Consider the following 139,955-nt stretch of genomic DNA (forward strand, 5'->3'; position numbering starts at 1 on the left):
TTTCACTAAAACCAAGAGGGGTCGTGGGGTGTATGGGTGTTGGGGGTAGTTAGGTGGTACTGTGGGCAGAACCCAGGGGTACTCTGTCACTGAGTTCCACCACCAGCAACCCCCCACCCCCAAGAGGTTCTGGCCTGGAACTTGAAATCCTCTTGTCTCAGCCTCCCTAGTTGCTGGGATAACTGGTATGTGCCATGAGGACCAGCAAAAGCAAAGATTTTTTTCATCTTGAATTTGTTTCATGACTATATATCCAAAAATGGGGGAAACAAAATTGTCCTTCTGTATTCCCTCAAGGATTTATTTCGTGAGTTCCAACATTTCATCTTCAACCCTATGTGAGAGTAATGTAGGACTGCTGTTTTCTTCTTTTTAACAGCTAGGAAAACCAAGACTGAAGCTGTGGTTCCTGTTGTAATTCATGTGCAGATTGCTGAAAGGCCAGGGCTGAACCTCCATTTTCTTAACATCCTATTACTCTTTCCAGTAGACCATTTACATTCAGAATGGGAATTACAGCAAGCAGATTATCTCCATAAATATTGCTGTCCTGGAAATCTTATTGTCTGATCGCAAATCCATTATTCCAGCTCACCGAGCCCTTCAGGTGTGATTCTGTTATCTAAGTGTCCCTCCAGCCATCCTTCTGCAGCCTTGTCACTTGTCCACTGAGTCTACATCTAACTCACTGATTTTGCAAACCTTCGTATAAGTACATGTTCTTACTCAGTGGGGTGGCGGTGCTGGTACTGGGGTTGGAACCCAGAAATACTCTACTCTGAGCTACACCCAGTCCCGTCCCCGTCGTCCGTCTCCCCCTTCCCCTGCCTTGTTTTTTTTTTTTTTTTAAATTCTGAGGCAGGGCCTTGGTAATTGCTATGGTTGGCCTTGAGCTTGTGATTTACCCTGCTCTGTGGGTTAATTTTGAAGACATTGTTGATTGTAGGGTGGTGGTGGTGGTTTTTGTGGCGCTAAAGATCGAACTCAGGGCCTCCTTACGTAGGCCAAGCAAGCGCTCTGTAACCGAGCCACATTCCAGCCCGATCTTAGATTCTTGTAAAGCTGTTCATCCCAAGTCAAGAAATGCTAAATTCTTTTACTCTTTCCCTCCCTTGGACAGGTGTCATTTAAACTGTTTAGAGCTCTGAAGTAAGACATTAATTTCTCTAGGCCTGTAGTCCAGCAGGCTTCTTGTGGCCTGTTTATTTTTGACTTTTAAGAATGGATCTAAGTGAAACTTGGACAGTATCAGCCTCCTGTTTATGGCTGGCCTGACCGTTGTCCAGGTGGTCTTGTTGGTGTTCATGAATGGCGTACAGGCCCTGTGCTCTGGAGGCCAGGCTTGTGCTGTTTGCATGGAGGCAAGAGGTGGCACCTCATCGCCAGTCACCAGAGAATCGCCAGTTAGAGCACACCGAGACGCTGCTGCACGCCCACTCACAAGGCTCCGATTGAAAAGACTGACAGTACCCAGTGCTGTTGAGGAAGCGCAGCCTTCAGAATGCTCAGGCTTCGCTGGAGGGACGAGAATGGCATAATCACTCTGAAAGAGCTTGGCAGTTTCTTAGAAGTTGAATATAGACTTGCCGTAGATCTTTTAGCCAAGAGAAATGAAAACATATGTCCACACAAAGATTTATACTTGAATCCTCATCTCAGCTTTCTTCATGATTGCTTAAAATCGGAAAAAGCCTAACCAGTCTATCAGTAGGAGACTGGATAAACAACACAGGCAACATGAATGAATCTCAGGAACATAGTGCTCTGAGAATGTAGCCATCACAAGGAGCGCATATAGTATACGATTCACATGTGAAGTTGGAGGAAACAAATCTAATTCATAGTGACAGAGAGTGGATCACTGTCCTCCTGGAGCTGGAGTGGGATTGTCTGGGATCGGGCACAAAGGAGGACTGGGGTGGCGGTTCAGCTGCTGTATACATTTGTTGTAACAACTTCTTAACGTGTATACATACAGTGTACATGCATGGTCCATAGTTTCAGCTGTCAGAAAGTATACATACAGTGTATATGCATGGTCCATAGTTTCAGCTGCTCAGAAGTCAGAGTCGGGAGGATTGCTTGAGCCTAGGAGTTCAAGGGCAACATGGCAAGTCCCTGTATCCTTTCTGCCACAAACAAAACAACACACCAAAAATCCCCTGCACATGTAAATTGGACCCTGTTATAATTTGTCCTAGGCACAAGTGGTGCGTCTCTGCGCCATGTACAACTAGAGAATTGGAATGTTGCACTCCGTTTGTATATGAAGAATTGAAATGCATTCTGCTGTCATGTACAGCTAAGTAAAACAAATAAAAAATAAAAAAAAATTATCCTAGATAAAAATGGGCCAAGTCAAGCAGGTTAGAAAACTGCAGCACCTGCTGGTCTTGCCCTCAGCTTCTGTTTGAATGGCCATGTTTGGAGGCACCTCTGAGGGGGGAGAGAAGGGTATTTGGAGCCCCCTTGACCCTCAGTTCTGTTAGGGATGCCCAGGGGCTGCGCATGAATGAAGAGCACGCCCTTTCTCTCTCCTCTGCTTCCCACACAGCAGGCTGCTGGCTCTCTCCAGACCACGTTCAGTTTCTTGAAGTTTGAGATCTTCTCTTTTTCCTCCCGAGTTTCTCAACTGTATTTTATGTCTTAGAGAACACTTCATGTAATTGGAATCTGTCCTTGATTCTCTCAGCACTCTACTTCTGGCCACGTATTGTTTGATGATCAAGTGTCTTTCGAACACAGTAGTTTTTCATTAGTAGAGGCATTACATTAGTGGTGTAACTTAGATTAAAACTCAGAAGATGGGCTGGGGTTATGGTTCAGCGGTAGAGCACTTGCCTTGCACCTGCAAGGCCCTGGGTTCAATCCTCAGCACCACATAAAAATAAATAAAATAAAGTTATTGTGTCCAATTACAACTACAAAAAAATAAATATTAAAAAAAAACTCAGAAGATGTGGCTGTGATATCCCAGGACTGAGTGAGGTACGTAGACACCTGCCTGCTTTTGATAACAGTGCTGTTGTCAGGACTGGGCTGCATGGAGTGATGATTTACCACCTTGCCGAATTGACGAGCTTAAAAAATGTTTTATTTCTGTCTATATGGTCTGCATTAGTTTTCAAATACACTGCTCATGAATGGATCACAGCGCAAGGATCATTTGATCCAAAAAATCTTAATGGCCTTCTAAGCCCTCAATGATGGGGGTTTTCTCTAAAGGAAGACCACAGGGGTCAGCCTGAGAAAGGAGAGCCAAAGCCTCAGAGCCAAAGCCGAACAGTTTGAGGGGGAAAACACATAATGATAGTTTTGGGTTTTGACCCATAGAATAAAATAAGTACATGGGAAAGAAGAAATGGATCTTAAGAAAAATTGCAGTCAGTGAATGTGAAAGGAAAGAGGGAACTGGAAGATCACTAGTAAACCACGGAAGGAAATAAGGAAGGAAACCCACTGACTTAAAAATAGTAGTCACTGTGTGGAGCCCACATTTGGATGCTAGAATTGGTGGCTGAGAGTTTAAGGAGAAAGTGCTTTGTACAGTTAAACGCATCTCCACCAAGATGTTTATTTGAAAGAAACTTCAAGGTGGAGAAGTAAGACTTAGCAGCACCGAACCCTAGAAATGTGGCCCTATCCCATCCCAAGAGAACACCAGGCCCCCGGGGAGGGGCTTGTACACAGACAGACTGAACAGCAGGCTTCAGAGGCACCAGCCCAGGGAGGACTGAGAGGCTGTCAGATAGGAGGACACTGAAAGAACGAAAGCAGTAGCCTGTGGTGTGACAGCCTAGGCCAGACCCTGCAACAGACAGGACTTCAGAGAGAAAACTGGGGACATCCTAAAAGGGCCTGCAGTTTAGGTGACAGTATGGGACAGGTATTCTGGTGTGGGTTGTGGTGCTGTGTTTCTGTAACCCCTAACACTATGGGAACTGGGGTGAGGTTGTGGGAACTCTGCTGTTTATGAAACATTTAAAATTTCAACTCCCAGGGCTGGGGCTGGGGCTCAGTGGTGGAGCGCCTGCTGGGCGTGTGTGAGGCACTGGGTTCGCTCGTCAGCACCGCATATAAATAAATATTTTAAAGGTCCATTGACAACTAAAAAATAATAACGATAATTCTTTAAAAAATGCATTTGGAAAAGATCTATTTTGTCCTCAAATTTGTAAATTAAAATTTTGGCAAATCTTTGCAGAAAGTGTACTTGTAGAAATTTAAGAAGGGGAAGAGTCCTTCTCAGGCCTTGAGTCATTAAGGAATACAGACTCCTGGAATGGCCAGGAGCTTCGCAAGGAATGGAAGTGGAATTGCTCTGATGCCAAAGGCAGATGCTTAATTTGAAGTGGAGGCCAGGTTGACAAAGTCTTGTTTGTCTGTTCTTGGGGAACTGGGAATAGAACCCAGGTGTGCTCTACAGCAGAGCTACACCCCAGCTCTTTTTAGTTTTCATTTTGAGACAGGGTCTTGCTGTATTACCCAGGCTGGCCTTGAACTTGCAATCATCCTCCCTCACCTCCCAAGTTTCCAAATTACAGGGAGTGCCACCCTGCCTGGCTGGAAGGTCTCTCGCGTCGGGGTGAGTCTGCCCATCAGGTGCTGTGGTGAACGCAGTCTGGGATCAGCCCAGTTGATCCCTATGTTGCTTTTTATAAGCCAGGGATTTGGAGAAGTCTATAATGGGAACCCCAGCTGATGCCAGAGTTGTTGCACTGGTGACAGTGTGAGCAGGTTTATTCATGTGCTAGGCTCTGTGTTTACTATCCCCATAGATCTTTCTTACTTGCATGAGAAATAGAAAGGAGTGAAGAGAATTCCCAGAAGATCACATTCTAAGAGTCTTCTCCTGGCTCCTTGGCCCTATGTGTTCACAGTTGCAGACATACAAAGCAGATTAGGGACGTCACTTTCTTCACATTTTACTGTGGTATAAGTGGAGGACGTTAGGTTGGGGTGTGGAGATAGGACTAAAGGGGCATGTTCCTCATCTAGTGCAGCGGTCAGGAAAGCCAGGGTTTAGAAGTCCCCGCCTTGAGGTCAGACCCGAGGCCTGCTGTCCTCCGTGTTTCACTCTGAGCACTCCCATTCTTCCCTCCTTTCTGAAGTGGTGCTCCATTCTCCTTCGCTTCCTTTCATGGGCTTCTGTTTATTTCCCTTCTCAAGGTACAGTTTTCTGGGTGGGCAGAGTGGTTTAATGGAAGGAGTAGAAACTTGGTTCAACTCAAGGTAACTTTGACCAGTCTGGTGCTGGATTTCCTATTGGAGCTCCAGCCTTTGTTTCCTCTAATAACTCCAGGAAGAGGCTGTGTGTAGACACTCGGCATGGTGCCTCCTCCCTTGACCTTTCTCATCTGTGGAGTTGAGAACCTACTGTGTCCCAGGCTTTTTGCTAGGGAATGGCAGTATAGAAGATGAAGCAGCTGTATAAAATCCCTGAAGGGCTCTGTTCTGAGGCTCAGCCAAACAGTTAAGTACAGCATTATATTGCGATGTTATGCCACATGCTGACATGGCATCTGCTAGACAGCAGCCACATTATACAGAGGATATACATACTTGCAGCCAGCATTAACTGAGCTACTATTGTCAGGAAACTATCATTTTGAAGCAGGTTTATGGAATATAGCATAACATTGGAAGGGTCAGTGCCGCCTTGGAGATGTTCAGAGTCTAGAGGGGAGACATAGACACATAAGTGGTGAATGATAATGAGAAGTGTTAAGTGGTAGACAGATGTCAGGATGTTTGGAAACTCTGAAAACTTGGCCATAGTCTGCTCCTTGCCCAGGAGAGTTTGGGAAGGATGTGGCATTCATCAAGGCGTTGCCGGTGAAGTATGGAGAAGGGTGTTGAAGAAGCTAAGGGTAGCAGTGCCTTGGGAGGCAGGGGCAGGAGGACCGCAGTGTGAGGCCAGCCTGGGCAATGCAGGGAGACACTTAACAAAAAAAAAAACAAACAAAAAGGAAGGAGTAGCAGACAAGCAACACGGCGAGTGGCGAGAAGTGTCTTGTGAGAGAGGTATGGAGAAGTCCAGTGTGACTTTTAGCCAGTGTAGACTGGTGGTGGAGCAAAACCCAGGAGCCCAAGCATGTCACGCTGGGGATGGAGATGGCCTTCTGTATGCAGCCTCAGTGGCCACAGAGGTGTTTCTCAGTGGTCTCGGCAATCAGATCACCTTTTCTTTTTAGGATCCGTGATCTGGTAGCATGAAAGACAGATGGAAGATCAAAAGGGACCTTGTGGAAGAAGCCGCTAGGTCCTTTCTAGGATGGAGGAGAACCACGAGGGTGTGGTGCATTGGAAAGAGTCTTTTTTGTTTAAGGTAATTATTTTTTTATATGTATTTATTTTTTAGTTATAGGTGGACACAGTATCTTCATTTTCATGTGGTGCTGAGGATCGAACCCAGTGCCTCACACATGCTAGGTGAGCGCTCTACCACTGAATTAGAGCCTCTGCCCTTGGAGAGCCTTTTCTGTGGTCCCCTTTGTGTGCTCAGAATGAGGAGGAGGGCAAGAGTTGGTGCGCCAGAATAGGCGCACAGGAGCGCAGGTGCCCGGTGTGAAAACTCGGGCCGGCACCCTAGAAAGGGGCATTTGGCATCAGCTTCCTACACTTACTGCAGGCAAGTTGCTTTGAGAACTTTGCTTAGGCAAGAAAAGTACTTGAAGGCAGGGGGGTACAGAGAATTCACGTTTTGTATAGATTTATTATTATTATTATTATTTTTAAACCACTGGGAATTGAACTCAGGGCCTGACGTGCCAGGCAAGTGCTCTACCATGGAGTTACATCCTAGCCCTTTTATTTTGAGAGAGAGTCCCATGCAGTTGCCCAGACAGGCCTTGCTTGGCATCTTCCTGCCCTAGCCCCCTATAGAAATACTTGTTAATGTTAAATGTTGCTTCCTGTTGTCCCTCAGGGTCAGTGCAGCCTAGAAGGAGCTGGTTACAAGATTCTCTGAAGTGCCTTCTTTAGCTGCAGCGGACTTCATACTTGTGGCTTTCTTAAGGCGCTGAGGCCTAGTGTGTGCTTGGGCATGTTGGAATATATGCACGGTGAGCGTATTGATGTTTCCATCTTGACTTGGGTTTCTGTACTTTAGGCAAGTAATTATTTTCATCATTCTGAGGAGTAACTTGCCCATGTGTAATAAATGTGATTGACCTTGTTAACAAAGATCACACTGTTTGAATTGAAGTGTGAGTTCCCATTGTCTACCTGGCCACATGCCCCCACCCCCAACTTGGTGCTAGTGTCTGTCTGAAGGGTTTTGCAGTGTTGGCCTCCATTCACCTCTGGTTCTTGAACCATTTGAAGTAAAGATGCCCTCAGAGTCTCCTCCTTCACTAGAAGTGAAGATTGTGGCTGACCAGGAGTGTCTGAAGTGCAGCTGGTGGTGATTGGGGAGACGTGACGTAGCCTGCCCTCCAGGGCCTGGGCTGAGCAGAGTGTGGCCCAGTTTGATCCGCGTCAGCCCCTGTGGTGTCTTCCTGTGAAACCCAGGGAGTCTGGTCGGGGGACAGAGTCCTGTCCCTTATGCCACTTCTGTGGTAGGGGTAGATTCTCACCTGGGTAAGATGAGAAAGGTGATTCTCACCTGGGTGTGGTTTTGTGTCTGCAATTACCACCCCCTCCATTTGTCTCTAACCTGGGGTGGTGCTGCTGCTGGCATCTGCAGAGCTGCTGAACATGTGATAAGGCCACAGAGCACACAGGCCCCGGAGTGTCACCTGTTGCCATTGAGTCGCTGTGCGGGTGAGCTGCTGGTCCTTCCTGGGTGGCAGTGGGAAAACCATCCCAACCTGAGCATTTATTTGGACAGGAATTAACTTGTTTCTTACAACTGTTATTTTCTAGTACCGAAGCTTTTGCTTTCTTTTAAAGTCTAGATTTGAAGGAGACCTGATGTTACCTTAGGCGTACAACCCTTGACTTAATAGGTGGGTGGGGAAGCATACTTGAGGAGGTCAGCTAATTAAGTATTCCTTAGAGCTTGAATTTCTTTATCATAGTTTTTTTTTTTTTTTTAAGAATTACTGATTGATTCTTCTGTGGTTTACAAATGCATTTGTAGCATGAGCTGTACTTTGAAAATGGTCGAATACATTTTACATGGGAACACTGACAACTGTGAGGTAATTTGCAGACCATATTGAATTGCTTTGAATGGAGTATTTCATGGAGAAAGAATTGATTTTACTCTCCTACATCTGAAACTATAGTTAGCTTAGAGATTTGTAGTTTCTAGGATTCATTTTGGTCACTGACCTGGTTCATAAGGTAATTTTGTGTATCATTTGGAGGAAGGAGGAGAGGTCATGTCCAAATAATTGTAACAGCACGTAGTTTGAAGCATGTTTGTAACATCCGATATTTTTGTTTGACTTGAAAATAGGCAAACCAAGTTACTAGCTTGAACAGCAAACTCTCAAGAATAAATACTTCATAGCTGGGTATATTGGCCAAGCATGTAATCCTAGAAGCTTGGGAGGTTGAGGCAGAAGAACCTCAAGTTCAAAGGCAGTCTCAGCAGCTAGCAAGTCCCCAAGCAACTTAAGGAGACACTATCTCAAAAAGTACAGCTGGGGGCATGCCTGTAATTCTCCATCTTTGAAGAGGAGTGGGGGGCCGAGACAGGAGGATCTCAAGTTCAGAGCCAGCCTCTTCATAAGCAAGGTACTAAGCAACTCAGTGAGGCCCTGTCTCTAATAATAGTTTAATAGGGCTGGGGTTGTGACCCAGCCAAGTTCAATCCCTGGTACCCTCCACCCCGCCAAAGATACAAAGGTCTGGGAATGTGCCCCTGGGTTCAATTTCAAGTACAAAACAAAAATAAACATAACTTTATGAATATTAAGTTGTCTTTCTTGAATATTGAATGCAAGTGTCTGACTTAAAAGAATCCTAGAGCTCACTTCCATTGGTCAGTGAGGAGTCAGGTTTGAAGAGTCTGTGAGTTATTCAAAGTGAGTGAGGGCACCAGAGTGAGTACAGACAGCAGAGGGGAGAGCTGGGGCCTCTCACCTCAGGTATGGGCACCGAGATCCCGCTGAGCTCTGTCCAGGGTGTTGTCCCATGTCGCCGAGTCTTCGGGAAGCTTCTTGTAAACTTGTGAGATAATGAAAGGGAGAAGACATGATTTTAGAATTATTGTGAAAGTAGTTTGTACCTTGTAGATCCTTCTGAAAAGTCTTGGGGACCTCAGGAGATACCAGGCTGATTTTTTTTTTTTTTCCTTTTTGGAGAGCTACCACACTTAAGATATTTGTGAGTGGCTACCAGACTGCTTTATGAACTAGGTGTTTTGTTTCCAATAATCCAATCCACTCGTCATGCTTGCTGTGTGACTGTGTGTTTCTGAGTTGCAGGAAAGTTACAGCGCCTTCCCTTCCTGGCACTCAAATAGTGAGTGTGTTCTCAGGGCACAGGAGAGGTGTCAGTATTCACAGGGACAGTTTTGAATCCAGAGTTGAACACTGATCTGCTGCTAGGATGCCTGTTGGTTCTGACCAGCTACCTCCAATGAGGCTGTAATAGACATGAGTTGTTGAGGTGGCCTTCCCTGAAGGCACTCTCGTTTAAGGGAGAACCACAAACCAGGATTCTCTGTGAACACGCAGGGAGGTTGGCAGCTGGGCTGAGGCGGCTTCCTCAGCGCTGCCCTTGCAGTGGCATAATTAATTAACTTCAGGACCCTGCCATGCGCAAAGGATTTGTGTCTCCATTTGCCTCCCAGGATCTGAGCAAGGGCGGTAGACATCTACAGCTGGAAACGTAGTGCTTTCAAGTGCTTGTACTAGTCTCACCAGGAGTCCTCTTGTCAGATGTCTCCATGTGCTCTGACAGGAGTGCGGTGTGGTGTGGGGCCCTGCCGGTCACCTGTTTCATCTCAACTCCAGCCCTGGGAGATGAGGTGCAGCCCCATTCCCATGCCAGGGGACTTGTGTGCACTCAGTCCAGGGCCTGGTGGTCCAGAGGGCAGTCTCCTCCAGTCTCCACTCTCCCTTTCTGCTGCCTTTTCCCTGCAACAGAAGGAAGGATATGGGATAAAAAAGGGTGTGGCCTGGGCTTTTAAATTTGATAAGTAGGAGTCAGGTTTGTGGGAGACATTTGGTCGATCCCCCCTTCCCTCCCCTCTCCTCTCCCTCCCCTCTCCTCTCCCTCCCCTCCCCCTCCTCCTCCCCTTTCCATTCCCCCTCCCATCCCCTCTCCTCCCCACATCTTCCCCTTCCCTCCCTCCCTCCCTTCCTCCTTCCTTCTTTTGGTGCTGGGGGTTGAACCCAGGGCCTTGTGCATTTTGCACTCTACCAAGTGAGCAGTACCCGGTCCACGTTTAATTTCTAATACAGAGCACACTCGGCCATGTGTACTTGTGGGAAAGAGTAGCCTAACGTGGACTGAGTTCTCTCAGGGTCACCCAGTGGAGGCTTCTTAAAGATGAGCCCAGGGAGTAGAGGCATGGAAGACAGTATTTCCTTGCAAGAGGAAAGGCGTAGGAAAGAAAGAGCCCTGTAAAAGAGGCACCGTTTGGGAGCCCAAGACATTAATGCTATCCCACAGAGTGTGGTCTTAGTCAAGTTCAGTGGCCGTTGAGGTTTCAGATTGTCCATGTGGTAATGATGACTGGGCTGACATGAAATCACCAGGCTACAGACCTCCTTGATACTTAAAAGTGCAGTGGCACAGGAGCCTGGTGGGCTCAACTGACAGGACGAGTTGTGGTCACGGGAGCTGGGGGCCATTGGTGTTTAGTGGATGCTGCTGTTGTGAACGGGCACATTTAGGTTAACACCTGATTGCCTTAGAGGTCCATGTAAGAATTGCCCATTTTAAAGAATGGTTTGTAGTCCAGAATGTATTTGTAATTTGGTCACTTAGAACTTGGGAAACATTATATAGGCCAGTCCAACAGTGATCGGATTTATTTAGCTCCAGAGTGGCTTTAACAAGACACTTTTGCAGTTTATAATAGCATGTTCTCCTGCTTGGCCTACCAGTTCCCTGAAGTCACGATTTACTGTCCCCCCACCCAAGATACTTTCATTAGCAGGTGCCACCAAATAATAGCTGTACACGGAATGCTTTGGGATGTTTCTTGCTGGGACATAACAGATTTGGGGGTGTCAGTAATACAAAGACCCAGTTAGTGTTGATGGTCAGATGCATCTTAGTCAAACCCTGTGTGTGGGTTTGACCTGAGCACTTGAACACAGGGAAGAGAGTCCCCAGAGGGGGCTCCTTTGCAGTGCAGTGCCCCTCCCCCGGGGGGGATACCACCTATTCTTGCTAAGAGAGTGCCTGTTCTGGAAGGGCCCTCTCCTAGCTGACCATTCTTCACTACAAATGTCCAGTGCCAGGGAGGACACAGAACTCAAGGTTGATGGTGAAGATGTGAGTTTTCAGGATGGTAAAGCACCCCCTGCACACACACCCCCCACCCGCCCGCCCCGCAGTTGAGCTGATAGTATGGGTCCAGAGCCTTTAAGGTAGTTTCATTGAAAGGTGGCATTCATTCATTGAAAGGTGCATTCAGTAAAGGATGCACAGAAGACAGTTCATTGAAAAAATTCTGGCTTTGTGTTGCTGACACCAGAAGGTGGCCTTGTGCTTGTCACTTCCTGTGGCTGAACTGTGAGAGGCACTTGAGTGCACCCAGGAGTAAACACAGATCCAGGCCTTTCAGAAAGGCTTCCTGTGCTCACGGGCACTCTCTGGGATGCTGCTGCTTCAGAAATCATGGGTGTCCCCAAGTAAGGATTTGCTTTAGTTTTTATGGAATGGACTCTTGTGAAATAAAATTTGTTGTTTAAATGCAAACAAATAGACGTGTTTTCCTCATGATGCCTGTTATTGAAATTTCATAGCACATTTTAATTTCAAGAAGGTGGTATTTTTTCATAAGAAGTTGTCATCTTGAAGAAGATTCCGGAAACTTGCCTGTACCACACTTAATGCGGGAAACGCGTGGTTTTGGTTTTGGCCGGTGGTGGTTGTGGTTGCTGTGTTTGGTTTCAGTTTGAGGCAGAGATGCTGGGAGCTGCAGCCATGCCGACGGCTGCACACGGCTGGCTTGGCTGTGTGCTGGGAGCCCTGGGCTCTGAAGCAGTCGGCTGCAGATGTGAGGAAGCTCTGCCTGTCAACACAGCGGCTTAGCTTGTCGCTTGTGGGGACTCCATGAAGCAACCTGGGTTGGTCAGAAGTTATTTCTCACTGATCAGCAGGGTTCACTGTCGGGATGGGATTCATTTCTTAAGGGAATGTTCCAAGTGCAGTAGGAAGCAAGGAATGCACCCTGGCCAGCTTACCACGCCCTTTCTCTTCTTCAGGGACAACCGAGCAGCCCCCTCTTGCCCGAGTATGGTGAGGGGAAACTAATGAGGGCCCGGGGTTTCAGGGAGGTGTCCGCCTAAATTGTGCCTTTCACCAGAGCCTTTCATCCCTAGTACCTTGTGTCCAAGTCACCTCCTCACCCAAGACACACACACACACAGTCTGCTGGGATGTCTCAGGTGCCAGGCCAGTTTGTGGACACCTTTTTGAGAGCAGTTGCTGGAGAGTCCAGGCAGAACTGGGTTTGAACGCCTCATTACTGAACCATGGCCAAGTTTAACATTGTCCTCCTGCATTCTGAATTCATAAAAGGAAGTGGACAGTCCTTCTCTGGAGCATGCTGTGCTCAGTCTTGTTCATTGTGTGCCTGCCCTGTGATGGCCTCTCCTGCTCGGGCACAGTTGGCATGCCTTGTCTGGAGGATGGCCCCCAGGACTGAAGGACCAGGTAAGGACTGAGGCTCCCTCCGTCAGGGCTGCTCATCCTGCTCTCCTGGCAGCCGGGAGAGTCTTGGCCTGGAAAGAAGGGAGGGGCGGGTGGCAGTGCTTGCAGGAGCACCTTTCCTCGGAGAGTGCATACCCACTGATGGCTTTCCTCCCCCTTCCCAAAGGTGGGTTTCCTCTTAGGAAAGTGCCCCTGATCCTAGAAGTACTGTCGCTCTTGCTGAGATACCTGGATTGAAGACAGTTAATTGGTCAGAAGTAATGAGTGCCTATGTGCTTTGCTGTCAGGGCATCAGAGGGCCCACAGGATGCCACGTTTATACAACATCCGAGCAAGATGGTCTCCAGACAACACGAGGGTCGCAGAGGATCCCACACAGCCTTGGGTCCTTTTCTTTTTGGGAAACTTTGGTGTGTGTGCAGAGGAAGGAACACACAGTTTGTCACTGCTCTGGTCGGAAGTCTCAGGGGCAGGCAGGGCGAGGCTGGCAGCCCTGTGCTCCTCCGCGACCAGGGCTGTGGCCACTGTTTACCTGGGCGCGGCTGGAGCTGACTCTGGGAGTCTCCTGGCTGCAGTGCGCAGCACCTCCAGAGGCAGAGCGCTCACCAGGGCGCTGCTGCTGCTGCTGCTGCTGCTGCGCAAGCCCTGAGCCCTGGGGAGCTGAGAGTGCCCTGTGGCCTTGTGGGCTAGGTAGCTGCCTCCTGCTGCTCCATGTCCAGCTCCTCCCACGTACAACCTGGCAAAGCCTGGTGCCGCTTCCCATCTCCATGGTTTCCAGGTCTCTTCTCCAACTTTCCCAAATGCTGCCCGCCACCCCACCCAGTTCCTCCTGTCACCACTTCATGGGTGGGAACAGCTAGCCGAGAGGCTCTTCGGACCATCCTCTTGACGGCAGAAGTGTCCACTGGCTTTCCCTCAGAGCCCTCTTGACTCATAGGAAGGGACCAAGCCTTTCCCCAAGATGGACTGTCCTTTGCCTTACACACCCCTCTCACCTGGCCTTGTCCCTCTCTGGAACTCATGACCCAGGAGCTGGCCTGTGCAGTGCCTGCCGCTCAGCAGCAGACCACCTCAGCCCCGGCCCCACTCTTCTCAGGAAGAGCTCAGTGACAGCTCTGTGCTCTTTCTGCTGTCCTGTCCCTGGCTTCTGGTGACCCCACGTGCCTGGGTCTCCTCCCAGTCCAGAGCTGTACCCCACATTGCCTTTCTGTCCCGTGCTCACTTACCTCCTCTGTTGGCCTAGCACTGTGCTGAACACGTGCACTCCTTGCCATCAGGGTGCATGGTGGCTTGGCAGTTAAGGCGTAGCTTGTGATGGCCCGATGGCCCGACTCAAGCAGCCCCTCAGACTCGGGCTGGGGAGGCTGGTGACTGCTGGGGGACTCTCTGTGGCCAGGCCCTGGGCCTCTGATTCTCTTTTGTGGGAGCCCGTGCATCAGGGTCGGCCACCCTCTGATCTTTGAGTGGCCTTTCTCTGGAGGAAACTATCCATGGTGGCTTTAATTGAAAATCTCCCTCGAGGGGTTCTTTCGCATAAAGTTCAAGCCGCTTTTTCACTGAATGGACTGAGGCACTTTGTTTGAGCACCTGAGGGTTGGTTTAAGCATGGCGGTTGTGACCCTGCTGGGACTCGGGGTGCTCCCTGAGGCTTGTGATAGGTCGCATTCCCGTGCAGGCTGTGAAGAGTCATACAGTGTCACTGTCATCTGTGAGCCTTAACAGGCCATCCTCCTCTAAAGATGGTGGCATGGGTCAGAGTAGCTGCCACTTCAGTTGTTAGACTGTACGAAGAGACGGGAGAGGCCTAGAGGACGTGCTAGTGTCTGCAGGGCCTTGGCTCCCCTCCTCTGGGGGCCTCTAGGTCCATGAGTGCGCGCGTCTGGCCGTAGTGCCCCGCAGCCTGGGTGCCCTGTGGCCTGCTCTCCAGCCAGCACACCTGGAGGCTGGGTGGCGCCAGCAGAGAGGTTGCAGCTGTGTGCTCACCACTGAGCCCCGTCACAAGCAGCACCCAGGCTCCCCTGCTGCTGCCTGGGTGGCTGTCCTCCCCGCTGCACCCCAGGGAGAACAGCAGAGTCGCCTGGGTTTTCCCAGCCTCTTCTTTTCCTCGCAGACCAACTCTGACGCTGGTCCAGGCACCCCCTTTCTTGGGCCAGCCATGCTTGTCTGTGCTGGGGAATGGAGGGGAGCTCGAGATGGAGGGTGGTCCTTGTCTGAGGCCCCCAGCCCCTCAGCTTGTGGATGGCCCAGTTGGCTTGCACCTGGGGAGCGTGTTCTCTGCAGGGCATGTCTGTGTCGATGAGGGGGTCTTTGGAAATTAGTATTACATAGTCCTCTTACCCCAGGTTTCACTTTCCAGTTTCAGTTACCCGTGGTCAACCACAGTTTAAAAAAAAAAAAACTCAAGTGGAAAATTCCAGAAATAAACTTTTTATGGATTTTTAGTTGCACACTTTCCCAAGTCTTGCAAAGAACTTGCACCATAGCATGTTGTCCTGACCTGGACACGAGTTGTCCCTTTGTCCAGCATCTCCACACTGTGTGAGCTGTTTGGCCTGAGATCAGTTGGCAGTTGTGGGGGTATCGGGTCTGTCTCCACACAGCGAGTGGCTCTGGCACCCGTGGGGAGCCTTGGGATGTCTTGTGGCAGGTGAGGAGGGCCGCCCAAGGAGGAACTGCACAGGTGTCCGCTCCTCTCTCCCTCGGGTCCCAGTGGTCACTCGTTGGAAAGCGCTCCGCACCACGCGCATTCTATGAGCATAGTCCTGCGCACCAGTGTCAGCTGGAGATTGGCACAGACGTGACGGCTGATGGCACGATGAATATGCCACTGTCTGACTTTCCCATAGTGACTTCCAGTCTGCACCCCTGGGAGCTGGTGTGAGCTGCAGTTGCGGCATCCCCTCGCTCCTGTGGGTCATCCCTGTCACTCATAGCTGCAGGGAGCGCCGGAGCAGTTAGACGGAGGAGTGGATGTCACACTTCTAATTTCATTCTTTTCAAGGGATTACTGATGTCCATTTAATAAAACGAGATTAACCTTGTGCTGCAGGAGTGTTTGAAAGATGTCAGTCAGTATAATCTTGACAGCTCAAAAGAAGTAGTGTTCTCGGCACTCTGAGAATACTGTCCTCTTTCATTGGCCACACAGCAGTGAGTGTGTCACCTCCTTTGAACAAGGAGAAATTCTGTGCCTCGTCTATCTGTATGGAAATGAACGTTCAAGCAGCACCACAGAATCTGGCTTTGAGTCGCCAGATGTCTGTAATGAAATACGTAACAAGGCAGCAAAGCAAAAGTGAACGTTTAAAATACTTAAAACCACTGAACGCCACCTTTCCTTGAATGTTTCAGGAAACCTCGTATCAACTCTCAGCTGGTGGCACAACAGGTGGCTCAGCAGTATGCCACTCCACCACCCCCGAAGAAGGAGAAGAAGGAGAAGGTGGAGAAGCAGGACAAGGAGAAGCCTGAGAAGGAGGAGGAGATCAGTCCTAGTGTCACCAAGAAGAACACCAACAAGAATCCTGGTGGGGTGACGCTCTGCTGGAAGCTGCTGTTAAACCACACCTTTCTTAACCGCTCTTCCCCCTGGCATTTCAGGCCCCGGCTGAAAAACGTGGACAGGAGCACCGCACAGCAGTTGGCAGAAGTGTGATACCAGTAATGTCACTCAGAGCCACACAAGGCCAATCTCGTCTGCCCAAACCCCCTGCCACTGAAAGCAAGCGCACACTACAGTGGCAATGCAAGCTGCTGCCCTGTCCCCACACCTGGTGGACAGGCCGGACCCCCTGGATCCCCACCTATGCATGCCCAGCTCCAGGCTCTGGCCAAACCTCCGAGGGCTTCAGAGTCCTGACCCGATGGAGCAGAGGAGCAGAGGTGCACCCCAGGGAGAAGGGTCACCAGGTACCTGACCCTTGCACGAAGCTGAAGGTCAGTGGGTCAGTTTGCAGCCCAAGTCCTGAGCACCCCAGGGACCCGCCTTCCTCCCTCCCTCCCCGTGGGAGCTGCTGTGGTATGAAGGCGCCCCTCCAAAACCCAGGCCCTGTCCTCGGGCAGTACCCACAGGTGGGGTCTCCAGGAGGTAGCTGGGCAGCGAGGGCTCCTCCCCCGTGGACACCATTAGGTGCCCTGTACCAGGGCTGGACGAGGGCGTGGGGTCCCCTTTCTGCCCGTCTGTCCCAGGAGGAAGAAGCTAGGAGGACCCGGTGCCTGAACTTAGGCTTGGCCTGTAGATTAGGGTTCGTTATAAATTACCCGGCCTCAGGGGCTCCGAGGGGTATGTCTACGATCCCAGCCGCTCTGAGGCAGAGACAAGAGCGTCTCAAGTTCAAGGCCAGCCCGGGCAACTTAATGAGACCCTATCTCAGAATAAAAAATAAAAAGGGCTGGGGGCGGCTCAGTGGTGGGACACCCTGGGTTCCATCCCCAGCACCCTGCTCCTCTCTCCTCCCCACCTTTGGTATCTTTTCTTTTAGTATTTTTTAGTTGTAGATGGACACAGTACCTTTATTTTATTTATTTATTTTCACGTGGTGCTGAGGATGGAACCCAGGGCCTCGCAGGTGCTAGGTGGGCGCCCTACCCAGAGCCACGACCCCAGTCCCCTTCTCACCTGTTCAAAGGACTCGCTCCAGTGGTATTTCTGGGGTTTGAGACAGAGCCCAGAGGAGTCTGTCTCTGGGGACAGACAATGGATAACGGCTCCCAGCATGTCCCGCAGGCCTTGAGCCCCCTGCTCTGCCCCTCCTGGAGAAATGGGTGGGCGAGGGAGGCTCAAACAGAACACGTTAGACAGGCTTGACCCAGAAAATCCCAGCAGGACACAAGAGGTGGCCAAGAGCCCCCACCTGTGGGTCACATAACAATCATGCCAACACGTGGCAGAGTGTTCCTGTTCCCTTCCTATTAAGGCTGCCTTTCCAGCTCTGCCACCAGTCACGTGACGTCACTTCCCCCCACAGAGCTCTGTTTCTTCACCTGTTGGACAGGTTTCAGGGTGACCCTCCTAAGTGCCCAGTGTGGGGTAGATCTTGCTAGTCCCATCTGTGCAGGGACAGGTGGAACGTCTATTTTCTGTGGCTGTATCAAATATCCAAGGCTGAGAGCTTTATGAAGAAAAAAGGTTTATTTGGCTCAGCTCTGGAAGTTCAAGAACATGCGCTGGCTTCTGCTAGGTTCTGGTGGCTTTTGTGGTGGGTGACATCATACTGGGGTAGCATGTTGGAGGTAGAGCTCACGGGGTGACACAGGAAGCCAGAGACGGCGAGGGACTGGTCTTGCTCTCGCTGTACCAACAAGAACTCATTTTTAGAGACCAGCACAAACAAGCATAAAAGACAATATTAAAAAGTAAAACAGGTAAGTCAGATTCTGGGAGATATTATTTGCAAACACATAACCGACCGAGGATTAGGACCTAGAGCATAGAAAGAATTCCTTCAGCTTTTAAGGAAAGGAGAATAACCTAATAGAATAAGACAAAAGAATGAATGGCAATGCATTTCCTACCAGACGCATCGTCAGAGACCAGCAAACATGAAAATATGCTCAATGTCACTAGTAATCAGGGAGGTGGACGTTGAAATCACAAGCATACTGGAGCAAAGTCAAAGCTGGCAGTGTTTTGTGTGGGTGGGGGTGTGGGGAGTTGGGAACCCTCTGACCTGGATGGCAGGGAGTGAATTATACCTCGGAAAGGCAATCTGGCCATGTCTGGTTTCAGTCTTGTCTTCCCCAGGACCTGGCAGCTCCGTGCAAGACAGTGCTCTAGAGAAACTGGTAGAAATGTCAAGGGCCAAGCACTGGAATGTTCTTAGCCAGGCAGGACCTAGTAACAGAAACACAATTTCAGTGTATGTCTGTGTAGAATGGGTCCATACCGGGTGAAGTCCATATCATAGGGGCTATTTCCTATTCAGCATAATGAATGGAGTAGAGATGTGGATGATTAATATTGATGTTGAGATTCGATAACCCTCAAAAGGCCTAAAGTGGACTAAAATAGTATAAAGAAAGATATTCACAGTATGGTAGCATGAATCGGTTGATAAGGCAATACTGTATGTTGTTTTGGATATGTAATGAAATGCAATGGAAATATGGAAATGCCTGTGGGATTTATGAACTCCCTCATTAGGATGGTGGTTATTCTGGGGAGTGCGGAGTGGAGTAGGATTGAAGAGGAGTACACAGGGGTCTTCAACTCCAATGTAAAACTTTATTTCTGATGTAATAAAAGATCTGCCTGAAGCAAATATAAAATCTTGAGATATTACAAAGTTAGATTATCTGTGAGTTTTGTTATTCTTTCCCCTTCCTTTTATTGTTAATTATAGGCATGGTGTATTTTTTTTTGGTGTGTGTGTGGGGTACCTGGGATGAACTGAGGGTCACTCAACCAATGAGCCACATCCCCAGCCCTATTTTGTGTTTGATTTAGAGACAGGGTCTCACTGAGTTGCTTAGTGCCTCGCCATTGCTGAGGCTGGCCTGGAACTCACCATCCTCCGGTCTCAGTCTCCCAAGTAGCTGGGATTATAGGCATGTGCCAACACACCCCGTACTAGGTGTGGTGTTTTGTCTTTGGCTATTGTGAAGGAGTTCCTTGTGGATTTTGGATATTAGCCCTTTATCAGACACATGCTTTGTAAATATTCTTCCCCCATATTGCCCCTTCACCCTGTGGATTGTTCCCTTTGCTGTGCCAAGTGTCCTGTAGTAGTCTCTGCTTTAGTCAGCTTTTCATCATTTTGACCAAAAGACCCAACAAGAACCATCTTAGAGGAGGACATGCTTATTAGGGCTCATGATGCCAGAGGTCTTAGTATGCATATGGTTGACTCATTTGCTGTGGACATGAGGTGGGGCAGAGCATGATGGCGGGAGAGCATGGCGGAAGAAAGCAGCTCAGGACGTGGCTCCAGGAAACAGAGAAAGAACTCTGCTCACAGGGATAAAATACATACCCCAAGGCGTGCCTCCAGTGAGTTACTTCCTCTAGTCCACCCTACCTGCCTACAGTCACCAGCCAGCTAATCCATTCAAGTGGATTAATGCACGGCTCAGGTTAAGGCTTTAGAAGTCCAATAACATCACCTCTAACATTCTCGCATTTTCACACACTTGAGCTTTTGGGGAACACCTCATGGCTCCCCCATAGTGGTGCTCCTTGTTTATTTTTGTGTGTGTGCATTTCGTATCGTGTCCAAGTAATCATTCCAAGATCCATGTCCTCAAGTTTTTTCCTTACATTTTCTTCAAGGATTATTATAGTTTCAGGTATCATGCTTAAATCTGTGTAATGAATTTTTAGTTGATTTTTATATGATGTAAGATAAAGGTCCAATTTCATTCATTTGCATATATATTAGCATATATATATTCATTTGCATGTATATCCAGTTTTCCCCACACCATTTGTTAAAGGGACCATTCCTTTCTCATTGAGCATTCTTGGTACCCTTACCAAAAATCAATTGACTGTATTTGTGTGAACTTATTTGTGGGTTCCCTATTCTGTTCCACTGGTCTGTATATCTGTTTTGAATGTGAATATCTTACTATTTTAATACTACAGCTTTGTTATATGTTTTGGCATCGGAAGTATGAGGCTGTGGTTTTGTTCTTTTTCAAGATTGCTTTGGTCTTTCATGGTCTTTGTTTCCCATAGGAATTATTATTATTATTATTATTATTATTATTATTATTATTATTATTTTACTTTTGTAAGAAAAAGTCATTGAGATTTTGATAGAGATGGACTCTATAGATGACTTTGGGGGATATCATGGACATTTTGACAATATTAAATCTTCTTATCCATGAACACAGGATATCTTTTCATTTATTTGTATCTTCTTTAATTTTTTCCACAGTGTTTTATAGTTTTCAGTGTGCAAGTCTTTCCCTTCCTGATTAAATTTATTCCTGAGTATTTTATTCTTTTTGATGATATTGTAAGTGGGATTTTTTTTCAGCCAGTTTCCTTTTTAGATAGTTCATTGTTAGTGCAGAGAAATGCAACTGATTTGTGTATATTGATTTTGTATCCTCTGCATTTATGGAATTCATTTATTAGTTCTAACCACTGTGTGTATGTGACTCTGTGTGTGTTGGGGGGGGTAGTCTTTACGGTTTTCTACATAAGAGATCATGTCATCTGAAAAAAGAGATAATTTTCTTTCTTTCCCTAATTTGCATTCCACTTATTTTTTTTTTCTTGCCTAATGGCTGTGGCTGGGACTCTAACTACTAGGTTGAAGAGAAGTGGTGAAAGTGGGCATCCTCATCTTACTTCTGATCTTGGAGGAGAAGCTTCCAATTTTTCACCCTTGAGTATGATGCTAGTTGTGGGTTTTACATGTGTGTCCTTTATTATGTTACGGTGAAGTCCTTCTAGAATTAGTTCGCTGAGAGAATTGATCACAAAGAGTGCTGAACATTTTCAGATAGATTTTGTACATCTGATGAGATGATCATATGGTGTTTACTTTGTTCTGTTAGTGTGGTGTATTGCATTTACTGATCTGCCCATGTTGATTCATCATTGAACTCCAGGGATAAATTCTAATTGATCATGAAGAATGATCCTTCTAATGTGATGTTTAATTCAGTTTACTGGATTTATTTTTAAGTTAACATTTAATCAATAAATAAATGGTACATATTTATGTAGGTATATGATATTTTACATAGGTCCAATTGTGTAATGTTCAAAATAAGATGGGATCTGCTAGTATTCTATTATGGATTTTTGCATCTACCTCACCAGGGATAAACCTAAAATTACAGTGCTTTTCTTTTCTTGCAGTGTCTTATTCTGACTTAGATATTGGGGGGTAGTGCTGGCCTCAAAATGAGTTTGGAAGTATATTTGAATATTTGGGGATGAGTACTTATTCTTACTCATCTTAAAGATGAGTGCTTATTCTTCTTTAAATATTTGATAGAATTTACCAATGAAGTCATCTGGGCCAGTTCTGGGCTTTTCTTTTTGAGAGGTTTTTGATTACTGATTTAGTTTCCTTATTTGGTTTCCTTATAGTTCTCTTTATTAATTACTCATTCTTGGGGGTTATGTTTCTAGGAATTAATCTATTTATTCTGTTATTCACTTTGTTGACATATTCATAATAATCTCTTAAGATGCGTTTTATTTCTGTGACATCAGTTGTAATGTAGCATTTTTTTCTGACTATATTTATTTGAATTTTCTCTCTTCTTAGGATAGCTAAAGGTCTGTTAATTTTGTTTACTTTTTTAATAAACAACTCAGTTTCATTGACTTTTTTCTATCATTTTTTCTATTTTTAGTTTTATTTATTTCTACTTTAATTTTTGTTATGTCCTTCTTTCTGCTTGGTTTGGATGGGCTTAGTTCTTCTTCTTTATCTAGTCCCCTGGGAACTAAAGTTAAGTTGTTGATTTAAGATCTTCCTTCCTCTTTAACTTAGGCATTTATTGCTATGAGCTTCCCTTTTGGAACCATTTTTTGCTACATCCCAGAAGATTTCTTACGCTGTATTTTCATTTTCATTTGTCTTGCAATACTTTCTAATTTTGCCTTTAGATTTTTCCTCTTTGGCCCAATAGTTATTGAAGAATGTGTTGTTTAATTAACACCTACTTGTGAATTTCTCTGTTTTCCTTCTCTACTGGCTTTTGTGTTTCTGTTTATTATGATCTGAAAAGATACTTGAAAAGATACTTGGTATAAGTTTTCTTAAATCTTGGGGGGCTGGTTTTGGTCACTTAACACATGATCTGTCTTGGAAAATGTTCCTTTTACACTTAAGAAGAATGTGTACTCTGCTGTTGCTGGGTGGAAAGTCCTGAACATGCCTATTTGGTCCATTTGGCTGAAGTCTGTTGTCTCCTTATTGACTTTCTGCATGGATATTCTATCTGTTTTTGAAAGAGGGGTATTGAAGACTCCTACTAATATTGCGTTGCTGCCTGTTTCTTTAGATTGATTAATGTTTGCTTCAAGTATTTAAAGTGCTCTGATGGTGTGTATGTATGTATTTATTATATTTTCCTGTTGGATTGACCCTTTTATGGTCTAATGATTTTATTTGCCTCTTTGACAGTTTTTGACGTAAAGTCTATCTTGTCTGACATAAGTACAGCCATTCTATTCTCTTTTGGTTTTATTTGCATGGAATAGCTTTCTCCATCCCTTCATGTTCAGTCTGCATGGGTCCTCAAGTCTGAAGTTAGTTTCTTTTAGACAGCGCATAGTTGGATCTTATGTTTTGTTTTTAATACACTCATCTTTTCTATGTCATTTGACTTGGCAGTTAAATTAATTTTACATAAATTATTGATAGACAAGGATTTATTGCTACCATTTTGTTGTTTTCTCTCTCTCCTCTTCCCTTGCTGTCTTTATTTGTGATAATTTTTTTATGGTGATGTGTTTTGACTCTTTTCTCTTTTGAGTATCTACCATAGGTGTCTTCTTTGTGGTTACCATGAAGCTCATCTTATCAGTATAGGAGTCTATGTTAAGCTATTAACAACTTAACTTCAACCACATACCAAAAGCAACGTATTCTTTTCTACCTTCCAATTATACTATTGTCATTAAAACTCATGCCTTTCATATTGTTTATCCACTAAGTTTTGTAGCTATAGCTAGTCTTACTACTTTTGTCTTTTAATTTTTATACTAGAGTTAAAAGTGATTTACACATCCTCTTACAGTCTTACATAATGCTGCACTTGTTACCTACTTACTTTCACCAGTGACTTTACTCTTTTCTTCTGTTGCTATTTAGCATCCGTTAGTTTCAACTTGAAGAATTCCCTTTAGTGTCAGAGCTTCAGTTTAATAGTTCTAATAGATTGTTTTGTGGATCACTTAGGGGCTTCTATACACAAGATCGTGTCATTTGTATCTTCTTTTCCTTTTATTCTTTGTCTTGCCCAATTATATCAAAAGAACTTCTTTGTGTTTTTAAAAGAAGCATCTTCAAAGGTAGCCTGATGTCTCATTGACTCTGCAGGGAAAGGAGTCTCAGGAACCCTTCAGTCACTCATTCCTTTGTCTGTCAAATATTTACTCAGGGCTCACCTTGGGCTAGGTGCTGGAGGTACACCTGGGAGAAAGTCCTGCCTTGGTGGAGTTGATCACAGGCACAGGCAGTAGAGTAAGTCAGTATTTACATAAATAAGATGACCATGGATTTTGATAGGTTTTATGAGGAGATCATCTTGGGGAAAGAGGATTATATCCTGGTAGGTACCATTCAAAGAAATTTGTTCAGCTGAATCCTTTATCTAATCTAAGAACTTCCTTCCCATATCCCCCTACGAGTGTGTGCTCATCTGGCTTTGACCTTAATACTTGCTGGAAGATGTAGCCCACAACTCTGGTGAGAATTCATTCCACTTCAGTCTACTCTAGTTTGTAGATGGTTCCTTCTGAGCTCTGAACCCCAATACCTGTCCTGATCTTGTCCCAATCCTGCATTAGTTCTGCTGGGTGAACTTACTTCTGTGCATCATCAAGCACAGCCAGACTCTCTCTAACCAACAAGTCACTGTCCCATGGTCACCGCGGTGAGAGCTTGACTGAGAAACTGGATGAGTGCCCTTGACATCCTGAAGTAGTTGTAGTTATTACTGTCCCCAATGTAAAAGTGGTGCCTAGTTTGGATCTAGAGTGCCCCGTCATGTTAACAACCTGTTCCCTAGGGTCGTGCCAGTGGGGAGTGATAAAACTTTTAAGAGCTATGGTCTAGTTGGAGGTTTTTAGGTCATTGGGGAAATACCTTCCAGTTGAATTTTGTGCCCCTTCCTCTTTATCTCTATGCTTTCTGGACATAAAAAGTGAGTGGTTTTGCTCTGCCACATACTTTGGCTGTGATGGGCCCAAAGCCACAGGTCCAATTGATCATGGACTGGAACTTCCAAAATTGTGAGTCAGAATAAATCTTTACTCTCTATAAGCAAATTATCTCAGGTATTTTGTTACAGTAATGAACACACATCAGAAATCTGAGGCTTGAAGAGGTTGAATAAATGGCTTACACATGAGTCCAGGAAGGGGTGTCAGGGTAATGACTTAGATGTTCATGAACCTGGAGCCCTGATACCTAGGAAAGAGTAAGAAGCCACGAGCAGCTATCCATTACTAACATGAAGCTTAAGAACTCAGAAGAAATCTTTGATATTTGCACTTGCACCGGAAACTCCTTTGGATAACCTTTTACCCAGTAAAGACCAGGAGTATGATGGGGGCGACTCACACTTGCCTCTTCTATTGACGTGGGAAAAAAAGACACACAACAAAACCCAACTTGTGCTGCAAGGCAGACCTCAGGCCCTGAGAGAAATCTGCCATCATCCTCTGCTTTTCTGATGACTCAAGTGTAGAAACGCACAAGATTTTGGAATCTGTGGGTTTGATTTGTGATGACTTGCTGATGTTCTTTGGCAACGTGTCTACTCATTCCACACAGTTAGACAGTTAGAAGTGACTGATCACGCATGGGGGATTTTTGTGAAGTTTTTAGATAGCCTGCACTAGAATTTAAATATGGCACTGGGCTTAAAAAAAAAGAAAGAAAGAAAAAGAAAAAGAAAACCTGAAAATCATTTCCTTCCTTTGATGAATTAGATTTGAACTTTAAAATAAAGGAAACCAATTTGGTTTCTTTCTTCTTAAACCTCTCTTATCCGTATGAGATCTTCATGGTGTAGAAAGTGAAAACCCAGTCTGAAGGGGGAGCCCGTGGTACAGTGGTTTGAAGCCAAACTCTGGGCCATGCAGTGTGGGCTTCAAGGTCTACCACCCACTTGCTGAGTGACCCTGGGCACTGTGCTGTCCGTTTTCCATTACTGTGAAAAATACCCAAGAGAAGTCAATTTAAAAGGAGAAAGTTCTATTTTGGCTCACCGTTTTGGGGGTTTCACCCCATGACAGACAGTACTATTGCTTTGAGCTTGTGGCACCACATCGTGGAGGAGGCGTATGGTGCAGGAGGCCCATTTATCTCATTACTAAGTGCAAGAGAGGAAGAAGAGGAGACCAGGGTCCCACAGTCCCCTTCAAGGGCAGGCCCTGCCCCCAAGACCCAAAACCTCCCACTAGGCTCTGCCCCTTAGAGGTTCCACCATCTCCCAGTAGTGCCATTCTGGGGACCAAGTCTCTAACACATGGGTCTTTGGGGACCCAGACAATAGCAGCCATGTTACTTAACTTGTGTCTCAGGGGTCTCATCTGTCCTAGAAGATAAAAACCCTCTTAGGGTAATTGTAATAAGAAGATGAGAAAAACATGTAAAGTGTTCAGAACAGTTTAAAAATATAATATCATTATACATATAGCCATTATAATTTTATTCCCAGCTAGAGGACCCTGGTTGATTTAAACTCCAACTTTATTATTGTTCACACTGTGGGTAGGTCAGATACTTAATAATATTCTATAACCTGTGATAATACCTGGATGAGTACTTAATAAGGATGCACCAAAAAGAGTTCCTTGAGAATGGAGACGCTTGGGGGCGATCGGAAACAGCAATCTTGGGATTTCTCCAATTTCTCACAGTTATTTATTTATTTTAAATTGAACATCTACTTCCAGAATGTTCTAGGCACTGTGCTAAAGTGCTAGAAACTCATTTGCAGGCTCCTCATATTGCATCATCTATTTGTGATTAATTTTATAATGCAAGATCCTGACGGCCAGAAAGCTGGTTCCAAAGGCACTTGTGAGAAGGAGAATGTGCTTTGGCGTCCGTCCAAACCAGAAGCAGACGTGCCCCTTCCTTTTGCCCATCTTTACGTCCCTCCTCTTACCTATGACCTGCCCCTGGCCAGCCTCGAGTTGTACCAGGGATGGATGCTGACTCAAGCAGGGACCCTCAGATCCTCTCCACAGGAATTTGCAATAGAAGTAAGAGCAGGGACAGTCAGTTGGTGCTGGTGGGTGTTTGAATGGAGGGGCCTCCACAGGGTGTTGGATAGTGAATGGGAGTTTAGGCAAGTTAGGGAGCAGAGAAGCTGTGAGTCTGAAGAGGAAGCTGTTTGCAGAGAAACAAACCCATAGAAAATGTCAGGAGTCCCTCAGGGCTCGGCTGGGACTATCCCCAGCCCCAGCCACCCCTTGGAAGCCCTTGGAACTGAGAGTCTTTGTAGCAATGGCTCTCTAGAGCCCAGCCACCCGGATGCCATTTCTAAAGCATGACACTCCCCCAGGGGATGAGCCTTGTTTTCAGGAAGAAGAAAATACATGCTAATCTTGTCATCTTGATCTTCTATTTGCTCTTCTTTTACTTTTTGAGGGAAACAAAATTTCAGTGTAAAATCTCCACTTAAATTTAACAAAAATCACAAGCAGAAGCTCCTTGCAGATTGGTTGAAGGTGGAAATAAGCAAAATATGTAAATCCCTCCTAATCCGCCTGCCAGTCCTCCCTCCACCGAGATGGCGCCATGATAGTCCACAGTGTATATGCCCATTTGGCAGCTGTTTCCTGAGGGTCGCAGGTCTGGGCTCATTTTGACTTCTCACCCTGTCCCCAGTTCTCCATGCACTGCCAGCTGGTCAGGCTTGTCCAGGAGTCTGGTCATGTGGTGTGTGCTGGCCGTGGTGCCTGCCCATGGCTATGGTGACGGCCCATGCCCGTGACCAGAGCTGGCTGAGCAGCTGGGCTGAGGATTCCAGATGTTTCCTGGGGTGCCATGAGTGGGGTAGGTTCTCACCACTTCAGCACCCCAACCCCACCAGTACCCTCCCTGGCAGGGGGAATGTCTCACCCAGGGCTTCAGTTCTGCACATGCAGACTTTCAGATGCAGATTTCTCATGAATCCCCTGGGGGTCTTTCTACAGTGCTGCTGCTGGTCCAGTAGGTCTGGGCTGACCCTGGGACTCTCCACTTCACGCAGCTCCCTGGGGAGTGACTCTGGGCCCAGGACACCTCTGGGAGCAGGAGGCCTAGGACTGCCTGAGGCATGGACCATGCTGTGGGCATCTCCTCCTTGATACAGGCTACCTGAGGTGGCATGGGCTCTTGGACAACTGTCTTCTCTTTCCAGAAAGGCTGAACCAACTCAAGAATGTTCTATCACTTATACAACACTTACAGTAGCTCACTGACCCGAATAACGCAGAAAGGCATGTGGGAAAATGAGAGAACACGGGATTCCAAGAGAGAAGAGTTCAAATCCTACCTCCTGTTCCTGTGAATGAAGGGATATTGTTGAATTTGAGGGAGGAAGGGAAGGAGAGAGGGGAAGGGAAAAAGAGAGACAGAGAGACAGGGGGACATGGAAAAAGAGAGACTCAGAGAGACAGAGATAAGGGGGAAGACAGAAAACAGAAACAAACAGATAAAGAAGAGAGAAAGAGGAGAGAAAAGAGATGGGGAGAGACAGAATAGAGACAGAGAGAAAAAGAGAGAAACAGATATAGAGAGAATAGAAGGGAAAAAAGGGGAGAGAAAGAGAGACTGTGCAGAACACTAACAACTCTGGGATCCTTTGAAGGGAACTCAGGGGCTCATGGTGCTATTTCAACTTTGATGAGTGACATTTTTCAAAGTAAAAAGTAGAAACAGAACAATGTGCCAATAAGCTAGTAGGGACATACATATGAAGACCCAGCTACAGGGGCTGCTGGGGGAGGAGCTGGAGAAGGGGAGGCCGTCTGGGTCCTGGGGTACAGCAGGCTGGAGAGTTGTGTCTTGTGGTCTGCAGGTCACCAGCTTCTTGCATCTTCTGTAAGTCTCTGGAAATCACCCCTGCACTTCCCCCAGGCAGGCAGGCGTGCGGCTGTGTGATCCCTTTCTCCAGTTCCCCAGTCGGAAGGCAGCCTCCAGGAGGGCGATGGACGTTGTGACCACACACCACCCCTTTCCCACTCGGGGCCCCCTTGACAGGCAGGCACACTTGGCTTCCAGATTTTTCCTCTTTTATTGTTGCCAGCATGGTGGGACCCTGGGGGAGAAGGACTTAAAACAGAACATTTTTGCAGAAACACGGAAGAAGAGCATGTCCCAGCCGTCTGCACGGCTCCTGGTCCGAGCCCTCTTCCTTTCACCCCACCAACCAGTGTGTCTGTGGCCTCCTGAGGAATCCCTTGGCTTTCATCCTGGGGATCCCACAGCCTGAGCTGCAGCCTCAGGGCTGGTTTGCTCTGCACCGGGACAGGCCTCATTTGTACTCACTGCCAGAGGTTTTGCATTTGAAGAAAGGGGGAAGTAGGAGAGAATCAAAAGAGGGAAGTAGGAGAGAGACCCAACTGCAAAGTCCCCCAATGTGATGAGAGGAAGGGACTGTCAACTCCTCCAGTGTCTGTAGCTCAACAGGTGGAGCCCCTTGAATACAGACTGACTCCATGTGCAGTCCCAGGATTTGGGTGAGAGCAAGAAACTACTAGGAGCCAGGGGAATGGGGGCCAGGAATCTCAGTCGTTGACATCCATAGTGTTTGAATACAATATTATTAAAAAATCAAAATTAACATAAAATAATCCATGATGGTCAATAAAAGCAGAATCAGCAGCAGGGCCATGCCTGGAGCAAAAGGCAAAAAAATCAGTCAAATAGATCCTGTCTGCCCCACAGTCTAATGCAGTTAGGAAAAATATTAGATGAATGCAAACCAGGGGATAAGCTCCAAGATACCTGCCCAGTTCTCTTCCAGAGTCAAGGGCATGACGGGCTTTATGATAAATAATGATGAAATATAAAATTTATAATGACATGCTGTCATAAAAGTTATTTAATACTTAAAGAATTTCTTATTTCTGGAATTTTCCAGAAAACACCTGGTTGACCCCAGGTAACTGACCCCCCAGCCCTCCCAGGGAACTACAGAAAATGAAACTGTAGCTAAAAAGTGCTGTGTGGGAAATCTCAACCCCATTTTTACAAGCTTTCTGGGAGTCTACAGCTACCTCAAAATTTAAAAAAAAAAATTGGACCTTGGACCTTGGACCTTGTGGGCAGGAGGCCATGTGGAACAGCCAGGAGATTATGAGCAGATCCTTGGGTCTGAGAAGGTGCCACCGAAGGCAAAGTGTGTGCCTACAGATACCTGTGAGGGCTGGATACCCCTTAATGCCAGGGAGTCTGGCTGGGGGCCACTGGCGGGGTGCAGACAGGGGAGTCCAGGGAAAGCTTTGCCTTGGGAGAGAGGAACTTCAAACATGTCTCCAGGTGAGAAACCAGTGGAAAGTCTGATTAGGGTGACTCAGCGTGGGCTCAGCCTGAGAGGCAAACCAGGAATCCCCAAAATTGATCTCTTCAAAGGCTGATGTTTGATTATGAAGGTAACATGATGTCCAGCACCTCCTTTTCAATGACACACAGGACTGAAGCCTGGCTGAATCTCAGAGCTATGCTTTGTGAGCCTTGCACAAGATTGTGTGTCTCCATGTGCAGACTTGTGCACATGCACGCATGTACACACACACACACATACACACACACCACATGTACGCAATCCATCCCCACATACATACAAATACACACAATCCCACATGCATACACATAATCCCACACACTGACTCAATCCCACACACACATGCACACACATCACACCTACTTGTACAGACCCCCACACTATCACACTTACCACACATGCACACATAACACACACATTAGCACACTCATGCATCACACACCTGCACACACAGTCCTTTCTGTGCTTTCACTTGGGCAAGGATCAGAAAACATTTTTGTTACACGATGAAGATACCTACATCAATCATGGGCAGTTTCCCGTGCATGAAACAGGTTTTGCCTTCCGAAGTGGGGACCCAAGCCGGGTGCTGAAAAATGACTGTCACAGAGACGCCCTGTTGAGGTCTGGCGTTCTAGAACTGCAGGTGGCCTGCAGTGGGAGATGGATTGCAGCCTCCCACGTTTCGAGGCAGTGCCCTCTCTTGGCCAAGTGGACTGTAATGGCTGGCTGGCCTTTCCTGCTGACAGTCCCTCCCCCTCTCAGAGAGTCCTGGCTGTGAGGCTGGCATGTCTGAGTCACGGCATCCACATCACTCTGCTGCCTTTGAACTTTAGCTCATTTATTAGCTGGCCTCCCTTTCTTCTAACTTGTCATTTTGTAAGCAAATCGTCTCTGTTTATTAGTGTTTGGGTCTCAAGGTATTGGCAATCCTGCCTGGGGTATTGTTTCCAGGTAATTAAAAGGCCCTGGGGAACCTGCTGCAGAGGGGAATGACAAAGGACAAAGAAACCCAGAGGGGGCAGGCCCCTCTTTCTTGTTATGTAATGGCCCATCCTCCCCTGACATGGAAACCAGACACTTCCTTTGCTGAGAGAGGAAAAATGACAAGGAAATAAACTTGCATTAAAGTCCACTTAGCACCACCTGCCTCTGACTCTGTTCTCTCTTGCAGCTCCAAGCCTGAGCAAGGGCTCTGAGGGGCGAGTCTGCAACCCCCGTTCTCTCCTCCTGTCTGGGCAAGCGTGCAGCTGGCTGTGCTGAGGGGTAGTGGCTGTCCAGAGCCAAGCCCGTGTGCAAAGCTGCACGCACAGCCTACTGGTCGTGTCTGAGTCACACTCTGTGTTATGAGCTGGTGCTCTGGACCCATCAAGTAAGGGAGCTCTCCTGGGTTCAGCGGGAGCCAGAGCTCTGTGTGCGGTGTTGGATGACTGCCCCCCAGTGTCCTGGTGTGGGAGATGAGTGCAAAGGGTGACAAGGATTCTTAGGCTGCCATTGCCCAGAGAAGGGCTCTACTGGGAGAGGAAAACTGGAGAGGAGCCTTGGAGAAGGATGTGAGTGAAGTCAAGTCTGAGGACTGGCCCTGCAGGAGCAAAATGCCCCATTATCTGATGGGAAGTTCTGCCAGGTGTCAAGTATCTGTGGCTTCCTCCGTGGGACAAACGCTGTTGCATGTGTAGCACGTGTCGTAGGTCTGGCCTGGGTCCCACTGAGGGGCCCTCTCGTATGGTCTGCGCCTCATCGTGGTGGGGGATTCTACCTTGCAGGAAGCTCTCCTTGCAGGGAAAATGGCTACCTTTGCTGGTCCACAGAGCACCTGTGTGTGAATGGTAAAAAGGTCCCTTCCCAGAGGACTTTCCTGGGAGAGGATGCAAATTGCTGTGCGCACACACACACACACACACACACACACACATTGCCCCCAAAGTCCCCTCAGGTACCCATTCCCTTGTCCATCTTATACTGCACACGTGGACTTGCTTGGGCTTCTCTGCAACATGATGGCCTCAAGGAAATCAGCTAGTACCTGCAGAGCCAGGAAGATGACATGGGCCCTTGTGACTAGCCTCAGAAGTCCCACCTGAGCCACTAGCCAGGTGCAAGGTAAGGGAGCATAGAGTCCACCTCTTGAATATATCAAGAAATATCAAAGTCACATTGTCATAGAGGGATAGGAGAGGCCATGGAGCTCCATTGCAAGATTCCATTTGTCATGGTGGGAAATTGCAGGCAGCTCCTACCCAAGAAAGGGGTGAGATGGAGAGTCCCCAAGGAGTGTGACAAAGTGAGCACAAACCAATCAGTAGACTTCCAGAATTCCCGCCACTGTCCCTGTTGGCTCAGAAGGGTCTCTGCCACCACTAGGTGCCACCGCACCACCTTTGGTCTTGTTAGCAACCAGCTTGCACATCTTTGGGACCACCCAGGAGCTAATTGTCATTCCTTGCTCCAAACACTTAATCCACCCTACTGTGTTACCACTCAATATTTTATCCCACTGAATTTTTAAAACCTTCCCTCCCTTCCTCCCTCCCTCCATCCTGTTGGAGGATTTCCTTAAATGTGTACGAAATCTGTGTTCACAACAGAGAAAACAAATAGCTGAGCTTTTTACAACTGTTCTTAACAAAAGGGGTGTCTGTGCCACTTGGGGGCTGTGCTGAGAGAGGGGCAGGCTGATTTTTTGCAGGAGTGCACAGGTAGGAACTGAGATGTCTTACCCCCAGTGATGAACATGCATGGCAGTCACTACCCCTGGCTGAGCTCTGCTGTCACTATGCAGTGATGGGGAGGGGTGTGCAGGGGCCACAGGAAGGGCTGGGCAGGGAGGGGAAGGGTCAGTATCGTCAGGAAGTGGGGAATGGGACCTGCGCTTGGTCTAACACTAATCTAGAGCCCTCTTTGGACGTCTTCTACACCCCCAGGTGCATCCCTGGCATTTTGGAACATTTAGCCCACTTTTGTCAGTTTAAGGCTTGTGACTTCATCTACTTTGTGACTTCTTTTCCATTCACTTTATTTTTAGCAGCTTTATTGAGATATAATTGTTACACAATAATGCCTATTTTCAAAAGGTACGATTTAATAAGTTTTGACATAGAGGCACTCCTAAAGCCATCGCCACCATTAAAATTATGAACTTCTAGGTCATCCCCAAATTCTCATGCTTCTCTGTATCTCCTGGCCATTGTTGATTTAATTTTTGTTGCTATATATTTATTCACATTTCCTAAAACAAATTGAACCATACAGTGCATACTTTTTTGGTCTGTTTTTTTTTTCTTTTACTCAATTATTTTTTAAAGATCTTTTTGTTGGGAATGAAAATTAGTACAGTTATTATGGAGAACAGAATGGAAGTTGTAAAAAAAAATTCCAAATAGGGACTGGGATTGTGGCTCAGTGGTAGAGCTTTCACCTATTACATGCGAGGCCCTGGGTTCGATCCTCAGCACCACATATAAATAAATAAATTAAATGAAGGTATTGTGTCCAACTACAACTAAAAAATAGATATTTTAAAAATTCCAAATAGGACTACCTTATGATTTAGCAATTCCATTTCTGGATATGTATTCAAGAGAAATGACATCAGTAGGTCAAAGAGATACGTATGTACATGCCCATGTTTATCACAGCACTATTCATAATGACCAAAGCAGAGAATTGGTCTAAGTGTTCATCATTGAATCAGTGGATAAAGAAAATGTGGTACAGATACACCATAGACTATTATTATTTTTTTCTTGCACCGGGGATTGAACCCAGGGGTGCTTAACCACTAAGCCACATCCCAGGCCCTATTTTTATTTTGTTTGGTTTTGTTTTGAGACAGGGTCTCACCAAGTTGTTTAGGGCCTTGCTAAGTTGCTGAGGCTGGCTTTGAACTTGCAATCTTCCTGCCTCAGCCTCCTGAGCTGATGGGATTACAGTTGTGCACCACCATGTCCAGCTCAAAAATTTGCTTTATATGGACACATGAATGAAACTGGAGAACATTATGTTAAGTGAAATAAGCTAGGCACAGAAAGATTGCAAACAAAAATTACCTGGAAGAAAGAGAGAATAGAATAGTGGTCATCAGAGGCTGGGGAGGGTGAGGGATGAGAGGTAAGGAGGGATAAGGAGACCTGGTCAACAGGTACAGCAGGTGTAGTGAGCTAAGAGGAATAAGTTCTGGTATTCTATTGTAGCTATTAATAATGTATTATATATTTCAAGATGGCTATAAAACAGGATCTTGAATGTTCCCACCACAAAGAAATAATAAAGGTTCAAAGTGATGAATTTGCTAATTACCCAAGTTTGATCATTACATTGTATATGTACCTTGAGACATCACAGTGTACCCCCAAACATGTGCAATTATGATGAGTCAATTATAAACAAAAATTTAAAAATCAATTATAATTATAGTCTATAATTCACTCCTTTGATTGTTGTTAACCTTCTATTATATGGATATTTTAGAGCTTGTCCATTTATCTATTGATGGATATCTGGGTTGCTTTCAATTTGGAGCAATAACAAATAAAGCTACTAAGGCCATTTGTGTAAAAGTTTTTATATGGATGTGTGTGTTCTTTTGTCTTGAGTGAATTCCTCGTTGTGGAATGGCTAGACTATATGGTTGATGTGTTTGGATAAGATACATGTTTGAATTTTAATAAGCTATCAAAATGCATCCAAAAAGATTGTACCATTGTACATTTCCACAATTGAGGTACAGGAATTTCAGGTGATCCACATCTTTGCCAATACTTGAATGGTCTCCACAGATTTGACATTCCTATGTGTGGGTATCTCATTGTAATTCTAATTTCCATTTATGTAATAACTACTGACTTTGAGATTTCAGATTGCCATCTGTATATTTTCTTTAGTGTAGCATCTGGTTCAAGTCTTTTGTTCATTTGGAAACTGGTTGGTTTGTTTTCTTCATATTAGTGTTTTTGGGAATTCTTAATGTATTGTGGCTACTAGTCTGCTTTATTCCTCAAATTAAAGAACATTTCACACATGGAGAAAATTATAGTTAAGAATATAAAAATCTGGGGGCTGGAGATGTGACTCAAGTGGTAGCATGCTCGCCTGGCATGCGTGCGGCCCAGGTTCGATCCTCAGCACCACATACCAACAAAGATGTTGTGTCCGCCAAGAACTAAAATATAAATATTAAAAAAAATTCTCTCCCTCTCTCTCTCTCTCTCTCTCTCTCTCTCTCTCTCTCTCTCTCTCTCTCTCTCTCTTTCTCTCTCTCTCTTAAAAAAAAGAATATAAAAATCTGGTAAGGTTGTCACCCATATTTAATAATGGTAACCTTACATTTGATTTGAATTTCATTTTCTTAGCATAAATGTTTTTTTTTGTTGTTTTTTTTCTTTTTTTTATTGTTGGTTGTTCAAACCATTACATAGTTCTTGACATATCATATTTCACACTTTGATTCAAGTGGGTTATGAACTCCCATTTTTACCCCATATACAGATTGCAGAATCACATCAGTTACACTTCCATTGATTTACATATTGCCATACTAGTGTCTGTTGTATTCTGCTGTCTATCCTATTCTCTACTATCCCCCCTCCCCTCCCCTCCCCTCCCCTCTTCTCTCTCTACCCCCTCTACTGTAATTCATTTCTCCCCCTTGTATTATTTTTCCCTTTCCCCTCACTTCCTCTTGTATGTAATTTTGTATAACCCTGAGGGTCTCCTTCCATTTCCATGCAATTTCCCTTCTCTCTCCCTTTCCCTCCCACCTCTCATCCCTGTTTAATGTTAATCTTCTTCTCATGCTCTTCCTCCCAACTCTGTTCTTAGTTACTTTCCTTATATCAAAGAAGACATTTGGTATTTGTTTTTTAGGGATTGGCTAGCTTCACTTAGCATAATCTGCTCTAATGCCATCCATTTCCCTCCAAATTCTATGATTTTGTCATTTTTTAATGCAGAGTAATACTCCATTGTGTATAAATGCCACATTTTTTTTTATCCATTCGTCTATTGAAGGGCATCTAGGTTGGTTCCACAGTCTTGCTATTGTGAATTGTGCTGCTATGAACATCGATGTAGCAGTGTCCCTGTAGCATGCTCTTTTTAGGTCTTTAGGGAATAGACCGAGAAGGGGAATAGCTGGGTCAAATGGTGGTTCCATTCCCAGCTTTCCAAGAAATCTCCATACTGCTTTCCAAATTGGCCGCACCAATTTGCAGTCCCACCTGCAGTGTATAAGTGTACCCTTTTCCCCACATCCTCGCCAGCACTTGTTGTTGTTTGACTTCATAATGGCTGCCAATCTTACTGGAGTGAGATGGTATCTTAGGGTGGTTTTGATTTGCATTTCTCTGACTGCTAGCGATGGTGAGCATTTTTTCATGTACTTGTTGATTGATTGTATGTCCTCCTCTGAGAAGTGTCTGTTCAGGTCCTTGGCCCATTTGTTGATTGGGTTATTCATTATCTTATTGTCTAATTTTTTGAGTTCTTTGTATAAGCATAAATGTTATGTATAAAATATAGTTAAAGCCCTGAGTAGGAAGGGGTGGGGCGGGCAGGCCCTGCCACCACACTGGTGGGCCCCTGTGTGGGCAGTGGGGTGCAGGACCCCGAGACAAAGGGACCTCAGGGCTGGCTCCCCTGGGAGGGTGGCAGGTCTCCCGCCTTCCCCATCTTTGGGAAGAACCCAGGCTGCTGTCTGTCCAGGCCCAGCAGGGTGGCGCTCCGGTGGCCCCGGAAACTGCTGGGCAGCACCTTCCACCTGGCTGCTCCTTCCTGGGGCCCTCCCGGCAAACCACCGTCCCCACATCAGCCCAGGAAGTGGTCCCTGGGGGAGCCACACACAACCGACCTCGGGCTCACCGCGTGGTACTTAAAACGGTGATGCCACCACTCTCACACGCTGAGGCTGTTTCTTATGTCCTCGCTGTCACAGGGCTTGATGGACGGGTCCCCCGGGCGCAGGTGCTAGAGTCCCCCCTCCTGGTGCAGGGCAGCTGCTCCCAGCATTCTGGACGCACAGTGGCCTCCCCTCAGGGACGCGGGGCCTTCTGGGTCAGGGTGCCAGCTTCTCGAGGTGTGACACTCTGGCTAATGATTACGGACACCATCATCTCGACTAGTTAGTGCCAAATGGCCCTGTCCAGCCGGCAGTGGGAGGCTTCCAGCAGCACCCTTGGAGAGCGCCACAGTGTCAGCCGTTCACGCAGCCCACGTCCAACAGGACCCGCCAAGGCCACCGTAAACTCACTTCACCCCCCGCCCAGTTAGGGTTTGCCAGCGCTGGGCAGTGACGGGCGGTGGGCGCGGGGTTTCTATTCCTTCTGTCTCGTCGATGTCGGGAGAGGACGCTGGGAAGAGGGGCAGGGGTCCAGGCAGAGCCTCCCTGGAGACCCCTGGGTGAGGGCCCCACTTCATCTCCCGCCAGTGCTCAGAGGACGTTTGTGCCGCCTGGAAGGTCCCTGTGCCTTGGCCGCGGGCTGGGCTGGCCAGCGGGGCCTGCCATTCTTTCAGGTCAGAGCTGCTCCTTGTGCCACCAGCAGCTTCTTTGAAGCTTCTCAGTGGGTGGCCTGAGCTCCCATTGTCCCAGCACAATGTGGTGGCTGAGCTCCTGTGAAGAATTGGGGACAGGAAGCCCATCTAGGCCAGCCACTCCCTGGCCCTGCAGGATGTCTGCGTCTGCACACTGGGCAGGTGCTTTGTCCCTGGGCCTGGGGCCTGGCTTCCTGTGGGCGTCCAGCCCTGTCCAGACACCCTCTAGGAGCTCTGTCCATCCCCTCCCTTGCTGTCCTTTCAAAGGCCAGCCAGCAGGCGTCGGGGCCTGTCCCACCAGGCACATCCCGCTTCCTGTGGTCTCCCAGCCTGCTGGTGCCCGGCCCCCTCCTGGCCCTGGCCCCCGCTCCCCGGAGCTCTGTTCTGTTACCTGTGAAAGTCCCCGCGGTGTCACCAGGCTCTCACACTTGGGAAGAGGAGTCTAAGATTCAGAGGAGCCATACACGTTCCTGAGGTCACACACAGGAGGAGGAAGACCCGCGGGTTTCCAACCTGACCTCTTCCGTTGGAGCCATGTTCCCTTCTTAAGCTTGGCCTGCCCCTGAGCGAGTGTAGATACTTCCCCTCAGTTTTCTCAGCTGTTAAATGGGAAGGTGATGAGAGCATGAAGGCAGGAGGGCCCCTTGGAGGAGGAGACATTTGAGCAGGGCCTGATGGGTAAGAAGGAGCCTGCTCAGGGTGGATTGCTGAGAGCAGCCTGCTAGCAGGTAAGACATGTGCAAAGGTCCTAAGGCAGGAATAATAGGTTTGGCTGAAGATTCCTGAAGTATGGGAGGATGCAGTGCTGGAAGGCGGGGTCAGAGGGCTTGGGGGCCTTAGGGCCCTGGAAGGTTTGGATGTCCTCCTGTGGAAGTCATGGAAGTTTTGAGCTGTGGGTGACAAGATCTGGTTTATGCATTTAGAAGGATCTCTCTGGCTCTGTGTGTGGACTAGACTCTCGGGAAGGTGAGGGGGACCAGGGCAGAGGTGATTGTGTTAGTCCAGGTGGGGATGTGGTGGCCTGGGCGGGGGGCTGGTTGTGAGGTCGGGAGAGGCTGGTGGTGTTTGCACATGGACTGGAAATGGACCTTAAAGAAGGGGGTGAGGACAGCGGGGTGTGGCTGGACCCCGGAGGCAGAGGGGTACCCGAGGAGAGCCACTGGAGGGGGCCCAGGCTGGGGACATACACCCCGGGGTGTCAGCCCAAGGTGGACTTCAGCCCTGAGACGGGTGTGGTGGGTGTGGTCGCTCTGCGTTGCGCCTGGACGTAGACGCAGAGACCGCGAGTGGGACCCCGCAGCTCGTCCTCTCAAGCCTGAGTCTGGGTGGTGGCTGGGCTTGCGGTGGCCCCGTGGTCATCACCTGCATGATGGGAAAGGATCCGACCGCTGAATGTGGAGGCCCCCTCCCTTTTGCATCTTGCAGCTGCCTCCCCGACCCAGCTCTGTGGCAGCCGGTCCCCGCCGTCTTTCCCAGCACCCGCAGGGCCCCTGTCCACGGCGTGGTGGGATGGGCCCGCTCACGGTGAACCTGCCGCTGGGCTCGGTGACAGGAGGCCCCCTGTTCGCAGGGGTGGTTCCCTCTGGGCCCCATGGGCTGTGACCAGCTGCCAGGCCCGCTCAGCTCACGGTGGCCTAGGGTGGCACAAGTCCTTGGGCTCCCTCTCCCCGGGTCTCCATGGGACTGTTGCCTGATTGACCCGGCCCAGGCCCAGGGCTGAGCTGGGGCGAGCAGGCGCAGGTCGCTGGTGACAGCCCTTTTCTCCTTTGGGGCCACCTCGCCCCCTCCCTCCCCACCTTCAGCCCCTCCCCGCTGGCTCTGTCCCACACCCCCCCAGGGCCAGGCCACGGTCACCTCTCAATGGCACACGGCACCCCTCTGCCTGGTTCCCTGCTCTGCATCACCCCTGAGATCCCGTTCCCCCAGGAATGGGACTGCTCTCCCCCACACCCCGAGCTGGAGGCTCAGCTATAAGGTATCCAGATGGCAGCCGGGTGCTGTGGCGCACACCTGGGGTCCCAGAGACTCAGGAGCCCGAGGCAGGAGGATCGCAGGTTTGAGGCCAGCCTCGGCAACGCAGTGAGACCCCTCAGCAACCCCGTGATACCCTGTCTCAAAGCGAAAACCAGAAAGGGCTCGGGGGGTGGGCTTGCTCCCCAGGAAAAGCAAAACAGAATAGAGCAACCAGAACACCAGTGGCCCTGAGCCTCTGCCTCCCGACTGCTCCCTCTAGGAGCGGACAGGTGGCAGCTCCCTCAGGTGGGCTTGTGCCTGCTTGTCCCCCGTCCCTCCTTTTAATCATCAGACATTGCGCCTCACGGAGGAGGGAGGCGATTTCTCTGTGCTGAGCCCCAGAACAGTGCTGCAGAAGGACCGTGGTCCACCCACACGGGAGGACAAGGGGCCCTGTCTGAGGACGGAGGGTGCTCCAGCGAGGGGTGGTGCTCCAGGCAAGGGGTGGGTGTGCCTGCCCGTCGCCGTCCTGTGCACCCTGCTCTCTCTCCTGGGGGTAGAAGGAGCAGATGCGAGAGTTGCTGTGTGTACACCCTGTGCACCAGGCCCATCCTGCATGCACCTGGCCCGCCCCGTGTGTACCTGGCACATCCCCACATGCACCCAGCCCACCCCCCATGTGCACCCGGCCCACCCTATATGCACCTGTATACGTGGGGTTCGCAGACTCTGGAGGCCCTGAGAAGACCCTGGCCGAGATTCGCATGGGGGTGGCAGGAGCAGGATGCGGGAGTGGGACGTGGGGGCAGCAGGCAGGTGGCGGCGGTGGTGGTGGGGACGCAGGGGCGGTGGCGGAGGACGCTTGGGTGGCGGTGGGGACATGGGGTGGGCCGGCTGGGAAAGAGCCTTTTCCTGTTTTTGGGTTTGTACTCCTGACTTCTGAGCGAATGTGTTAAAGTTTGAGGGTTAAGTTGCTTAGGAAAAAAAGGATGAGACATTAGGAGAGGTGAATTGTCGCCCGCCAGGGACTGACTGTGGGTGGCAGTGAGGGGGAAGCTGGCCCGTGTCATTCTCTTGGGTCTCTTCAGGCCCCCACGGAGGGTGCAGCTGGTGCAGGGTGGGGGGGCGTCCCTGGCTCGGGTGTCAGCAGAGTCAGTTTCCCTGTCCCTGGACCATTGCCTCGTGGGCCCTGGGGGGTCAGCCTGTCCCTCCCGGGCGCTGACTGTCGTTGTCTCCACAGGCCTTCCTGCACCGCATCCGGCAGAACGCGGCGGACTCCGTGGAGAAGGGGCTCACGGACGAGAACGTCAAGGTGGGACGCAGAGCTGCCCCCCCCCCCATGGAGGGTCTGCTGCTGGCCATGCTGGGAGGGCAGGTCACCTGCTGGCCCTGGCTTGGTGCTCCCCACCCTTCTCCCATGTCCCTGGAGGACTCCCGGGGCTGTGAGCGGCTGGCTCGGTCCTGCTCCAGTGCGGGACCCTCCCTGGCCCCGCGGCCCCTGTCTCCCAGCTGCCTGGGTCTGGCGCCGGCTCCGACCAGCAGAAAGTCCTTTCCCAAGGGCCCTGGGAGCCCGGCTCCTGCAGCTGCCTCCCGCCCGGGCTGGGCAGCGGGGTCAGGGGCCGGGGAGTGGTCAGGCAGCTCTGTCTTGGCAGAGGCTCAGGAGGCCGAGGAGGAGATCAATGGCCTTCTGTGTGGCACGGGGCCTCCCGCGGGCCTGGCTCTGATGTGACCTTGCTCTCTGGGAAGCCGCTAAGCAGTCCCTGGGACTGTAAGGCCCTGGTCTGAGGGGACCGTGGGCATCTGAGGTCCCAGCCACGTGGCCAAGGAAGATGCCCGCCCCCTCCAGGTGTCCCTGCTCGACTGGACGGGGACCTCGATGGCTCTGAGATCACATTGTGCCTAGGAGAGCTGAGGCTCACGGTGGCCCGGGGACGGCTGGGGGGAGTGTTGGGGTCCCTCTCCAGGTCCCCTCCTTAGCCTGCTCCCTCGGCACACTGCTGAGCACGGCGGGGGTTGGGTCTGTCTGTGGCATGCTGTGGTAACTTCACGTCCCGTCTCCGAGTGTTAAGACCCTGCTCTCCGTGAGGGCGAACCGCCCTGCAGTGAAGGCCCAGGGACATGTGCCACCGGCCCAGGCGAAGGCAGGAGCATCCTTGTCCCTCTACACAGTCCTCCCTCTCAGAGTGCACACTGGCTCCTGATGCCATCGGTTGGCATTGCCTGTCCTTTCGGGTCCGGGTCTTGCCTTCACGTCGCCTGGGAGCTGCCCTTGGTCTGTGTGGGGCCCGTGATTTTTCATGGCTCTGTAATACTTCACACAGCCCTCCTCCAGGTTGGGTGTGCGCACTGTTGCAGTTGCTGGCTGTCGTGACTGTGCAGGCGGCTTTCGGGTGGACGTTTCTCATTTCCTTTGGGTTCACACTCCAGCCCTTCCTTACAGTCACCGAGGGCCTTAGGAGTGGGGTCAGCCCGTGAGCGGACGTGCTGGAGGGACCCGGCACTGCGGGCTGGGGCTGCCACAGCCACTTCCCATGACGGGCGCCCTGGGCACCCCCACCATGGGGGTGGGACTCCTCTGCTCCCTGCAGTATCCTCTGGGTCTCTGAGCCCGGCACACAGTAGGTGCTCAGAAAATGCCAGAGGGAACAAGACTGCTGCCTGTGCTCATTTCCACGCTGGGGTTTGAGCGGAGGGAGCACCTTGCTTGCTCAGCACTTAGACTGACAAAGACACTTGTGCAATAAACAGAAGGAAAATGGAATTTGTGAAGTTTAGATCAGAAAGATCTTTCCTGGTCCTTTCCGGAGACCTCTACAGTTGCCAGTTTATATCACCACCTAAAAAGTCTCTGTTCCCACCAGCATAGATAGGAGGGGCCATTTTTGGTGCTGTTTTACACAAACAGGCCCCTAATGGAACCTGTTCGGCACCTAGATTCCCCTCCCTGCCACACACTTAAAATCTATATGAGGATACGATGGGATTCTGTGTGTATATGTATCCACAGGTTCTTTTTTCAGGTGCATAGTATTCCTGCCTGTGGAATGTATCTTACTATAATGTGATTAACTGGTTCCTATAGGTGGACATTTGTTCCCAATTTTTTTGTTAATGCCAGTGAGGCTGCAGCACAGTCATTTGGCTGAGCCCCCAGACTCCCATCTGGGCACTGTGGACACTGGTGCCTGAACGTCTCTGTTCTGTGCCCCACAGTGGCATGCCTGGTCTGTGACTGCAAACACCAGTAGCACTCTCCTCTTTGTCCCACAGTTTGTGACAGCCCAAAACGTCCCCAGACGTGCCAGATGTCTGTCTCCGGGGGGCAAAAGTCCTCTAGCTGGAAATGACTGAGAGGCCACATTTTACAGTGTGGAATTACTGGGTCAGGTTGCATTTCACCCTCTGGGTGGAGGTGAGGGAGCAGGTGGCCCCATGTGGGGTGTCTGCATGGCAGGTTCCAGACCCCCAGACCGCGTTTCCTCCCTGTGTTGGTGTGGACGCGTGCCGCTCAGTCCTGGGGCTGGCGCGCACTGGCATGTGGGTGTGACGGGCCAGCGTGGCACCCTTGCCCCTGGGGCTTGCTGGCCCATGGCACTGGGGTGCTGGTCCCTCACCCGCAGGCTGGGGGTGAGCTGGCTGACATGACGTGACCGTGACGTGACCGTGATGACCATGACGACCTTAGCTCTGGGCCGGTCTCTGCCCATGCACACAGGCTGCCTGCTCGCGCCCACCTTCTCGGGGTGGCCGGGCCAGCGGGAGAGCTCCCGTCTCCCTGCAGGCTCTGGTGCCCGGAGCGCTGTCTCCTTGGGCGCGTGGCTTTCCCTGGGCCCTGCTGACGCGGGGGCCTCTGCTTGCTCGCAGATCCTCTTCTCCAACATCGAGGACATCCTGGAGGTGCACAAGGACTTCCTGGCCGCCCTGGAGTGCTGCCTGCACCCGGAGCCGCAGTCTCAGCATGAGCTGGGCAACGTGTTCCTCAGATTCGTGAGTACCTGCCCAGTGCGGACCCTGCCCAGCACCCTGGCCGGTGCCCCTGCAGGCCCATCTGGGAGGCGGGCCCTGGTGGGCTGCTCCTCCCAGGCACAGTGGGCAGCGGGTGGCCCCTCTCCACTTCCTGAGGGATGTGGCCTCTTGCTGAGTGGCTGTGCCCTGAGGTCCCATAGCCAGCTGGCTGAGAGCCCCTCTGCCACAGAGTGGCCAACAGAGGCAGCCAGCGGCCGAGAGCACAGATTGGCCCAGACACACTGGGTTTGAACCAGGCTTGGCCACCCACTGGCCACAAGGGCACCAGGTGCCTAGTGCTGCTTGGGCCGCAGGTCAGAGAGGCTGGGCTGTCCTCCTGGGCACTGTGGGGCTGGGCAGCCGCAGGCTCAGCTCTCCATACCTCCTGTTCTGTGTGCTGTGGGGCATGGCGTGCAGGGCTGGGTCACCTTCTGGGGAAAGCATGAGGGTTCGTCCCTCTGGGGCCAGCAGCCGAGGCTCTGACCAGCCAGGGACCGTGGTGTCACCGCACCCTGAGGCCTTTGTCTCCCACTGTCCAGCACAGGGAGTGAGGGTCCTGCTGCCCAGGCTGGGGGGGCAGGGAGGAGTCACTTGAGGTGAAGCCCTGGGAGCTGGCCAGCCCTGAGCCCGTGTCCCGTGAGTGGCAGCTGGGGGAGGGCATTGGAGGAGGTGGCATTGGGCTTGGCCGTGACATGGTGGCCCGGCTGAGAGCGGAGTAGCTGACTTTAGCAGGAATGGGGGCGGCTCCGCAGGTGCGTGCGGGGCTCGTCTCCTGCCCACACTGAGGGCTCACAGGGACCCTCAGGTCCCTGCTGGGGCGCTCAGCTGTCCTCCCCGTCACTCCCTGGGATTCCTGGGGAGGGAGGAGGGGGTGCACGTGGCACCCTGCCCGCCCTGCCCAGACCCCTGTGGAGACATGTGAGACCGGTGCTGCCAGGGCCTGCTCGCCAGCCGTGGTGGTGTGCGCACCCTCCCGGCACCCAGCACGCAGTGCGCGGGGCTGTGGCGTCCAGCTGAGTCCTGCCGCCTGGCCGCAGCCCGGCCCTGCTGCTCCCTGCTCTGTGGCCCTCGAGACTTCCCCTCTCACTGCCTGTGTCCCCCTCTGTCCCCCGGGACGGTGACACCGCCGTGCAGGTGGTCGAGAGAGGTGGCCCAGGCAGTGTGTCCTCACCCATGTCAGGCTCTGGGCGTCACCGTGTCCCTGTGATCCTGGGCTCTCTGCTCCCTGGAGCCTCTCCTGAGCTTCTCTGGGCGCAGCTGCAGAGTCCCCAGGCCGCGGGCTGCTGGGCCACACCCGGGCGCTCGGGGATTTCACAGGAGTCCCCAACCTCAGTGGCCCGTCCTTCCGCCTGACAAAGCTGCTGTGAGCCCCAGACAGGAGGACAGGTGCCCGGGGCTGGGACAGACACCCTGAGATAGGACGGATGCCCCGCGCTAGGACGGACGCTCAGGGCCAAGACAGGGTCCCTCGGCGCCCCCGGCCTCCTTGCCCCTCTCCTAGATGGAGTCCCCTCACCGCTCAGGGCCCTCCCTGACCGGCCACACTGGCTCCTCCTCGCTGTTCTGGAACACTCCAGCCCCTTCCCACGGGTCTCAGGGTGTGAGTGCCCTCGGGCCCCTTCTCTGCCAGCCCTTCCCGCTGCCCTTACGGTGGGACTCCCACCCGAGGAAGCAGGAGCCACAGGTCCCAGTGACGTGGCCGCGTCTGCCCTCCCCGAGCCCCGGGGTGTTCTTTGGGGATGAGGCAGGTAAGACTTAAAGGGGAGGTGAGCACCGTCCCTGGGAACGGGAAGTGGGTGGCTCTTGCTGTGACACCTGCGGGATCGGAGCCCAGCACCACATCTGCGGGGCCTGCCCACGCCCTCAGCCGGAGGCCTGCGCCCTGCGTCCTCAGGTGGAGGCCCTGGGGACGGTGGGAACCTGCCCGTGCCCACCCAGGGCCTCCTTGACTAATTGGATCCTGGGAGGGAGCCGGCCTTCTCGGCCTGAGTCAGTGTTTTCAGTTCTAAATCATTTTCAATTTAAAACGAGGAGCCCTCGCCCCCTCTTCCCGTGCCGGGGCGGCTGGGTTGAGTCACCGTCTCAGGGTTTTGAAAGCAGCTTGTGGGCTGTTCTGGAAGCTGGAGAGTCACGTGCAGGTGGCCCGGACAGTGGCCCGGGGTGAGGCTGCTCTGGCTCCCACGGCCTCAGTGGATCCGGAGGCCCTGGGACGAGGCCTCAGGTTGTGCCCAGGTGCATCAAGGTTGTGGGCTCCCCACGTGACCGGGCGAGGGACAGGCGTCAGCCTCATGCCCATGGCTGTCTGTGGCCTGGAGGGGACTTGGCTGCCACCACCCCACTCTGGGGGGGACGTGCCTCTGCCCTCAAGGGTGAGGGCTGCCTGGAACAGCACAGCAGCCTCCACAGGGGGGCTGTGCCCCAGGCCCCCTGCCCCCTCTGCAAGGCCAGCCTCGGGGTGGGGATGGCACGGCTCGGGCTGGAACAGAGTTCCAGACGGGCTGTCCAGAGAAGAGGGGGCCGGCTCCCAGACCCGCCCGGTGCCAGCCCTGGCCAGGGGGTGGGGAGATGCCCTCACCTCCTTACCCGCCAGCCTGGCCACTAACTCCTGAGTCCATCACCGATGAGCACTGAGCAGCCCTTTCTTTGTGCTGGGTGCTGTGCTGAGTAGTTGGTACATTAGCTCATTAAAACTTCCCAACAGCCCTTAAGGGCAGGTGCTGTAACGACCTGTTTCTAGGTGAAGAAACCGAGGCCCAGGGGGAGAGGGCACAGGCCAGGTTCCAGAGCTGCGGAGCCTCAGGGCTGGGTTAGGGCTGAGGCATCCTGGCTCTGCAGTCGGTTTTCCACATCTCCTGAGACGCACAGAAGGCACCTGCCGGCCACCGGGCACCGTGCCCACTCTGGGTGTCTGACCTGGATGAGACGGACTTGTTCTTGGCTGCAGGAGGCTCACGGGCCGAGAGCTGAGGGCACATTACCAGGTCATTCAGGTGGCCATGCAGATGTGGCCAGGAGAGGCTGACCCCACCTTGAATCCGGAGGCTGGGGTCGGGCTTGCTAGACTTTGCAAACACAAACGCAGTTCCCCGAGGCCACGGAGACATTCAGGGCACCACAGAACACGCCTCCACGCGTCCACGCGTTGGCTGGTCAGTGCGTGGTGCACCTCAGTCAGTGAGCCCCTGCAGTCAGGTGCGGCTGCACGTCCTGCGCTCTGGCTGGAGGGAGGGCCTTCCTGAGGGGGGCTTGTTCCAGACTGAGAGGAGCGAGGGAGGGCAGAGGCCTGAGTGGGGGCGGGGAGGGAGGGCCTGCAGCTGGGAGCCTGAGGGCTGGAGTGGGGCGTCCTGCGGTCAGGTCCCCAGGGCTTTGTGGCCGAGGCAGGGAGCCCGGGTCTTGTCCCCATGGCAGGACTCCACTGGGCGTCTCCAGCTCAGGAGGAAGCGGCCTCCCCCTGGATGGGGCGTGGCAGGCCAAGGAGACCTGCAGAGTGACCCCGCCCCCGTGACCCTGCCCCATGACCCTGCCTCTCCTCCTGTGGGGGTCCACAGCCTGCTCCTCCCTCCTCGAGCCTCAGACTTGAGTGGCTTGGAGCAGATGGTCACCCCCTGAACACTGTGGGCAGCAGCAACCACAGCTGCCATCCTCGTGCCCTCCCTGGGGGACAGCTCCCCTCCCCTGGCTGTCCCCAACTGGAGGTGGTCCATGTCGCCTTTACACCCCAGACCCACCACCACACCTGGGCACGGAACTGTGTGTCACCTGGTGCCCACTGGGGCCCTGGGAGAGAGCGGAACAGAGTCCCAAGCAGCACTTCCAGATCTGCAGGGGCCCGGGCCAGGGGGCACCTGGTCAGGCTCCGTGGAAGGACACGGGGTGCTGGACCGGCAGGCTTTCAAGGGGCTGTCGTGGTCAGCTGCAGCCAGCTTTCCAGCTCGGGCCTGCCCTGCCCTCTCCGCGGGCTGAGGGATGGTGCCAGGCATTCGCGGCTCTCGGAGCAGCTGTGGCAGCCGTCACGATCGGGTGCTGCACACGGTCCCTCGGCTCCCTGGGCTCCAGAGTCCACCAGCAACGTTCCAGCCAGCACTGCCCACTGGGGGACATGTGAGAATAAACAGACTTGTCCCTGCTTGCTGGCCTGGCCCCATTGTGGTCAGTGGAGGTAGACGGGCAGACTGTCACTTTACTGAACTTGGATCTCGGGTCTGTGTGTTTCACTTCTCCTCTCTTTGAAGATGTACCCAAATCAGGACTGTCTTCATTTAAACCAAGTACACCAACTCGGATAGCTCTAGACAGGAACTTCTTTTGGCAAACATCAATAGAGTGTTCAAGGAGGTGTTCTGGCTTCAGGCATAGCTGCATCCAGAAGCCCACATGACATTTTCAGGACCTGCTTTCTCTCCATCCATGTGTTGGTTCCGTTCTTGGAGGAGGGCAGTGGTGATGGGCAGGTGCATGCCTCCCGTGGTGTCCAAGGTGGTCCTTGGTGGCTCTGGGCTGCCGCTTGTCACCTTAGCGGCAACAGTTCAGTCAGAGCTTCTCTTTCCAGTAGTTGCACCAGGGGCCCTGGTTCTGGCCAGGGTGTCCACTGGCCCAGCCTAGCCACATGGCCGCTGTTGCCAGGACAGGCAGCTCTGACCGGCTAGGCCTGGTCACATGCTCACCTCTCATGCCTGGAGGAGGTGGGCCAGTCTGGGCAGAAGGTGGAGCTGGTTTGGGAGCCACAGGCCTCTCTCAGTTCCTCCTTCTTTCCTGTTTTCACTCATCAAACACCGTGATGCCTGCCCTCTGCCCGGCTCATGGGTCTCCACTGCTGCTCAGCAGGGGCCACAGCAGGTGTAGGCCTGCCCCTGGGGGGCTTGCGGCCTCCAGGCCTGGGGGAGATGGACGGTGCACGGCTGAGATATCAGCCTGTGGTCCAGGCCCGCAGCCTCCATCTGCCCGCTTCTTCCCCGGCCTCCCCAGGCCTCGCGTCTGCCCAGCCACTTCCTCCGGACTCTGCCTCTCAGAAATTGCCAAGTTAGCCATCAGAATCTGCCCGCCCACTGCCCTGCCCACTGCCCCGCCCTGCCCCGCATCGGTTCACTGGGAGATGATGAATTTCCTGAAGTAACACTGGTGGTGCTGACACGCAGGATGACGCACCCCAGCCCTTTTTGCTTTTTTTTTTTTTTTGGTACCAGGGATTGAAATTGGTGGCACTCGGCCACTGAGCCACGTCCCCAGCCCTGTTTTGTGTTTTATTAGAGACAGGGTCTCACTGAGTTGCTCAGGGCCTCGCTAAATTGCTGAGGCTGGCTTTGAACTCGTGATCCTCCTGCCCCAGCCTCCTGAGCTGCTGGGATGACAGGCGCAGGCCACTGCCCCCGGCCCATTTTTTGCTTTTTTGAGTCTTGCTGAGTTGCCAAGGCTGACCTCCAACTCGGGATTCTCCTGCCTTGAGGCTCATTTGAGGCCAATGGAAGGACACAGGGATGGTCAGCTTGGGCACTGCGGGTGCTGGCCCTCTTCCTGCCCGTGTTATTGCAGGGCTTGGGGGCTGTGCAGACCGGGCGAGGCAGTGGAGGCCAGGCGAGGTGGTGGCTCTGTGGCTCTGTGGCTCGGTGGGTCTCTGCACCGCTGTGAGGGTGTGACAGAGCCTTTGGCCTCAGGTCATCGACGGTCCCTGGGTGTGCGCTGCGTGCCCGTGTCTGTGCCTGTGCATGATGGTGGTGTTGTCTGTGTGGTGTCTCACTGACGACCTGTTTGTCCATTTATGGCTGTGCTTGTGGAGTGTTCAGGGGGTCACGGGCGCTCCCTGTGGCCGGGGACCCCCTGCTCATTTTACGTGTGTTGTGCAGTCCTGCAGCGGCCGAGGGCCGGGCTCTGCTTTGTCCTCTTATGGGACACCGTGCCATGGAGGGGGAGCTGCTTTTCCTAGGGGGTGTGCGGGGGGTTCACAGTGCCCTGCCGCAGTGCCCAGTCTGGGTTTGTGGCCTGCCCACGTCCCCTGGGTGTTGGCCTCGGCTCCCGTCCCTACCTCATGCTGGGGACTGGAGCTGGAGCTGGCATGGGGGTCAGGGCAGCTGCGTCCTGGTTCTGCTGTGTCTGGAGCTTGGAGACCCCAGGGCCAGAGGCCTGCCCTTGGCTTTCCCGTGTGTCCCCGGGTCCACGTGAGGCTGTCGTGGAGGGAGGGAGAGCAGCATGGTCGACCTGAGAGCCTGGGGGTGCCCGTGGCCATGTCACCCAGGATGCCTCTGTGCGGGTGCTGTGCGGGGCTCTGCGTGTGGGTTTTGAAGCCCACCCTCCTGTTTGGTGTCCTGGTGCCCGGTCCTCCCCGGGGAGGATGCCTGGGGCCTGTCTGGAACCTGGACGGGCTGTAGATGCCTCCTCCTCCCTGAGCGTCTTGAGGTCTCTCACCCACCCCAGCCCCGGGCTCTGCCTCAGGACATCCTGCTTTGGGGCCTGGCAGGTCCCAGAGCCTTGGGGACTGGAGAGTTCAGTGGAGGGCTTCCTGCTTACAGAGGCCTCTTCCCCTCCCAGTTCTGGAAACCAGACGCAGGGGCACAGACCTGGTGACCAGGGGCCCTCTGTGCTGGACAGAATCCAGGGGGGCCCAGGGGCGTCTGGAGATCACCAAGCTCCCCCAGAGTGATGCCTCCCTGCCCTGGTCAGTGCCCCTTCCTGTTGGGGAGACTGAGGCGCAGGGCCAGGTGGCCAGCCCGAGTTCACCCCCGGGGCCAGGCCCGCGCTCTGTCTGTTCCCGACCCCGGGGCTGAGCCTTCCGGAGGGACTGCTGGGTGCAGGACTGGGGCTGGCGGGAGCCGCATCCCCTGGGGTCCCGCGTGGCTCTCGTCCCCGCAGTGCTGACCTGTAGGCTCCTGGCCAGCGAGGCACACCCGGGCGCCTCCCTCCTGGCCTGTGCCCTCAGGCCGTGTCCTTGCCTTGCAGAAGGACAAGTTCTGCGTCTACGAGGAGTACTGCAGCAACCACGAGAGAAGGCCCTGCGGCCGCTGGTGGAGCTCAACAAGGCCCCCGCCGCCCGCGCCTTCCTCCTGGTGAGTGTGCCCCGTGCTGTCCCCGGCGCCGTCCCCGGTCCCCGGCGGGGCTCCTGGGTGGGGCGGGCATGGGAGGCTCTTCTCATGGCCAGTGGGAGGCCTTGTCCATCCCAGAGGTTGCATCGAGACCTGGCTCATGCCCAGTGGCCGTGAATACTGAGGTGCCGTAAACAGCATGGAAGGGGAGAGCCTGACCACGTTCCAGTAAAACTTCATTTGCAAAATCAGGCCGCAGGCGGTCAGCTCTGCTAGTTCCCAATAAAAACGGCGGCAGTCATAGTTAATAATGGTAATGATGTCGTAGAATAATATTACTAGTATCCTTGGTATCATTAGGGTTAATTGCTTATAATTGAAAGAAAATTTAAATAAAATTGGCTAAGCAAAGTGACAAGAAAAATAACGAGTTCACCTGTGCGGTTTTCTAAGAAGGTCAAGACCTGAGGGGCTTCAGGTACAGCTGAGCCCAGGTGCTCAGATCTCATCGCCAGGATGTGCTCAAGACACAGACTCCACTCTTCTCTGCGTTGTCTTCATGGGGACTTCTGTGACCCCACAATACTAAGGGACTTTCTAAAGTTCATACTTGAAAGGTGACTTAGCTCATCAGAGGTCCAGTCCAGGTCTTTCGCCTCTAAGTCCTCTCTCCCTTCAGTGATGCCCTCCTGTGCTGTTTATTTCATTTTATTTTTCAGTTGTCAATGGACCTTTATTTTATTCATATTTTTTGGTGCTGAGAATCGAACCCAGGGCCTCACACCTGCCAGGCAAGCGCTCTGCCCCTGAGCCCCACCCAGCCCCCGAGCTGGTTTTGATCAGCTGCAGCGAGTTCAGACCTGGAGCGTTGTGGGGACTGTGCACCGGGCCCCCAGGCAGCGGGCCGCGTCATCACAGAGTCCCCGGGTGCAGCCTCCCTAGAGCATCTCCAGGATTCTGGTTCAGAACATTCGCCCCTGGGGCGAGAGGTCTGGCCTGGCCTGGGCCCGGACAGTGTCTGGGGGACAGGTGGTGGCTGTTTCCTTCTGTCCCAGGCACGTGGCCTGCGTGAGCTGACGTGTCCCCCTCCTGCCCTGTGCCCGCCACAGCCCATGTGTGCACTTGTGTTCATAAAACACTCGGTGCTGACTGCAGAGCTGGGCCCTCCCTGCAGCACAGGACGCAGGGGCCACCTTTCTGCCCCACCTGTCCACTTGGGGCAGCACCGCCTTGCCCCGCCCCACTGCCCAGGCCAGGAGCTCCCGGCTCAGCCTCCTGCCCCCGAGCACTCCCCCGGCCACTTGGGGCCTGCGAGGCAGGAGGGTGCCAGGAGGCCAGGCTGAGGAAGGAGCCCCCCTCGGTCCCTGCTGTCCCTTGGTCCCTGCTCTCTCTCGGTCCCTGGTGGGCCAGATGCTCTTTCCAACGGCAGCTGGGCCAGGCCTGCAGGCAGGGGAGGATGCGTGGTGCCAGCGCCGTGCCATCTGTCTCTTCCTCGCCCGTCTCCAGCTCTTGGCCACCTGCAGAAGAGCTTTCATGCGCCTGTCGTCAGGTGTCAAAGCCTCAGGGACGACAGAATCTGGCTCTCTGCTCAGGATGTGCGGGCACCCACTGAGTGGCAGGCAGGGACGTCAGTGTCCTCTGCATTAGTTTTCTTGTCCATTAACTGGTGACAGTTTGTTCATTCATCAGCTTCTTACTGGGCACCTGTGATATGCCAGGGGTCATTCTAAGTCCTGTGACTGCCACAGTGAACAGGGCCAGGCAAGGGCCACCTACCGGGGGGTGCAGGTGATAGGTCACGGGGTACAAAGTTCTCAGGAGGGCGTGAAGCAGGCGGGGGTGGCGGGGTGTCTTGAGGGAGTTGGGACATGCTGCTGTCTAGGTCGTTCTTTGGAGAAACTGTCTCAGCTCATGTTTAAGCAGAGATGTGGGTTAAGGAGGCGGGCAGGGTGACCTGGAGGCGGGCGTTCCAGGTGGACCAGCTGCAGGTGCCAAGGACCTGAGGTGGGCGTGTGCTCGAGGAACAGCAGCAAGGCCCGGGCAGTGGAGCCAAGAGCCAGAGGAGACAGAGAGGGAAAACCAGCAACGGCAGCCACGTGGTCCTTGGAGAGCCTGAGAGTTTTGAAAACTTCGTCTTCTCTGTGTGTGTGTGTGTGTGTGTGTGTGTGTGTAGATGCTGATGGGCCTTTATTTTATTCACTTATCTATATTCTGGGTTGAGAGTCGAACCCAGGGCCTCACATGTTAGACAGTGCCCTGTCCCTAGCCCCAGCCCAGCCCCGAGAAACCTTTTTACTGAGCTGCTTCCAGCACGTGAGTGTCCTTGCAGGGGTGGACACCACACCTGTCTGCCACCACGGGCCACCACGGAGCCCACGGTCGGGACATTCCTTCAGCAGAGGTTCCTCAGGCTCCTCTCAGTCTGCCCTCTGGGCCCCAGGGTGACCTGGCTGTCCCTCTCAGCCAAGGTCGGTTTTTCCCTGAGGACTCTCCCGAATCGGCTTGGGCTCTGGCTGTTTCGTCAACTCCCGCCCGTGAGCTGCGGCCGCGGGATAGCATGGGGCCTTCTCGGGGCTTTTTCTCTGTGCTCTCCTCCTCCCTGTAAGGACAGAGTCATGGATTCAGGGTCCCCTCAGTCCCTGTGATAGTAATCACATCTGTCAAGATCCTATTTACCAAATCAGGCCCCATCCTAAGGTTCTGGGGGGACATGGCATTTTGGGGATCACCACTCAAAACCACTGAGGGCTGCTGGAGCCGGAGGCAGTGGCTGAGAACAGGGCCGTGGGGACAGCAGTTGGGTCCCCACAGTGTGAAGGCCTGTGCTGGCTCTGGGGCCTGGAGGAGGCGGCTAGGTGGGCTGCGGGGCGGGGCCGGCCCTGCCCAGGGGGTGCACACTCCACTGTGGGTGGGTCAGGTTCAGGTGCTGTGACAGGCCAGGTGAGGCGGCCATGCCTCTGACCCCAGCAACTTAGGCGGAGGCAGGAGGGAGAGTTTGAGGCCAGCCTCAGCAACTTAGCGAGACCCTGTCTCAAAGTGCAAAAGGGGGCCGGGGGGTAGCCCAGTGACAAAGCGCCCCTGGGTCCAGTGCCAGTGCCAAAAAAAGGAAAAGAAAAGGGCTGTGGCTGTCCTGTGGCTGTCCCGTGGCTGTCCAGGCAGGGCGTCGGGCCGGCGGCCAGAGCCAGAGGTGGAGTGGAAGCCAGTCCGAGTGTGCGGTGTGCAGTGGCATTCGAGGCCGGGTCGGGTGGTGTGTGGAGGGGAGGGAGGGGCCGGGGTGGCCTCGAAGTAGCCCCCTCACCTGGACCTCTCTGGGACCTCAGGGGAGCCAGGTCATTCTGGAGAGTGGGGGTGGCACTGTGTGTGCCAGGCTCCTCTCCCTTTTAAATGAAGGAGGGCATGCAGCTGTGGCCGGATGGTCCTGTGAGGACGCCTTGGTCCTGGACGGAGACCGGCCTTCTGCAGCCAGCCCTGGTCTGTTGGAAAGAGCCCCTGCCCGGGCTCCCTGCCCCCTGCCTGGAACTGACGTCACCAGGGCAGCTGGTGGCCAGCGCTGGCTCAGAGGACAAAGGCCTGAGTGTGGGCAGCGTGGGCCTGGCACCTCCCCACCGCAGCCCGGGTCCCCGTCTGTGCTGGGGCAGACACGGTGGCGGGAGCAGAGCGGCTCAGCCACCAGGGACCTGGGTGGCAGAGCCGCCCCTCCAAGGAGGAGACACCGTGGGTGCTGCAGGGAGGTGGGGCAGCGCGGGTGCCTGGGCCCCGTGTCTGTGCCAGGCTTCCCCAGGATGATGGGGGACCCCATCCCAGGATCTGTCCTCTGCCAGTCTGTGGGGAGGTGCGGAAGAGGAGGGCTGAGCCGCTCGGGGAGGAGTGCTGGCAGCCTGTCCGCGTGTGTCCACTGTGCATGGCGTGAGCCTTGGGGACCCGAGACCGTCCACTGTAGACATTAATAACTCAGGCTCCCACCACCCAAAAAATGGCCTGAGGTTGGAGCCCCCTCCCCACCAGGAGAGGACAGTCCCTAGAGGGTGATGATGGCCGGGTGGAATGGTGGCCTACAGGGGGACCCAGGAGGAGAGGGTCCTGGCCTGGGAGTCCAGGTGGGGGCTGGGAAGCAGCATCGAGGTTCCAAGCCCAGGGCCCTCGTCGGCTGCCTGCTCCGTGCCACCTCTGTGGCCCGCTGGTTCTGGGGTGACTGATGGGTGACCTGTATGACAGGCTGAACCTCCCAAACTCCAGAGCTCCGAGCTGCGACCCGGGAAGAGCAAGTCTCAGTGTGCAGGGGCTCAGTGGGCAGGGCCGGAGCCCTGGGCTCCCGGGAGGCCCTGCCCTGGCCAGCAGTGCCCACGTCCCTAGCTGTGGGGAGGGGATCCTGGCGCACGCAGCCTCTGCTCTTCCTCTGCTGCCCAGGGTGTGCTTCTGGGGCTCCCCGCGTGGGCCTGTGGGGTGCACTCCTGGGGTCACCACGTGGCCCTGTGGGGTGCGCTTCTGGGGTCACCACGTGGCTGTGTGGGGTGTGCTTCTGGACCGTGTGAATCCCTGGTGGCCCGACGTCCACAGAGAGGCAAGTGTCCCTACCTTCCAGCTGGGGGCCAGCCAGGGCGCCTCTCAGTTCTTGCTCTTTGGAACGAGGCCATTTGGCCGGTCTGGGCCCCTGTCCCCTGTCCACTGTCCCCTGCTACGTGTGTGGTGAAGTCTCCCTTCACCAGGACTCAGCTGGCTTCTCTGCAGAGGGCCAGTAGTGATGTCTCGGGTCTCCCAATGGTTTGGTCTCTTCTGCAGCCGCTGGCCTCTGCCTCCACGTTTGGAAGCGGCCAGAGGAGGGCGTCAGTGGATGTGTCTACGAGACTTCCAGCCAGGGGCAGCAGGACGGGGCCCACGGTCCACCACCCCCGTGTGGCCTCACCTCTCCTGGGGTCATGAATTTTCTTTCTCGGCGCTGCTTTGCGATTCCTTGGGGACGTGAGGGCACCCGGTCCTGTGCTGCCCTTGGTGAGTTAACGAGGGTCTCTGTTCCTTTGCAGAGCTGTATGCTGCTGGGAGGCCGGAAGACCACGGACATCCCCCTGGAGGGCTACCTGCTGTCTCCCATCCAGCGGATCTGCAAGTACCCGCTGCTGCTCAAGGTGAGCCGCGCCCTTCCAGCCACGGCTTCCCAGAGGGAGGAGAGGTGGCGCCCAGCCCAGGACTGGGCACAAGGGCCCTTCACCACGCTCTGTTCCTGGGAAGCAGGGAATGAGGAGGCACAGGGGCTGGGTTGGCAGCCAACCACCGTCCACGGCCTGCATGTCCTGCCCTACCCAGCAACTGGTCCAGCCTGGGTCTTGCAGGCAGTGACCTGCCGCGGCTCAGAAGCTCCGGTGGCACCTGGGTATTGGTGGCGCGGGGACCAGCACGGCCCGCAGCGCTGCTTCTCCAGACACACTTGGTGGCTATGCTGCGGGGCGCGATGGGCAGCCTGCAGCCCCCAGAGCCAGCCGCTGGGCCTGGGTCGCTGGCCATGAGCGAAGCGTGGCGTCACAGTTTTAAAGGGTCATAAACAGGATAAAGAACAGAAGCCATCTGTGGCCAGCGGAGCCTGAGGGTCGACACCCGGTCCTCACAGAGACACTGGGCTGCCCTTGGGCCAGAGCCGGGCTTCGCAGGCAGAGGCCTCTGGGTGTGGTTCCAGCCCTGCCGTGACCCTGTGACCTGGAGAGGCCACACCGTGGCCTGTGCCTCAGTGTCTCGTGGTCACCCAGGGTTCCGTCAACAGGGCTTCCAGGTTGTTGTGATGGTCCAGGTGGGAGCAGCCCGCGAGGTGGACCCTGCGGCGAGCCCCGTTTTGGGGATGAGGTGGGTGGGAGCGAGCCGCTGTCGCGGCCTCATGGCGGGAGCCGGGGAGGCCATGGACGGGCTCCTTTAGACCCCGCCCACCTCAGGCACAGGCCTGTTGGGGCCATTGGTGGCCAGGGTCCTGGGTGTTGGGGTGCAGAGCTCAGTTCCCTATCAGGGCCTGGGGGACAGGTGGCCCTGTGGCTCGTCTGCTGCTTTCCTGGCATCAAATCCTGGAACGGATCACCTGTGGCCACCAGCTGCCACCCAGGTCCACCGAGGGGTGTTCACTGTTTGGTTCCTGCTGGCCCTCTGCCTCCAGCTGTTTATGGGGTGGGGACAGGCGTGCTGGGCATGCCTGTCCAGCAGGGCAGCAGGACAGTCCCCTGTGGCGACACGCCACACCCCCCGCCTCTCAGAACTGCGCAGTGTCCTGGTCCCTGGCACCCACAGCAGGAGGTGTGCATCAGCAGACCGCCTCTCCTCCCTGTCACACATCCCATGAGCCTGAGCAGCTGAGCTGGACCGCCTGTCCCCTCCCGGACACCACACCGCAGCTGTCCTGTGGGCCCTGGAGCCTGGGTGGTGTGGACGCAGGGCCGAGGAGCCGGTGGGGAGGGAGAGGAGCGAGGCGGCCTCCTCGGGAGCAGCCCTGCAGTGCCTGAGCGTCGCCCAAGAACAGCCGGAACCTTCTACAGAGGCCCCTCGGCCAGCCCAGGAGGCGCCGGCATTCCCAGGCCCCGAGGGTTCCCATCAGCGTTTCTAGGAAGTGACTCAGGCCTGGTGACACCTCTGGCGCACAGATGGCCCTGGGTACTGGCCGGCACCAAGCCCCTTGTTCCCCAAAGGCACTGGCTCTTGCTGGGCTCCTACTGTGCAGGGGTGGTAGGCACAGCCCCGGAGTCACCATCACAGACAGGACAGGGCGCCCTGCTCGCAGCCTCCAGTGCTGGGCCTGATGTAGCAGGAGCGAGTGGGTGGCCACGGGCTCAGCCTGTGAGGGGGCGCTGCTGCCTCTGCCCTGCTGTGCCCCCCCCCCCCCGTGCCGTGCCCCACCCCCGTGCTGTTCCCCCCGTGCTGTGCCCCTCGCCTCCCCGACCTCTCCTAGGTGGCCTTGTCTTCCCACTCAGGGTGTGTCACTGTCCCCAGAAGGAGCTTAGAACATTCCCATCACCCAGAAAACCCCAGGCCTGTGGGCGGCCGCTCCCCGTTCCCCCTTCTTGGTGGACAGTGACCTCCTCCTGCTCCGCTGTGAAGGGAGCTGCTCTGGGTGCTCTGGGTGGCACCGCACTGTCTGTCCCCCGCGGCTGGCTGCCTCAACCTGTACGGCACGGTCCAGGCCCGTCGTGCCATGACGTGGGTGCACACCCTGTCCACCCACGGCTGAGTCGCCGCCAGAGTCCTTGTGCTTCCTGGCTGTAGGAGCGGGGACGTCGCACGCGCAATGTGGGTGCCTCAGTCTCAGTGCTGCTGACTGCAGCCCACGCCTCTGCCCGTGCCCCGTGCCCCGGCTCTTCCTCCTGCCCATCACTTTCTCCCCTTAGGGGATTGACGGCCTCTCCTGCTAAATTTGAGTTTCCTCACTGTCCAACCTGCAAGGCCGGGCTCCTCTTGGTGGCGTCTGCCCCTCCCTCCCTTGCTCTGCCTACCCACACCTGCCTCCTGCAAGTTCTCTGAGCACAGCAGCAGCTGTCTGCCCCAGGCCCTTTGCACTTGCTGTTTCCCAGCTCCCTAGTCTTCCTCAGGCCTCTGCTGCTCAGATGTCCCCACCTCAGGGACGCCTTCCTTGTCCACTGAGCTGCAGATGAGTGCTCGGCACCTCACCTGCTCCACTTGGCTTCTGTCCTGGGACCCTCGGTGCCTGGGTGGGTGTTCTTGTCCCTCTTGGGGTGTCGGTTCCTGAGGGAGGTCGGGCAGCCCCCTCCCCAGCGCCTGGAACGGTGCTTGGCGCCCAGGAGAGGCCCGGCAGCTCACGGAGTGAGTGTGGAAATGCCACCCAGGGTTGCCGGCTGCTTCCACGTCAGGAACTGGACTGCCGTGTGGACGCGCCTGAGGCCAGCCAGCCCGAGTGGCCGCTCGTCAGCAGGGCTGCGCAGGACACACGGGGGGCGGGGCAGCTTGTGCTGGGCTTGTGCTGGGAGGCTGGTCCCTGCCCAGTCCCTGGTGTGTCCGCATCTCCTGTGCCTGGTGCTGAGCTGACGTTGGCTGTCCTCGGTCCCCCCGGCTGCAGGATGTGGCCTAGACCGGGTCGGCACCCTTGGGGTGCAGTGGGAAGGGACGGCCTCAGTTCTCGGTGTGCACACGTCACGGTGCTCTGCAGGACTGCGGGGGACACGAGGGACCTTGTGCAGGGGAGGGACAGGCGGAGGGGGGCCAGCCGGGCTGAGCCGCGAGGGAGGATGCGCTTGCTGATCTCAGTCCCCCTGGCCGCTCCTGGGAGAGCTGCGGCACCCGGGCCTCTCAGCAGCCAGCCTCCGGGACAATGGTGACGTCCGGTTGTGACGGCCACGTGGACGCCATGGTCTCGTGGGATGGTGGTGCCCTGGGAGCTCACCGGTGTCCTTTAGTGGCTCCTGCCGTCTGTGGAGCAGCTGTTCCGTTCCAGGCGCTGTCCTGGGTCCTGGAAGTGCAGGACAGCCCGAGCCTGCTGTGGGGCCTGACCCTCCAGGGGTGGACAGCAGCGGGCGGAGCCAGGGTGACCTTGGGCGTGCAGTGTGGCCACTGTGCTTGGGCTGCACCCTGCAGGTCAGGGCTCCGAGTGGCCGGGAAGCGTCCTCTGGGCAGAAGGGCCAGCCGAGTGCCGCCCTGGGCAGGATGCGCCTGGGTGTAGGGCAGGGACCTTCCTGGGGCGGGTGGACAGGGAGGGAGTGGCTCTGTCATGGGCGGTTGCACAGGGCCTGGGGCCACTCTGGGTCTTTGTCCCCCAGGGCGTGGGAATCCTAGGGAGGTGTTGCGACCTGCCTGGGGACCTGAGCTGGCTGCCTGGGGGACTGAAGGGTGGGTGCTGGGGACAGGCTGCGGCACCTGAGGAGGTCACTTCCTGTGCCCTGCCTGTCCTGCCGGGTGTCTCTGAACTGCCTTGTGGAGTGCGTGCTGTGGTCTGGCTCGAGGTCCTCTCTGGACTTTCCCTCTGACACTGATGCTGGGAAGCCCACCGCCTCCTACAGGCTCGTGTCGTCGTGTCCAGCTGAGGGGGCAGGACTGGAGGTCTCTTCTGCGGCCTTGTGCCCTGGTTCCTGCCCTCCCGACCAGTGCCCGGCCTCCACCCGGCCTCTGGGCTGCCTCTGCGACGTGCTGATGTCCTCAGTGCCTGAGCTGTGGGCGGCCACGGAGAGCAAGTGACTCACTGCCAGGTACTGAGGGTGACGGCCCCGTCCCAGGGTCGTCTGCCTGGTCCCTGCAGCTGCGTGGCTTCTCTGGACTCGGGTTTTCCGCCGTGACCGTCTGTGCTCTGACCACCGCGAGTCCAGACCTTGCAGGCTCCGACAGTGAGCCCCGGCTGGCGTGCCGTGCGGGGGCTCGTCCCCACCCTCGTGGCCCTGAGGGCCTCTTCCTTGCCCCCCACTTTGGCCCCGTCTGGTCCTGGCTGAGTGGCTCGTTCCTGTTTCTCCCACTGAACCGGATCTCAGTCACCCCAGCCACCGTCCCCCGTGCAGTGTCCCCGATTCCTCCTGAGACCTGGCTCCACCGGCGGGGACGGGAGCAGGCCATGACTGTGACGGAGTGTCCCGGGGCTCCCTGGGAAGCTGGAGCAGAGCCCTGAGCGCTGCAGCTGGGGTCCCTGGAGCTTCAGGCCAGGGCCACACCTGCCCCTGCCGGCAGTGATCAGGTGTGGAGGGCGAGGGCCGTGGCCGCCCGAGGGCAGTGTCCCCTTGGCACCACCAGCTGAGGGGCAGGTAGAGGCCGCCCAGGGCCACCAGGGCCTGAGCTCGGTGGAGAGCTGGGGCACCTGGAGCTGCTGCCCGTGGCACGTAACACTGCCCAGCAGGGGCCTGCTCCAGCCCGGGCCTCTCCTGCCTCCTGCTCTCCCGGTGGGAGGAGGTGTCCTTAGGACTCACAGGTGGCTTCTCCTCTGTCCCCCTGGCCACCAGCCCCCAAGGCTGCAGCGTCTTGGACCCGCGGCCCAGGCCACAGGAGTCACATCAGAAACACGTGCGTGTCCCCTGCCCAGGAGCCAGTCAGCTTCGGGGCCGGCCGCTGCGGTTCTGGGTCTTCCTGGCCCCGACGGCTCTTGCTTCTTTTCCGTTTTTCATTTTTCTTAAGCGGTGTGTGGAGGGGTACCAGCGCCTCAGCATCTGTGCCCTGCTGTCCTGGGGATGGCAGGAGGGGACCCAGACTGTGAGTCCTGGAGAGTGTCAGCCTTCCTGAGCTTGGAGGGTGGACCCTGGGCAGAGCAGGGGGTTAGGGACCAGAGGCAGCCGGGCCTCCCGGAGATGGCCTTGGCGTCCCCAGGTGTTACTCCAAATGGTCCAGACCCCGGGTGACACCCCTCTCTGTGGAGGGGACAGTGTGTCTTTCCCACCCCTGAGTCCCCTTTTGGGCCCCCGCCAGCCTCAAGTCACAGGGAATAGTGGCCATTGTCACATCTTCCAGGGACAAACCCAGCTTCGTTTTCACGGGTCTGTCCTGTGCTTCTGCTGACAGCGGCTGAGAACTTAATTGTTTTATGACCTTGAAAAATATAGACTTTGAAAACCAAATGTCAACTTGCTGATTCAAACAGGAGAGGAAATGCTGGGCCCAGTGGTACAGGCCTGTGATCCCCGAGACTTGGAGGCTGAGGCAGGAGGATCCCAAGTTTGAGGCCAGCCTCAGCAGCTGAGTGAGGCCCTGTCTCAAAGCAAAGGGGACGTGGTTCAGTGATAGAGCCGCCCTGGTTCAGCACTGGGGGTGAAATGGAGAAAAAAATAAAAAAACAGAATGAAGCATACAGAGTGGCAGGGAGCGAAGACCCGGGCAGCCTGCGGCCAGCCAGCTGCTCCCGAGGCTCTTGAGGCTGCCAGGCCAGCTTTCGGCCTCCCTGGGCTGTTTCCTTGGACGGCTTTTTCAGGTGGCCTCCTGAGTCCCCAGGACAAGAGCCGGCTTCGGCCTCACCAGGACCCCGCCTGCAGGAGGCCTGGGCAGGAGCAGCAGGGACACCGCCCCCCAGTCCCTGGCTGGTCACGCTTCCTCTGGGCCCTTTGGTTCCCCTTCCCCTGGGCCTGGCTCAGCAGGTGGCCGAGCTCCCAGGGCCGGGTTGGCTGCCCGTCCGCCAGGACAGTTTGTCCTGGAGCTGGAGCCCCTGTCCCGATGGCCCTGTGGCCTTGACGCGGTGGGAGACATAAGCCCACGAGTTTGAGACCAGCCTGGGCAACACAGTGAGCCGCTGTCCCCCAAATCACGTAAATAATCAATAAAAGAACTTGGAAGCCGCTGCCCTTTCGGTCCCCCAGCAGGGTCAGAGGCCTGTTTCCTGCCCTGTCACTGTTCTTCTCCTGGTTGTGTCTGTTCTAGTGGGTGTGAAAGGGGATCTCACGTGGCTTCGTTTTGCATTTCTCCAGGGATGAGTGACCCTGGGCTCCTTTTCATCTGCTTGGTGTCCGTTTGCACGTCTACTGTGGAGAAAAGCTTGTTCAAACCTGTTGCCCGTTTTTAAGTAGCATTATTTGTGTTTTTTTGTTCAATAGCAAATGCTCTTTACATATGCTAGACACCAGTCCGTCTCAGGTTCGTAATGTGCATCATTCTCTTGCCCCCTAGAGGTTGTCTTCCCGCTTTCTTGACAATACCCTTGGAAACACTCAAGTCTTTAATTTTGATGAAGTCTAGGGTGACACTTTTTTAGTTGTATTTGACGTCCTGTCTGAGGACACTTTGCCTAACCTGAGGTCACAAACATCTACTCCTGCGTTTTCCTAACAGACTCTACTTCCAGCTCTTGTGCTGAGGCTTGGGCTGCATTTGAGTAGGCTGTTGGGTGACCTGCTGGCCCTGGTGTCTAGTGGTCCTGGCACTGTTTGTTGGAAGACGGTTCTCTCTAACCGACTCCACACGTAAGGTCTTGTGAGGTCTTGTTCTGGATCCCAGTTCTCCAGGCCTGTCCATCTACGGCACCGTGTGCCTCTTACGAGCTTGAAAAGGGAGGACTGTGGGGGAGGAAGTGGCACGTGCAAAGCCGAGGCACGGATATGCTCCCCTGCGAATGGAGGCCACACAGCCGGCGTCCCCCACAGCTCTGGCCAGCCTCGGGCCTGGCCACATCTTGCTTGGTTTCTCCCCCAGCCCAGTGCTGACCGGGGCAGGAGCAGAGGCGGGGGCAGCCAGACAAAAAGGGGAAGTGGCGTTTTTCTCATTTTTACTAACAGCCAGTGTTGGCCCCTTGAGGGGGCCCGTCGGCGGAGGGTCACTGCAGCGTCCCCTTCTGGGGTCTGGGATGGGTGTGGTGGCAGTGGCTGCCACCGTCCTGCAGCCCACCCCCACTCACCCGGAGCTGGCCGGCCTCTTGGGCCTCAGGTCCAGATGCTCAGAGCTGCTCATCTGCAGACGTGTGACGGGGTGGCTTTGGGGACGTGGACAGGTGACAGGTGATGACCACCAGGTCCTGGCCTTCTGGTGTGCCTGATCGTGGACGTACCTGCAGCGGGCTATGGGCTGAGGAGGGGCCTGAAGCTCTTGCCCCGTATCTGAGGCCTGGCACGTCCCTGCCCCTGAGTCCCCCACCATGCCCAGCAGTGCCCGCCTGTGATCAAGGCTGGCCTAGCGTCCCGCGCGTCCCAGCCTGTGCCTGAGGTGGGGGCTGAGCTGACAGAAGGGGCGGGTGGCTGGGGTGAGCCTCACATGCCCATCTTGAGTCCCCTAGGCCAGGGGTGTCTTGCGGTGCTGGGGATGGAACCCAGGGCCTTGTGCATGCTGGGCAAACCCTGCGCCACTGAGCTGCATCCCCAGCCCCAAGACATGTTTTATGCCCATTTCACTAAGAAAACTGGGGCTGGGGCAGGATCCGTGGCCACCTCCGTGACCTGCCTTTCTCCTGTCTCTGCGTCTGTCTTTCCTCCTCCAGAGGCACTGGCTCCTCGCTGTGCTTGTTTTATACCACTCGTGCCCCTGCCCCAGGTCCCTTGCACGTGCTGGTCCCTCTGCCCTGACACTCCTCCCTCATATTATTACAGGCCCCCTCACTTCAGCCCGTGGCTGCTCGGATGTGAGCTCCTTGAGGGTCTCCCCGACCTCCCTGTTTGAAGTCACCTGCCCCAAACCCTGGTCTTCTTGGTCTTGTGTGTGTCCCTGCTTGGAGCTGGTTCTGTCCGTGACTCTGCTCCACTAGGACGTGCTGTCCACCAGGCGAGGAGGTTCATCTCCAGACCCTAGCTCTCTGCCTGCCATCGAGGAGGTGCTTGGGTGGCCTTTATAGGAGTACACGAATGACGTTCCCAGCCCAGGTCACACCGGCCCCGCTAGGCCCCCACTGATGTCTCCCTCCTGCCTCTGCCCTGCCCAGGAGCTGGCCAAGAGGACCCCAGGCAAGCACCCCGACCACCCGGCGGTGCAGAGCGCCCTGCAGGCCATGAAGACCGTTTGCTCCAACATCAACGAGACCAAGCGGCAGATGGAGAAGCTGGAAGCCCTGGAGCAGCTGCAGTCCCACATCGAGGGCTGGGAGGTGCGTGCGGTGGCGGGGTCCTGCCTGGAGGGGCCGGGTGGGCACGGCTGCAGGGTGAACTGGAGCCCCGGCAGGCTGGGCCCCGTGTTCTGCTTCTCTTATATAATGTTTATAAGAAAACTGCTTAGCTTTTCCCCAATTAAATCCAAGTAATTCAGATCAGAAGTTTCTCTTGAAAAACTGGTGACGCTGGGTGTGAGTGTCCCATGGCAGCAGCTGCTGAGCCTCTGATCCTTCGCAGCCCCCAGCTCCCCACTTACCTGTGGGCCTGGAGCCAGGGTCCACTGCAGGACAGAGCTCTGGCTGGCCACTTCCTGCTGGTGACTCCAGAGCCTCGTCTTCAGCTGCCATGTGGCGGTGCTCGGTGGTGCTCTCCCGCGGTTCCCAGGACCTCCACCCGGCCTTCCTCGCGTGATGGGAAGTTCCCGGAGGCTGTGGGGGACTGGGGGTGCTGGTCAGCCCAGTCGAGTGGGGGTCAGGCGCGGGTCAGGCTCTGGGCGAGGCCTTCTGGCTCTGCACGCCGTGGGGTCCCCGGCCGGTGGCTCTTGCTGTGTGAGGGCCCTAGTGTTCCTTCCTGCGCTGGGGCAGCCGGGCGCTACGGCATGGCGAGGGTCGGCCGTGTTCGGGGCAGCGGGTTCCACCCTGGCACCTGCATGGCCCTGCCCTCCTGCGGGTCTTCTGCCGGGGAGGGTGGAGGACAGAGCCCCTTTCCCAGACTCCCTTGCAGCTTGGGTTTGGGGTGTGGTTTGGGGTTCGGCTGAGATCTGACCCAGCTGCTTGAGCTCTGGAGGGTGGAGGCCACCGCTGCTCTTTGTGTGACCACGTGGCCAAGGCTGCTGGGGCGGCGCCAGCCGAGGGCCCAGGTCCCAGCTCCTGGAGTCGGGGTGGCAGTGGGCACCCCAGGCCTGGGACAGCTTTGCAGGTGGCCCTGCTGGGTGTCCAGACGCGCCTGGGCAGCGTCCCTGTGAGTGCCACACGGACAGGCGGGGCTCTGATTGCTTCATACCCTGCGGGGGGGACGGGGACTGCTGTCCCCCCACCCTCCAGCCGTGCCCTTGGGACCTGGGTGTCCTGCGGGTCTCCTGCAGGGTGCCTGTGTCCAGGGCCGTGTGCCACCCCCCCAAGGGTAGGAGCCCACCAGCCCTGTCCTGGACCCACAGCCTGGACCACGAGCCAGTGGTGTCCCAGGACAGTGGTCTCGGCACCCCTGTGAGTGGGTTTGCTGCACCTGGCTGGCCCCGGGCACGGGGAGCCTGACCACCCAGTGGGGGGGAGCCTGTGGCTGGCCACGTAGAGCCCGTTCCCCGACTGGGTCTCAGAGTCCCGGGTCAGCAGGTCTCCCTGACGCCAGCTCCCGTCGGTTCCTGGTTGAGCGCGTGCCCAGGGAGTCTGAGTGGTCCTCCCTCCCCGGCTCGTCTCCAGGCAGGGATGGTGAGGTCTCTCGTCCCTCCCTTGGTGGAGCCTGCTGGTCTGCCGCAGGACCTTTGCAGCGTATTCCCGAGCCTCGACGTCGGGCCTGCTGTCCACCTGGTGGCAGCTGGAGGACAGGTGCTGGCTCCAGGGAGCTGCAGAGGTTGGTGGGCGGGTCCCTCCAGCCCCACTGCCACCGCCCTCCTGCCCTGGCACCACCACGTGACCATGCCTGGTGACAGGGAGGCTGCGGTGGGCATCCCCAGGGGGCAGGAGGAGGGCCAGGACCCGGGCCCTCAGCTGGCCTCCTGTGTCCACGGGCCTTTCCAGCTGCCCCCCACACACGCGGCTCTCTGCCCTGGCCGCTCTTCTCGGGGCTCTACAAGCCCCGCGGTCCCGCTTAGGATCCTCCCAGCTACGCCCCCCCGTCCCTCCCTCAGCCTGTCCAAGGCCAGCTCGCTCCCCCCGCCGTCCCCAGCCACGCCACCTGGGCCTCCTGATGTGCAGGAAGCTTCACGCTCCCGTCACTCAGCAGGGAGGGATGGCAGGGTCCAGCGTCCATGCCCGTCCCCACGCACAGCTGTGGCTAGAGTGACTGCCCACACCACGCTGGGCCCGGTGGTGTCCGTGGCGTGTTCATCTGCTCTGCAAGCCCTTACTGAGCACCTACTGTGTACTGGGGAGTTGTGGGTGCTGGGCATGCAGTGGCATATGCTTATGCAGGTGGCACTCCTGTGGGGAGACAGGACGAGCTGTCGGTGAGCAGGCGCCCAGCCCAGCGCCCCAGTGGGCCCCCTTGAGCACTGAGCTCCCTCAGTCTCCCAGCCCCTCCCGGCTGTGCTGCTCGCCCGGAGGTGGAAGCTCCCACCACAGTGTGCTGGTGTCCATCTGCTGTGGGATGCAGTAGGCTCTTTTGGGGCTCAGGGAGGTGGGAAGGGAAGTCTGTGCCCGCTGCTTTCCTGGATTGGCCTGCTCATCCTCTGCCTGCCCTTCCTCTCCCAGGGCTCCAACCTCACGGACATCTGCACCCAGCTCCTCCTGCAGGGGACTTTGTTGAAAATCTCTGCGGGTAACATCCAGGAAAGGGCCTTCTTCCTGTTCGACAACCTCCTGGTCTACTGCAAGCGGAAGTCCAGGTGACTTGCTGGGGAGGCTGGTGCCTTGGCTGCCCCCGTGGGCCAGGAGGCGGGGCAGGGCCAACCTGCTGCTTCCCTGAGGTGATGTCTTGGACTTCTTCCATGACTTGAGGGGTTTGTTCTAAATCCATAGTGAGCGCCACATACGCTATTATAAAATGAATTTAAATAGTGCCTTTATTTAACCTAACGTAGCCACAAATATAATGTGATATTTAGTTGTAACTATATATATATATATATATATATATATACGTACATATACATGTGCACATATATACATACGTATACATAAAACAGTAAGTCGGTTTGAAAACTTGGGGTGCAGGTCACCCTCAGCACCCCTCAGTTTTTATATTTTATTTAGAGACAGCGTCTCGCTGAGTTGCTTGGGGCCTTAAGTTGCAGAGGCTGGCCTTAAACTTGTGATTCTCCTGCCTCAGCCTCCGGAGCCACTGGGATTACAGGTGTGCCCCCTGGGCCTGGTTGAGCCTCTGATTCTGAAGGAGCTCAGAGCACTGTGTCGGAGACCTCCCCCACCCAGGTCCCAGACAGGCAGCGTCCCGCGAGTCCCCGCAGGGACCAAAGTCAGCAGGCACCTGGCTGCTTCTCCAGGTTGGAGGGCTGTGCACACCTGCCTGCTGAGAGCCTGGCACCAGGCAGCGAGCCGCCTCTGATCGGGAGTAGAGAGTGGAGCCCGGGGGCCTGGGGATTGGGCAGTGGTGAGGGGAGTCCCAGCCCCCCTGGTGTGGCCACAGGAAGCGCCTGAAGCAGCCGTTTCCCACCCGCTCCATCCAGCCACCCGCAGACCTCCAGCCACCCACCCTCCTCCACCGGCCTGGCACACCTCACCCTGCACCCGCTACCCTCCCTCTACCCACCCGCTCACCCCAGCCCCGAGCATGCACACCACCCCTCACAAACACTGTGCTGTGTGTCCCCTCCCGCTGGGCTCCAGGAAGAGCAGGGTGCTCCGAGGGCGGGGCAGAGGGGACGGTGGCATGTTCAGACCGTCCTCAGAAACTCAGCGAGGCCCTGAGCAGCTCGGGAGGGCTGGGCTGGAGCTCAGTGGTCAGTACCCCTGGGTTCAATCCCCAGCACCCAGCACCCCAAAAAAGCAGGAGGCTTTTAAAAGCCCACCCTGCGAGTTGCCCAGGGCGAACTACGGCCCAGAGGGCTCACGGCTCCATGCCAGCTGCCTGCTTAGTGTGTCGCAGTCAGGAGCGTGGAGAGTCCGTCACTGTCCGCCGCTGGCCTCGTTTCACAGGGTTGGTGAGCAACAGTGCACAGTGCAGGTGTACACGGTGTGCATGGCCCGTGGCTGGGGCGTGGAGTGGAATGTGTGTCCTCTCTTGGGTGTGCACATCCCTGTAGGTGACACTGAGACCTATAGCAGGTTCTCTATAGAGACGTAGACCCCGAGGGCGTCCCATTTGGGTGCGTGTGCACACACCCACCTCACACACCCACCTCACACACACCTGCCACACACACCCACCTCACACACCTGCCACACACACCCACCTCACACACCCACCACACACACCCACCACACACACCCACCACACACAACCGCCACACACACCCACCTCACACACCCACCACACACACACACCTCACACATACCTGCCACACACACCTGTTTACACACACCCATCTCACACACCCACCACACACACCCACCTCACACACCCACCACACACACACACACCTCACACACACCTGTCACACACACCCATCTCACACACCCACCACACACACCCACCACACACACCCACCACACACACCCACCTCACACACCCACCACATACACACACCTCACACACACCTGCCACACACACCTGTTTACACACACCCACCACACACACCCACCACACACACCCACCACACACACCCATCTCACACACACCTGCCACACACACCCACCACACACACCCATCTCACACACCCACCACACACACCCACCACACACACCCATCTCACACATACCAGCCATCCTCAGGAACCCCTGAGGGCCAGGCCTGCAGCTCGTGGCCTGAGGACCTAGGGGTTTCCTGCCCTGAGAGCAGCAGGCTCAGACCCAGGAGCCGTGTGTCTGTCTGAGCCTGAGGGCGGGAAGGAAGCACCCCGGAGCCCCAGCCTGGCTCTGAGCCCCCTCCCTCCACACCTGCTCACCAGCCGTCCTTCTCTTCTGGCTCCGACCTTGTCTGATCGAGTGCTGGGTGGGGGTGTGAGTGGCCAGCGGGTGGTGAGTGCATACTGGAGGCAGAGACACAAACAGGTCAGGGCTGGGGAGGCTCGTGCAGAGCACCAGGTCTGCCCCACAGGACTTGCTGTCTGCCACCCACATGGTGCCTTCTTGTGTCCTCGGAGGGTGGACGGCCGAGACAGCTGTCCTACAAAGGAGTGAGGCCTCTTTTGCAGTCACTGATCCCAGTCATGAGAGCCCGGCCTCCATCCTGAGACCACCCAACGGCCCCACCTCCTAACACCAAGCTTCAGTGGTCAGGGCTCAGCACAGGAGTTTGGAGGGACACCAACTGTCAGGTTGCATCAGGATTGAGCCCCTGAGCAGCGGAATTCACCCAAGTGAATGAATGAGTTGTGGGTGGGCAGACGGACTGCTAGGTAGATGGTGGGTGGGTAAGATGGGTGGGCCAATGGACGGATGGGTGGGTGGATGGACGGACGAACAGGTAGGTAGGTGGGTGGGTGGATGGATGGATGGATGGACTGGCGGGTAGGAAGATGGGTGGATGGATGGATAGGTAGGTGGGTGGATAGATGGGAGGGTGGGTGGATGGATGGGTGGATGGATGAACTGATAGGTGGTTAGATGAGTGGGAGGGTGGATGGGGGATGGATGGACTGGTAGATGGATGGATGGGTGGGCGGATGAACTGATAGGTGGGTGGATGGGTGGGAGAGTGGATGGGTGGATGGTGGGTGGATGGGGGATGGTTGGTGGGTGGGCGGGCAGGCGTGCGGGTAGATGATCACCTACCCCAAGCTCTCCTCCATTCTGGCCTTTTTTCAGGAAGTGCTTGTTGGGAGCCCCGTGGGCCTCTTCCCACTTGCTGGTCAAGGAGATTGGGTTTCTGTTGCTTCTTGCTGGCTTCTCATGTCGTCTCCTATTATCTGGGAAGTGGTCCTTAGAGGTCAGCAAGGCTCTAGGCCTGCTTCTCTGATGAGAAAACTGTGATGGAGAGAGACGGCTGGCTTAAGCCACCGCCCACCGGCTGACCATCCTAGCCTGACCCAGCTCTGTCCTGCGTGTCCTTCTGTGTTGCTGTCTCCCTCAGGGGACGGTGATTTTCCAACTTTTTCAGGGTCACTGGGAGCAAGAAGTCCACCAAGAGGACCAAATCCATGAATGGCTCCCTGTACATCTTCAGGGGCCGAATCAACACCGAGGTCATGGAGGTGGAGAACGTGGAAGACGGGACAGGTAGGCCTGCTGCTCAGCCCGGCCCGTCCCGCCTGCCCAGACGACTCCTTTTACTGTGATGTGTAACCTGCCTACAGACAGTGCCTGGTGGGCAGGTACCCGAGTGAGCCCCCGGGGCGTGAGGCGTCCACCTGAGAGAAGGCAGCGCCCTGTCCTTCGTCCTTCCTGTGGGGCGCTGCCGGCCCAGAAGGGGCCTCAGCTGGACTCTGTGATGACCGTTTCTTTGCTGTTAAACATATTTCCCCCACTGCGTCTTCCTTACTGAGCATTTTAAGTAAAATCCCTGTGCTCTCGAGCTCACTAAGTGGATGTGCCTGTTGAAGAGGCTCTGGACACACTCAGTCACGTGCAGTGCCACAGCTGTCTAGCCACAGGTTGTGCCACTGCCTGTGGTGGGTCCCCGCTGCCCCTGCCGCGGGTCTTGGCACACGTTGCCCTCCGTGGCTGGGTGGTGTCCACTGCAGGAGTGTCCTGGTTCACCTCAAGGCCCTGCCCTTGGCCTTGGGGCTGTACTAGTGCCCGAGTGGCACAGGGAAAGGCTGGGAGGCCCCCTGGGCTCCTGACAGGTGTCCCCTGCCACTCCGTCTGCGTGCCTACACGAGGCCCCGTGTCATTGAGGACCTGAGGGGTCTTTGAGGAAGGTCTTCCTTTCCCCCAGAGAGCAGCCAGGAAGGGGTGGTTCCAACAGTGAATGTCCAGCTCTGGGTCCTGCCCCTGCTGCTGGCCCTGCCCCTCCGTGCTGGAGCGAAGGGCGGTCCCCACCTGGCCTTGGTGGGACGTCCGGAGTCACATGACCCACCCCTGCCACCTGTCCCTGCCAGCCGACTACCACAGCAACGGCTACATGGTCACCAATGGCTGGAAGATCCACAACACCGCCAAGAACAAGTGGTTCGTGTGCATGGCCAAGACGGCCGAGGAGAAGCAGAAGTGGCTGGACGCCATCATCCGCGAGCAGGAGCAGAGCGAGAGTGAGTGCGGGGCCCTCCTGGCGGCTCTGGGCTCCGGGTGCCTGGGCCGCGCAGGGCTCTGCAGGCCAGGGTGGCCGACGAGGGGCCGAGGGTTCTCTCCAGAAAGCTCCGAGCTCCGAGACGAGGAGCTGGCGGGAGCCATGGGACTGTGCAGGGACTTGGTGCCTGGGGTGGAGGTGATGGGGCTGCCCCGTCCCCCCAGGACGCCCCCTCCCCTGCCGCTCACTGGGCCTGTGCTTCTTGTTGGTGTCCGCTGGCTTAGGGTCTGGGAGAGGCCCTTCGGGGCTTCCCCTTGAGCATGGTCGGGAACCCCCTGGGCACAGGGACTCCGAGGCAGGTCAGGTCACAAAAGGGACCCCAGGGCTGGCAGTGATGGGGTGTGGGGTGTGTGCTCTGAACTGGGGGGCACTGGGCTGTGGGCAGAGGCCCCCGGGCTGGGAAGGGCCCCCGTGTCCTCATCTGTGGAAGGCAGACGTTCCTGGGCAGGGTTGTGACCCTGCTGCATGAGACCTGGCACTTGAGGACCTGGGGAGTCCGACGCGTGGCCCCAGACCCCCCACTGCCAGGTGTGCAGAGCAGGGGCCGGCCTCTGTCCCCTCCTGTTTCCTGCTGTTGCCGTGGCATGGTGGACAGCTGTCCCTTGACTCTCTTCCTAGCTGGTCTTCCCCGGGACCCAGGAGCAGCCGGGGGCCCTCCACTTGCCCCGGCTCAGAGTCTGACTGGCCCAACCCTGACTCCTGCGTCCCACTCCCCAGTGTTAGTCGATGGGCAAGGAAGGCCATTGGGTCTGCGTTCCGCATGGCGCCAGGTTCAGGCTCCACCGCCCTCCACCTACAGCCAGGCACTGGTCACTGTCACCTCTGGGGAGGGGGCAGCACGGCCACTGCTGTGGGCGCCTCTTCTCCAGGAGACTCCTGCACCGTCGGGAGGTATTTCCAACGTTGAGTTTGCATCAAAACATTAAAGACCCAGTGAACTACGGGGCTTGGCCCTTGTTGGGCAAGGATGTGACCTCTGAAACTGACCAGGGTGGCTATGGCAGGCCTGGGGGGGTGCTGTGGCCGGCACTGGGTGACCATGGTCATGGGTCAGGTGGGGCCCAAGGGGCTCTGGTCATTGGAATTGGGCTGGTGCGCAGGCTGGTGCTGTGGTCAGGAGCCAGGTCTGGAGCCCACTTCCTGGATCAAAATCCTGGTTCCGCCCTTTCTTGTTGGGCCGTCGGACTGAGAACCTGACTTCCTTGGGCCTCAGTGTGACCTGGGGACGGTCCTGGATCCTGTCATGGTTCCAGGTTCTTGTGAGGGACCCATTGCGTGTCGTCCCACTGTGAAGGTGTCTGCCGTTATTGCTTGCCCCTGCTGCTGTCCAGACTGGACGGTGTGCAGAGAGGAAGGTCAGTTTGGAGGGTCGGCCAGCTGGCAGCCCAGGTTGGAGTGCAGGGGGCTCCAGGCTCTCTGCCAGCCTCTGCGGTTGGAACCGCACCCGGGGCTGGGGGAACGTGGCTGTGGGGCTGGCTCCCAGGGTGAGGGCCGGACCCTGCCGTGCGAGGCGGTGCCTGTGAGGACTGCATGGCAGTGTCTGGAGCACCAGTGGCCGACAGGAATTGCCCATGGCTGCCTGGGTGGTCGCGGTGGGGCTGGTGGGGCTGGTGGGGCAGTTTTCAGGAGCTGCGGCTGCTCCGCTCTGTCCCCGAGCAGGCCTGAAGCTGGGTATGGAGCGCGACGCCTACGTCATGATCGCGGAGAAGGGGGAGAAGCTGTACCACCTCATGATGAGCAAGAAGGTGAACCTCATCAAGGACCGGCGCCGGAAGCTGAGCACTGTGCCCAAGTGCTTCCTGGGCAAGTGAGTGCGCCCCGGCCGACTCCCACACCCCTCCCCGCGCCCTCCTGGGCAGAGCCACCCAGGACCACTGTTCCTGTGGAGCCACCTCAGAGTCACGAGGCTGGGGTCCCAGGCGGGTTTTCAACCCACTGTGAGGTCCTTGTCACGCCATGGCTGGCAGCGCATGCATGCTGTGGAGTGGCTGCCCGCTGCTGGCGCCTGGGGTGGCCGAGCAGAAGGGGAGGAGGGTGGGAGGCGGGTGGAGCTCAGCCCACTCTTCACTTTTTGAAGCTTCTGGTAGAAGTGGGTGTCGACCTGGGCTGGACAGGAACCTGGACATGAGGAGGGAAGTCTCATAGGAACCCTGCATGTGGGAGGAAGGGGCAAGGCGGTGGGTACCGCAGCCGGGGGAAGAGGAGATGGGAAGTGGGAGAAAGTCGGGCCGAGCGAGCCTGGTTTTAGCTGTGCTAAGGTTAAAATGCCTGCAGACAGTCGGTGTCCACTTGAGCCCAGCCTGGAGGGGTGGGGCCCAGGGCCGAGCTTGGGGTCCAGGTCAGCAGCTGGGGTTCTGCTCTCCCTGGGGTGTCTGTGGAGAGGAGAGTTGGGGCCTGGGAGGCAGCGAAGGGGCCTGGCTGCTCTCCACCAGCTCATCTCTAATCCTGGCCGGCCCCTTTCTGGGAGGGGCTGCTTCCGGCCTCTGGTCAGAGAACCTTCCTACCTCCTGCCCAGCCCAGAGTGTCAGAGGAGCTCCTCCTGCCCCTTGGAACCAGGGCCAGGTTCACAGACTGCTTTTTAGCCATGGGGCCCAGGAGGCCACAAGCCCCGAGGGAGACCTTCTAAGAAACCTGCCTCCCGCGCAGCGCCCTCTGCACCTGCCCGGCTGAGGCCTCTTTCCCACGGGGCCAGCTCCCGAGCTCTGAATGAGCTGGTCCCCTCCTGTGGACGGAGTCAGTGGCCTCAGAGACGGTTTGTTCAGCCCTGCCTCTGCTGCCCGGCACTGACAGAGGCGGGTCACTGCTGCTGTCCCCACTTTAAGGGCGAGGAGAAGGCCCAGCACGTGGGCTGGTGACTTGGCGTGCTCTGCCCATCTCCTGCTCTGCGTGTTTGCTCATTTTTATCTGTGAATCCAAAACGTGTCTGGTTTGGCTTTTCGGTCTTCAAGGGCTGGGCTCAGGTCTCGTTTCCCTCACTCTCTCGCTGCGTGACATTGGACAAGCCTCTTAACCTTGCTGAATTTCAATCTGTGATCCAAGAGAATAAAATGGCCCTCAGGGTTGCTGGAGGAGGCAGGTGACACCTGTGAGGTGGCTATACATAAAAGTGACCTAGGTGCAAAACCTGTGTGTCACTGCGGAGGCCCCCAGGGGGCCCACGCCTTCCGCCACCCTCAGGTTAGTTGAAACCATCAGATTCAACCATCCTTTGCTCCTATTGACCCAACCCCTCCCCTGGGCCAGCTGGGGACAGAACCCTAGGAGTGCCTGCCCTCAGGGAGACACCTGTCTAGAGAGTAGCCAGACGCAGGACGCAGGACGGATGAAGTGAAGGGGTCTTTCTGGACTCTGCCAGGAGCTGCAAGGCAGGGAGGGAGTGGGGCTGGTTCAGGGGGTGCACGGGCCTCTCGGGGTGCTGTTTCAACAAGGTCCGAGTGACCAACACCCGCCAGAAGACCCGGAGCAGCCGAGGGAACAGCAGGTGGGAGTCCTGAGGGTGGAGGGAGGCCAGCAGGGAGGCAGGAGGCCGCAGGTGGCCCCAGGGTGGGAGACCAGGGTTGCCACGGGAACCAGAGGGGCTGGGTCAGCAGCGCCTGGGTCAGGGCTCTAATTTTATTCTAGGTGCTGAGAAGGCACTTCGGAGGCGCAGCAGGGCCTGGGGTGAGGATGAGCCTCGTCACAGAGGCCAGAGGAGGGTGCTCTTGGGGGCTGCCAGAGCTCAGGGGACCACATGGGACAAGGTGTGGTCAGCAGGGCGGTCAGCGAAGGCTTCCTGGAAGGAGAGAGCCTTGGTTCCACAGTCCGTGGTGGTTAGAGGCAGTTAAGTTACTGACATCTGCTGGAGGTGGACCTCCTTACTGACCTGGAGGGGGCGGCCTCCCTGCCCGGGCCTCCCTGCCTGGGCCTCCTGTGTGCCCAGGTGTGGGGATGAGTTGTGAGGAGGAGGAGGATCCATTTGTCAGGCGTGCTGTGGACACCTCCACCATGGTGAGAGCCCAGGCCTAGCAGGCAGCAGGCAAGACAAAGGGCCCCCGAGGGGACTTGGCTTGGTGGCCTGGCTCCGCTGGGCCTTGGCCTGGTGTGGGCTAAGTGAGTGTTCAGTGGGTCAGGAGGAGGCCGGGGGCTGACTCGCCCTGGTCAGCGGACCCCAGCCCTGATCTGCAGCAGCTCTGGCCACTCCAGGGGGGCTTTTCCCGTCCAGGGACAGCAGCCTGCTCTAGGTCACATCTTTCTGGAACCTGGAGCTTGCTGCCCTTCGCGCTGCACTGTCTGCCCTCCCAACTGGCTTCTCACACACTGAGTCCTGCCCTGTGCTGGCTCACGGTGTCCCACGGAGGCCCACGCCTTCCCTGGGGCCACGCTCCTGGGCACTGGCTGCTGGCTGGAGGCGGTGGGCGGGAGAGCGCAGGCCCCGCAGGGAGAGCTCGGCTGGTTGTGCAGCTGGGTCCAGGCCGAGGTTCCTTATGACCACAAGGTACCCCCACCAAACCCAGAAGGTTCCTGAGTGAACCCCTTGCCAGGTGGACCCTGCGAGGCCCAGACAGGGATAGAAAGTCGCCCAAATTTGTCCAGAACGCCGTGAACCTTCCTGATCCCCAGAAGGTGGCAAGGTCCAGCTTGGGAGCTCATGGGTCCACGTTGTTGTCCTGTGACTGTCTTCTCCCACCCCCGCAGCTGCTGAGGGCCACTTCCTGTCCCTCCTTCCTGGCTCAGGGCTGCTGGCCAGTGCTAGAGGTGGCCCCCCAGCCGGACAGCTGGTGGGCAGCTGGACGCTGGGTCCCGGCTTCCGAGAGTGGGCACGCAGACATCCGCTCCCTCCTGCAGCTGCTGGCGGCGGGTCTGGGTGCTGGGCTGTGGGACTCTGAGAGTGAGCGCTCTCCTTCCCCGCGCTGGTCTCCTTCCCGCCTCCAGCAGGGCTTTCTGACTGCCTGGCACACCGCTGCCTACACACCGAAGGGCTTCCCCTGCCAAACCCCGGGAGGCTAAAAATAGTTTCCCCGAGGGACAGCAGGCTTCAGTGAGCAGGAGAGCGTGGGGCCCTGGCTGGCTGCCACCTGCTGTCATTGAGCACAAAACAGGTCCCCCTTCCTGCTCTCTCATGAGGGCTAAATTCTGTGCTGAGCTCAGGAAGATCTCCCGGGAGCGAGATCTCCTGGCTGGCCTCTCCCCACCGGGTGTGCTGGGCTCGAGAGCCGCCCGTCTCCTCTGCCCCCCGACATACTGTCTCCCCGACCTTCCTGCTGACCCAGAACAGTCCTCCTTGCTTGATGGTTGCTTCCTTTATTTGTTTAGTGGATGATTAGTGCGTCCTGTTGTGCGTGAGGCCTCTCCCAGGCTGGGACACAGTAGATAGCACTCGGTTCACAGGGAGATTACGTTCTGGCTGTAGGAGGTGGCTGAGAAAGGGATAAATCTGCAAATGAGATAAATTCAGACAGTGATAAGCGCTACGGAGGAAGAACAGGGCCACTGAGTGGGTTGTGTTGCCAGACAACGCGCCTCCTTCAAGGAGGTGATGTTTGTGCTGAGACCTGAAGGATGAAAAGAAGGCCACATGAAGAGCTGGGGAAGGGCATTTCCAGGCAGAGGGAACAGGCAGTGCAAAGGCCCTGGGGCAGGAAGAGTCTGGCACCTTTCAGGAAGGGTAGACCCTCTCACCTTCCTTTCCTTTACCGGCCCATCTACTTGCCTGCCAGTCACCTGTCCATCACTTGTCTGTCTGTCCATTCATTGGTCCACCCATCCGTCCACTGCTCCATCCTTTGAGCCTGAGGCAGACCCAGGACCTGGCCATGTGTCCCTCTGCCATGGGTAATGGGAGATGCGCAGGCCTTCACTGGTGGCCAGGCTGGGCTCCCCAGCCTCGCTTTCCGTGGGAGGTTCTGACTGGCTTCAGGGTCCCATGGCCGGGCCCGGCCCTGCAGCCCCCAGCCCCAGCCCCAGCCCCCCAGCCCTGCAGCCCCGGCCCCGCAGCTCTGGCCCTCCAGCCCTGGCCCCCAGCCCCGGCCCCCCATCCCGGCCTGCTAGCCCCAGCCCTCCAGCCCCCCAGCCCTCCAGCTCTCCAGCCCCCCAGGCCCCCAGCCCTCCAGCCCCCCAGCCCCGGCCCCCAGCCCTTTCTCCTGTTCCCACAGTGAGTTTGTGGCCTGGCTCCTGGAGATCGGCGAGATCAGCAAGACGGAGGAAGGGGTCAACCTGGGCCAGGCTCTGCTGGAGAACGGCATCATCCACCACGGTGCGTGGCCGGCCGTGGTGGGCGGGCGTCAGACCAGGCAGACTGCGCGGCCGCGAGCCGGGCCCTCCTGGGCAGCTGCCCGCTTCCCTGCCCGCCCTGCCCCCGGGTGCGGATGTCCTCAAACGGCTGCTTCCCGGCCTTCCCCCGGGACAGGAGCAGACAGGGACACCTGGGAGAGGTGGTGGCAGGGGATGTCCCCCCACCATTCAGAGGGGAGGGTCACGGCCCAAGCTTCAGTGTTCCACGAGCAGTTACCAAGCGCCAGGCTGGGCGTGCTGGCCACACGGGGTGGGCAGGCAGTGCAGCCGCCTGTCCCCGGGGAGCTGGCCTTGCCACTGGGGGAGGATAAAACCCAGAAGTAAAGGTCTGTGTCCAGGAGGTGTGGGTGCCCAAGGAGCGAGAGCAGGGCAGGAGGTGACCTGTCGCGGTGGCTCATCTCCAAGTGGGGTCTGGGGGTCTCTGGGAAGGGGGCCCAGGCCAGTACCCAAAGGTGAGGGGCGTTGCGGTTCCCGGTGGGGGCAGCCCGAGCCGGGGTGGCTTGTTCAGCGCAGGCAGGGAGGCAGCAAGGCTGCCTCTGAGCAGGCCGTCGGGGGACGAGGCCCAGGACGTCCTGGCCCACAGGGCAGTGGCTCTCGCATGCGTGAGGGCGAGGCACTTGCTGAGTCCTGCAGAGAACCGGCGGCTCAGGGCCGCACCTCACGCTTCCTCTGCTGCTGGGCAGAGGTGCTGGGTCCCAGGTGGGAGTAGGAGTCCAGCGGGGGCAGCTGTGGGGCTGGGGGGCCTGGCCCGAGAGCTTGGGGTTCAGAGGTTGGGCCTAGCAGGATTTGCAGGGATCACAGCATCCAGGGTGACTTGGAGGCTGTGTGGCTGAGACCCCTGGGCCCCCCACAGGCTGAGCCAGACAGGTGGTCTGGGCCCCTCCTCCGCAGGTGCCTGGCCTGCCGGAGGTCTCCGGTGGCCCTGCACTGCAGGGGACCTGCGTTCCTCGTCTGCGCACTGGGGAAGTGGGGCCAGCCAGCCCACTGGGCACGGGTGGGGAGCCGGGGGGGGGTGCCCAGCCTCACTGGCCGCCCCTGGTTCCCTCCAGTTTCTGACAAGCACCAGTTCAAGAACGAGCAGGTGATGTACCGTTTCCGCTATGAGGATGGCACATACAAGGCCCGGAGCGAGCTGGAGGATATCATGTCCAAGGCAGGTGCTCGCCACCCTCCACCCTGAGCTGACACCTGAGCCATGACCCTGACCCAGCAGAGGTCATGCACAGCAGGCCTCTCTCTGTCCAGCGGCCTGTCTTCCCCTCCACTTCCCCTGCCAACCCCACCCCGACCCTGATGTCTTGTTGTGTTGTGTTTCTGGCACTGGGTGTTGAACCCCGGGGCCGTAACCATTGACCTCCGAGCCACATCCCAACCCCCTGTGTCTTGAGACAGGGCCTCTCTAAGTTGCTGAGGCCGGCTTTGAACCCAAGCTCTTCGTGCCTCAGCCTCCCAGTCCCCTAGGATCACAGGCGTGCGCCACGGGACAGCCCCTGCTCTGTTCTGAGGGCCATCTCTGCACTCTCCAGCAGCCTCGGGGCCCCGAACCGTGTGGCCTGATCCCATCTCCCCTCTCTCTTCTTTCAGGGTGTGAGGCTGTACTGCCGTCTCCACAGCCTCCACACCCCGGTGATCAAGTAAGTCCCCACTTCACTTCTGCCTCTTCTCAGATGTGTGGCCTGTGGCTGGCACCTTCGCCTCTCTGAGCCTCACTTTCCTTCTCTATCAAGTGGGCTAATAGCGGTACCTACCCTGGAGGTTTGTCACAGGATGGAGTGGGCGGTTGTTGGGAAGCACTGCGGTGAGGGCAGAGGGTGTCAACCCTAGAACCAGGGACTGGCTGAGTTTGAATGTGCCTGCTAGTTGCCAGCTCTGTGACCTCGGGCAGTCACTCGACACCCCCTGTACCTTGACTTTTTTCTCTGGAGTGGGGATTACAGGATGTGCCCCGGGGCCTTTGCACTTGCTCTTCCCGCTGCATGGGATACTCTTCACCCTTCAGACGTGGTGTCTCCGCCGTGCTCTGTGCTTGTCACTTCATTTGGGGCCCTGCTGTCCAGTAGAGCTGCCTACACTGGTGGAAGTGCCCTGTGTCCGTTGTCCCATATGGGAGCACTAGTCACATGGCATTTTCAAACATGGAGATTGAGGAACGTGATCTTTAATTTGACTTAATGTTATTTTATAAGTTTTATTTTTTTTTTGGATTGAATTGAAATTAAAAGGGCTGACGCTGGGCAGCGTAGGCCTGCAGCCGGGGCCATCCCGAGTGAGTGGTGGATCCAGCGCTCGCCTCTGCCTCTGCCTCTGTAAAAGGGGCACAGAGTCACTCACAGCTCTGGGGTGCCGTGGGGCTAAATTCATAGGAGGTGCCTTGAGTGGTGCTGGCTCTGTGGGCGCCATTGCCATCGAGCGATCATTCCCTATGTGAAGCTTCAGTGGTGGATGCAGGGTCCCAGGGCCACCAGACTCTTACCCCGGCTGCACGTTCCTCTGCCCCATCCTTAGCTCTTGCCGGCTCTCCTGGGTCCCTGGTACCCGACCCTGGTCCCCAGTCCTGCCTCCCGGCTCCTCTGCTCTGCTGCTGCCCTGGGCCAGCCTGGGGAAGTGGCCCCGGGGCCTTCACTAGTGCACCGCGGCTGCTGGGCTCCCGGTTCTGAAGCTGGAGCAGTTCTTCAGCCAGACCCTTCCTCGGCCTCTCAGGCTGGCCTCGGAAATCGGGGGCTACCTGGAAGGCTGCGGGATGGCCCAGGCTGCCGCTGCCACAGGACTCACAGGAGAGACCCGGGGACCTCGCTGGCCACCCTGGCCCCAGAGAGGGGCTTCTGTGTCACCATAGCCGGGATCTTTGAACCTAGGACCGTCACACAGAACAGAGGGAAGGACAGGGAAAGGCTGAGTTTTCTCATGTGAGGGTCCCGGGCTCCTGGGCCTGTGCGCTGAGGCATCTCAGCCAGATGAGTCCTCTTTGAGGATGTTCCGCGGCCCCGGGCTTCCACCACAAGATGCCAGCAGCACTCACCCCGGCTCCTGATAGCCCACGGGTCTCTCGGAGGGCACAGTGCCCCGGCTGAGGTCCTCGGGCGAGAGTGAGAGAGCCCTAGAGCCTAGTGCCTGCACCCTGGGGGAGGGGAGGCCTGGGGGGACGTCACACTGTGGCTCAGGTGTGGGGTCGGGGCTGGGCCTCTGCCTGGCCCCTGCCCTGCGCCTCGAGATCTCGGCAAGCCCAGGAGGCCCCACTGCGCCCCCTGCTCATCTGTCACCCCCTCCTCCTCACAGAGACCGTGACTACCACCTGAAGACCTACAAGTCCGTGCTGCCCGGGAGCAAGCTGGTCGACTGGCTGCTGGCCCAGGTGAGGACCCCTGACCTGGGCGGCCAGCATCTGGCTTTGCCCGAGGAGGGGGGCTTCCTGGAATGTGGAGCCTTGTGTTGTTTTATTTTTTTAAATATGTGTGTGTGTCTGTGTGTGTGTATATATATACACACACATTTAGTTGTAGTTGGACATTTATTTATTTTTATGTGGTGCTGAGGACTGAACCCAGGGCTTCGCAAATGCTAGACGACTGCTGTACCGCTGAGCCACAACCCCAGCCCCAATTTGTGTTTTTAATGGTGGCCAGGGCACATAGTGCAAGTTTACCTGCTTAACACCTTTTAAGTGTGCAGCTCCAGTGGCATTAAGTACAGGCCTGATGTCCTGCAGACATCCCCCACACACAGAGCTGAAGCTCTACCTGTGAAGGGGCAGCCAGCCCTTTGCTGCAGCCCCGCCCCCTCCTGCAGCCCCGCCCCCTCCTGCAGCCCCGCCCCACCCTCCAGCCCCGCCCCACCCTCCAGCCCCACCCCACCCTCCAGCCACGTCCTGGGCTCTGTCTCTGGAGTTGACTACTCTAGGGACCACCTGAGAATGAAATCCCAGCATACCAACCTTTTGTGACCACCTCATGTCACTTAGCACATGTCCTCAAGTTGTAGAATTTCCTGGGTTTTTAGGTCCCATAAATAATATATATACACATCTTATACCACTTGTGCTGTGTATCCAGATACCCAAGACCAGGTAATTGTAAAGAACAGAAAGTGGTTCTCACACCCTGGCACCAAACTGGAGCCTCTTGCCAGGGTCTTCCTTTCAAGAAAGCCCGAGGCCAGCAGAGGCTTAGACATCCCTCCATCAGTCTTGCTGACCCTGCAGAGTTGTTTGCTCCATTGAGGTCCAGCGGTCAAGCCCGCCTGCCTGTCCTTCCTTCTTTATGGCTCCTATTAATGGTCACTTAACAGGGTTTCCTCTGGCCAGGCCCTGGCTGGGCTTTGTCCGCTATCCTACCGTGGCCTTCAACCCATTTACAGAGGGGAGGGATGGGGCCCAGAAAGGCCAGGGCCTGGTTCCAGGAGGCACAGCCTCACCACGGCAAAGACAGGATAGGGCTGGGCCCATCTCACCCCATCCAGAACTCTGCCTGATTCTGGGAATTTTTCAGGGAGCTCACAGAATGTTCATTCATGGTCTGAGAAAAGATGGGACCCTGCAACATGATAATGGACGAAGGTCCAGTTAAACTGCCAGAGCTGGGCCTGGTGGTGCAGACCCATCACACCTGTGACTGAGGAGGCTGAGGCACGGGGATCACAGATTGAGGCCAGTCTTAACAATTCAGTGAAACCATCAGCAACTTAGTCAGACCCTGTCTCAAAATAAAAAAATAAAAAAGGACTGGGCGTGGGGCTCAGTGGAGAGCCCCTGGGTTCAATCCTCAGTACTAAAACCAAGCCAAACCAAACCATGAAACCAGCTGCAGAGCAGAGCTGTAAGCCAGCCTGAGTAATTGTTAAATTTAGTGTTCATAAAAAGTTCCTTCCATTCAAAAACCACAGTTTTGCTGGCTGGATTTTCTCACACTGAGCAAATGACTGATGACTGCTGTGGAGACTCAATTTATATGTTTCTCGGCACCAAGTAACTTCAAAAGTGGGTTTAGAAAAGTGCTTCACAAAAAATCAGGCTAACAGAATGTCCTTAGTGTGAGCTGTGGGTGTTTCAGTGTTTGCTGTAACAGTGGGACCGAGAAATCAGAGGGGTTGCAAGACCCTGGCCTTGGGCTCAGACTTGCTGTCTAGAAGTGCAGGGCCTCTAACCCCCCACTGCACTGCCCCCTGGGGACTCTGTGCAGTCAGCCCAGAGGCATGCCAGGCAGACCCGGTTCACATCCTGGCTCTGCTACTTCCTGGCTGCGTCACCTCGGGCGGGCCGCTGGTTACCGTATCTGTGTCTCAGGTTGCCCACCTGTAAAAAACGCAGCCTGGTGGGAGTCACTGCTTGGCGAGTGTAGCTCTTAGTGCAGTCCTCGCCTCCTGCGGAGGACCCAAGGCGGGCCCAAGTTCTGTCAGCGAAGAAGGCTAAAGAAACCACAGGGGGATTCGCGGGCATGGGACAGTGAGACCAAGAGACAGCAGTGGGGACGTCTGCAGAGTTGGCCTCACAGCTGTGCGGCAGGCAGGTGAGCCTCAGGCAGGTGTGCGGCTGCCAGGTGAGCCCACGGGCAGGTGAGCCACAGGCAGGTATGCAACAGGCGGGTGAGCCTCAGGCAGGTGTGCAGCAGGCAGGTGTGCGGCAGGCAGGTGAGCCTTGGGCAGGTGTGCAGCAGGCAGGTAAGCCTTGGGCAGGCGAGCCACGGGCAGGTGTGCAGCAGGCGGGTGAGCCTTGGGCAGGTGAGCCACGGACAGGTGTGCAGCAGGCAGTTGAGCCTCGGGCAGCTGTGCCTCGGGCAGGTGATCCTCGGGCAGGTGAGCTGCCACGTGGGTGCCTGCTTTGTAGTTCAGGTGCTTTGGCTGCAGCCCAGACAGCCCTGGCTTTGGGGCTCTGAGCTTCCCGGGCCTCGCTGCTATGGACTCTGTGGCCTCATGTTTCCCAGACTCCACTTGTGCCAGGGGACAGCCTGCTGGTGTCACAGGGAAAAGTAGATGTTTCCCCAAAGGCTGGGGGTGGGGCAGGTCTGAGGAGTGTTTGGAACCAACAAGACAGGATATGACATCAAAGGCCCATCCCCACCTGGAACCTCAGCAGGAGCAACAGAGAACATGTAATAGAGTGGCTCAAGGGGGCTTCCCCTTCCTCTGGACATCTCCTTATTTCTAACTTGTAGGTTATTCTGCTCCTTAGGACAAAATGTCAGTTGAATGCCTACTGAATCAGTTAGAAATGCTTTTGTCTTCTCATAGTAGGAACTGGACTTAATACAGTAAAGACATTTTCTCTTATATAACTAAATGTTCAGAGTTCACGGTCCTAGAACCCAGCAATGCTATTTGCACCCAGAAATGCACCTTTCTGTTTGGTTCTCTTAGCTTCTTGCTAGTTGCCTCACAATCACAAATGGCTGCCACACCTCCAGGTATCTCATTTATAATGAACTATGGCCCAAAGCCAGTAGCAGTTCAGTTTGAAAGTGCTTTTTCAATTTTCATATTAGGGAGAAAACTTCTCACAGTTGTCCCTTGACCCACCGTCTTCTGCTTAGTTCTCATTGGCCAGACGGTCCCCTAAACCGGTTTGTGGGTAAATGGACAGGAATTTCTGAGAGAAGCTGGGATTGCTCAGGATTCCTCCCTTGATGCTCACGAGGGGCTCTGGACTCACTACCCAGGCAGGGAGTCTTTTAGTTCTGAGGGTAAGGGTCAGTTCTGACCTGCTCTCCTCCTAGTTCATTTAACCCTCAGAATGGCCTGGGGAAGGTACAGCCCTGATCCGTTTTACTGATGAGGAACTGAGGCTGGGGTTCCCCAACTTGCCTCTGGGCACCAGTCGTAGGACACTGTAGAGGCTGGGGCTGTGGTGCCTCGCGGTCAGTTGTAAAGATGCCCTGTATTGATGGTGGCCCTGGTCATGTGTGCGTGGACCACTCCAGCGTGCAGACCTTGGCGAGGATGGGCAGAAACACGGGTGAGGCACTGCAGCTCAGAGAGGTCAGCTGACCGCCGCGGTCACAGTGGGCAGCACAGAGCTCACGCTCTCCCCTCTCCCTGCTGCCCAGGCTCCTAGATGCCCAGGGGACAGGGTTGGTGGGCTGGGGCTGGGGCTGGAGCGAGTGGGACCAGGCCACGGAGCCAGGCTCAGAGGGCATGAGTGTGCCGACGTCCATGTGGCTTGGCAGGACCTTGCCTGCCTGCTCTGCCAACTCCCTTCCCAGGCAGATGGCAGGCGCCAACTGCAGCTGGGCTCAGCATGGGCAGCGAGGGCTAGTGCGGGAGAGGCAGAGGCCAGGAGTGAGGGTGACAGCTGAACAGGGACAGAGTCCTGGGCCGCCGACCACCCTGAACCTCAGTTTCCCCAGCCATGACCTGGTGGTGGGGAGAGCCAGCCTGCCATGCCTCAGTTTCCCCTGTCAGGCAGCTCAGGTGTGGTGGTTGCTTCTGGCTTGACCGCCCAGACTGGCACATGCTCGGCACGAGAGGCCTGCGCGGGCCTTCAGACTCATGCAGAGGGCCTTTCCCACTGCCCCACGGCCTTGCATCACCTCTGCTGCCTCCAACCCAGCGGGACCCCTGGAGCCCATTTCATCCCCCAGAGCTCTGGGGTGTGGCGGGATGATCCCCCTGTTTCAGGGGCACAGAACCCTGCAGAGCGGCCTCAAGGTCAGCTTCCCGGCCCTCCACTCCCCTCCCCGCTTCCTTCCATGTTTGATGTCCCATCAGGGCTAGGCTTGGGCTTCCTTGTGAGGCCGTGTGAGTGCACAGGCCAGTGCCAGGGCCCTGCCCACACGGTGCGAATTCTACTGGGAGACAGACCTTAAGCAGAACAGGCCTCAGCACCGGTCACCTGCTCTGAGTCCTTCCCCTAACCACCCTACCGTAGCCCCCAGTGTGCTGGGCAGTGAGAGGGACGGATGGTGTTTCTGGGGAGGACTTGTGGGGGAGGGCTTGGGGACTACTTTTGGGATAGTTAGGGGAGGACTCAGAGCAGGTGACCGAGTGCTGAGGCCTGAAAAGCCCAGGGCGGCACCCTAGGTGGAGGAAAGAGCAGGTGCAAAGGCCCCAGGGGAGTGGCGTGCGCAGCAGGGCAGGAGCCCGAGGGTGAGCCGTGAGTGGGCAGGATGGGGCTGAGGACCCCAGTGAGACACTCTAACCTGTGTCTGCCCTGCTGTGGTGAGGGACCTCGCTGGTCACCTGCCCCAGGTCCCTCAGGGTGGGGAGCCCAGGCTGCCCAGAAGTCAGGTGGATGCCAGATGCTGCCCCGCCTGCCTGGCTGTTGAGCTGGGCCTGCGCCACCTGGACCCTGGATGTCCCTCCTGCCATCCTGGCAGCTGGGGGTGGCTGCCTGGGCTGCAGCCCCTTGGGGCCCTCCCTCAGCTGGGCCTGAGCTCACTGGCTCTCTAGCACTGTCTGGCTGGGTCAGTAAACCCAAGGCCAGAGCTGCCCCCACCTGCTCAGGGCCTGGCCTGTGCTCAGCAGCAGCCACCTCTGATAGAGCAGCGGTGTCCCTTGAACCTGGGAAAATGCTCTCCTCACCCCAGGCTGCTGGCAGGGAGGGCCGCAGAACCCTCTGCCGCTCCTTGGCCAGTTGTTGGGGAGGGAGGCGGCTGGAGGGCCTCTTGCCAGTGACCCCCTCCCCAGCTCCTTTCTCAGTCCACAGACTTCAGGACTGCAGCCTTGTCCCCAGGGGGACACAGCAAGGCTCCAGGCCCCTGCCCCCGCCTGGCTGCTCCCCTGGCTGCCCTGCTCCTCCTGGTTTCTCCTTCCCACCTCTGGGCCTTTGTCCTGCTGTCCTCTGCCCAAGTCCCCCGCTGCCCTTCCACTCTCTCTCCGCCACTGTATTGAGATTATCTGGGTTGCAGGCAACAGAAATGATGTTGGATAATTTAGCGGGGGTGGTGGTGGCAGGGGACAGGGCTCCCTGGGAGGAGGTGGGGCAGACCTGGGAGCCAGGCGCCAGGGAAGTCTGAGGAGGGGGAGCCCCGGGGACCACCTCAGGGGCCGCTGCTGGGAAGAAGCACACACCTGCCTCCTGTCCTGCCCCCACCCCTCAGGTGTCCCGCACCTGGGCAGGGAGGTTCCTGTGGCCCCGCAGGATGGTGACTCCTTGTCTGGCCCTGAGGTGGGGGTGTGTCCTGAGCACGGTCCTGCTCAGGACGTCTGCCAGGGAGGGTCGGCTGGGGCAGAACCCTACAGTGCCCTGCGCACTGGCCTGTCCTCTCCAGGCTTCCGGGGGGAGACGGGTCGCCCAGGTGGCCCTGAGAGGAACCACATCCCCTGGTTCTGATGGTGTCAGTTGGCAAGTTTTCAGTTGCAGGGACAAAGCCTCAAGTGGAAGGGGACTTAGAGGAGCAGCGTGGATGAGGAGGTGTGGGCGGTGGCTCTGGCGGGATGTGGCTCAGAGTTGCCAGCTCACCTAAGGCCACTGTGCCCCTCTGTTCCATGCCAGGGAGACTGCCAGAAGCGAGAGGAGGCCGTGGCGCTCGGCGTGGGCCTGTGCAACAACGGCTTCATGCACCACCGTAACCCTTCCCCGGCCTCTGCCCAGCCCTCCCTCGCCCGTCACTCAGAGCGCGACTCCTGCTGCCCGCCAGCCCCTTGCGCCGTTCCGGGGGCCCATGTCAAGGCGGCCTTCCTGCCTGTGGCTGAGCCCACGTGGCCTTCCAGACTCATGGTTCTGCTCTTCTCCAGCCGGTGCCTGTTGTGTCCCAGGCTCGGTGCTAGATCCTGGGGACAGCAACGAGCAGAACAGGTCCCAGTCGTTTCTGTGTGTGTCCCAATCAGAAAGATCACATCTTCTGGATCGTTCCAGGTGGTGCAAGTGAGGAGGCCTTGGACTCTCACTCTGAGCAAGGCAGGAGTCCCCAGAGGTTCTGAGCAGGAGGGACGTGGTGACTTGGGTTTCTTCTAGACCCTTCTGGCTTCAGTCTGTGGGGCGGGGCAGGGGCCTGGTGGAGGTCCAGGCCAGGGCCACGTGGCTAGGGCCAGGCGGTGGCACAGAGGTGGGAGAGTGTTGGGTCAGGAGACCCTAGGCCTCGGGCCCTCGGCTGGGTCCTCCCCAGCTGCCGCTCTTCTGATGAACTCAGCTTGGAACTTTCTCTTGAAGGGCCAGGTGGCAAGTGCTCTCAGCTCTGCGGGCCACAGGGTCCCTGTCACAGCCACTCTCTGCCCTTGTAACACAGAAGCAGCTACACACAGCACTGAACCAGCTGGGCATGGCCATGTGCCGTCAGACTTTATTTAGGGAACCAGGGGCGGCCACCGTGTTCCAGCCCCAAGGCCTGCCTTCTGGCTGGTGGGCGGGGCGGGACCTGCCTCTGGGGGGCTCCCCGCTGGGCCTCAGTTCCCCAGCTTTCCCGGGAGGCCTTGCCATCTGCCATGGTTTATGGGGTCCGGGCTGCTTCCTGCTGTTCGTTTCCCCCGTGAGGCTAGGTCACCCATCTGCCCTGGCTCAGTGTGCCCAGAAGCTGCCCTTGTGCCCCTGGGGCCTCCCAACAGCTCTGCTCGCCCACCAGCCAGCTGGGCCGGACCACTTGTTTGTGGTGAGGGTAATTAGGGGTCCACCCCCGCTGCTATTCCAGGAAGGCTGCTGGGAGAGGACATTCCGCAGGGGGGTCCCAGCAGTTTGGACGCTCTGGAGGGTGGGAAATTGCAGGGTGCGGCCCTTTTCTCCTGTCCCTGCCATGACCTCAAAAATAGGCTAAAATAGGAAAAAGAGCCCAAGCCCAGGATTGCGGCCTTGGCCAAGTGCAGGGCAGGCACAGAGTGGGGCTGGCGGGACCTCCTGCAGTGGAGCTGAGCTGTCCCAGAGAAGTACCCCCAGGCTGGACCCCTCTCATGCCAATACAGGCTGTCTGCTCTTTTCCCTGTGGATGAGGCTGGACGTGCATGTGGTCAGGGTCAGCAAGGGTCCAAGCAGGGGACCTGACTCCAGGTCTGTGTGGCTCATAGAGCCTGGCCAGCGGCCTCCACAGAGAGGTGTAAGTTGGGCCTCACCTGGGGATTCCCTGCCTTTTCGGGACACGCTAGCAGGACACAGCACTGCGTTCTCCTCCCACTCCTGGAATTTTCTAGCTTCATGTTTACAGTAGAGGCCAAGCCAGCCCGCCCTCCTGGCTCCCCACTCTGGGGGAAGTAGCAATTTGTGTGTCTGTTTTCTCCAAAGAGGTGATATGGTGGCCAGACAGGTAGGGTCCTGGCGAAGTGTCCTGGGGACTAGGAAGAGGAAACACTTCCTTTGTCTTCTGTTCCGCCACCAGATCCCCCGTCTTTAGGGGTGCGTCTAGGCAGCTGGTTCTCCTGGCCGCAGGGACCCGCTAACCTTAGGCAGCTGGCTACCTGAACCTCACAGGCCGGATTCCCCTGGCTTATTTCACCCAGCCCTCGCTGACAGGCCCGGGGGGCAGCACAGGGAAAGGAGGGGCCTGCGTGGGGCCCCAGTGCGGCTGCTGACCCTGACCTGGACGGATTTGTCTATCGGCCTGGGCGTTGGTCTTTCCACCTGTGGAAGGGCTGCAACAGCCTTTCCATCTGCCCAAGGGGTAGACGAGCTAAGCACAGCCACAGAGGCCTGGCCCGGAGGTGCCTGGTGACCCTAAGCCATGGCCTCGGGCTGCATCTGGTTTCTTGTGTGCATTTCCCTGGCTCATCCTGGTACAGGGGTCAGCACTTTTTTCTGTAAAGAGTCAGATAGTGGGAATTTAGGCCCTGTGTGCCTTGTGACCTGTCACACCTGTCCAACCTTGGCATTGTGGCTGGAGAGCTGCCAGCTGCAGACAGTGTTGGGGCTCTTTCCAGTAAAACTTTATTTGTAGGAACAGGTAGTGGGCCAGACGTGGGTCCTGGAGCCTCAGTTTGCCGACCCCCTTGGTTTGTGTCCGTACCTGCCTTAGCCCCGAGGTAGCGTGCGTGTGCTTGGCCGACTGTGGCTTTACTGTTCACAAGCAGGTCTTCCACCCCCAGGAGTCCTGGTGTGTGGTGTGAGGTAGGGGTCTGGCTTACTCTTTCCCGAGTCAGCGTCCCATCCGCAGAGGGCTCCGCAGTCCTTTACGCCCGTCACACCGTGAGCAGCCAGGGGGTTTGGGACACACCAAACCTGTGTGGGGCTAGCCCAGCCCTTGGCTGCCAGGTGGCAAGTGTGGCTGACGTGTGGCTGTGAGTCTGACCGTGGCTTGTGTGTCTGGGTCTGCAGTGCTGGAGAAGAGCGAGTTCAAGGATGAGTCCCAGTACTTCCGCTTCCACGCTGACGAGGAGATGGAGGGGACCAACAGCAAGAACAGACAGCTTCGCAATGACTTCAAGCTGGTGGAGAACATCCTGGCCAAGCGGCTGCTGGTAGGAGCAGGCTGGGCCCAGGCACCGTCCTTCCCAGGCCTCCTGTGGGATTGGAGGTGGCCGGAGGCCAGGTCACTGCATGGCCCAGGCGCCCTCCTCACACAGGTCCGGGGTGCTGGGCGCCCTCCCTGAGTTCCAGCTCCACTTGTCTTCCCGGCTGCTGCAGCCTGGCGCTATGCCCAGGGACGGCCTCCCAAAGCCACTTCCCTGCCCCCCAGAGCCTGGGTCTCAGACTGGCGCCTACCTGTGTTCGGTGGCTGTCGATAGCTCTGCAATTCAGGGAGGTCGCAGGCTTTGCAGGAAGTTGACCCGCCTAGCCCCCCAAATCCTGTTTCTCTGTCCACCAGTGAGCACCAGCCCCTCCAGATGCGTGGTCCCAGCGGGTGGTGGACAGGGGCTCAGAGCGGGTCGCTCACCCTGCCCAGGTCAGAGCCGGAGTCGGCCTGGTGTGGAGACACTCAGTGCCTTCTGTGGGTTCCATTTCTCCTTCCTCTCCGGGGCTCCTGTCACACCCAGGGTGGGCTGCAAGTGCTCAGCGTGGCCTAGGGGACTCTGCCTAACCCCTCCACCTCCGGTGCTGTCCTCGCCCGGCCCCAGCCACCTGAGCCCTTTCCTTCCCCTTCAGTGCCTCAGGGCCGTGGCCCGCTGGCTGCTGCCTGGGGTCCTTCCCCACTCCCATGTCCAGCCCTCAGCTCCAGTGTGGCCCTCAGCCACCCAGGGCAGGCCCCGGCCCTTAGCTGCTGTCCTGTAGTTCAAGCTGCTCACAGCCCTGCACTGCGGTCTGCGGTTGATCCCGGGCTGGCCCTCCCCTGCGGTCAGCTGCAGAGGGGGACTGTCCAGTCCATCTTGCTGGGGAGCGTGTCTGCCGTACCCACGGAGCGCTTGGCGTGTCTGACCGGCGCGGCTCCCTGGATGTTATTGCATGGCTGCGCCCATTTCCCTGTGTCCCCAGGAGCCCCAGCACCTGCTTCCAGCAGTAGAGGGCTGCTGCTCCTTGAGCTGCTTTTCCACTCCCACAGTCATGGGGCTGGGTGTCTTGGGTCTGCTTTATTCATTAAGTCATTTATTGAGCACCTATGGTATGCCAGTGGATGGGGAGACAGCGTGTAGAGAGGGGACTGTCCCTGGGTTTGCAGGAGGAAGGGGTGACAGATTGAACACACACCAGGCTCTGGCGGGAGCCAGGTGGTGCCCTCACATCAGGTGCCTACTGTGTGCAGGTGGGGCTTGTATTTGGCCTGGTCTGGCTGCTGTGCTGCAGGCCCCTCATCTGCACCCCACCCTGGTGGCCCTGGGGCATGAGGAGACAGCAGGATCCCAGTCCTGTGGGCATCAGGGTGGGGTGCCCTGGGCACCTCCTGCCTGACCGGGTCTGCTTCGGGCCCCCAGATCCTGCCCCAGGAGGAGGACTACGGCTTCGACATCGAGGAGAAGAACAAGGCCGTGGTGGTGAAGTCGGTCCAGAGGGGCTCGCTGGCCGAGGTGAGGCCCAGGGCTGCTCTGGCAGGGGCTTGTGCAGGTGGGAGGGCAGCTCAGCAGGTCTGGGGACGAGGGCTGGTGCTCTCTCTTGTCCATATGGGGAAACTGGGCCCAGGACCCCTGCAGGTACTAGGGAGCCGGACGCCCTGGCCGCTCGGCGCTGTCCTGGTGCGGCCCACCAGCGCCCCCTGCTGGCGCTGTGTGGAGGCCCAGGACACACTCAAGTTCTGAATCAGTTTTGGAATGAGCTGCGAAGATAAAAAACCTAACTATTGGTGGCTCGAGCAGGAGGAGCTCATTGTCCCCTGGGCATGGTCTGGAGGAGAAGGAATGGGAGGGGATCTGAGCCCCAGACTCGCAGCTTCTCCTGGGTGGGGAGGTGGGGCTGCAGCTGCCAGGCCAGGCAGCCCAGGCTCCCAAAGCCCTTTGTGAGGGGCAGTCACGAGGTGGCCACCCTGTTAGACCCCCTGCTCCACCCAGCCGGGCAGGCCACCTGTGGCCCCTGTAGCTGGGTCCAGACCCAGGCCCCGCGCCCTGCAGGGCTTCCCTGGGGGAGCCGCCTTGGCCCGCTGGGCTGTCCCTGTCCTTGAGGAACACAGGGAGGGCCCTTCACTGTGGATGGCAGTGTTTGCACTCACACGCCTGTCCTCTGCTGCCCCCAAGATGGCCGGCCTGCAGGTGGACAGGAGGATCTACTCCATCAACGAGGACCTGGTGTTCCTGCGGCCCTTCTCAGAGGTGGAGTCCCTCCTCAACCAGTGCTTCTGCTCCCGCCACCCCCTGCGCCTCCTGGTGGCCACCAAGGCCAAAGAGTGAGTGACCCCGGGCCTGGTGCCCAGCCTGATGGCATGCTGAGGAGGGACCAGTGCTGGGGCTGGTGGGGTGGGAGCTCTGTGGCCTGGGGGGTGGCCGTCACTGAAGCCACCATGGGACACGCTGCCCCTGCTCTTCAGTAGCCTCGGCTGGGCCGAGGGGCGTGGGCCTGACATGCGGCCCTGTCAGCATGGACGCAGCTCCTGCCCTTCATGGGCCCCTGGTCAAGTGGGGGACAGAGCAGGGGACAGAAGTACACTGGTCGGGGCGTGAGATACGTCCCCAGCTGGGGCAGCGAGTGAGCCATGGAGACGCACAGAGCTGGCCTTAGACTGTGATAAGGTGGGCAGAGAGGTCACCAGGGCTCCTCATGGGGACTTCTGGGGGAGCAGGGCTCCAGGCAGAGGAAGCAGCGGTGCCTGGGCCTGTGGTGGGGCCGTCTCTGGCAGCTGTGAGGCCCAGCAGGGAGGCTGAGGGGTGAGGATGGGTGGGGGAGGCCAGCGGGACAGGGCGGCCAGGCCTGTGGGGCCCTGCGCCACGGTGAGCCCTATGGAGAGCGGCTGGAGGTTCCGACGGGTGCGGGGGCTACAGGGGGAGAGGGAGGGGCGGCGGGACAGATGAGGTACAGGGGAGAGTCGTCCATGGAAAAGTCATGCTGGGTGTCTACGCCTCTCTTTTATTTGAGGCCAGCGCTCTGTTGCCGGGAGGGGGGCGTTCTGATGTGACAGTTTCAGTAAAAGGCCAGCTCGTTCAGGGAGATCTGAGCACGGTTTGGCCCGTGCAGGTGGCGGAGCTGGCCAAAGGGGAGCCAGCCGTCTGCTTGACTTCCGGAAGCACCTGGGGTTTGGAACAGGCTTAGGGGATGGCTTTATCTGGCACACGAGGGGACGTGCCAGAACAGGAGGGATAAAGGCAGGCCTGGGGACATAGCCTGGGTGGGCGTGTCCAGGACAAAGGACGCCTGCTGCCCACCCTAGCAGGTGTGGCCCCTCTCTGCTGTGGTCGAGAACGGGCCCCAGCGTGTCTGACACTCGGGCTTTCCAACCCCTCTCTAGGGGACTGGTGGGTGTTTTGGGGGGACAACACCAAGGTGTGCTGGGCCACTTCTCACCCTGCCATCTACGATAATTGAGTCAATGTCCACGGGGGTGCTGGCCTGGCCTCCAGGGCTCCTGGGTGTGGGGGCAGTGCAGGCAGGCCTGTGGAACTTCGGGGCTCTTGGCCACTGAGGATTGGTGGCGTGGACTCTGGGTAACTGGCATGTCCCCTCATGTGGGACTGGGCTGCCTGGTGCTGCTCTTGTTTTGGGCTGAGTTTCCCAGAAGCCTTAGAGGCAGGGGCTCCCCCAGGTGGCCCCAGGTTATGGGGAAGGATGCTGCTTTCCTATGGCCTTACCCTGTCACTGTGCCTGCGGCAGGACCATCAAAGTCCCCGACCACCCAGAGGCCCTGTGCTTCCAGATCCGAGGAGCCGCCCCGCCCTATGTCTTCGCCGTGGGGAGAGGTGAGCAGGAGCCTGGCTGACCAGCAGCAGCTCTGGGCTGGGGCTGTCTGTGTCCCCGGAGTTCAGAGTCGTGGGGACCCGTGCACCCAGCTCTGCCGACCCGGGTGCCATTGGCATTTTTCTCCCTTCCTGAAGCTAAGACTTGGGAACACTAAGCACACGTGGGCGGACCAGCCTGAGAGACACCAGGGAGCCCTGGGGACCACGGCAAGGTGACGGGCGCTGTTCATCCCTGAAGTGGCAGCGCTCTCCAGGCTCGGCCTTGCGGGGCAGGGACTGGCCCTGGAGCCAGACTGGGCGTGTCAGGAGAAGTCAGGGTCCCACAGAGCCATGCCGCAGCCCCAGGGCCACCAGCTGGAGGCCTCTGCTCTCTGCAGCGCCTTGTCCTGGAGAGGAGACGGGCAGGTCTGCAGGACTGGGCCCAGCATTGTATCTCAGGGCTTCCTTCTAAACTCTAAAGGTCACTTTTGAGGTCAGAGTTATACCTCTAATATCTGTTCACTGAGAAAGTGAACAGAGGGCTCCCGAGAAACGGAGAGCATTTTAGAGTGAGCTTCTGATTTATCTTTGAAGCAGTGATCTGTGACTGCGGGTGACTTGCCTCCTTCTCCAGAGGACATCTGGCAGGACTGGAGATGTTTTCAGTGGTCACAACTGGGGAGGATGTGCCATTAGCCTCTAGGGCAGACCGGAATGCAGCTGTCACCCCGTAGTGCCCAGGGTGGCCCTACAGAGCCGAGCTCCCTGGCCCAGGTGGTGGGAGTGCAGGGGAGAAGCCCTGCCCTGGAGCAGCCGCAGCGTGTAGTGATCAGTGTGTCAGCAGCTCTCCGTTACTATAACAAAATACTCAAGACTGTCACCCTACATGGAGGAAAGGTTGGCTGGGCATGGTGGCACATGCCTATAATCCCAGCAACTCAGGAGGCTGGGGCAGGAGGATCCCAAATTTAAGGCTAGCAACTTGGTGAGACCTTGTCTCAAAACAGGCCTGGGGCTACCCCCTTGGCCCGGCTCTTCGTGTTTCCTCCACCTCTGAGAAAGCACCCATCTGGGTCCAGGCCTTTGGGGACATTCCAGGTCTACACCGTAGCAGTGGGTGAACCAGCCAAGCCCAGCAAGGCTGCCATGTTCCCGAGCCCTTGCCCAGAGCCGGGCTCGGTGCTGGATGCCTCCTGTGCCAATTCCCTGGTCTCAGGAACCTTGTGAGTGGCTTGATCCTCGTCCCCTCTTAGCAGTGAGGACCCTGAGCCCAGCAGGTGGAGGAGTCCTGAATGATGGTTCCGTGGACAGCAGGGTGTGCCCTTGTCACCTGCCCACACAGGCAGAATCTCAGTCTTTGTCTGCAAGTCACATTGTCCCCAAGGCCCCAGGGGATGCGGGAGGAAGGTGCACCTGGCAACTGGTAGCGCCAGCTCGAGGCCCGGCTTCTGGCCAGGTGGCCTCGAGGCTGCCGATCCTCCTGAGCCTCTGCTCCCCTGGCCACACGGGCTGACCCTGGTGCAGGACCACGGGTTGTGCAGGGCAATGAGGGAGACGAAGCTCTCGCGTGACCTGAGCCTGGATTCAGACCCGGCTCCTCTGTGTGTGGCCTTGGTTAGCTGTCCCCTCTGAGTCTGTCCCCTCTGTGAAGTGGGGTGCCAGGTCCCACTCTGTGCACTCGGGGGCCACTGCTGGCTCCAGGGGGAGGTGTGGCCAGGTGCCTCCAGTGGCCTGCCTTGCCTGCTGCACCCCGCCGCCCTGGCCCTGCCTCAAGCGCTCCTCCCCCAGGCTCCGAGGCCATGGCTGCTGGACTGTGTGCCGGCCAGTGTGTCCTGAAGGTCAACGGCAACAACGTGGCCAGCGAGGGTGCCCAGGAGGTCCTGGAGCACTTCCAGGCGTTCCGGAGTCGTGGAGAGGAGGCGCTGGTGAGCGGCCGGGGCTGGTGCCCCCCCTGGGGAGACGTGCGGGCAGCACAGGGGGCTCTGCCCAGGGCACCAGAGGACTGGCCCCACCCCCCACCTGGGTCCCCAGCTCTGGGATACGGACAGGGGCTCTGGGCAGGGTGGCATCGTCCACCCCCTCTGCTGTCTGTCTGGGTGTCCACGGCCAGACTGTGACTTGGCCTGGGGACTCGGGTGCTGGCACTTTTCAAGGCTCCCTCCCTTGGCAGTGGTGGGGCGGGCGCCATCCAGGCTGAGGGCAGGGCGTTCCCGGGGGCCTTGGGAGCTCCAGGGACATCTGGAGGCTCCTTTAGGGCAGTGTCCCTAACCGGCCCAGAGCTGAGCGGGTGGCCCCTTGGCCCCGTCCCCTCCTCCCTGGCCGTCCCTCTCACAGCGGCTCCTCCCAGGGCCTCTACCACTGGATCTACCACACCCATGAGGACGGCCAGGAGGCGCGAGCCAGCCAGGAGACCCCCGGAGAGGACCTGGGGGCCCTGGAGGACGACCAGCCAGACTCTGGTAGGGGGAGGCAGGGTTGCGACAGGGACAGGGCGGAGTCCTGTTCTGTGCCAGTGTCTTGCCCACCTGTGGGACTGGGTGTGCGGGGCAGGTGGGCAGGCTCTTCCAGGGCGGGGTGGACGGCAGCAGGCAGCAGAGGCAGCCAGCGCCGTGGAACGGGCTCCGGCCGCCCTCGAGTTGAGGCTCCCGTTGCATGCCGGTGCCAGGGCTTGGCTGCGTGGCGCGGCGCCCTCCTCAGTGTCGCCTGCCCCCTGGCTTCCAGCCTGGCCCCTGCTGTCCCTGGGCCCACAGCTGAGTCTGCGCGAGGACGGGCCGGTGGTCAGCCTGATGGTGGACAACGTGAGCCTGGAGCACGGCGTGGTGTACGAGTACGTGAGCACGGCCGGCGTCAAGTGCCACGTGCTGGAGAGGATCGTGGAGCCCCGCGGCTGCTTTGGCCTCGCCGCCAAGGTGCTGGGCAGGGGCCCTCCTGGAGCCCGAGGTCCAGTCCCTGTCCCTGCACCTGGCGGCCATGGGCCGAGGAGGCGACTTGTCCCTTAGCCTGAGTCTGCAGCATGGCCGCAGCGGACCTGACCTGGGGTGCTGGTAGAGCCTGGACCCTCCCGGCTCAGTGGGTGCTCAGCGGCCACTGCTGCTTCTGCAGGTCCTGGAGGCCTTTGCTGCAGAGGACAGCGCCTTTGTGCAGAACTGCGGACGGCTCATGGCCAGGAGCAGCGCCATCGTGACCATGCCCCACTTCGAGTTCCGCAACATCTGTGACACCAAGCTGGAGAGCATCGGCAGGAGGATCGCCTGCTACCAGAAGGTAGCTGCGCCCCAGAGGTCTCCACCGCTGGCTGCCAGGTGTGGGACCTCACCTGGGGTATTTTTTTTGTCAGTGTCAAACTCCAGTCCAACTTTGCTTAAACAGGAAATTTTATGGGTTTCTGTCACTGAAGAGTACAGAGGTGAACTTCAGGCATGGTTGTATCCAGGCTCTCAATCGGATATGACACTATTGCAGGAGTACGGCCACTCTCCGTCCCTTGGTTTTGTTCCCCACGTGGCTTCACACTCGGGCCGTGAGGTGGTGGCCCTCATAGCTCTGGCCTTAGCGCTATCAGAGGGAGCTCTTGCTGGCCCTGTTCTAGTCCCTGTTGGGGGGAAGGCAGCCCTGCCTGAACCTCAGAACTGAGCCAGGAGAGACGGTTCCTTGAGGCCAGCTTAGGTGCAGCAGCTGACGTGGAGAAGTGGGTGCAACTAAGTCCTGAGGCCTCCACGCCCCGGCCTCTGCCTGGCCCAGGAGGGACAGTGTGGGGGCAGTGCTTCCCATTCGGAGGCCCTGCTTCCTAGGGGTGGCCCAGAATCCCCGGTCCCCGCTCACGGTCCGTGCCCCCTCTGTTCTCAGTTTGCAGCTCAGCTGAGGAGCCGGGTCAGCCCCGCCTTCAAGCAGGCAGCCCTAGAGCCCCACCCCCTGTGCAGCCTGGACTTCTGCCCCACCAACTGCCACGTCAACCTCATGGAGGTGTCCTACCCCAAGACCACCCCCTCGGTGGGCAGGTCCTTCAGCATTCGCTTCGGACGCAAGCCCTCCCTCATCGGCTTTGACCCTGAGCAAGGTACCTGCTCGTGTCTGTTAGAGGTGGTGCTTAGACTCACACTCTGGTACCTCAACAGAACCGTGTCTGGGGGCCGACAGTCCAGGCTAGAATGGTGGCTCCGTGTTCATTAGGAGTCCAGGCCCTTCTATCTTTCTGCGTCACCATCTCTAGAAGGGGTCTCTAACTTTCAGGGTGCCTCATGGTGGAGTATGGCTGCTGGTGTGCCAGCCACCATGTCTGCATTTCCAGACAGGAAAAGCCAACCATGGTTAAAGGTGTATTAGCATCAAACTGAAACTGTCTTCTTGAGGTAACTTAGTGGATCAAGATTCTGAAAAGGGCAGTCGGACGCTGTGGTGTGCACCTGAAACTGAGGCAAAGGATCACAGAGTTTGAGTACAGCATTGGAACTTAGTGAGACCCTGTCCCGAAATTAAAAAAAAAAAAATTAAAAAGGCTGAGGTAGAACTCAGTGGTAGAGCATTTGCCTGGCCTGCACGAGGCACTCAGTTCCATCCCTGGTACCGCCAAAAAAAGGAAAAGAAAAAGAAAGTTCTGGCAGGGAAGTTCCCTCTCCCGGAGTTCTGGGAGTGGGTCTGCTTTCGCTGACCTCCCGCCTGCCCTCCTCCCCCGCAGGCCACCTGAACCCCATGTCCTACACCCAGCACTGCATCACCACCATGGCTGCCCCGTCCTGGAAGTGCCTGCCTGCTGTGGACGGGGACCCCAACGGCCAGGCTCTCAACGACAGCCTCGGGCCCCCCAGCGGGGCCCTGGGCCAGGAGGACCGGGGCCTGAGCTTCCTGCTGAAGCAGGAGGACCGTGAGGTGCAGGACGCCTACCTGCAGCTCTTTACCAAGCTGGATGTGGCCCTCAAGGAGATGAAGCAGTACGTCACCCAGATCAACAGGTGAGCCGAGGCGGGGCTGCGGGGCGGCGGGGGCAGCGGGGGCCTCGGCCTCACTCCACAGCAGGGGAGTGAACTTGTTGAGGCGTGCCGTCCTATACACAATGGGCTGCGCTCATCAAATGCTAGGGGCACTCCTACCCCCAAGGTGACAACCCAGAGTGTCTACAGACATTGCCAGATGCCCCTGGGGGCCATAGTACCCTTCCAGCAGAGCAGTGAGTGCTGCAGCCTCCTCAGGGAGGCCGAGGCACTTGGTGAAAGCCTTGGGATCTTTGTTCTTTTAACATCCCAGGAAGATAGAGAGCTGGGCCTGAGGTCCCCCTTGCTGTGACACAGCAGGGCGCATGCAGCACCCCCTGTGCCAAGGGTGGGCACTGAGTGTCTGCAGGGCAGCAGGGTGGGGCAGAGCAGGGTTGATGGCACCTCTGGGATGGGCAGGCCAGAGGTGGGCCATTCTGCATGACAGTGACCCCTTTCTTCAGCAAACATGTGGGGGAGGAGACAGGACGTAGCCATGAGGACCCTGGAGACCAGTCACCAGAAGCAGCCTCTGGATGGCGCTGGGGCCCTCCTGGATGTGGCCCTCTAGGAGATGAAGTAGTACATCACCTGCCTGGAGGGGACGATTTTGAGAGTGTCAGGAACACTTGAGCAGGGACCAGGTACTAAGGGGTCTAAGGAACTGCTGATTCCGTTCTGCAGAGTGAGAGGCACATGGTCACCTTAAGACAGGGCGTCTTCCTGGAGCCTGTTGGCATTTTGGGTGGGTCATTCTGTGTTGTGGGCCGCCCTGGGCACTGTGGGTGGGTGGCAGCGTCACCAACCTCTATCCCCCAGAGGCCCTAGCACCCCTTGCCCCTGTGGTGACAACCCAGACCATCTCAAGACGGCGTCCAGTATCCCCTGCAAGGCACATTGCCCCTGGGGGAGATCGGAGGCTGAAGAGCCCTGTGCTAGAGTCACAACGGGGATGGACAGGGTGACTTGCTCTCGAGGCTCTCTTAATCCTCAGGGCTGGGAGGGGGGGCTGCAGGGACAGGTGGACCCCCTCGTGCTGCGCCCCTGCTGCAGGCTCCTGAGGTCCTGTCGCGCTCTCTGCCTCATGGGTGGGGACTTCTCTGTGGAGGCCGCGGCTGCAGGCTCAGGAGCCCGAGGCCTGGGCTTTACTCCTGGCCTGTTGGCCGTGTGACCTCAGGCTGCCTCTCTGACCCTCGGTTTCCTCACCTGCAGAGCGGGGCCATTTGTGACCCTGATCTCCTGAGAGGTGGGATGGTGGCTAGCCTGGGCTTGTGGGTCGCCTGTGAGGCCCAGCACTGTGTCTAACATGTGGCGTGTCAGTCCCCACCTCCCAGCCTTGAGACGCCTGTGACACCATCCTGCTGCGCAGGTCGAGTCTCATGAACAGTTTGCCTCGGGCCTCTCAGACAGGAGGTGGTGGCGTTAGGGTTTGAAGGGGCTGCGGCCTGGGCAGGAACTGCCTTTTGAATGACTTTTCCTTGTGCGCGTGTTTACCTGCCATCTGTCACAGGTGCTCTTGTCCGTGGTGGCAGAGCCCAGGGGTGTCCGAGGCCCTGCGGCCTGCCGTCTGGAAGCCATGCCCTCTGCGCCATGTGCAGAGCCCCAGCCCGTGCGCAGAGCCAGGCCAGGAGCCGCCAGAAGGCGTGAACCTGCACTCTCACCCCGGCAGGGCTGCGGGCGGCTGCGCAGTTGTGGTTGCCTTTCCAAGGGGTGACACAAAACCCTGGACAGCTACCTGTGCAGGATCAAAGGTCACAGCTGGTGAAGCTGGGGCCTGGGCCTTTACCTGGAGCCCTTGCCCTGCAGGCTGCTGTCCACCATCACGGAGCCCACCCCTGGCGGGGCCTGTGACCCGCCCCTGGCTGAGGAGGCCTCCTCCTCCTCACTGGTCAGCGAGGAGAGCGAGATGGACAGGACCGACCATGGGAGCATCAAGAAAGTGTGCTTCAAAGTGTCCGAGGAAGACCAGGAGGACTCGGGCCACGATACCATGAGCTACCGCGACTCCTATAGGTGGGCATGGTATGGGTGGCCCGGGGCTTGGTGGGACGGCCAGCAAGACAGTGAGCCTCTGACCATATGGAAGTTGGGACCATGGACGTTTTGTGGAATGCGGTGGTCTGGCCCTGAGACCTGCCCAAGGTGCATCCCAGAGAGCCCACCCAGGTCCCCGCCCAGGCTGGCGCTTCCATCTGGCCTGGTAGACGCCACCCTTTCAGCCATACGTGTCCCAGTGCAGAGGAGAGGGCTGATCTGCCCACACGGTGTGCTTCAAACTTGGTTTAAGACCTGTGGTTTCTGCCAGGCATAGGGATGCACGCCTGTAATGCCAGAGCTAGGGAGGCCGAAGCAGGAGGATCCCAAGTTCAAGGCCAGCCTGGCCAACTTAGTGAGGCTCTGTCTCAAAATAAGTAGATGATAGGTAGGTAGGTAGGTAGTTAGAGCTGGGGGTGCACCTTAATGGTAGAGCACCCCGGGGTTCAGTCCCCAGCACTACAAAAATAAACGCTATTTATTTTTACTTGATCTGAGGAATAAGTCTGTTTCTTTCTCTTCTGAGAGGCCGTGAGCTGTCTTGCCACTGGTTAGATTAATTGTAACGACATCAGTGAGGCCTTAATTAGCGGTTAAGTAGATTAGAACTCAGTTCCCTGTGCTAACTCTGCCTGGCTGCTGGTAATTCCTTATCTCAGCCTAATGAGCCCTGGACCCCCTGAGAAGGGCCTTGTCACCTTCAGCTGCAGCCAGAAGGAGTCCTAGGCAGCCAGACCCCTCTGGTGGGCAAAGCCCAGGGCTGCAGGGATGCGGCCAGCGAATGCTCCTCTTGTCCCCACGGGACCTGCCTAGTCCTTGTGCCCAGTTTCCTGGAGTCTGTAACCGGGTCGTTCTCGCTGCGTGTGTGCCTGTCCTCGGAGCTCCGAGGCCAAGGTCCCTCGCGTCTCTGGGTTTTCCTTCTGAAGTTCCTGTTCCTCTGGTTTTTCATTGAATTGTCAAAGAGTGTGGGGTGGAATTTTGGAACAGTTGCTCCTGATTCCTTGAGTTCCTTTTGGTCAGGTGAGTGGTGGGTTGTGCCCAGAGTCAGGGTTGTCCCTAAGAAGAGCCAGGCACTCGGGAGCACTGGGGACCTTGGACAGTGGTGACAGCTGAGTGGAAGCAACTCTCCGCTCTGTTTCTGTGCTGGGCCATGAAGCGCTTCCCCCCGGCGGACCTGAAAGACCCCGGGCTGGTTGTCCCCTGGGCTGGGGCTTGACCGTGCTCTGGAGCGGGTCTGGGTGCGGGGCCAGGGGTGCGAGCGAGGGTGACTCGGCCGTCTCGCCCCAACGCAGCGAGTGCAACAGCAACCGGGACTCGGTCCTGTCCTACACCAGCGTGAGAAGCAACAGCTCGTACCTGGGCAGCGACGAGATGGGGTCCGGTGAGTGGGCCGCCCAGCGGGGAGGGTCCTGGCCGGTTGGTTAGCGGGTGTCCTCCTGCTCTGTTCCGTTGTTTGGAGTTCGTTGCTTTGAATCGCATGGAGCCTCCTTCTGTCTGCTGGTTTGGCAGGTACTTAGTCAAGCACCTCTCATGCACCAGGTGCTGGAACTTAGCAAAGCTAAGATCCCCACACAGAGCAGATAGAGACCTCGGTGCGGTCGTGCACCATGGCCTATGGTTGCATGGGATGTGTGGGTGGTGGGTGCTCCGAGGTCCCACAGATCCCTGGAACCAAGGGGGCCCATAGGGATGACCATGCACCAACCCAAAGTCCAGATAGCACAGGAAGGTTTAAAGAAGCCAGTGAACTCGAATCCAAACCCGTCGTGCTCCCAAGTGTACCCACCGATGGTACTTGGATGCCGTCGGCAAGGGCACATGTATGCAGAGGGACATGCGGTGGCTGGCGGGCGGCTGGACGGACAGGTGGATGATCAGAGGAGGTCGTGCTGTGTCTGCAGCGCTTCCTGAAGCCTGACGTTGCTGTGTGTTAATTTCAGTCTCATTCTCTCAGACTTAGAAAGTACACTTTGTGCATAAATAGGTCACACGTCCACATGGGCCATTATTAGAAAGACAAGAGACAGGCTGAGGTGGCGGATCCCTCCCACTCTCAGCCACGGCCTCCTGCTGCCCAGGCCGCCCCCCTGCACCCCGTTACTGCTGTGTCCTGCCAGAGGACGTCTCTGCATAAAAACTTGCCCCCATCATGTGGCAGAAGAAAAGAAGGCCCAGGCAGGCGGACTGTGTGGCTGGGCTCTAATGTCTCATGATAGAAGATCAGGCCATTGAAATATGTCCCCAGAGGGGTTCAGTGGAGCTGACTTCACTGGAACAGGGGCTGTGACTCTGTGGGGCTGGGATCCAGGTCTTTGTCCTCAGTGCCCTCATTTGTGGAGTGGGAATGACAACAGCTTGCCATCTGGGGGGTGTTTGTGCTTCTTGCCCATTTTTTAGATGAAGAAACAGAAGCTCAGAGAGGTCCAGGGATTTGCCCAGTGACTCAGCTGGGGCCTGAGTCTGGCAGGCTACATGTCCCCTGTGGGTCTAGGGCTCTATAGCCGTGTGGCCTCCTTGAGAAGAGGTTGGGGAGGAGCGGGGTGGGGCAGCAATGACTGACAGCCACGCTCTGTCTTCTGCCAGGGGACGAGCTGCCCTGTGACATGCGCATCCCATCGGACAAGCAGGACAAGCTCCATGGCTGCCTGGAGCACCTCTTCAACCAGGTCGGCCTAGTCCCAGCCTGGTGTGGCCCTGGGTCCTCGAAGCCCCCTGGCCGCCATGCTCACCGGGGGCTTCTTGTCTCCAGGTGGACGCCATCAACACGCTGCTCAAGGGGCCGGTGATGGGCAGGGCCTTCGAGGAGACCAGGCATTTCCCCATGGAGCACAGTCTCCAAGGTGGGGGCGCCCGGTGGGAGCAGGCTGGATGCTGGGCACACACCCCTGCTGCGTGGCTCTGGCTGGTCCAGGCTGGCAGACTCCTGCCTGAGGGCCACATCAGCCCACAGCCTGCTTTCGCTCAGAATCTGTCTCCACTGTCATCCTTATATTTTAAAGTTTCGTAAAAGCCAAACAACAAGGTCTGTGTGGTAGAAGCTGTAGGAGCTGCAAAGCCTGACCTGGCTCTCTACAGGGACAATTGGTGTCCTGGGGTTGGTCCCTGGGTCCCCTGGGCCTGCCCATTTGTGACACGAGGGACAGCCTGGAGTGCACTTCCTGTCTGTCATACCCACGGAGATCTGCTCCCCTCATCACACTTTCCAGCCTTGTGACTTTGCTGCGGAGTTTATTATTGATGTGACTTTTGTTTTGTTAATGGCATCTCCTGCAGAGTATGGTGGTGCAGGCCTGTGGTCCTAGTGACTCAGGAGGCTGAGGCAGGAGGACCTCAAGCTTGAGATCAGCCTTGGTAATTTAGCAAAACCCTGTCTCAAAGAAAAAAAAAAAGGACTGGGGATGTAGCTCAGTGGTAAAGGGCTGGTGGTTCAATTCCCCAGTACCTAAGTGAATGAACAAATAGGTTTTGAAAAGGTATCTTCCTTTTGGAGATTGAATTTTAAAAGGATCTTATTAAAATGCCCCCATAGGAAGAGCCAGTGTAGTAGGCCATATATTGATGATAAGCCACAGTGATCAACTTAATGGGAAAGCCACAGTGTCATCCCACTGCCGTCAGGTGGGCACTGCTCCCTGCCCGGGGCCTCTGCTGCTCTTCAGGAGAGGGCTGTGTGAGAGAAGAGTTAAGGCCTCACCAGCACCAAACCGAGGCTTTCCTCTGCAATGATTGAGATGAAAAGAATTGGCATTTCTTATGTCCTCCTGCCTTTCATCCCACTAACCCCCCCACCATCTGTCCGTCCCCAGCTGCCAGTCCATCTGTGCAGCTATGCAGCAGGTAAATAGTTCCCTAGAGCCAGCTTGTGCCAGGCCTTGTGCTGGGTGCTGGTGACCCTGAGCCCGATGGGACACTGCTGACCTCACGGGCTCCCAGCTGTGTGCAGGAGACGGGAATGTGGACAGCCTCTGCCTCCAGGGGAGCATTGGGTCTGCTCAGCTGTCCCTCCCGCTGTGTCAGTCCCCTGTCCAGGGGTGAACCTCAAGGAGAAACAGCAGAGAGGGCCCCAAGCCACAAAGACCTCAGAGACCCGGGAAGAGGCCAAGGGAACAGGGGCCTGCGTCTGCCTGGCCTTTGGCCTGTTAGGGCCACATTCAGGTCCCAGTTCTCCCACTACCCAGTGTGACTTTAGGCAAGTGACTTGCCTGGGCTTCCCCCTCTGTTTAGGGAAGGGTTAGAACGAGGTCACAACTCATGTGCCTGCTTAGTTGGTTGTGGCATGAAGACCTGTGCCTGAGAAGAAGGCTTCTGTGGCTACCGGGTCCAGATCTGGGAGCAAAGAGTGCTGTGATTGATTGGTGCTGTCTCCACTGGATTGTCTGTGGCTGTGGATCCTGGCCCCCGACTGGCAGGAAGGGTGCTGAGATGGATCCGTGGTGTCTGCGATGGGAGTGGCATGTGAAGTGGAAGCACACTGACCATGCATTTGTCCTCCAAGGCCTGGATTACATCCTAGAGCCTGCTGCTCCCCGGATCTAGGTTATAAGCTTTGGAATCTGGTGACAGGGCATGGGCTTTTGTGCCACTGTTCTCCAAAGCCACCTCCGTCCCTTCCCGGCCCTCATGCTGCTTTCCTGCCCCAGAGTTCAAACAGAAAGAAGAGTGTATGGTCTGTGGCCGGAGCTTGATCCAGATCAGCATCCAGGAGGACCCCTGGAACCTGCCCAGCTCCATCAAGACCCTGGTGGACAACATCCAGAGATACGTGGAAGGTCTGCGGGCAGGGAGGGTCATGGGGGGCCTGTGGCCTTGGGCTGGGTCTGGAGTGCAGCAGGGTCCCGTTGGGGCCCACCTCTGTGCCCCTTCCCCTGTGTGCTCAGGGAAGGGGAGAGGAGTGGCTGCACGCTGTCAGCTGAGTGGCCTCCCCGGGCCGGCTCTCCTGTCGCCTGCCAGCCCCCCTTAGCCGCCTCCTCCTCTCCATCCTCCTTCAGATGGGAAGAACCAGCTGCTCCTGGCCTTGCTGAGGTGCACAGGTGAGGGCTCTGCGGGGCAGCCGTGAGGGCATGGGCCCAGGGGTACGCGGCGAGGCCTGCCTGGCTGTGGGCGTCCATGAGGACAGCCTGGGGGGCCTCTTCTGTGGCCAGGGTGATTTTTTCTTGGCCCATCAGGATCTGCACTGGGGAAGGCGACCCTTTGGCCTCCTGCCCCTCTAAGACTTGCACCTTGTGTCCAAGGGACAAGTCTCAGTCCCTGGAGCTGGGAGCCCTGTCTTGGGCCACCTGCTTCCTGGGTGATTATGACGAGGACACAGGATAGAGGGCGGAGGGCGAGGGAGGCTGCTTGTCAGTAGGCTCCAGACCCAGCAGACGGTGGAGGCCGGAGCTGCAGGTGGGGTGGGCCACGTTTGTCCACCTTTGTCCCTCCCTTCTTCTCAGAAATTTGTAGTCAAGGGAGGATCCAGGTCAAAATAGGCAGCTGCACGCAGCTGGCCAGATGTTGAGGGTAATTCCTCTCAGCAGCTGAGACCTGCAGCCTCTTTGCCTCAGGCGGGGCGGGGTGGTGGAGGGGCGGGGCAGCAGGAGAACCCGGTTCTCAAAAGCGCCGGTGGAGCTCGGTGGCACAGCCGCACCACTGGCACACAGCCGGCCAGGCCGAGAAGTACTGCATCCCAGAGAGATGGCCAGGGACGGGCCTGGATAGTGGCCAGGAACCCACAGGCCCACCTGCTTGGTCGGGGGAGCAGCAGCTTTTGGGTGAGGTGGCTTGCTCACGGAGGGGGGAGTTCTGTGGACCTGGCTTTTGGCCCCAAGAAAACTTTTGGCCAGTTCGCCCCATGCAGGGTCTGTGGGGGGCTCGGGGCCAGGGGTGGTGCAGCCTGCTGCCAGCACCTGCCCAGAGGCCTGTCTGTCCATCACAGACACCGAGCTGCAGCTGTGCAGGGACACCATCTTCTGCCAGGCCCTGGTGGCCGCCGTGTGCACCTTCTCCGAGCAGCTGCTGGCGGCCCTCAGCTACCGCTACAACAACAACGGCGAGTACGAGGAGAGCAGCCGGGACGCCAGCCGCAAGTGGCTGGAGCAGGTGGCCGCCACCGGGGTCCTGCTGCACTGCCAGTCCCTGCTGGCGCCAGCCGCAGTGGTGAGTGGGCAGAGGAGGAAGGGAGGCCCCCCAGCCTGTGTCCCCTGCAGTTGGCTCCCAGGGCCCCGCTGTTCACACAGCAGGTGTTTATTGAGCACCTACCATGTACTGCTGTTAGGAACTGGGGCCTTACGTCCTGGTGGGAGGGAGACACACATAGGTAAAAGACATGGCGTAGACCATGGTGCTCAAGCTAGGCGGTTTTGCCCCAGGGGACACTGGCAACATCTGGAGACATTTTTAGTTATAGCAGTTGAAATATCCAGGAGTAGTGTCTCTGGCACTTGGTGTGTGGAGGCCAGAGATGCTCCTCAGTGTCCTACAACAGTCCCAGGACAAATACCTGCAGTGCTGGGTGGCTCTGGTGGCCAAGGCCCAGCCGCTGGCTGGTGGGAAGTGTGGCCTCGGAGCGCCCTCTGCTGGGCAGAAGTCTGCTCTCACCGGACTCAGAAAGGCTGCCTGGGCACCAGCCCTCATGTCTTGGAGCCACATGCTAGTCCCTGTCCGTTTGGTCTCTGACGTCGCGAGGCACCAGACTGCTGGGGTCCACAGCTCACCTTCCAGCCGGGGAGGCAGATGAGAAGACACAACGGAAGGCTGGGGGGAGAGGCAGGGAGTGGAGGCCATGGCGTCCTTGGGGATCTGTGGTCAGAGCTGGCCGTGTTGAAGCGGTGACTTTGAGCCAGTAGACAGGAACAGCCTGGGGCAGAGGGAGCAGCTGTGGCCCCAGGAGCAGGGAGGCGGTGGGAGGTGAGGTGCGTGGGCTGGGTCTGCAGGGCTGGGCCTCGCTCTGGGCAGGAGGCTCGCGGGTTGGAGGCAGGTGAGAGACAGGATGTGGGTTCAAGTTAGACAAAGGTAACAGCACGGGGAGAGGGGGGTTGTTTGGGGGAGGGTAAGGGGGAACTGTGGGGTCCTCCTGGGACGTGGACCCCCCTGGAGTGGTGGCTGGGAAGTTGGGGGGCTCTGGAGCGTGTTTTGATGGTGGGTCCCAGGGCTTGGTCATGGCTGTGTATGGGGCAAGGGGAGAGAGAATCGGGTGGGTGGGGCCTGCTGGAGGGGCAGGAGGTGGTGGGTTAGCTTTGGAATGGTTGTTCATGACCGTTGGTGCAGGGAAGGGCCACTCAGCAAGTCAGAGCCAGATGGGTTCTGACCCTGGGGGAGCAGGACAAGCTGTAGGCAGAGCACACGCAGGACCGGTGGGAGGAGCCCGCTGTGTAGCACGTGGCCTAGATTCGGACCCCAGCTTGTCCAGGGAAAGCTTGAGGTGGGTGGCACCCGAGGTCCCTCATGTGTCTTCTTGCAGAAGGAGGAACGCACCATGCTGGAGGACATCTGGGTGACCCTGTCGGAGCTGGACAACGTCAGCTTCTCCTTCAAGCAGCTGGATGAGAACTACGTGGCCAGTGAGTGACTCCCCGCCACTGTGGGTGTCAGGACGCTGAGGCGGCAGGAGCGTGTGGGGCCACCTGGCCTCCCGTGCGAGCAGGCCAGCTGCCCGAGCCTCACTCCCCAGCTGGAGTCTGAGATCTGAATTGCAGCACATGTGGAAAAGGGGTTCTTCCACATCAGCCAGCTGCCCCACCACCCGTGAAAGACCCACGAGCGATTCTCATTCAGATCCCACCCTCAGATCCCATTCAGATCGCCCCTCTTTGTGGGGAAGAATTAAGATTCTTAGGGACTAAGGCCGTGATTACCTGAGGTTCCTTGGTCCTGTCTTCCTCCCTCTGCCCTGCCCATCCCCCTGCCCACCTGCCCACCCACTCGCACCACCCACCCCAGACACGTCCGCAGCAGGGAGCACTCGGTACTTGCCAGCCAGAGACAGGCTCTGGGCCACGGTGCTGGGCAGCATGACCACAGCTTCTGCCCTCCCCGTGGTGGTCTCACCCTGGGTCACCTGGGGACATCAGAGATGCCGATCCCAGTCGCTGGCTGCTGTGGGTCAGTTGGGGCCTGGGTAGGGGTCCCGGGGGAGCGCAGGTGACCTCCTGCTGAGGCCGAGAACCCTGTGGGTGCTTCCTGCGCGGCTCTGCTGGGCCCTGGGGACCCCGCCCAGACCTCCACCTCGGGAACTCAGGGGTGGAACAGGGCGCCCATGTGCCACGTGCTCTCCCCAGGACTCCAGAGCTCATGGGCCCTTTCACTTCACTTCATAAAAAGCCCCCTGAGACAGCTTTTTCCCAAGTGCCACCCCCTTGAAATGGCTGTGTGTCTGGGTTGTGTGTCTGGGCTCTCGGGGACATCCATCCTCCCCTTCAGGGACCAGCTCTGACCTCCTTGGGACAGTACCGTCCCTGCTGAGGATGCAGACTGCTGCCTAGGGGCCAGTTTGAGTTGGCTGTGGTGCTGCCTGTCGTGGGCCGAGCTGGGCTCCGGGAGAAGCCCTGGTCCACCAGTGACACCTGCAGGCGCAGCCGGGGTCCCCAGGGCCGCACTCTGCCCCCCTGCCCGCAGCTCTTCCTCATGGGGGTGAATGAGATGCAGGTCCTGTTGGAGGGCAGCTTTTGCCAGGTGGGGCCCTGAGTGACCAGCAAAGGGTGACAGGAGCACCCTAGGGCTCTGAAGACACCCGGCTGGTTCCCCTGCCGGGCAGTCAGTGTCGGGGCCAAGAATAAAGCAGTGGCAACCAGCAGCTGTCGAGGGTGTCCAAGAGGCAGGTCACAGGCGGCTCCGCGGGGTGGGGCTCTCTGAAGCGCCCTGCGGGGTGGGAGTCTGAGGCGCTCTCTAGGCTGGGGAACGGGGGTCACAGGATGCAACTCTGGCGTGAGTGGACATGGAAGTCCCAGGGTGCCACCTGAGGCTGGGAAGAAGGGGGTCTGGGGTTATCCCCCTGGAGTGGGCCGACAGGGAGGCACTGGGATGTCACTCTGGCACCTGGGGAAGGGAGATGTGAAGCTCCTGTAGCAGGGGGCGGGGCCCTGTGGTGAGCCTGTCTGGCCTTGTCCTCCGCAGACACCAATGTCTCTTACTACATCGAGGGCGGCCGGCAGGCCCTGAGGGTGGTCTTCTACCTCGACAGCTACCACTTCTCCAAGCTGCCCTCCCGCCTGGAGAGCGGGGCCAGCCTCCGCCTGCACACCGTGCTTTTCACGAAAGGTGAGCTGCGGCTATGGGGGACCGCAGGGGCCGAGCCAAGGCCACCAAGCACTGGGGACCCAGCCCCTCCCTCCCTCCTCTCCCTTCAGCTCTGGAGAACGTGGAGGGGCCGTCTCCTGCGGGCAGCCAGGCAGCAGAGGACCTGCAGCAGGAAGTCAATGCCCAGTCCCTGGAGAAGGTCCAGCAGTACTACCGCAAGCTCAGGTGTGTGCCTGGGGCTGTGCTGGGGCCAGGGTTCAGAGAGCTGCCACAGGGCGTGGACACAGCAGTGCCGGGCAGACCCTCTGCAGGAGGAGTGGGCCAGACGCCCCTTTCTGGGGCACCTGCTCTGTGCGGGGCCTTTGCATGAGAGTCCAATGGCGGTGCGCACAGTAGTTCATGCTAACTCATTTTCCAGATGAGGAAACTGGGACCCAGGGGCATACACAGTGTGCCCAAGGTCACACAGCCAACAGTCTGGCTTCAAAGCAGGTCCTTTCTGCTGAGCAGAGCTGCCTGTCCACTCTGCGTGGGGACCGGAGCTGAGATGGGTGCTGAGATTCAAGGGCCTTGAGAGGGGCGTGGCCCCTGAGCCTCTGTCCTGGTCACACCTGCAGGGAGAAGTGGAGGGAACAGATTTTGCTGGGAGCAAGCACGTGTCCAGGGGAGCAGCTCCCACGTCCTTAGCAGCCTCAACCGTGGCCCTCCGAGTCCTGCCTTGGTGACAAAGGGTGGCTGAGAATTAGGAGATGGCAGGTCCAGTGTCAGGGCCTCCTCCCCTGGGGCCTGGTTGGCCACTTGCTGTCGTCCACCTGCTCCACAAGCGCGTCTTTCACCTGTGGCTTCTACTCCCTTCCACGGCCCAGTGGAGACCGCCTGGTTCCCAAGGCTTAGGTGCCTGTGGGTTGGCCCTTGAGAGGAACCTCTGTGGCCCAGTGAGCGGCGCCCAGGGCCAGGCGGGGACGGGCTCAGGGAGGAGGAGCAGGTCTGGGCGGCAGCAGGGAGGGCGGGGGCCGTTGAGGACAGCACTTGGGGGGCTGTCAGGGAGCCCTGAGGGTGGCCTCCTCCTGGGAGACCACAGCCCTGCAGCTGTGGCTGGGGGTGGCCCCTCTCAGCCTCTCTCTCCCTCAGGGCGTTTTACCTGGAGCGGTCTAACCTGCCCACGGACACCAGCACCACCGCCGTGAAGATAGACCAGGTGCGTCCCCCCTGCAGCTGGGCCGGGTGGGGCTCCCGGGGTCAGGACTCAGCGGGGCCTGAGGGACCACTTGGCCCACCTGGGAGTCCCCAGGTGGTTTCTGCTCACTGGTGGCCTGCTCCTCTCTGCTCTCGTGGTAACTGCGGGTCTCTCTGGGGCCGGCGCCCTTGGAGAGGTGGACCCACGCCGGGTGGGCCTGGGTCCTCTTTTTCCTTCACATTGATGTGGGCACTTAGAAATCAAGAGATCTCCTCAGAACAAGGGAGGCTTCCAGCTGTTTTGAGAAGTGGACAGGTGTGAGGCCTCCTGGGGGCTCCTCCCCACAGGCTGGCCTGTGCGGGGCGGGGCTAGCCAGGGCCACCCGCCTGTCGGCCCCTGCTGACAGTGTCTGTGGCCGGCCTTCCCGGCTTGTGCAGGCCTCACCCCGGCGTGGCGTTCTGGCCTTGGGGCTGGAAGCTGCCCTGGGAGATGCTGGGCACCGCGCTGTGGGACGTGTGGCCGGCAGGATCTCGCCATGGCACAGGAAGACTGAGCCACCTTTACCTCCATGCGATGGCTGGGGGTCTGGGACAGCAGGGAGGGCTCCTCCTCAGGAGGGGTCTGGAGGGCACGAGCGAGGCACTGTTTGTGCTCAGAGACGCCCTGGGCCTGAAGAGGCCGGGCCGGGGGTGAGACCTGAAGTACGGGGCGAACACCGAATGCCAACTGCAGGGTAGCGGGGAGCCACAGATTGCTCTTGAGCAGAGGTCATGGAAACCTTGGAGAGGGCGCTGGGGGGACAGGTGCAGGGACCTCTGGATGAGGAGGAGATGGGGAGGCAGGCCAGAGGCCCTCGGCTGTGCCCCGAGCGTCCCCATTGTATCTGTCCCACGCCTTGCAGCTGATCCGCCCCATCAACGCCCTGGACGAGCTCTGCCGCCTCATGAAGTCCTTGGTGCACCCCAAACCTGGGGCCGGCGGGAGCTTCGGTGCCAGCCTCATCCCCATCTCCTCGGAGCTCTGCTACCGCCTGGGGGCCTGTCAGATGGCCCTGTGTGGCACCGGCATGCAGAGGTAGGCCAGAGACGGCTGGGCCTCGGGGTCAGGGCGGCTGGGCCCGAGGCCTGGTCCTCCACTGCTTGCCGGTCTGGGGCAGGGCCTCGGCGCTCTGGCCGCAGGTTGCTGTGAGATGTGGCAGCAGTGGAGGGTGGCAGGGCTGCGGGTGTCCTGGAGCCGGGCTCGGGAGCAGGAGGCGGGTGCCGGGCTCCTGAGCCTGCCATCCGTGAGGGAACGGTGTCGCACACCTCCTAGGGATGCGCTGGTCTCTTGGCCTTGCTGGACACTTCTGCCTTCTGTCCCCACCCTTGTGTTGGCCCCAGGGAGGAAGACCGCCCCTCTCCAGTGGGCCCTTCCAGGCCCCCTCGTCCCCCCACTCAGGTGCCTCCCGCTCACCAGGGCCTCTGTTTGCTGCCCACCCCCCCCCCCAGGCAGGGTCCCGTGAGGTCAGGGGCCGTGTCACTCTCTGCTGTAGCCCACCACCTAGCCCCGTGTCCGGCACTGATAGGCACTGATGGACAGGCGTCCAGTTGTGTCCCATCAAGGGAGGAGGGCGCCCTGCGAGCTGGGCACTGCCAGGTGTCTGCGCCCACGGGCTCATTTCCTCCCGGCTGAGCCGGTGTGGAAGGGCTCATTCAGGGGCTCTCAGCCAGGGGCAGTTCTGCTCCCCAGGGGACATTGGCAGTGTCTGGGGACTGGCATCTAGTGGTGGGGCCAGGTGCTCTCCGTGTCCTGCAGTGCGTGGGACAGCCCTCTTTCTGGTCCCCACGTCAATGACACATTCGTCTTGATTCTCAGGAAACTGGGGTGTGCAGAGATGGACTGTCTGTCCCGGGTCCCGGAGTGAAGGGCGCAGGGTGGGGTTCCAGCCGCAGGCCCGGTGCCGAGCCACTTCTGACCTGATAGGGTCTGAGCCACGTGGCTGTGCTGGGGGCCACTGAGCAGAGGCCAGGCCGGAGGAGTCCCCTCGGTCAGCCCTCAGCTCACTGAGAGCCCCCAGGCCCTGCCTGGCAGCAGTGACCTGCCGAGGGGTGGCAGCTGCCAGGAGGAGGAGGGCAGGTGGGGGAGGTCAGCCCGGAGAGGACGCAGGGCGGAGGTGGGCCGCGCAGCCACACGGGGTGACGGCACTGGAGGTGGGGCCTGGCGGTGGGAGCCGCTGGCCACGCCCTCTCCCACCCGCAGGAGCACCCTGAGCGTGTCCCTGGAGCAGGCGGCTATCCTGGCGCGGAGCCACGGGCTGCTGCCCAAGTGCATCATGCAGGCGACGGACCTCATGCGGAAGCAGGTGGGCCTCGGCGGTGCTCCGGGCTGTGGCCCAGGGGAGCTGCCTGCTCCCTGTGTGTGGGAGGCCACCTGGGCCTGCGCGCCCTCAGCCCAGACCTAGCCCACCTGGGAGCCCCCCACCCACAGCCAGGTGCCCCTGCCTGTCCCCACTCCTCCAGGCCCCAGACTGACACTCTTACCTTCCAGGGCCCCAGAGTAGAGATTCTGGCCAAAAACCTCCTAGTCAAGGATCAGATGCCCCAGGGCGCTCCGCGGTGAGTGGCCCCTGCCCTATCTCCTCCAGGGGGCCTTCAGCCTGGCAGACCCCTGGGCTCTGCCAGGGCCCCATCTGGCTTTTGAGGACCCTGCTTTGGGAGAGACGAGTCTGGCTCAGTCTGTAACCTCACGAGGATCTGCTTCTCCTGGAGCCCTGGAAAGGGTCCCTAAAGGTCCCAAGTGAGCGGCGGGTGGCTGCTGGGGGGACCTGGTCAGTCTGCCCTCCCGTCCTCCACCCCACCATCTCTCGGTGGCACTGAGCCCTGTGCAGCCCCTGGGACCTGGGCTCACTGGGCCAGACCCTGTCCCCCGCCCACCCTGCCCAGTTCCTTCTCCGCGTCTGCCCACGGTGTTCAATAGCTTCCCATCTAGAAACAGCTTGGATACTGCTGAAGTCGTGCAGTGTCCTCGCACGCCCTGGGGCCACTCCCCCAGTGACGCTGTCTTCCGTGGCCCCAGCATGTGGCCGGGCCAGGCCGCTGCCCTTGGTGGTGCTCCAGGGTCCCATACAGCTCGTCACCCTCAGCTCTTTTCCTGATACTCTTTGGGCGGTTCCCCGCCCCAGGTTCCCGGCCCATCTTCCCATGGGGACCCATTTGACCCAAACAGCTATGCTGAGAGCAAGGTCCTGCTGTGGTCCCCAGCTGGCAGGTGGGGGTGCTGAGGCCCAGGGAAGTTAAGCATCTCGTCCAAGGTCACTCAGCTAGGAGATGGCAGAGCCACCGAACCCAGGCCCAGCCCTGTCCCCGGAGCCTCTGGGGCCTGGCTTTCCTGTACTGTGGTGGCCTGCTGCCCGTTGCTCCCGCTCTGCGGTCAGGACTCCTCGTGGCCCATCTGACCTCCTGTCCTGTCGGAGAGCCAGCAGCCGCACCCCCCTCAGGTGGAGGCTCGGCTCGGAGCCCTCTCTGCACCCTGCTGCATCTGGGTCCCGGGGTCTGCGGAGGGAGGAGCTCCGGTAGAGACCGGGTCTCGCTAGTGGCCACAGGTGCAGAAGGGCACCCCACGCCCCACACACCCGTGTCTGAACACACAGGTCTGCTCACAAAGACACGCCTGTGTCTGTAAACACCTGCTGGCCTCTGGGGGACAGATGTGGCCCCGGAGGGGACCGGGCAGCTGGGGAAGGTGTGGCATGTCCACGTGTTCACGCTCTGTCTCTTGATTCCTGCCAAGTGGTGTCCTCTGGGTGTGCATCACCTATAAGGTCAACAAAGTGGCGGGGGAGTGCTGAAGGGCCTCTGGGGTCCCACTCATCCTCTCTCTCCTGCCCCTACCAGCCTCTACCGCCTCTGCCAGCCTCCAGTGGACGGAGACCTCTGAACACCACGGGTCACCGCTCAGCTGCGCCCACGGAGCCGCAGAGTGAGGGGACCCAGAAGGCCATGCCACAGGCAGCAAAGATGTCCCGAGGCTCCTGCCCAGCTGTCCCTGGCCAGCTCCCTGCACTGCTGCGAGGACAGGGCCTACTCGGCCATGACTGCCCACCACCCTGGGCCGCACATTCTCCACCCTGGGCACCGGGCTCCAGGGCTTGTGGAGCTCACGGTGCAGCCAGGCTCCGGACTCCATCCCAGTCCTAGGGACAGTGTCAAGGTGCTGGCCCGGGAGGCCTGCGGACAGCTCCCTCGGGATGGCGCCACTGCACTTTGAACCCGGGCTCCCTCCAGGCCACATCCCAGGGCCCGCGCCGTCTCCGCCCGAGCTTCCTGCACACCCCTAACCTTACTAACCGGCTCGGTGGACTCAGGGCACCCAGCCTCAGCCAGGAAGGAGAGAGGGACAGGTGCAGCTCCTGCCACCGGAGGACACGCAAGAGCCACACCAGCTAATGACGTCACTCACCGCCATCGGAACTGGAGCCGCCAGCCCTGGGCCGAGACGCACTCGGACTTATTTATATGGCGTGACGTCTCTGGTGTTTTATTTTATTTTTTGTGGTCGTTGCCGTCTTTGAGATTTTTTCTAAGGTTGTATAATTATATATTTGACATTTTATGTTTCAAAGAAGGGCATATTGTCTAACAGGGACCAATGTGAGGTAGTATTGCAGTTTTACCCAGTTCTACTAAAAAAGAAAAACTAAATTATTGAAAATTTTAAGAACACTAGTGTGTCCTCTGTTTTAGAGTTGGGGTGGCAGGGTGTCCCGGTCTCCACAGGTGCCTGCTGCCCACCCTGCTTCTCCAGCGTTGACTCGGGGTTAGAACTTTCTAGATGGTGGCTGCAAAGGCTTGAGAGGTGGCAGAGCTGCGGAGGGAGGCGGGGAGCCGGGGGCCACCGAGGGGCCTCCTGCACCGGACACTGCGTGGCACCTCGGGTGGACTTTATTTTTTTGATGTTAACTTCTCAGAGCAGGGCATCTGGGACTCTGAAGCCACCTGCCCTTGTGGGCAGAGGGACCCACAGAGGACCCTCAGCAGGCTGTCCCTGGCGTCGGCATCTGCGGGAAGCACGGGGAGGGGGGGGTGTCTTGTCACTCTCGCCACCCTGGCTGGCTGGGAGAGTGGGTGTGGGCTGCTACTGGGCACCCTGGTCCCCGCCGTCCCCAGAGGCCACCCCCTCTTGTCACCGTGCACAGGCCCACCAGAGGTGGCTTTGTTGCCACATCTTGCTGCAGGTTAAAGCCCAGGGCGCGCCTCAGCCCTGTTAAGGGAGCTAAGGGCCCCTGGGGCGGCCATTGGGCACTGGTTTTCTTGAATGTCCGGGCTCCTCTCCTCACAGTCGCGATGGGCTTTTAGTACCATTAAAACCAGTTGATGACACAAAAGAGGCGGCTGCGGCCTGCCTGGTCTGTGGCACGTGGCCTGGGGTGGCTCTGACCTCTGATGGCCGCACAGGATGGTTGGGAGCTCTGTGCCGGGTCCTCCACCCGGTGCCTCAGGTTTCTCCTGGTCACAGGGACAGAGTGGCTTCCTTGCCGGGCACGGCGGGGATGGTCTGAGATGCCACGGGGCTTGTGACTCGCTGGTAGCGGTGCATGATGGGTCTTGGGTGGGTTTTCCCTGTGTTTAGGACCGGACCTGGGGTTTCCGTGATGTAGAAGATGGTGACTGCCATCTCCCCGGCAGCTGGCTGCCCCCTGCTGGCGCCTTAGGTGCCAGAGTCTTAGGAAGGTCTGAGGGACAGCACCCGGTCGTCCTGCGCCCCAGCCTGCAGGGCCACTGGATCCGAGCAGGAGTGGAGCTGAAGCTCAGCGCGGGCGGGGTGGGCTCCCGCCGGGGTCCAGGCTGACCCTCCGGGCCCATTCCCGAGGGCCCCATCCGGCCCCTTCCAGGGTATCCTTGTGTCTTTCAACTGAGGTTCCAAAAGACTCGATGCTGTGACAGCATTTGGGACTTTGGGATCTGGGGTGTTGTGATGGATCGATTCTTTAGAATTATCTGAGCCAGTTTCTGGACCCAGAGAAACTCAGGGACGACTGTCACCCCCAGCTGGAGTCGGGGTCAGCGGGGAGGACTCGGCGCCTTCCTTCGGGCAGACGCTGCCACAGGAAGGACGGGTTTCAGCCTGGACACTGCCTGGGGCCTGCAGAGAAGGGCTGGATGGGCAGCCTGGGGCCGGCTGGGGCTTGGTGGGGTTAGGGGGATGGGCCCCACTTCCCTCTTAGACGTGCCCTTCCAGTGCTCAGCAGGACAGAGGGCTTCCAGGGCCAGGGGCCTTCTTACAGGAGACTAGAGGACCCCTGGCGGGCCCTGGCAGGACCTGGAGTAGGAGTGTCCCCGCCCGCTGCCTGGCACCCAGATGTGGTGTGGACCTTTATTTATCAGCTGGTGGATTTCACTCCTGAACCCTGATGTGTTTTCTTGGCAGTAGGTGCCCTGGTCACCTGGTCCACCTTCCTGCCAGGCCACGTGCAGTGGGTGAGGAACAGCTGCTGCCTGTAGCAGGGTCCCAGTGCTTCAGGTCCCCCAGTCCCTGGGGCCTGGCTCCCATTGACAGGACCTCTGGCGCTTCACCTTCGAGGTCCTAGGCTTTGGAGTTGCCTGTCCCTGCCAGCCAGGGCAGGAGCTGGTGGCCAGGAGTCACCGCTCGTCAACAGTGAACCAGGGCAGGTGCAGCCCAGGGAGAGGCCTCTCGGGTCCTGTGCTCCTGCGTCCCTGGCGTCCAGGCCCCCGAGGCCTGAACCTGCAGGCTGCTGTCTGAACCTGATCCTTGCAGAGGAGAGGAGGCTCCCCCCCTGCAGCCTGGGAGGGTCAGGCTAGGAGCCCCGGGCTGGGGGTCTCGAGGCTGCAGTGAGCCCACCTTGCCAGGGGCTTCCAACGCTGAGAGCCTTCAGGAGACAGAGAAGCACAAACGGGACAGTAAGGGCCAAACCCCAGCAGCTCAGCTGAGGATGCTCAGGGGAGCCAAGGGAGGAGCCAAGGGAGGAGCCAAGGGAGGAGCCAAGGGAGGAGCCAAGGGAGGAGCGGAGTTAGATGGGCACAGGGAGCTGGGAGTGTGGGGGGAGGGGGTCCTGGGGTGCAGGACGGGTGGGGTGCAGGGAGGAAGCACGGTATCCCCCAGGAAAGCAAGGCTCAACACCCGGCAAATCCCCAGGACAGGGTGCTCACAGGCTCCTAGGAGGGTGGCCTGGGGGAACTCTGGCTGGGACCATGATGGACGTGGCAGAGGTGCCCCTGCAGACCGTGGAGCAGGGGAGCAAAAACCCCCACCCCAGCAGGTCTCTTCTGCCACGGGCCCAGAGGACGCTGCACTTGTCAAACCCAGAAGAGATACCTGGGGGACAGTGTCAGGGCGGCTGGTGATGGGAGATGCTGCTTCAGACTGTGTGGTGGCTGAGAGCCAATTGATTTCCTTCCCTGGTATCAGCAGGTGCCGCCCAGAGGGCGCCTGGGAATCCTTAGCAAAGAGAGTCAGCCGATGGGGACTTCATAGTACTGCCTTTCCCTGGTGTCTGGGGTTTTTCCTGTACAAGTAGCAGCACGCTGTACACGAGCTCCATAACCTGCCTTCTGACCCCCACCCAAGTTAATAGCATAGACGGACCTTTAGAACAACTCCCAGCTTGGCTCTCAGATCCCTTCTGAGGGCTGTTCTGTGTACCTCCAGCTTGGAGTCATCATGAGCAAAGTGCGCACCCTGCGCTCCTGTGCGGATTTCCCGGGGCAGACAGGGAGGGAAATTGCTCAGCCGCAGCCAACAGTGTAACATCAAACTTCAAAAGGTGTGCTTCACCCAGGTGAGGGACCTGTGGCTTGGGAGGCTGAGGCAGGAGGATTGCAAGTTAAAGGCCAGCCTCAGCAGCTTAGCCCTAAGTAACTTAGTGAGACCGTATCTCAAAATAAAAAATAAAAACTGGCTGGGTATGTGGCTCGTTGCTAAAGCACCCCTGGGATCAATCCCTGGTACCTTAGAATAATTCCAGGGGTCCCTGGGTTCAACCCCTGGTACCTTAGAATAATAGCAGGGGTTCTTCAGGTATTTGGAGCACTAGTCTTTTGTTTATCTAATCACTTAGTCTTCAATGTGCTTTCTGGGTTCTCTTCTTCTTGTCCAGGGGATATGAGTTTAGAAAGCTGTTTTGGGGGGACACAGCACTCCACCACTGAGCCTCATCTCCAGGTCTACTTGAAAGACTCCTTTTTAAAATATATATATTGGTTGTTGATGGACCCTTATTTATTTCTTTATTTTTATGTGGTGCTGATGATTGAATCCGGTGCCCTACACGTGCGAGGCAAGCGCTCACCACTGAGCCCCAGCCCCATCCCTTTGTAAGACTCTTGACAATTCCTGGCGCACAGCACTGGACAGACAGTGGCCATGACAGCAGGTACTGAGTGCTCTCTGTGCAAACCAGGGCTAGGGCCAGGGTGAGGCCAGCCAGGCAAAATTCAAGAGGACACCAGAAACCTCCAAGGTACAATCTTTATACCACAGTAGCTGTAAGGATCAAAATTAATGCAAAAAAATCTATAATGAATAAAATACCAACTCTATGTGGGGTTCTGGGGATGGAGCCCAGGGGGACGCTACCAAAGAACTATGTCTCCAGCCCTTCTTGGTTTTTATTCTGAGACAGGTCTGTCTATGTTGCTGAGGCTGGCCTCAAACCCACAATGCTCCTGCCTCAGCCTCCTGAACCGTGCCTGGCCCAACATTTTGAGTGGACTTTAAAGTGCCTTCCGTGTTGACTTGCCTGATTCTCACCAGAACTCCAAGGTGGGAGCCCTGAGACAGATACTAACTGGTCCAGGATCAGGCAGCTGCTCCGTCCCAGAGCTGGAGTCTGAGCCAGGTCAGCTACCCGCAGAGTCTACGCTGTTTGCCAGGTGACTGTGGGAAAGCCACCTGCCCTCCCTGGCCTCAGCTGTCTCCGTGCCACTCCCTGCCGTTCCTCAAGGCCAGCGACACCCACCTGCCTCACGTGCACCTGTGGGCCTAACTGAGATACTACTGCAGGCCTAGAGGCGTCCTCTGAACTCTGCAGCGCTGTACGCGGGGGGCCTGGAGGCGGCCTGCCTGTGTCCACAGCCCCGCTCTCACATCCATCACAGAGTAACTGGCCGCTGGCGGCCTCTCTGTGCCTCAGTTTCCTCCCCTGTAAGGGGGGAGGGGGACGGTCACAGCTCCGTCCAGCCTGTGCTCGGGGCGGCTCTGAGCTCTGAAGCCCATTAGCTCCTCGTGGTCGTGAGCCGTGTTGAGCCTGGGAAGCCGCTGGAGCAGGGGCCTAGTGCCTGTGACTGCCATGTCCTGGCCCAAGGCCCCCGGGTCCCTTTGAGATCGGGTTTGGGCCTGGGCCTAGTTTCTGGGGGCTCCCCTGTGAGGCCCTGGGAGACGAGGCTTCGGGTCACACGGAGCCAGTCTGGCAGGTGGTCCGAGGCCAGGGTCAGCTCGACGGGCTGCAGGGACCTGGGCCATGCAGAGGGAGCCCAGGCTGCTGCTCTTCTCTTGGGTGGGGCCGAGGCCCTGGGAGGAGGAAGGAAGTGAGAGGCCCGGGCCGGGGAGGCCAGCGCCGGGCACCGCTGAGCACACCAGGCGGCTGGCCTCCGTGGGCTCGTGGAATTCCCCGCACATTCAGCTCCTCCTCGTTATTTCGAGGCACCAGAAATCAAACCAAAGTCCCAGGTGGGTCGGGTGCTCAGCTGACCTGCATCCTGGCCCCCATCCCACGGTGTGATGATGGACTTTGTTTATTCTATTTTTTAATTTGTTATGGGCCTTTATTTTATTTACTGATACGTGGTGCTGCGGATCGAACCCGGTGCCCCCCACATGCCAGGCAAGCGCTCTGCCCCTGAGCCCCCGCCCAGCCCGTGACCTTTAAGAGTAGTTTTAGTTTAGCGAAATTGAGCCTTGAGCACAGGAGGTTCCCACGCCCCCCCCCCACGCTGCTGTGGTCTTGACAGGCGCGTCCCAGGGCCGCTCTGATGCGGCTCAGAGTCACATCGCTGCCCCAGAGACCCTCCCTGCCCCACCTCTGGCAATGACGGGTCCTTTTACAGTCACCATTGACCCCCAGCACGTGGCGGCTGGACACATGAACAAGGTCCCCCTGGACATGTGAACAAGGTCCCCGAGGCTCCGCATCCTGCCAGCATTTGCTGGTGTCACCTTCCAGGCTCGGGTTGGAGCCCGCTGTGGTCCCGTCTTCTTCACCCACCTGCCCACTTATTCACTGAAGCATTTATTTAGCACCTGCTGGACACAAAGATAAACAAGACACCATTCCCACCCGGGCTCTACTAGATCCAGGTGGTTTATAGCAGTGGTGGTGGTGGTGGTGATGGTGGTGATGGTGATGGTGATGGTGGTGGTGGTGGTGATGATGGTGGTGGTGGTGGGGATGGTGGTGATGGTGATGGTGGTGGTGGTGATGGTGGTGATGGTGGTGATGGTGGTGGTGATGGTGGTGGTGGTGGTGATGGTGATGATGGTGGTGGTGATGGTGGTGGTGGGGATGGTGGTAGTGGGGATGGTGATGGTGGTGGTGATGGTGGTGGGGGGATGGTGGTGGTGATGGTGGTGATGGTGATGGTGGTGGTGATGGTGGTGATGGTGGTGGTGGTGGTGGTGGTGGTGGTGGTGATGATGGTGGTGGTGATGGTGATGGTGGTGATGGTGGTGGTGATGGTGATGGTGGTGGTGGTGATGGTGATGGTGATGATGGTGGTGGTGATGGTGGTGGTGGGGATGGTGGTAGTGGGGATGGTGATGGTGGTGGTGATGGTGGTGGGGGGGTGGTGGTGGTGATGGTGGTGGTGGTGGTGATGGTGATGATGGTGGTGGTGATGGTGGTGGTGGGGATGGTGGTAGTGGGGATGGTGATGGTGGTGGTGATGGTGGTGGGGGGATGGTGGTGGTGATGGTGATGGTGGTGGTGGTGGTGGTGATGGTGGTGGTGGTGGTGGTGGTGGTGGTGATGGTGGTGGTGATGGTGGTGGGGATGGTGGTGGTGATGGTGGTGGTGGTGATGATGGTGGTGGTGATGGTGATGGTGGTGATGGTGGTGGTGATGGTGATGGTGGTGGTGGTGGTGGTGGTGGTGATGGTGGTGGGGGGATGGTGGTGGTGATGGTGATGGTGGTGATGGTGATGGTGGTGGTGATGGTGGTGATGGTGGTGATGGTGGTGGTGATGGTGGTGGTGGTGGTGGTGGTGATGGTGGTGGTGGTGGTGATGGTGGTGATGGTGGTGGTGGTGGTGGTGGTGATGGTGGTGGTGATGGTGGTGGTGGTGATGGTGGTGGTGGTGATGGTGATGGTGGTGATGGTGGTGGTGATGGTGATGGTGGTGGTGGTGGTGATGGTGGTGGTGGTGGTGGTGGTGGTGATGGTGGTGGTGGTGGTGGTGGTGATGGTGGTGGTGGTGGTGGTGGTGGTGGTGATGGTGGTGGTGGTGGTGGTAATGGTGGTGGTGGTGGGGATGGTGGTGGTGGTGGTGGTGGTGGTGGTGGTGGTGATGGTGGTGGTGATGGTGGTGGGGATGGTGGTTGTGGTGGTGGGGATAGTGGTGGTGATGGTGATGGTGATGGTGGTGATGGTGGTGGTGGTGGTGGGGATGGTGGTGGTGATGGTGGTGGTGGTGGTGGTGGTGATGGTGGTGGTGATGGTTATGGTGGTGGTGATGGTGGTGGTGATGGTGATGATGATGGTGATGATGATGGTGGTGGTGGTGGGGATGGTGGTGGTGGTGGTGATGGTGATGATGGTGATGGTGGTGATGGTGGGGATGGTGGTGATGGTGGGGATGGTGGGGATGGTGGGGATGGTGGGGATGGTGGGGATGGTGGTGATGATGATGGTGATGGTGGTGGTGGTGATGATGGTGATGATGATGGTGATGATGATGGTGGTGGTGGTGATGGTGGTGATGATGATGGTGATGATGATGGTGGTGGTGGTGGGGATGGTGGTGGTGGTGGTGATGGTGGTGATGATGATGGTGATGATGATGGTGGTGGTGGTGGGGATGGTGGTGGTGGTGATGGTGGGGATGGTGGTGGTGGTGGTGGTGGGGATGATGGTGGTGATGGTGGTGGTGGTGATGATGTGAGGCTCTCTCTTGCTGGGCTTGTTTTCCTCCTTCTTCCCTCAGTACGGGGGCTGGAACCCTTGCACATGGTTGTCCAGTAGACGCTGAGCAACGCCCCCAGTCCGTATGCTGGTCTTTACGGCATGATTATTTGACACATGATTATTTGACGCATGATTATTTAACACACTATATGCACCAAATATCTCTAAGGGCAGTATTGCTATAATTAGCCCCATTTTATAGATGAGGTAACCAAATCAGAGAGATTGAGTAATTTGCCTGAGGTCACACAGCTGTTTATAAGAACCTGGGAGTCCAACACAGGTCATCTGACTGACTTTATGCTGTGGCCATGGGCATTTCTTGGGTTTGTTTTGGTTTTATTTTTGTTTTTTGGAGGCTGGGGATTGAACCCAGAGCCTCACAAATCCTTGTCCATGTTTAAAGTCCAAGATAGCTGGCTTTCACTCATGTGGTCCCAGCATGAATGTGTTTGGGTGATAAATTATGTGATCATTCTGTCTCCTCACCAAGTCTCTGTGCATGGCAAAATATCACAGCAGGGTTCAGAAAACCCCGGAATCTGAAATTTCTTTACAAAAACTCAGAAAAGCTAAGTTTTCTAATGACTTAACCGTGTGTGCTGGGGATGACACCCAGGGCTCCTGCATGCTAGGAGGTGTCCTACTGCTGGGTCACATCCTCAGAGCCTCAATCAACTATTTAAAAATTTTTCTTAGTTGTAGATGGACACAATACCTTTATTTTTTAAAATATTTTTTCATTGTAGTTGGACACAAACCTTTATTTATTTATTTATTTTTATGTGGTGCTGAGGATGGAACCCAGGGCCTCCCACGTGCCAGGTGAGTGCTCTGCCTGAGCCACAGCCCCTGTCCCTCAGTGAACTATTGAAAGTCCTGCACACTGAACCTGCCTCTGAGAAACTCTCAATATTGTGAAAACAGCAAAGGCTCTCAAAAGCCAGACAGCTGAAAAGACAAACAAAATAAAACTATTCAACACGGTGAAATTTAGCATTTCCCCCAATTATTTGTTCAGATAAATCATTTTTCATGTGGCAAGTGATAACCCCGTCCTGGGGGAAAGAGTTCAGAAAGCGCTGTTTTTAAAATACTACGCACAAATTTAAGGCAAGCAGAAGGAAATAAATATTAGGGCAGAAATTAATAACACAGAGAATAGAAAATAGAGGGAATCCACGAAGCCAAAGACGTCTTCCTCCAACAGTTTAACAGAGTCAACAAACCTTCTGTGGACGCCCAGGAACAAGACGGAAGCTCACGTTATCACACTCAGGAATGAGAAGGAGACACCACACCGACCTACAGAAAAGAAGCCCCTGAGTGCGTCGTGAGGCCTGTCTCAGAATGAAAAATAAAAAGAGGGCGGGGGGTGGGCTGGGGCTGGGGCTCAGGGGTAGAGCGCTCACCTAGCACGTGCGAGGCCCTGGGTTCGATCCTCAGCATCACATAAAGATAAATAAAATGAAGATATTGTGTCCAACTACAACTAAAAATAAATAAATAAATAATAAGTAAAGAGGGCGGGGGCTGAAGCTCAGGGGCAGAGCAGTTGCCTAGCATGTGGGCGGCCCTGGGTCCCACACCTAGTGCGGCCAAATGAACAAACAAAAAGGTTCAAAAGACAAATGAAGGGATAGGAGACGATATTGCAAATCATATATATAATAAGAGACCTACATCCAGAATATATAAAGAAAACCTATAACTCAAGAATAAGGGGCTGGGGTCGGGGCTCAGCGGTAGAGGGTACTCACCTAGCATGTGTGAGGCCCTGCATTTGATCCTCAGCACCACATAAAGATAAATAGATAAAATAAAGGTTTGGTGTATCCATCTACAACCATATATATATATATATTCAAAAAAAGACAAACCAGTTGTAGAATGAGAAAATATCTGAATCGATGTTTCTTTAAAGAAGAGACATGAATGCCAAGAAGCACATTAAAAGATGATCGACATCATTTGTCACCGGGGAAATGCAAATCAAGGCCACAGTGAGATCCTCCTCACATCCACCAGGGTGGCTAAAATAAAAGGCACATGAGATAAGTGTGGGCAAGGTAAGGAGAAGCCAGACACTGCTGGAGGGAAAGTTGCAATGCCCAGAGTCTGGCCACCCTCGAAGCGGTGAGCAGGGGTCACCAACCAGGCATCCCATTCCTGATGCCCACCCAGGAGAAACGGAAGACAGGCTCCACAGAAACTCGCCCGTGGAGGTCCCTAGCCACGTTACTCCTAAGAGCGCCAAATTGGAAACGACCCAGATGCCATCGATTACTGGCTAAGCAGAGTGTCTATCAGTGAAATGGACCGCTCTTTGGCGTAAGAGGTCTGAAGCTGACGCGCTCATGCTGCCCGCGGAGGGACCCTGGAGGGACCCTGGAGAGGGCACGCTAACTGGGGAGGGAGGCCCAGGCACACACGGAACAGCCTGCTGGCCTCCCTCCACCACAGGAAGGGGATCAGCGGTTGCCCAGAGCTGAGGGCAGGGGTGGCAGAGGGACAGGATGACTGCTCGGGGGCACGAGGTTTCTTTTGGTGGTGATGAAAGTGTTCTAAAGTTAGATGGTGGTGACAGTTGCCCAACTCTGTGAGAAACCATGGAATGGGACACTTTACACTTCAGTGAGTCGTATGGGGTGTGCACTGTGTCTCAATAAGTCTGTTAGAATATGACAGTAAATCAGCAAAGCAGTGAAAAGACCAGAAAAAACAGGAGGGAGTAATTGTGATGATAGAAACCACCTGTCAATTGAACTTAAGGGCAAATTTATGAAAAGGGATGTGTGTGTGTGTGTGTGTGTGTGTGTGTGTGTGTGTGTGTGTGTGTTTAGCTCTTCTTTATTTTTATAGAGAGGCAGGGTCTCGCTGAGTTGCTTAGAGCCTTGCTGAGTTGCTGAGGCTGGCTTTGAACTTGTGATCCTCCTGCCTCAGCCTCCTGAGCTGCTAGGATTACAGGCCTGCACCACCGCACCCTGAAGAAAAAGAATATTTTTAAAAGAAATTGTAGAAAAGGAATCATTTCAGAGTTTAAATTCTTTTTCTTCTTTTTTTTTTTAGTTGTCAATGGACCCTTATTTTATTTATTTTTTATGGGGTGCTGAGAATCGAACTCAGTGCCTCACCCATGATAGGCAAGTGCTCTACCGCTGAGCCACAACCCCAGTCCTCTTTTTTTTTAATTATAGAAAAAAATTTAAATATACGCCAATATAAAGGGACACCTAAAACAAACCCCCGTGTCTCCACTCAGCCCGACAACTGACTCGCGGCCCATCTGGCTTTGGGCTCCCGCCCACTCTCCTGCATGGAATTTTTGAAGCCAATCTCAGAACCGCAGAGCTTCCTGCCTGAGATTTTGGAAGGCCACGGTCCACATCTTCCTTGTGAAGACCTGAGTTGACTTTCTTTTTCACTAGAAGCGGGGGAAAGGCGAATCTCCCCAGCCATGGACTGGCCTCCTTTGCTTAGGTGATACTTCCTGTTTGGTCGCAGGTTCCCTTTCTGCCGTGGCCACTGGGAGGCTCAGGCCCCTACACTGACAGCCAGACCCTTAAGGGTCCTTGCAGGAGGCAAATTAGTGAACCAGCTGAACTCCTGACAGTATTTTATTTTCTCATTTGTGCAGAGGTGACGAGTGGCCCACCAGTTATCCATTCTCCCTTCTTTCTTAGTAACCAAGCCCCGATTTCATTCACACGGGTATCGTGTACAGTTAAAAGATTGCGTTTCTCTGCTTCTATTGCAGCTAAGACTAAATTCTGTCCAACTGAGGTTTGGAGCTGAAACTTTCAAGAGGTTCCTTGAAGAAAGGTAAGATTACAAGGGTTTCTCCTCTCCTTCTTCTTGCTGCTTGAAATGTGGCTGCAGTCGCTGGAGTGTCTGCAGTCATCTTGAAGCATGAGGTAGCCTTAAAGATGGAAGCCATATTCTAAGGATAATGAAACCGGATGCTAGAAGGAGCCTGGATGTTCGATTCTGTGGTGCTACTGAACTTCCTCTCTCCAGCTTTCACTTATGCAAGAGAAGAATAAAGTCCTATGGTGTTCAGGCCACTGTGATTTCTGGTCTTTCTTGCCAGCAACTGAACACAGTACCTGTCAGCTCCACTCCTGCTCTCCCTTCTCAATTCTCTCGAGCATTTGACTTCATCTTGTGTATCGCTTTTAAACCATTTAAAACCCATTATGGACTTAGAGTTAAAATAAATAGTTTATTAAAGGAGAGCGTTACACAATCGAGCACAGGCTTCTTATTTCAAAGAGCAACAGCCGAGAGCACTTGCCGACCCACAGCCAAACTGCCTTGTGATCCGCACCCTGAAGTCTGGACGGCGGAACGGCTGCTCGTTGTCCCAAAGATGGGCACCACATGGAAAGTCCATTTCCAGCAGAGCGAGTTCTTAAGCTGAACAAACACGGACCATATGTCCCGCCCTAGAGCCCGGGAGGCAGCTCAGTGCCGTGAGGTGAGGGATGATGGGATTGCCACTGACACGGGCCATCTGACTGCGGTGCAGGACTGGGGTGTGGGGGGCCTGGACAGGTGCCCGGCTGCTGAGCTGCCTCAGGTTGGCAGAGGTCACAGGTCACAATAGCTGGCGATTTGGCAGGGACTGAGCGTTGCGGAGCTGTTGGCGATCTGGTGTTTCCACTTAACGCCTTCGTACCCCAGAGTCATATGCATCCTAGTCCTAGCCGGGGTCCTGGAGGTCCCTGCTGGGCCGTGTTAACCCTCGAGGTGAAGATCAGAAGATGCCCGGAAGGTTCCGAGTCGGACAGCCAGGGCGCACAGGAGATTCAGAACAGGGCTGCCGTCAACCACTACAGAAGGCTCAGTATTTCAGTAACCTGTATGGGTGCGCCGTGACCAAGTGAATGTCTGCCCTGGTTTTGCATAAGTTTAAACATTTTTTTCTTTAAGTAAACAGTTTAAAAGTGGAAACAGATTTAAATATGTGTGTGGAAGATGGAATCATAAAATATTAATAGTAATGACTCCCACTCAGGGGGTGGCCTTGTCGCCAAGCACTTTATAATTCATCAACTTATTTAACCCCTTCGATGACAGCCCTTCAAGGTAACGGAAACCCGGCTCAAGGTGGCTTGAGCAAAGAAGAGACCTACTAAGCTATGCAACTAAAAAGTCTAGTGGGATTCAGGCATGGCTGAATCCAGGGGCTCAAAGAGATCTTCTGAACTCCGTTTCCTCCCTGCCTCTCTCTGCTCTTCCTATGGTTGATTCCACTCACAGGTGGGTCTCCTCTCCATGTGGTGGCTCTGGAGGCTCAAGACCAGCATGATCCTTCTGACACTCAGCACCAAGGCGGTTTTATTTCTTACAATTCCCGGGGAAGTTCAGGGTTTGGTCTCAGTCTTGGAGACTACGCCCATCCCTGAACCCAGTGCGCAGGATGATATTGGAAGGCTGCTGGACGCTCTGATTGGCGGGCCTAGGTCACATGTCCTTCTCTGGATCTGGAAGGGTTCACACTTCCCGAGGTGCGAGGGGTCACCGCGGTGCCAGGGAGAGGAGAATGCTGGGCACACAGAATATCAGGGGCCGACTCCAAATGCCCCCATTTCATTAACAAGGAAATGCAGCTGCTGCACCTGATCGTGGGTCCGTGAGAACGGCCTGGCTGAACAGAGCGAGTGAGGGAGGCCAGTGGGAGATGACCAGCCAGGAAGCCAGGCCGGGGAGGGCCCTGAGGGCCATCGTGAGGACCGAACGTGGTTCGATGTGGATTGCAACAGGATGGCTCTAGCTTAGCTGTTCAAATGCAAGACGGTGTGCTGCGCCTGTAACATCTCATGTCTCTTCCTGTAAGGAATATGCCGGGGCCAGACCTGGTCAGTCTGCGGTCCATCTCCTGTCAGGAGTTGGTATGTGAGCCACATGGGTCCAGTAAGAGCCAGCCCAAGTCCTTCTGCTGAAACTATTGGGAGAAAGAAGCCCTTTCTACTAAGATCCTCCCCGTCAAGACCACCCCTTCCTACGACTGCAAATGAGGCCAACATGAGGAGCCCAGAGTCAAGTGAGGGAGAGGAAGAAAGTCTGACCTAATGACCTTGCTCGACCCCTAGATCCAGCCATGCCTGAAGTCACCCCAGCCCTGGATTTCCCAGTTCAGTGAGTCAGTTTATCTCACTCTCTGAGTCAGCCCCTTTGTGTGGCGCTTCTCATGATGACAGTGGAAAGAATCCTCGGGGAGACAACAGGTACACTGACACCGATTTAGCACTTGGTTCCAGAATCAGATACTGAGGTAGTTCTGGGTGAGTTCTGGCTCCCAGGGTGCTCAAGGCTAAGGACTCTGCTCCTTCAACCACAGTGGGTTCTGCGTCTGCTTCCCCCGCCCGCCCCGCCGGGACCAGAGCAAAGGTGAGCTTCTCCGTCCTGTCCTGTCACTTCCAGGGGCCGCCAGGAGGGAGCTCCTGGGCCAGCGCTCCCTGACCTGCACCGCGGCCGGCCGCGGCCGTGATTCCCAACAAGAAAGAGGTCCCAAACCCAGGCTGGCACAAACCCACCTCCCAGGACAAATGACCTTCCAAGCGTCACCCAGGACGACCGGTCCCACCGATGGGGCTGGCCGCTAACTAGGGAGCAGACAGGGAAAGCGAGACCCTCGGCTGGGTCTGTCCTCGGATTCCCGGGGAGGCTGGCTGGGGAGGGGCCCTGGGCCACAGGCCGCCATCTTTCCTGAGGCGGTGGTTTTCACTCTGTCCCTGAAGGGCCTAGTCCACAGCCAGAGGACTGGCGCCCCCGGGAAGGACTGGTGGCCCCAGGGGAGGGGACAGGATGACAGGGTCTGTCCCTCCATCTGCCACTCCTCCTCTCTGACAGGTGTGTCCCTGTGTGGAGGAAGAGGGCGGGCCTGGTGACTTGCCCTCCTCCTCCTCCTCGGGTGACAGGGCATGGGTGACTGGGCCACCTGAACCTGCTGCTCCCTGGGTCCCTGGTCTAGCATCCTCGGCTCTGTGCCGCCCAGCAGCCCCGGTGCCCGCTCCTGCAGGAGGCCAAGCGTGCACCCTCCCCAGGCCGCCCCCGGCCCCCGCTGTGCCCCCGCCTGCTGGCCTTCCTGCCACCCTTCGAGACCTCCTCGCCGTCACCCCGGGAACCCTCCCGTACCCCCATCTGCCAGGCACCCCAAGCACATCACGCCCCCTCGGCCGTGTGCAGGTCCACCTGGGCTTCTGGCTGGGGACGGAAGCGCCATTCACCCGGGCCTCGCCAGACAGGCCCCGCGGCCGTCCCTGCCACGTGGCTGCACCGTGGTTCTTGGGCCCCAGCTGTGGCCACGTGCCTCTACTCTCCCACCGTTTTCCCCTGGCCCTGCCGGGGGCTCGGGGACAGGGACAGGGGTCCCTCTCCTGCTGCCGTGCCCAGGGCCCCTGCTGGGATCTCTCCGGCCTGTTCATTGGCTCCCCTCGCTCCGGGCTCCGTGTGGAGTGTCCCCCAGCTCCAGAAGCCCTGACCCGGGCTGATTAAGACCCATTCTTGGTGACATACACGTGACACACACCTTCACCCTGTTCCCGCTCCATCCCTTCGTCGACCTGCGTCCACTGTCTAGGAAGGTGCAGAGGCCTGTGTCCTCCCCAGAGACTGAGGGCACACCAGCCCCTGGCTGGGCTCTCCTCTGTGGTCAGCTCTAAGATGACAGGCCATGAAAAGCCCTGAGCGTGATGTCATCAGCCCTGGAGACGGGACTCTGGCTGCCCTCCCTCTGCCTGCAGAGAGGGTCCTGGGTCTTAATTGTAAGTGACAGAGTGTGAGGGTCTTTCCTCCTCTGCCTCCTGTCTCCCAGAGACCCCAGCACAAGTCTGGCTGTGGTGACCATCTCCCAAGGTCACCCTCCTCCTGTACCACATCTGGGCGCGCACACACATGCACACGGGCACACACCCGCACACCCTCCTCTGGTCCCAGAGGGGCAGGGCAGGGAGCTCGGGTGCCATAGCTCACACCCTCTTCCCTGGGAATCTCAGGGGTCAGGTCCTGACCCGGGTATTTAGGAGGTGGGTGATGTTGGGGAGCAGCTTTTAGATTTTCCGGAGCTGGGGATTCCACCGGGGCCGGGAATTCCACCCCAGCCCTTTAAAATGTTGTCTTGATACAGGGGGCGGCTGAGCTGCCCAGGCTGGACTCAAACTTAGGAGCCTCCTGAATAGCTGGGGTCACAGGCGTGTGCCACCATACCCAGCTTTGGGAAGGCGTCCTACCGCCAGTCCCTCACACGTGAAGTGGAGGCCCCAAAGGCCTGATCATAAGGTCAGTGCAGTTAATCGCCTGGACACTAAGTGTGTCAGGTGGGCGACGTGCAGCATGATGTCACTGTAGAAAACAAAACCTGTGTGTGTGTGTGAGAGAGAGAGGGAGAGAGGGGGGGAGGGGAGAGGGGGGAGGGGGAGAGGGAGAGGGAGGGAGAGGGAGGGAGAGGGAGGGAGAGGGAGAGGAAGAGGGACAGGGAGGGAGAGGGAAAGGGAGAGGGAGAGAGGGGGGGAGGGGGAGGGGGGAGGGGGAGAGGGAGAGGGAGGGAAAGGGAGGGAGAGGGAGAGGAAGAGGGAGAGGGAGGGAGAGGGAGAGGGAGAGGGAGAGAGGGGGGGAGGGGGAGGGGGGAGGGGGAGAGGGAGAGGGAGGGAAAGGGAGGGAGAGGGAGAGGAAGAGGGAGAGGGAGGGAGAGGGAGAGGGAGGGAGAGGGAGAGGGAGAGGGAGAGGGAGGGAGAGGGAAAGGGAGAGGGAGAGAGGGGGGAGGGGGAGGGGGGAGGGGGAGAGGGAGAGGAAGGGAGAGGGAAAGGGAGAGGGAGGGAGTGGGAGGGAGAGGGAGAGGAAGAGGGACAGGGAGGGAGAGGGAAAGGGAGAGGGAGAGAGGGGGGAGGGGGAGGGGGGAGGGGGAGAGGGAGAGGGAGGGAAAGGGAGGGAGAGGGAGAGGAAGAGGGAGAGGGAGGGAGAGGGAGAGGGAGAGGGAGGGAGAGGGAGAGGGAGAGGGAGAGATGGGGGAGGGGAGAGGAAGAGGGAGAGGGAGGGAGAGGAAGAGGGAGAGGGAGAGGGAGGGAGAGGGAGAGGGAGAGGGAGAGGGAGGGAGAGGAAGAGGGAGAGGGAGGGAGAGGGAGAGAGGGGGGGAGGGGGAGGGGGAGAGGGAGGGAGAGGGAGAGGGAGAGGGAGGGAAAGGGAGAGGGAGAGGGAGAGGGAGGAAGAGGGAGAGGGAGGGAGAGGGGGCGAGGGAGAGGGACAGGGAGAGAGAGAGGGAGAGGGAGAGGGGGAGGGAGAGGGAGAGGGAGGGAAAGGGGGCGAGGGAGAGGGACAGGGAGAGGGAGGGAGAGGGGCACAACTGTGATCTCAGCCACCCAGGAGGCTGAGGCAGGAGGGTTGCAAGTTCAAGGCCAGCCTCAGCAACTTAAGGAGGCCCTGCCTGAAAATAAAAAGTAAAAAGGCAAGAACGTAGCTCAGTGCTGGGGCACTTACCTGGCATGTGCCAGTCTCTAGATACCAAAAAGAAAAAGAAAAAAGGCTGCATTCCATGATTCCAGCCAGGTGGCATTCTGGAAAAACCAACCCTAGGGCGGGAGTGAATGGATCCTTGGTCGCCAGGTTGGTGGGGAGGGAACACTGGACGAGCAGGTGCAGCGAACTGTGGTACAGGACGCTGTGCTGGTGGGTACGTGTCACTGTCCTCCAAAGGCTGCAGAGGGTGTAATGCAAAGAGAAGCTCAATGCCAACGGTGGCTTTGGTTGACAATTAGGTATCAGGACGGGCTCACCCGTGTAACAACGAACCCACCAATGCCAGGTGTTGGTGGGGGACGGGGCAACTGTGGAAACCTGAAACTGCTAAAAAACAATCCGTTAGTTGTGTGTGTGTGTGTGTGTGTGTGTGTGTGTGTGTGTGTGATCTAATGGGACATCTCCCACTTTTTAAATGGTGGGGGGAGGGGCCTAGTTTTAAGTCTCACTAATTGACTTTCAAAACACACACTCCACACCGGCTGGGTCGTTTGAATTTATTCTTTCAACAATTGAAGCTTGATTTTTAGAGAATGTGTTCCAGGAGGAATGAACCCCGCGGCCCACAATGATCTCCTCCTAGGACTTGGAAGTTTCTTGGAGAACGAGGACCAGGTGACCGCGGGGGGCCACCCTGGGCCTCTCCCACCACTGGGTGGGCTGGGCCTTAGGGTTCTTCTCTGTGAAATGGGGTTGATTCCAGCGGCGACCTCCTTGGACTGTGGTGAGGGTCAGATGAAACAGCAAAGTGCTGTGAGAAGCTGGTGCGGCAACCGCCCTGGAAGGAGCCTGTGATTGGTACGGAACATGGAGGGAGTGGGGGGTGAGGAAGGCTTTACCAAGGGCCTTGAGACAAGGTGGGAGGAAGCCGTCGTGGGAAAGTCCCCCAAGCCAGGCCCATCTTGGAACTTCAGCAAACTCAGTTGGGAAGTTAAGTGTGGGGTGGCAGCTGGGGTTTTGAGACCCTCTTGTGAGGCCCCACTTTTGGGGGAACTGGTCTAAAAAGTCTGGGGGGAGGAGCTGAGAAAGAAGAGGTCCCAGAATTAGTGTGTCCCATGATCAAAACCCAGAACTGTGTCTCCAAAGACATTTTCACCGTGAAACCCCAACCAGGCTGTCACTGAAGACGGAGACCCTCAATGTCACTTCTTGCAGGTGTTGGAAGGTCCGGGCCCATGGGTGGGGAACTTCAGGGCACCACTGGCCCCCCCCCAAGGGTGCTGGTGTACTTCCAGGTGACAGTGACCTTGGAGCAATATAGCATCTGGGTGGCTGGGCCTTTTAATGGGACAGCTCCTAATTTTTAAATCGTGTGCTGGCCAAACAGTCCTGTCCGGCACTGGACATGACTCCTGGGCAACTCCAGGCCGGGCGAGGTGGTACATGCCTGGAATCCCAGAGTCCTGGGAAAGGGTCTTGCTAAGTGGCTGAGGCTGTCCTCAAACTTGTGGTCCTCCTGTATCAGCCTCCTGAGTTCCTAGGGTTGTAACTGTGACCTCATTTTAAAGTGCACACTCCAGGGGCATTAAGTACAATGACACATTTGTGCAACAGTCACCACCATCTACCCCCAGAAGTCTTCATCTTGCAAAACCGGAACTCTGTCGTCACCAGATGGTGAGTCCCGACCCCTCCCCCCCGCTGAGTCTAACTGCCCCGGTGCCCTCTAGGTGGAATCGCCTGGCCTTTCCACTGACCGCTGGGCTGCTTCACTCCCATGACGGGGTCCGTTGGTCATGGCATTTGGCAGGATGCCTGTTTGAGGTGCAGCACCCACTGTGGGTACAGGGCTGCCCGGGTTCGCGGTGTTCTGCGGGTGTGCACCCGGGGGGCTCCCTCCACCTGCTGCTGTGGACAGGGACGTCGGGATCTGTCCCAGCCCCTTCCTCCAGTTCTCTGGCCCATACCCAGTGGGGGACTTGCTGGGTCACATGGTGCTTCTATTTTTAATTTTTTGAGGAACTGCCGTGCTCTTTCCACACCCACGGCTCTGCCTCCCTCTCCGCCAGCCATGCCCCGGGCTCCTGTTTCTCCACATTCCTACCAACACTGGTGATTCTGGTTTGTTGTTGTTGTTTGTTTTGGTTTTTGGTCCTGGGGATTGAACCCAGGGGCCTTACCCCTGAGCAGGGTCCCCAGCTTTTGAAATTTTCTAATTTGAGACAGGATCTCATGAAGTTGCTCAGGGCCTCACTAAGTGCTGAGGCTGGTCTTGAACTTGCGATCCTCCTGCCTCAGCCTCCTGAGCTGCTGGGATTCCAGACCTGTGGCTCTGATCGCGGTTCTCGTCTACCTTTTGTGTGGTAGCCCTCCTGGTGGGTGAGCCAGGGCCATCCTGCAGGGTCTCCTCCAGGGTGGCCGCAGTGTCCTCCCATGGAGGATCCTTGGGGGCACTTCAGGGAGCTTGGGGAGTGGCTGGACTTGCACTGCAGCCTGTCACTGGTTTGTCTTGTCCTTGTCCCGTTGCCAACCTGCTGGGTCGACCTCCCGAGAGCCATGAAAGTCCCCAGGTTCCCTTCATTCCCGTCCACGACGAAGCCCAAGTGGGCTAAGATCGCGCCGTTGGTAGCAAGCGGCGCGCAGGGAGGGCCTGAGGGTTCTTGGGATTGGGACCAGGACGGTCCCAGCTGCCTGCTTCACAGAAAGAGACCCAGGAAGGAAACCAGGGTCTGATGGTGGGGATTCAGGACCCCAGAGCCCCTGGAGGCTGCCCTGCTGCCAGGCTCTTCCCAGCCGGCCTCCTTCCAGGGTCCTGTGTGCCCCCTCCCAGCAGGAGAGCTGGCCTGTCCCCGAGGGCCGGGAAGCTCCCCCCAGGTCGGCCCTGCTCTGAGCTCCCTCCTTTCCCACCCACAGAGCCTGCCTCAGGCCTGGCAGAGACCCTGGTGAGTGGGTGGAGTCTGTGGGCCTCACCTGATGGCCCGGGGCAGGGCCGGCCGGGTGAGCACCACCAGGAACCCCGGCGCAGAGGGAGTTCCAGGACGGGAAGGTGCAGGGGGCTGTGGAGGAGAGGGCCTTCCTAAAGGAGATCTGGGCTCAAGGCGCAGCCAACGGCCCGGAGCCCCCACTGCGGCCACTGCCCCAGACTGAATCCCTGTTCCTCATAGTGGCCTGCAAGACCCGTGAGGTCTATCCCTGGCCCCACCTCTCTGAGCTCTGATGGGCCTTGGCTCTCTGCCCCTCCACACTTGCTGCAGCCACAGGACCTTTGCATTTGCCACCTCTTGGCCTGGAGCCCTCCCTGCCTGGCCCTGAGCACAGCTGGTTGCTTGTAAGCCACAGGCTCACGGGGTCTTTCTCCGACCCCCGACGTCGGTTCTGCTGGTCCCTGTTTTATTCCATTCATAGTCTGGTACCCTCTGAAGTTACCTGTGCAATAACTTACAGGTGCGTATGGTCTTCCTTTTTTATCTCTCTAGAGAAGATGTCAACTCTGCCAAGCGGCCTGCGTGCCTCCCAGGAGTGGTCTCACTATCTGGGCCTCAGGCGCTCCACCCAAGGGGACAAAGCCCAGCTTCTTCTATGACTCTGATTGACAATGAAAATCACAAAACCTAGCTGCGGGCCAAGAGCCAAGAGGCCAGTCTGAGGGGAAAGGGCTTATTTAACACACTTCGTTCACTTTGCAGAGTGCCGCCCCCCAGGCCCTCAGGGACACTCTGTCCCCCTTCCTGCCCTGGGAGGAACACCTGCTTAAGGAGGAAAGAATCTTGACTTTCTCTCTTTTCCACCTGGGAGGGCTGGTGGGTATCTGCCGTGATCCTCAGCGGGTCCTGGAGACCTGGGCTCTGGCAGGAATTTGCTCCGTGACCTTGGGCGATGCTCCTCCCCTCTCTGGGCCCTGCTTTTCCATCCCTCAAATGAGAGGGTGGAAATGTTTGAGACTTGGGCTCTCTCAACGTGGTATGTAGGAGAACACGGCGTCACCAGGAGGAGGAGAAACCACACTGTCCCAGAGTGCCCCTGCCATGGGTCTCGTCCAGGGCATCCATTAACAGCCCTCTCACTGGTCTCTGCTCAGCCTCCCAGAGCTCTTTCGCACCCATTAGCTCCCTGCGGCTCTGGAATGGATGGAGGACAACAGGTCTTTGTCCTCACTGGTCTGACTGAGAGGAAAGGGGCAGAGAAGCAAAGCCTCCGCTGCCTCTGCAAACTTACTGGCTGCCATGCTCTCCCTTGGTTCTGCCTCAGGGCCTTTGCACACGACACTCATTCATCCTGGGACCCTGTCCCCAGACACCTCTCTTCGGTAGCTCTTCTCTCGAACATCTCCCAGGGGCCTCCTCTGATCACACTCTGTTCCCCTACTGTTTGATTTTTCTCTGGGCATTTCTTTTCTTTCTTTCTTTTTTATATTTTTAGTTGTAGATGGACACCATGACTTTATTTTATTCATCTATTCATCTGTACGCGGTTCTCAGGGCCAAACCCAGTGCCTCTCGCGTGCCGGGCAAGCACTGCCACCGGGCCACACACACAGCCCCCGTGGCATTTCTGGAGGCTTGACAGTGGACATCTCTTGTTGGTGGTCTGTCTCTGGAATCCAGCTCCGTAAGCCGAGGGCTCTGGTCTGTCTTGTTCATCGCTGTGTCCTCGGTCCCCAGCAGGCGCCGGAACAGGGCCCAACTCAATGATTTCGGAACCAAATTTGTCTCTCAGATGCAGAGGTGAAAGTGACCTTAAAAGATGAATTTCACTGTCCCCAGGCCCAGTCTGGTGACACCCCGGAGGGCCTCTCTTCTGTGAGGGTCTCAACAGAAATCGAGATTCTGAGAAACAGCCTGGCTCCGTTTTAGCTTCATGATAACAGTGGTGTGGAAGGAGTGGTGTTGTCAGCAGTTCTGGGGGTCCAGCACCCAGGGGTGCCCTGCCACGGAGCCACACCCCAGCCTTTGGTATTTTTTATTTCGAGACAGGGTCTTACTAAGTTGCTGAGGCTGGCCTTAATCTTGCAATCCTCCTGCCTCAGCCTCCCAAGTCATTGGGCCCCTGTGCCCAGAATAAAATGGTCTTCATTGTGGCTGAGGCCTCTGCACTTTCCTTTCTAGCCCTTTCTCACCTTCTTAAGGGGTGGGTGAGACAGGAAAAAGAAAAAAAAAGGCAGGATGTTGCAGATGAATAATATGAACAAACTGTACAAACGCTAAAAAGAGAGATGGGCCCCTGGGCCCAGGAGCCGGGGTCCCCAGAGGTCTCACTTCTCAATGGCAGAGGTCAGGAATGGGCGTGGCCACTCCTCAGGGACAGCCAGGAGGCTGTTTACAGCCCAGGAGCCTGGGGTGCTGACAGCAGGCCAGGGCGGGATCCAGGTCACAGGCCAGGTCAAACCCAGGGGGACAGGTTCACCCACACCACCCACTCTCCTGCTGAGGCGAGGAGCAAGGCCTCCGGGGCCAGACGCCTGTCTTGGAAACCGTGCTACGTGACCTCGTGTGCGGCTCTGTGCCTGGTCTCAGCTGGAAAGTGGGGTGAAGGTGACAGTGATGGTATCTGTGTTCAGGAAGATTCACCAAGGTGCTGAAGATGGAGGCCAGCCCAGGCTGGTGGTTTCTGGTATCATCCACACACACACACACACACACACACACTCCGTGTCCCTCACACAGGCACCCCAGGCCCGATTCCGGTGGGCTTCCTGGAGGAAGAGGAAGAGCCAGCCGCAGCTGAGTGGCAGACCTGGGGCCAGGCTTGGACCTCCTCCCTGCAGGAAGTCTCTGCGGGGGCGTGGCCACCACTGCAGCCTTTACAGCCCTCCCCCTCCACACTCAGGCTGGCTCCCCACCAGGTCATGTGCCCATCCCCTCCGTCCCTCTGTGAGTGACTCAGCCTGGCAGCTGGACCAGGGGGTGGGAGGACAGCACTGCCAGGGGCTGCTAGGAGCAGCTGTCTGACTGCAAAGGTCAGGGTATTGGGTTTCCCTGTGTCCCCTTTGACGGGCACGGGACTCCAGCTGGGAGCCACCCGTCACCTGCTCCAAATCGGGGCTCGCTATAAGGCGTCTTCTCATGGGGTGCTTCCCGCCACCGAGGGCTGAGGGCAGCCAGTGCTATTTTGGTCATTGCTGTGGAGTGAGGCTCACTGAGGCCCAGCGTCCTGCTGGATGTCCCTCAGCTGGTGGGGCGGGGACCCAACCACGGTTTGCAGAGTTCAAGCCAGCAGCCTGCCCACCCGGGCACAGGCCCGGCACCCGGTGCAAGCGCGTGTGCACATGGTGTGCCAGGCAGGGGGCGGAAGGCCCCCGTGGTCTGATTCACATCTGCCCGTCACCAGCACAAGCTAGGCCCTTCACACTTGTGTATGGTTGTAATCTACAGTTTCCATTTATTTTTTAAAGGGTTTTTAGAATAATTGTATTTAAAATAATGATTTTGAAGAATTCTTATGACTTTTGGGCTTGTCTTTTCTGGAATTGGGATAATCTCTGAAGAATAAATAGCTCATCACTTACCACATTTCCAGGAGTCTCCCGTTCACTGCTAGTTACATAGTCCCAGGTGTTCCAGAAGGTAGGAAAGGAAACAGGGTCTGTCCACGGATCAGGAGATCAAGCCCAGGCGGGGAGAGAGGGCCACTCTGTTCCCTTGACAGTGATGGCCAGGCCATCTCTGTGACCCACATGGATGTAGGAACCCCTTGAGGTCGCGATCCCCACACCGACCTTCAGGTACCTGGAGACAAGCCGCGGACAAGCCCTGCTCCTTCTCTATTGCCTTAGAGACAAACTCTGCCTGAGATCCGCGTGGGGAAACCAGCAAAGTTGGGCTCCCCCCCCCCCCGGGGAGGACCCCTGGGGCAGTTGGGGCAGTCTGCAGACTCCAGGTGGCTCAGGCTCGGGTGACTCTGGGCTTGGTAGGTTGCCGAGGCAGGGTTCGCCCCAGTGAGTGAAGTGATGGGGGAGACCATCTCTGGGCCGCTCTTTTCTTTTTTAATTTTTTTTTTTAAATTGTTTTCCTTAGTTGCACCTGACAGCAGACGCCTTGATCCTCGGCACCACATGTCATTGTGGTAGGTGGACACATGTCATTGTGTCCACCTACAACTAAGAATAAATATCAGCAAACACAATGAAACAGACGGAGCACAACATTTCAATTCTCTGGTTGTACCCGGTGTCGAGACGCACATTCGTCTACCACCATCTCTCCTACCTCATACCCCCCCACCTCCCCTTGGCCCAATCCAAAGTTCCTCCATTCTCCCCCCATCATAGATCAGCAGCATCCACTAATCAGAGAAAACATTCAGCCTTTAGTTTTTGGGGATCGGCTTACTTCGCTTAGCATAATCTTCCCCAACTCCATCCATTTATTCTCTTTTAATGCTGAGTAGTATTCCATTGTGTATATACCCCACAGTTTCTTATCCTTCATGTATTGATGGGCATCTAGGTTGGTTCCACAGTTTAGCTACTGTGAATTCAGCTGCTATGTACACTGTGTGGCTGCGTCACCATAGTATGCTGATTTTAAGTCCTTTGGGTATAAACCAAGGAGTGGGACAGCAGGGTCAACGGGTGGTTGCATTCCCAGTTTTCTGAAGAATCTCCACACTGCTTTCCATAGTGGTGGCACTGATCTGCATTCTCACCAGCCGTGTAGGGGTGTGCCTTGTCCCCACCTCCCGTCCAACACTTATTATTGCTTGTGTTCTTGATA

At 57.1% G+C, this 139,955-nt stretch overlaps 1 pseudogene across 1 annotated transcript; it reads left to right on the forward strand.

Moving 5' to 3' along the window:
• Positions 1–40,139: 40,139 nt before the first annotated feature.
• On the forward strand, positions 40,140–115,224 carry LOC308631622 (phosphatidylinositol 3,4,5-trisphosphate-dependent Rac exchanger 1 protein-like; annotated as a pseudogene). The gene is made up of 40 exons (XR_014024321.1): positions 40,140–40,334; positions 40,703–40,774; positions 43,327–43,449; positions 50,398–50,504; positions 55,502–55,603; positions 63,769–63,930; positions 66,343–66,476; positions 69,806–69,924; positions 70,746–70,895; positions 72,593–72,740; positions 77,065–77,165; positions 78,253–78,356; positions 78,788–78,837; positions 80,480–80,555; positions 86,625–86,697; positions 89,367–89,509; positions 90,899–90,991; positions 91,652–91,800; positions 93,219–93,304; positions 95,072–95,208; positions 95,631–95,742; positions 96,005–96,192; positions 96,386–96,547; positions 97,130–97,340; positions 97,959–98,232; positions 100,057–100,263; positions 101,577–101,665; positions 102,868–102,950; positions 103,034–103,124; positions 104,925–105,053; positions 105,273–105,314; positions 106,199–106,419; positions 107,723–107,822; positions 109,375–109,518; positions 109,608–109,722; positions 110,629–110,695; positions 111,576–111,748; positions 112,913–113,015; positions 113,201–113,268; positions 114,547–115,224. The product of XR_014024321.1 is annotated as a phosphatidylinositol 3,4,5-trisphosphate-dependent Rac exchanger 1 protein-like (transcript).
• The last annotated feature ends 24,731 nt before the right edge of the window (positions 115,225–139,955 follow it).

This window comes from Spermophilus citellus, assembly GCF_964194105.1.
Source record: "Spermophilus citellus genome assembly, chromosome: 12".
Lineage (NCBI taxonomy): Eukaryota > Metazoa > Chordata > Mammalia > Rodentia > Sciuridae > Spermophilus > Spermophilus citellus.